This window comes from Euleptes europaea, chromosome 3, assembly GCF_029931775.1.
Source record: "Euleptes europaea isolate rEulEur1 chromosome 3, rEulEur1.hap1, whole genome shotgun sequence".
NCBI lineage: Eukaryota > Metazoa > Chordata > Lepidosauria > Squamata > Sphaerodactylidae > Euleptes > Euleptes europaea.
Window position 1 is genome coordinate 108,945,399 of NC_079314.1, and position 117,114 is coordinate 109,062,512.

The 117,114-nt window shown below is 45.6% G+C and overlaps 2 protein-coding genes across 2 annotated transcripts in view; both read left to right on the forward strand.

The window, feature by feature from the left end:
• Positions 1 to 1,508, forward strand: part of STRAP (serine/threonine kinase receptor associated protein) — a 12,869-nt gene extending 11,361 nt beyond the window's left edge. The window contains exons 9-10 of the mRNA XM_056846908.1: positions 541 to 606; positions 1,412 to 1,508. Of these exons, the coding sequence (XP_056702886.1) occupies positions 541 to 606; positions 1,412 to 1,473 (128 nt within the window). The 3' untranslated portion in view covers positions 1,474 to 1,508. The remainder of the gene's footprint in view (positions 1 to 540; positions 607 to 1,411) is intronic.
• A 5,651-nt stretch (positions 1,509 to 7,159) lies between these two features.
• DERA (deoxyribose-phosphate aldolase) lies at positions 7,160 to 63,178 on the forward strand. The gene is made up of 9 exons (XM_056846975.1): positions 7,160 to 7,208; positions 21,536 to 21,633; positions 27,177 to 27,324; positions 31,007 to 31,102; positions 32,600 to 32,734; positions 40,360 to 40,488; positions 54,733 to 54,845; positions 60,195 to 60,344; positions 63,089 to 63,178. Exons 1-9 carry the CDS (start codon positions 7,178 to 7,180, stop codon positions 63,143 to 63,145), a joined length of 957 nt encoding a protein of 318 aa, XP_056702953.1. The 5' UTR covers positions 7,160 to 7,177; the 3' UTR covers positions 63,146 to 63,178.
• The last annotated feature ends 53,936 nt before the right edge of the window (positions 63,179 to 117,114 follow it).

The window sequence follows — 117,114 nt, forward strand, 5'->3', positions numbered from 1 at the left end:
CCTTTCTGCCCTCCTTCTCATTATCTGCCTAAGTTCACAGAATCAGCCTTGCTGTCAGATGGCCACCTAGCCTCTGCTTAAAAACCTCCAAAGGAGAGCCCACCACCTCCGAAGAAAGCCTTTTCCGCTAAGGAACCACTCGAACGGTCAGGAAGTTGTTTTGTTCCAAGATGCATTAAGTCATATGAGCCTTTAACCTGCAGTCTGAAAGGTAGCCCTGGCAAGAACGTCTCATCTTGGGAGTAGACATTCTTCTTTGCTTCATGGCTATTGGGGATCTTTTCTTCTTGCTGCCATAAACTTGAACCTTGTAATAACTAAGAGGCGATGGGATACTCCGCGTTTTGCTTAAATTGTACTGGGGTGGGGCAATTAGAAGAACCCCCACCCACTGCAGGGAGGTAGGTTATGTCATTGGTAAAGTATGTAAAGGCAGCGGTGGAAAACCGCCCAGCAGGGCACTGAGGAGTTTTTCCTCGAGGTTCACAGTGATGTTTTTAAAGTATTTTATATTAAAGCACGGCTCTTCTTTGTCTGTAGAAGAAGAAGGGGGAGAGCTGGTGAAACCAAAGGTCAGCCTTCCAGGAACCGCTGAAGAAGAACTAGGTAAGGAGCTGCTCCACCTCGGTTTGACCAGCAGAGGGAGCTGAGCCCAAAGATCCACTCTGAAACGCCCAGTACCTGTGCCGGGGTTGTGGGATCCGTACCCTGCGCCGCAGCTGTAGCTTTGTGGCCCTTGCAGAAGCACGTCTGAAGTTCAAGGCCTTCGGCAGAGACCATTCTGGGGTGGGGGGGGGGAGAGAAGAGGTGACAGACAAGCCACTGGCTATTCCTGGGAGAGCCGCCTAGGGATGAGGCCACAGTAGTTCTGTTTCCTTACCATTAAAGAGATGACTTCCCTTGTGCTGGGTGCTGTTTCCCTTTAAACAGAGGTTTGCATTGCTTTATAGCCAAGAACAGGATCGGGGTGCACTTAAAAGAACCATAGAAAAGAGCAAAGAGTCCAGTAACGCCTTAAAGGCTAACAAAATTTCCGGCAGGGTATGAGCTTTCGAGAGTCGCAGCTCACTTCTTCAGAACCATGTCATTTAACTCTTCAACGCAGGCGCTGTAAAAAAAAAAGTGTAACATTTCATTTAGTTGAATGCTTGAATGATGTTGACCCAAGTCGTCTTTCTAACTCAGCGTTTCTCAGCCTTTTTATCCTCGTGGAACCCTTGAAATAATAATCATGTCTCAGGGAACCCCTACATATTATTACCTATGATTTACATATAATTAGCCTATTCATCACGATTCCTTGCGGAACCCAAGGGTTCTGGGGAACCCTGGTTGAGGAACGCTGTTCTGACTCGATCCCTCTGTCCAAGGTAGCCATTTGAGCATTTCCTCCCTCTTCCTTGGCTTGCAGAAGATCTCGGCTCTGAAAATTCAGATACCATCTACAGCACGACCCCCGAAGTGAAGGCTTGAGCTTCGTGGCCGCCAACTGCAACACACGGACATTTTGAGACAAAAAAAAATAAAAGAAAGCAGCGGCATGCAGCGGCCTTTCCGGGGGCACACTGAACCTGAGGCGGAGATGGGCAGTCATTGACGAGAATGCGTTGGAGCTGGTTGCCTTTAAAGAAGGCGGGGCGGGTCAAAAGGCGGCGGGCCTTGCCCTCTTCCAGCAGCCGCTGCCTTTTGCCTTTTCTGACTGGGACACTGTGGCAGAGATCCAGGTCCTCCAGCTTCAGTTATAACTCATTGTAGCGTTTATAACCGAGGAGAAATGTAACTGCTTCTAGTAGGGGGTGTGCTCTGAAACAGGGAAGAGTCGGCAGAAGATGGGGGGGGGGGTTATGTAGTTTTAAAAACAACCGATTCGGGGTTTTGTTGTGGGTTTCGTTTGTTGTCCGTTGCTTTTGTTTCCAACAGTCTAAATAAAATGCCTCTTGTCGCAGCCGGAGGACCCTAAGGGGGCTTATCTAAGGACGAAGTTAAGCCATCTGTTTCCAAACAATGCAGTGTGGTGTGTTCGAGCTGTCATTCAAAGGGGGGGGGAGGGTGGCCCGTGGTTGCGCACAGTAGGTGGTTGCATGCCCTGCTGTCTGAGGCTTGTTAATTTTTCTCCTACTTTTCTTTCAGTAAACTTTTCTATTTGGAAGTCTCTCTAAAAATAACAGGTGGGAAGATGCATGTATTGTAACTGCCATGATTAAACGTAATACTCTGTTGCGGACGTGGTTTGTGTGACTTCCGGAGGTGTGTGGAAATGCAGTTGATGAAGGGGGAGGGTATCTGAAGAGGAGCTGTCGGACCCTTCCAACACCAGCATCAGTGTCACGTCGTTCATACAGGAATCACAAATAATCTAACTTTATGCGACACCTCCCAGCCCGCTTTTCAGAGATGTCCGTTTCTACCCGACAAGGTGTAGCCCTGTGGAGAAAAGCCGCACTTGTCGGCAGTTCAGCTTGGTGCTAAAACTACACGAGCAGGTTAGGAATTTGGGTTTTAAAAAAATTGTTAGGCCTTTCTGGAGCTGCTGTTCTTGCAGCAGGCATCAATCAGACCTGCACTCCCCTTCTCCCCTGAAGGTTGACTTGGAATGAGACACACATCACTTCAAACTGTCTTAGACTCATTGTTCATTGCAGAGTTGGGAGCAGAGGGTGGGTGGATGTGGAATTCTGGAAGGGGTTTTTCTTAATGAGTAGAAACATCCCTTGAGAGCCAGCGTGGTATAGTGGTTAAGAGCGGAGGTTTGGAGCGGTGGAGTCTGATCTGGAGAACCAGGTTTGATTCCCCACTCCTTCACGTGAGCGGCGGAGGCTAATCTGGTGAACTGGTTTGGTTTCCCCACTCCCCATGAAGCCAGCTGGGTGACCTTGGGCTAGTCACAGCTCTCTTAGAGCTCTCTCAGCCCCACCTACTTCACAGGGTGTCTGTTGTGAGGAGAAGGGAAGGTGATTGTAAGCCGATTTGATTCTTTAAGTGGTAGAGAAAGTTGGCATATAAAAACCAACTCTTCTTCTGGTATCATGTGGGCATTCAGCAGTCTTTCATCAAGCATGGAATCCTCTGGGCTGGATCCCATGGATCTATTCCACTAGCTGAAGAGCCTTTTGCATCAGGGGAAGTGGCCTTTCACTGGATGGAAATCTCTACAAGCAGAGTGGATCTGTGGAATCCAACACTTACAAGGGATGTGTGTGCGCGCGTGTGTGTGGTAAGGATTCCTGCATAGTCTACCCAGGTAGACAGAATGTTCGTTGGCAAATAAGACCATACACTCTGAAATGGCCAGACATCCCATTTCATCTGTTGCATTTCAGGAGGCACAGGGTATTGAAGACAGTCAAATGGCCAGATTGGGGGGAGAGCCAGCAAGGTGTAGTGGTTAAGAGCGGCAGACTCTAATCTGGAGAACCAGGTTTCATTCCCCACTCCACATGAGCTGCGGTCTCTAATCTGGTGAACTGGATTTGTTTCCCCACTCCTGCACATGCAGCATGCTGGGTGACCTTGAGCTAGTCACAGTTCTCTCTGAACTCTCAGTCTCACCTACCTCACAAGTTGTCTGTTGTGGGGAGAGGAAGGGAAGAAGATTGTAAGCTGGTTTGATTCTCTTTTAAAAAGGTAGAGAAAGTTGGCATATAAACTCTTAAGGTTGGCGGACTCTAATCGTGAACTGGGTTGGTTTCCCCACTCCTACACATGAAGCATGTTGGGTGACTGGGCTAGTCACAGTTCTCTAAACTCCCTGAGCCCCACCTACCTCACAAAGTGCCTGTTGTGGGGAGAGGAAGGGAAGGTGATTGTAAGCTGATTTGAGACTCCTTAAAGGTAGAGAAAGGTAGAGAAAACCAAGTCGTCGTCGTCTTCAAGGGGTGGTGGTGGTGACTGACCCAATTGAATCCTTAATAGCTTAAAGGCACCTGGTTGGCCACTGTGTGAACAGACTGTTGGACTTGATGGACCTTGGTCTGATCCAGCATGGCCTTTCTTATGTTCTTAGAGCAGGAGGCATGCATTTCCCCCAAATGCTGCCATGCAACACAGAGTAGGGGGTAAAAAATATATATCCTCCACACTACTAATCTAGTCCCAAAATGCATCATTATAGGACAACTGTGCAGGAGCCTGGTGGCTGAAATGCAGGGCTCGGTGAACAGGAAGCTATTCCTCATGAGCACAGGAAGCTGTCTTATACTGAATCAGAACCTCGGTCCATCAAAGTCAGTATTGTTTACTCAGACCGGAAGCTGCTCTCCAGAGTCTGGGGCAGGGGTCTTTCACATCACCTTACCTGCCTAGTCCCATTATCTGGAGAAGCCAGGGATTGAACCTGGGACCTTCTGCACACCAAGCAGATACTCCCTCACCGAGCCACAGCCCCTCCCTAATGTCGGAATCCAGCAAACTAGCAGCACAGTATGTAGGGTTGCCAACCTCCAGGTAGTTACACAAAGTCTATGTGTTAGACTTTGTGTAACTACTTTTTATACACAGAAGTGTCAATTTTCGTCACAACCTCCAGGTAGTAGCTGGAGATCTGATCTCCAGCGAAGAAGGACCTGGCAACCCTAACAGTATACCTTTTGGACTGCCCATTTACTAGCACACTACACTTACGGTTGCCAGGTCCCTCTTCACCACCAGCGGGAGGTTTTTGGGGTGGAGCCTAAGGAGGGTGGGGTTTGGGGAGAGGAGGGACTTCAATGCCCTAGAGTCCAATTGCGAAAGCGGCCATTTCCTCCAGGTGAACTGACCTCTATCGGGCGGAGATCAGCTGCAATAGCAGGAGATCTCCAGCTAGTACCTGGAGGTTAGCACGGGTAAAAGGTACACAAATGCACAGAGCCAGTTAGCAAAATGCAAATATTAATAGGTGCTAGAAAAGAGAGACAAACAGTGTGAAGCAAATATTCCTAACAACTGTGACTAAACAATTTACAATATATACATGGAATTAGTAATTTTACAGGCAAAAAAGTCCTCTTCTTAAATATTTCAAAGATGATCCGTTCCAATGGCATAAGTTATTCTCAGGTATAAACCCAACAGGTATAGATCAAAAGATGGGGGACGGCCGTTTCACCTTGGTTTCTTCAGCCCCACATTATCTCATCCATACTATTGTAATTCAAAGCCTAGCAAAGTCCATAAAGGTTCAATATTAAGCCATTTGGGAACTTGTGGACATTTCTGTGGCTTAATATTGAACCTTTATGGACTTTGCTAGGCTTTGAATTACCATTGTATGGATGAGATAATGTGGGGCTGAAGAAACCAAGGTGAAACGGCCGTCCCCCATCTTTTGATCTATAAATTTTGGATCTATACCTGTTGGATTTATACCTGAGAATAACTTATGCCATTGGAACGGATCATCTTTGAAATATTTAAGAAGAGGACTTTTTTGCCTGTAAAATTACTAATTCCATGTATATATTGTAAATTGTTTAGTCACAGTTGTTAGGAATATTTGCTTCACACTGTTTGTCTCTCTTTTCTAGCACCTATTAATATTTGCATTTTGCTACCTGGCTCTGTGCATTTGTGTACCTTTTACCCGTGCTAATTTCCAAACCCCCCAGGTATAGGCACGGAGGTACCTTTGTTTTGTTTTTGCTTAGTACCTGGAGGCTGGCAACCTTAACTACACTTAGGGGATAATTCACAGTGGGTAGCCGCGTTAGTCTGTCTGCAGTAGTAGAAAAGGGCCAGAGTCCAGTAGCACCTTAAAGACTAACAAAAATATTTTCTGGCAGGGTGTGAGCTTTCGTGAGCCACAGCTCGCTTCTTCAGATACAGGTAGAATGGGAATCCATCTGTTCACAAAGTTGATGGATTTCCATTCTGTACGGCTAAATGTGGAGTGGTCCATGAAAATAATTCACAGTGGGTAGCCGCGTTAGTCTGTCTGCAGTAGTAGAAAAGGGCAAGAGTCCAGTAGCACCTTAAAGACTAACAAAAATATTTCCTGGCAGGGTGTGAGCTTTCGTGAGCCACAGCTCACTTCTTCAGATACAGATATCTGAAGAAGTGAGCTGTGGCTCACGAAAACTCATACCCTGCCAGAAAATATTGTTGTTAGTCTTTAAGGTGCTACTGGACTCTTGCCCTTTTCTACACTTAGGGGAGGGGCCGTGGCTCAGCGGTGGAGCCTCTGCTTGGCATGCAGAAGGTCCCAGGTTCAATCTCCGGATAAAGGGACTAGGCAGGTAGGTGATGCCTGAGACCCTGGAGAGCCGCTGCCGGTCTGAGTAGACAACACTGACTTGGATGGACCAAGGGCCTGATTCATTTTTTTTTTTAACTTTTATTAAATTTTTAAACAAGAAGAAAAACACCAATACAAACAACAACAAATACAAAAGAAAAAAAGTATCACAATATAGAGAACTACATAATAAGAATGATATATCTATGAAAAGGTTAAAAAAAAAGATTCTTTTTATCTATAAAAAGTTTAAAAAGTTTCTTTTTAAAACCTTTTTATAGATATATCATTCTTATGTAGTTCTCTATATATTGTTATACTTTTTTTCTTTTGTATTTGTTGTTGTTTGTATTGGGTTTCCACCCCCCCCCAAAAGATTCAAAATACAATCATTACATCCTTATCACAATCACCTTACCCATTTTGTCCCCACCTCCCTCCACCACCGTGCTGAACTTCCGGAGAAGCGTCTCTAAACAAGTTTATTAATATATTCTCGAAGGCTTCCACGGTCCGAGTTCCTTGGTTCTTGCAGGTTATCCGGGCTGTGCAACCGTGGTCTTGGAATTTTATTAATAGATTTGTTTTAATAGATTTATTTTAACAGATTTATTTTATTAATAGATTATTTCAACCACAAGGGCCTGATTCAGTCGAAGGCAGCTTCGTCCCAAGTCTGCCTTTTGTTGCAGCGAGCCGCGCAGTCTCGCCGCCGGGTCTCGCGTCCGCCTGCTCGCCTCCCCTTACTCTCGAGCAAACCGGCCCGGGATCGCCGCGTTTGCAAGGTTTGCAAGGCGGCTCCCGGCCTTTTGCAAACAGCGCGCCGGATCCTGCAAGCCGTGGGGAGGCAGGAAGGGGAGGAGGCAGCAGCAGCAGCCGCCCCAGGAAGCGCTGGGGCCGGTTCCCCACCGAGGAGCGAGGAGAGGGGGGCTCTGGCCTCCGGGGGCAGCCGCTGGGGCCGGGGGCATGGCCGCTAGAAACCAGGGCACCGAGCTAGGTAAGGGGCAGGGGCCGAGCGGGGAGGAGGAGGCAGGATCTTGTGCACAGGGTTGCAAAACCTGCGTTGCATACCTGTTCTCTCCAGGATCAGAGGAGCAGGCCTATTATTTTGGGTGCGGGGGAACCCAGGCAGGATAATGGTGCTGCTGCAGTCTTCCTATTTGGGGGCTTCCTGGTGGCACCTGGTTGGCCACTGTGTGAACAGACTGTTGGACTTGTTGGACCTTGGTCTGATCCAGCAGGGCTTTTCTTATGTTCTTACACGGATAGTTAAATGGTGGAACTCCCTGCCCCAGGATGTGTTGATGGCTGCTAACTTGGAAGGCTTTGCGAGGGGAGTGGACATGTTCATGGAGGGGAAGGCTACTAGTAAAAATGGATACTAATCATGATGCATACCTATTCTCTCCAGGATCAGAGGAGCATGCCTATTATATTAGGTGCTGTAAAGGAACACAGGCAGGATGGTGCTGCTGCAGTGGTCTTGTTTGGGGGCTTCCTAGAGGCCCCTGGTTGGCCACTGTGTGAGCAGACTGCTGGACTTGATGGACCTTGGTCTGATCCAGCAGGGCCTTCCTTATGTTCTGATGATGCATATCTTATTCTCTCCAGGATCAGAGGAGCATGCCTATTGTATTAGGTGCTGTGGAACACAGGCAGGGTGGTGCTGCTGCAGTTGTCTTGTTTGGGGGCTTCCTAGGGGTACCTGGTTGGCCACTGTGTGAACAGACTGCTGGACTCAATGGACCTTGGTCTGATCCAGCAGGGCCTTCCTTATGTTCTTACACGGATAGTGAAATGGTGGAACTCCCTGCCCCAGGATGTGTTGATGGCTGCTAACTTGGAAGGCTTTGCGAGGGGAGTGGACATGTTCATGGAGGAGAAGGCTACTAGTAAAAATGAATACTAATCATGATGCATACCTATTCTCTCCAGGATCAGAGGAGCATGCCTATTATATTAGGTGCTGTAAAGGAACACAGGCAGGATGGTGCTGCTGCAGTCGTCTTGCTTGTGGGCTTCCTTAGAAGCACCTGGTTGGCCACTGTGTGAACGGACTGCTGACTCGATGGACCTTGGTCTGATCCAGCAGGGCCTTTCTTAAGTTCTTATGTTGCGGGTCCCTCTTCGCCACCAGCGGGAGGCTTCTGAGACGGAGCCTAGTACCTGGAGGTTGGCAACCCTATGCATCCTCGCCGTAGCCCCCGGGTGTATTTGCTGAAACCTTTATGCCTCATTATAGGGCATATTCTGCAGGAAGAAAGGTTTGGGATTGCAGTTGGCAGCGCGGGTTTAGGCCTTTCAGCCCCACCCGGGTCAATCGAACTAACAGCAATCTAAACCCGTTATTTTCAAGAGGCTTGGGGGGTTACCGCATTATGTATTCCCAGCGATGTATTAAGAGTTTTAAAATGTTATATAAAAAAAGGGTGTTTGGATGCCACGGTTAAAAAATGGATGTTTGGATGCCACGCTTTAAAAGGGTGTTTGGATGCCACGGCTAAAAAATGGTTGGAAGATGTCTTCACAGCTAAAGGGGCCAAACAAAGTGCGAACAGTATTTTTTATAACAGTTTCAAGTTCTTAATACATCGGTGGGAATACATAGAAAGCGCGAACAGTATTTTTTTATAACATTTTCAAACTTAATACATCGCTGGGAATACAAAGTGCGGTAACACTGGTGGATTGGGGTAAAACTGCATAGGATTGCGCTGTTCCTGCCCTCCTTTGGGTTGTAACTTTCTAGTTTGGGTAGTGTCGAGGGGCTAGGACTACTCGTATTATTTATTTACTTCGCTTATACCCCGACTTTCTCCCCTGTTGGGACTAGGGTTACCAACCTCCAGGAACTAGCTGGAGATCTGCTATTACAACTGATCGCCAGCCGATAGAGATCAGTTCCCCTGGAAAAAATGGCTGCTTTGGCAACTGGACTCTATGGCATTGAAGTCCCTCCCCAAACCTTGCCCTCCTCAGGCTTCGCCCCCAAAACCTCCCACAGGTGGCAAAGAAGGACCTCTCAACCCTAGTTGGAACCCAAGGTGGCTTACATGGTTCTCCCAACTTCCCTTTCATCCTCCCAACAATCCTGTGAGGTAGGTTAGTCTGAAACGTGTGCGACTGGCCCAAGATCGCCCAGGAAGCTTCGATGGAGGAGTGGGGATTCGAACCTGCTGTTTCCCAGAACTTAGTCTAACCACCACACCACTAGTTGTGTAGAAGAGGGGGCTAGTTAGTGGAGCTGTCCTACAAAGGGGAGAAATTGCAGTGAAATTCTCTCCGTTATACATGTGCTAAAGATACGGGCCATTTATTCATGGAAGGTTTTGCAATGGATTTGCCACTCTTTAGATGCACTTTTTCCCCATCCCTATTCTCAAAACTCAACAATAAGCCGCCATGCAGAGTTTTGAGAATTCAGATGGGGGAAAATATGCATCTATAGAGTGGCAAATCCAATGCAAAACCTTCCATGAATAAATGGCCACAATTGGTTTGTTTTCCTTTAGTCCCTCTACAGATCAAGGACGCTGGCAGTGCCCTCTTGTTTTGACAGGGTGTAAAGTACACATAAGAGTGGGAGGAAATCCATTTCAGTGACTGAGTGGGTGAGTCAGGACAGGCAGGACAGGGGAAAACGTTGTTGCCTGTCTCACTTACAGGAGTGGCTGTGTGCATGAAAAGATATAAAATTCCCATGGCCATTGGGGGGAAATAGGAATTTTGGGGAGAAAACTGAAATACACACAACAGTTACCTTCCTATCAAACCTAATTTTGCTGCTTTAAGAACATAAAATGCATAATTTATAACTAACGTAGCATATAAAATAGTGCTAATTGGCAGATTTATGGAATTTAGAAGTATAAAACCTTAGTTTTCTCCAAGCAAAATAGCAGGTAAGAAGAAGAGTTGGTTTTTATATGCCGACTTTCTCTCCCACTAAGGAAGATACAAACCAGTGTACAATCACCTTCCCTTCTCCTCCCCACAACAGACATCCTGTGAGGTAGGTGGGGCTGAGAGAGTGTGATTAGCCCAAGGTCACTCGGTTCACCAGATTAGCATTCACCACTCATGTGGAGGAGTGGGGAATCAAACCTGGTTCTCCAGATCAGACTCCACCGCTCCAAACCACCGCTCTTAACCACTACACCACGCTGGTTACACTTGAGAGCGAGTTGCAAACTGTTGCATGCTGTGTGTGTGTAAGTGCAGTCGCAGCTGACTTATGGCGACCCTGTAAGGATTTCAGTGTGGTTTAGGGGTTAAAGTGATGGACTAGTTTCTGGGAAACCCAGGTTCGAATCCCCACTCTGCCATGGAAACTTGCTTAGGTGACCTTCGGGCGGTCACATATTCTTAGCTTCGACCCTGGCAAGTATGCAAGTAAGGCGAACCACCTCTGAAGGTCTTTTGCCTCGAAAACCCTACGGGGTCACCATAAGTCAGCTGTGACTTAATCCCCCCCCCAAAAAAAATTTTTTTCAAGGCAAGAGACGTTCAGAGGGGATTTGCCAATCCCTGCCTCTGCATTGCGACCCTGGATAAGCTGCCTTCACACATGAAATTTAATTTTTGTCATCTGAAAGGTAGGAAACAATAAAAGCTGAAATTAAGAAACAAATTTTGTAATAAAGAAAATGAAGCGTATGCTGATGGAAGCAGTGTCAGGCAATCACAATAGATACAACTACCAGCCTATATGGATATAAAGTTAAACCTTGTAATACTGAAAATGCTGAATAATTTTATCAGACGAATTATAGTGTACTAATTGTTGCCAAAAAGACTCACGTTTAAACATTAAACATAACCTCAAAAATAAGTTGCATTTGTTGACGGTAATACCAGTGTCTTAAAAAAAGGTAAAGGTCCCCTGTGCAAGCACCGGATCATTCCTGACCCATGGGGCGACGTCACATCCCGACGTTTACTAGGCAGACTTAGTTTATGGGGTGGTTTGCCAGTGCCTACCCTAGTCATCTACACTTTACCCCCAGCAAGCTGGGTACTCATTTTACCCACCTCGGAAGGATGGAAGGCTGAGTCCACCTTGAGCCGGCTACCTGACACCAACTTCCGTCGGGATCGAACTCAGGTCGTGAGCAGAGCTTTTGACTGCAGTACTGCGGCTTTACCACTCTGCGCCACGGGGCTCCTTACCATTGTCTTACAAAAGGATTTTCTTGCAAATATATTTTGACTCTGTGAAACCTTGTAAAAGCATTTCACACATTCCGAAAAGAGAACAAAAATCATAGGAGGTTCCCCCCCAGTACTGCCCCCAGATTTCCCCTATTTCTCCATTTTTAAAGGAAAAAGTTAAAAGCCCATTTCACCCCCACGTCTCCCGCCTACCCAGTCCCAGCCTTCACATATTTACACACACGTCTGTATTTGTGGCGAAATCCAGGTGGGTAGCCCTGATTGCAAAACCAGCAATGAAGCTTGTGGAACCTGAAGGACTAACGCATTTGTTTTATCATAAGGTTTTGGGAGGCAGAGCCTGCTGTGCCAGGTGGGCCAGGCGACCCTGTGATGGACAGGAGAAGATGCCACCCTCTTTTTTCCCTGGTCAGTGTGGGCCACCTGGATTCAAACAGGCGAAATAGCATGCTAAAGTGAAAAGAACAAAAAACAGCAGCAACCTGGGGGAAGTTTAGCTGTTAGCAACCACCGGACAAACAAGAGAGCTGAGGTTTTTTAGAGGGAGAAGGGATAGGAGGTATCTGCTAGGACTGCCAACCTCCAGGTGAGGCCTGCCACTCTCCCGCTTTTACAAGTGATCTCCAGACTGCAGAGATCAGTTCCCCTGGAGAAAATGCCTGCTTTGGAGGGTGGACTCCATGGCATCACATCCCTGCTGAGCCCCCCCCCTCCCTAAACCCCGCCCTCTTCAGGCTCCACCCCCCAGAAATATCCAGGTATTTCCCAACGCAAAGCTGGCAACTCTTAAGTATCCTGGACTGGTCATGGAGCTTCCCATGGGTTGTAGTATATGATTTTTAGCAGGCAGGGTTTGGGTGCTGTTCCACAATAGAAACGGTGGATTGTTAAAGGTGTTAAGCGATTGACTTTGAGTTAGACACCCTGAAAGAACCATTACTTCAGCCATTAAACATAGGATCATAAGAGTTGGAAGGGACCACCAGGGTCATCTAGTCCAACCCCCTGCACAATGCAGGAAATTAACAACTACCTCCCCCCCACATCCCCAGTGACCTCAACTCTCCCCCCACCATGCACTCCCGACAGATGGCCATCCAGCCTCTGCTTAAAGACCTCCAAAGACGGGGACTCCACCCCCCTCCGAGGCAGAGCATTCCACCATCGAACAGTCCTCACCATCAGGAAGTTCTCCCTAATGTTTAGGTGGAATCGCTTTTCTATTAGTTTAAATCCATTACTCCTAGTCTCTGGAGCAACGGAGAACAAGCTAGTTCCCTCATCAGTTCCCTCGTATAACACACCTTCTAGCAGTGGTAACTGTCAGTTTAGAGTGGGAAGGCATTACAGGTCACGCTTACAAAGTGTACATGTTATATGAGACTCCCATGTTATCCTCAACACAGATGTCCCACTACACCACTGGTTCCCAACCGGGGGTCCGTGGATCCCCAGGGGTCCGCGAGAACGAAATTAAGGTCCGCGAAACAAAGTTATACACCCATAATAAATATTTTCAATTAAAAGTTCTCTATTATAAAAATATATATTCAGATATTATTCTAAGTTTAATGTTTAACTAACAGTTATGATTAAAGTTTATTTTCAAATTCTCGGAATTTTTATTTTGAACCTTGGGGTCCCTGCACCGAACAAAAAAGCCCTAGTGGTCCCTGGTCAAAGAAAGGTTGGGAACCACTGCACTACACGCACTGTAGGATTCAGAGAAAAGTGGTCAATTTGTAGCTGATAGGCTCTGTGGTACAGGATTAAGGAGTCCTGGGTATGGCTAAAAAATTAAACTAATCACAGAAATCCACTTTGCTTCCCGCACCTAAAATCACCAGTGGGCCTAGTATATTAATAGGGCTGTCAGCCTCCATGTGGGGTATTAGAGATCGCCCGGAATTACAACTCCTCTCCAGACTAGATAAACCACTTATTTATTTAAAACATTTATTCCACTTCTGCTGGAGAAAATGGCTGCTATGAAAGGTGGACTGGGTGGCATTATACCCTACCGAGGTCCCTCCCTAAACCCCACTCTCCCATGCTCCACCCTCAAATCTCCAGGTATTTCCAAACCCAAAACTGTAAAAAATTTAAAAAATAACGCCATGGGAGGCTGTGGGGTTACAACTCTCCAGGCTGAGGGACTGATTATTGGCAAAGTGGCATAAAATAGGATAACAAGAGGCAGGGTTTGGGTGCCTTCTGCCTGGACAAGCGTGAAATACCTTGAGTCAAAGGGGGTGGGGGGAAAGAAGGGAGCTATATTTTTACCAAGTGAAGCCAAATGTGAAGATCCCAATCTTGAGTCACCCCAAGAGTGGGTCAGGTTGGTGGGTGAGCATCTCAGGAGGGAGTGAATTCCACAGGGTGGACCTCTGAGGAGACCCCCTGCCCCTGGAGGACTTTTGCGATCCAGTCTTGCTCTGATTTGGGGGCCATCCTCTGTTTTTGGTCATTCCGTTTTCTTCCACTCTTCCACCACTCAGGCTGACATAACAATAATATGGTATCATGAAAATCCATTAATAGACTTCAGTATATTGTAAACATAACTTTTATATGCACCAGGAAACAAAAAAAAAATATCTAAATTTATTGTGATATTCACTTTATTGCGGTGGTCTGGAACCGGATCCGCAAAATATCAGAGGTATGCATGTATAGTATTTCATCTCCAGGAAGTCTCGGTGAACATTCGCAGGGTTTTCAGGGTAATACATTTCAGCAGAGTACAAATGTAAAGGAGCCCCGTGCCGCAGAGTGGTAAGCTGCAGTACTGCGGTCCAAGCTCTGCTCACGACCTAAGTTCGGTCCCGACGGAAGTCGATTTCAGCCGGCGCAGGGTTGACTCAGCCTTCCATCCTTCCGAGGTTGGTAAAGTGAGTACCCAGCTTGCTGGGGGTAAAGGGAAGATGACTAGGGAAGGCACTGGCAAACCACCCCGTAAACACAGTCTGCCTAGGAAACATCAGGATGTGATGCCCCGTGGGTCAAGAATGACCCGGTGCTTGCACAGGGGACCTTTACCTTTTTTTACCTTACAAATGTCCATGACAAAAAGGGGTAATGTTTTGTCTAATCATTGTCTAATCATTTTGTCTAATCATTGCTATTGTTTTTATTTATTTATTTATTCATTCATTCATCGAAGATGGATTACATTATTTCATCATTACAACAAAAAAGAAGGAAAATAGTAATACTCAGCTTACCCATTACCTCCATTTTGTAACCCTCCATCTCCCATCACCCCCCTTCACCCATGAACGACTCCCGTTGATTAATCTCTTAGATTAATCTCTTAGATTTATACTTTAACTTAACTTACCCTGTATTTATTTATTTATTTTGCTTACAACCCCTTCATCTAATCATTGCTGTTGCGAATGGTTGCTGCTTTTGTGAATGGTTATGGTACTTTTCTTGATTATATTTTAATTTTACATAATAATGTTACAATCTCTTCTTGCTGTTCAAAGTCCTTTGACTCTGCTACTTACAACATTTTTCCACGTAGTGCGAACACACACACACACACATGTATACACATTTTGTATGCGTGGCTATAAACTGAAGTTCTGCCTCAAGTATCTGATAAAGTGAGCTATAACACAGTGGAATAAAACAATTATTAGTCTTTAAACTGCCAGAAGACAAACCAGAGTATCATATCCTCAGGGACAATGGGTGAAGGGCTCTGGAGTTACAGAAAATGGGCTATTTCCCATGAAACTTCTTTGAACAGTTTTGGTAGTTTTTTGACATGTCGTCAGAAGAAGGGGAAAAAAAATCAAGATTAAAGGAAGTTGGCTAATTAGCTGTAGTTTAACTGCTTTAATTACTTTTGCCCCTGAAGCCGCATTCATATTCAGAAGATGAGCAGATGACATATTAAAAAAATGTAAATGCTCGCACTCAAAAGTTTAATGAACCTAAACGTAGATTTCCTTACCCAGACACTTGAGGCAGCTTCACACATGCTGTCTAATCTAACAGCATGTGCTGACCTGCGTCCTCAGGGAAGGTGGCGTTCCTGACCTGCAGAATTTCACACTTTTTACATGGTTTTCACTTAGATAGACATTATGTGAATGTAGGAAGACTGTTGCATGTGAAGCTGGACACAGAGATTGGGAGATTGGTGCGGGGGGATCGAGTTCGGGTTTCTGAATATCCACTAGGCCAATGCTTATCGGCAACCGGACAAGGTCACGTATGTAAACAGAAGTTATTTCCCCTCCTCTTGGGTTACTGATACAGGTAGGGTATCCCTTATCCGGGCATCCCATATCCAGACTGATCCAAAACCCGGACCCTTCGAGCCGGCATGCAGGCAGATCCGTGCTGCCTGCTTTCAATGTTTCCTCTCGCCTAAAAATAATAAAATACAGTGTACACTGCATCGTAGGTGGAGACCGAAAGCCTGCCCTTGTTAGTTAGTTTGTTGTTTGTTGCTCTTGTTGAACAGTTGATGCAGGTATTCTGGTGAGATAGTTACACTTTTGCTTTCTGATGGCTCAACGTACACAAAATTATTAAAAATATTGTTTAAAATTACATTCAGGCTATGTGTATATAAAACCTAAATTAATTTTGTTCCCATCCCCAAGATATCTCATTATGTATAGGCAAAAATTCCAAAATATTCCAATATACGGAAAGATCCGAAATACGGACCACTTCTGGTTCCAAGTCATCCAGATAAGGGATACTCAACCTGTATGCTGTCAGCAACTTACAATGAAAAGTGTGGGCACATAAATGAGTACACATTTTAGCCACCGGAGGATTTTTTAATTGGCAGTAGTCTCCACCCCCTATCTATGCACATTCATTGAAAGACTATAAATGATTTGTGATTCTCACCTGCTATCTTGTATTTTATTTATTTATTTATTTATTTAATTCATTCGATGTATACCTTTCTCTCTTCCCTGCCAAGGCTGGGCTCAGAGCAACTAATGCACTTGTACTTTGTAAGTTCCATGGAGATTTTTGACATAATACCATATAGGAAAATCATGTCAGTCTTTGTTCCACTTCCTGTACCTGTTTTTACAAGCACATTTTTTCCTAACATGTTTTTGTTGCATCAAAAATATATACAGTATGCAAAGCAGTGACTTTCCACGATTTTTCTTATAGTACATTCTTTTTCCTACAACTGTGTAGAACAAATGTAGACATGTAAAATGTCTGAAAATTTTGAAGCCACAGAAAAAAATGGTCTTTTCCCCAGAAAAAAATAGAATTTTTGGGTATCCGCAATACTTACTTTTCTAGCAAACCTAACCTTCGTTTACTGAATGAACAACATAAAATGCGTTATCTATAATATAGTTAGCATATGAAATTTACATATTTGTGGATTTAAAAGTATTAATTTCTTTGTTTTCTATAAGAAAAGGTGGAAGCATACCCAATACTCAAGAAAGAGTTGTATACTGCTGTACCCTATGCTACCATAGCTCATGTATTTTTTTCTTCTGTCGGAGTTATAAGAAAGAATCAAAGTTGAAGATAGAAAACAAATCCTGTAGTAAACAAAACAAAGTGTGTTATTTGGATGGAAAGTCTCTCACAGAGTTACAATATGTAGGATTACCAGTAGGTTTGACTATTAAACTAAACTTTATAAGCATTGAAAACACTGAACTCTTTTAAAGTGTCCCCCCACCCTGTATTTTTTGGGGGTTTTTTTTCCCCTGGGCCTTCACATCTCTAGGAAAATGTCTTTGTGACGCTGCTTTTACGCATGCTGAATAATGTACTTTAAATCCACTTTTAATGCACTTTAGCGATCTTTGTAAGTGGATCTTGCTGTTTCACACAATTTACGCACAGGAGGTTTTGCCTTGGATTTGCCGCTCTCTAGATGCTCATTTCCCCCATCCAAATTCTCAAAACTCAACAATAAGCCCCCATGCAGAGTTTTGAGAATTGGGATGGGGAAAATGTGCATTTAGAGAGTGGCAAATCCAAGGCAAAAACCTCCCATGCATAAATGGCCCCTGTAAAACCCAGCTGCAAAGTGGATTGAAAGTGCATTATCTGGCATGTGTGAAAGTGCCCAAAGTCTGAATGATAAAACTTGATTCTGAGTTGAGATGTGAAAGCCTGGGGGGGCGGGGGGGGGGGAATAGAAAAACTTTTTTGTTTCCAGGTTGTTGTTTTTTCTGATGAAAAGGCTGGAGACTGACAAAACCCTGGGAAAACACCTATAAATTATGTTCTCTTTTTGGAATGAGTAAAGTGCTATTAAGACAAAGTTTTAGTTGCTCACAGTGCATTTTGCCTACCTCTCAAATGGCAAAAAGTAAGATACATATAGGAAGCGTAGAGTGCAGCAATTTTCCTCTCTCTTTGGTATAGTGTTTACTCCCGATGATGCTTGTTGAAAACTCAGGCATTTCTGCTTTTAAATTTCAGTTTTATACCCTAGCTACGTTCTAAACGATGTATTTTATGTAGTTAAAGCAGTAAAATGACTTTAGGCTTGAAAAAAAAGTATATACTGCACATATTTCTATCTCTTTCTCCCCCCCAAGTTTCTTCCCCCCACACCTGCCTAGCTCTTTTTTCCTCCCATGGCTCCAGAATTTCCAGAAATCTGACATCTGTCATCCTGAGCATGTTGAACTGGTGCTTAAATCTTTAGAACAGGGGAAACCAAGATCAGTATTTGGGATTCCCTTTGCAACTGGTGGTTGCTGCAGCATTACCTTTGATATTTCTTTTACCAAAGTAGTTACCCCGCGGGGCTATAACACTGGTTCCCAACCGGGGGTCCATGGACCCCCAGGGGTCCGCGAGAACTAAATTAAGGTCCACGAAACAAAGTTATAAACCCATAATAAATTAATATTTTCAACTAAAAGTTCTCTATTATTAAAAAAAACATATTCAGATATTATTCTAAGTTTAATGTTTAACTAACAGTTATGATTAAAGTTTATTTTCAAATTCTCTGAATTTTTATTTTGAACCTTGGGGTCCCTGCACCGAACCAAAAAGTCCTAGTGGTCCCTGGTCAAAAAAAGGTTGGGAACCACTGGGCTATAAGAAGAAGAGTTAGTTCTCCTCTGAGGCTCGGGCATCTTGTAGCTGTGGGTTGTTGTCACGCCATATCCGGGAGGCAGGACCAAATCTAAATACCAAATCTCCCTAAATGTAAAGGGAGTCTCTCAGATTCGTCCCCCTGTCGTTCACCGTTTCCCAACATGGGATCTTAACACCGTGCTCAAGGCCCTAACAAAGGAACCCTTCGAGCCCCTTCGAACAGTTCCTCTGAAACTGCTGAGAATGAAGGTTTTATTCCTGGTGGCCATCACGTCGGCACGACGCATTTCGGAGTTGCGAGCTCTTTCCATTCGTCAGGGACTCTGCACGTTCCTCAAGGACAAGGTGGTCTTAAGACCAGACCCCCCCTTCGTTCCGAAAGTTAACTCGCCTTTTCATCGGGCTCAGGGCATTTCACTTCCTTCATTCTGCCCGAAACCTTCTTGCCCAACGGAGCGAGCATGGCACTCTTTGGATCTGCGTAGGGCCTTGCGGATTTTCATCAGTAGAACAGCGGATTTGAGAAAAACGGACTACCTATTTATTAACATTTCTAACCCTAACAGAGGGCTTAGAATGTCGGCGGCATCCATTAGTTATGGCATAAAGAACACCATAGCAGAGGCCTACAAAGCCCCCAGGGTGCCTGTCCCACAGGGTATCACGGCCCATTCGCTCCGCAGCGCCTCGACAACTGCGGCTTTTGACAAGCAATCCCCGGTTGAAGAGATTTGCCGGGCGGCCGCGTGGTCCAACATCTCAACCTTTGTCGAGCATTACAAGATCAGTACGTGGTCGTCTGCGCAAGCAGCATTCGGTCGCAGAGTGCTGCAGCATGTAGTGGGAGAGAGCATGTAACCCACCCTGATGGGAGCTCTTTTAGGTCCCACAGCTACAAGATGCCCGAGCCTCAGAGGAGAACGGAGCCTTGACTACTTACCGTGAGGGCTCCTTCTCTTCTGAGGCGAAGGGCATCTTGCCCACCCGGGCGAAGTTTTCTACATGTTATGGGCCACTCGTTCAGGAAAACAGTCAGTTTTAGACCTTAGTTATGGTCTTAATACCTGTCAGTTAAATAATAGGAAAGTTCCTTCCTGTTTTGTTGATTGATGTTACACTTTGTCCTGTTATACCTGGTTTATTCCTGTCTAAGAGCTAGGCAAGCCTGTGACTGAGTTCCAGGGGCTGCTGTCCCGCTAGGGGCGACAGGATATTTAGATTTGGTCCTGCCTCCCAGATATGGCGTGACAACAACCCACAGCTTCTCAGAAGAGAAGGAGCCCTCACGGTAAGTAGTCAAGGCTCCGTTTTTACATGCCGACTTTCTCTGCCACTTAAGGGGGACTCAAACCGGCTTACAATCACCTTCCCTTCCCCTCCCCACAACAGGCACCCTGCGAGGTGGGTGGGGCTGAGAGAGTGTGACTGGCCCAAGGTCACCCAGCTGGCTTCGTGTGTAGGAGTGGGGAAACCAACCCGGTTCACCAGATTAGCCTCCGCCGCTCATGGGGAGGAGTGGGGAATCAAACCCGGTTCTCCAGATCAGACTTCGGCGCTCCAAACCACCGCTCTTAACCACTACACCACGCTGGCTCTCAAGGAAGAGCTGTGTCTGAGTAAAATTACTCTATGTCAAGGAAGAGCTGTGTCTGAGTAAAATTACACTTGCAAGATTCCACCCCCTTCAGCTTAGAGAACCACAGGTGTCAGTAGTTGATGGGAAACTCTCCACCCCAGGTTACCATCCCAAGGTGGCTTCCAGGTGTCCTACTAATTAGCTTGCTGGCTTCAGCTGGAATTTGTGTGTGTGGAGTTTGCTCATCTTCCAGAAAGCTCTCCTGGGGCAGTGCTCCGATTGGTTGAGAGGGGTCAAAAGATCAGTGGCCCAAGTTTTCGGTAAATGTAGATTATTCTGCTAGGCTGAATCCCGTGCCTTCCCTTACCACTCGTATTTGCTTGCCGTGTGTTACATCTCTTTGGATTGTGCCGGTGGCTCTTGAGCTGGGTTTAGCCAAAGCTATAAGAAGTTAGCATCTGCGCTAGAGTTACCAGGTTCTCCCTGGCCACCGGGTGCAGGGGATGGGGGGCATAGGATTACCAGATCAGGAAATTTATGAAGAGTTGGGGATGGAGACTGGGGAGGACAGGACAGGGACCTCAGTAGGCTGCAGTGTCATAGAGTCCACTTTGCAGGGGAACTGATCTCTCTAGTCTGGAGATGAGCTGTAATTCCGGGGGATCTAGGGTTGCTAACCTCCAGGTGGTGGATGGAGATCTCCTGCTATTACAACTGATCTCCAGGCGATAGAGATCAGTTCCGCTGGAGAAAATAGCCGCTTTAGCAATTGGACTCTATGGCATTGAAGTCCCTCCCCTCTCCAAACCCTGCCCTCCCCAGGCTCCATTCCCACAATCTCCAGATATTTCCCAACCCAGAACTGGCAACCCTAGGGGGATCCCCAGGTCCCACCTGGAGGCTGGCATCCTTAATCCTTTTTCTAACCGTTACTGTGGTTCCTCAGTGGAACAGTTTTCCTCGGGAGGTGGTGAGCTCTTGTTCCCTGGAGGTTTTTAAGAAGAGGTTAGATGGCCATCTGTCAGCAATGCTGATTCTATGACCTTAAGCAGATGAGGGCATCTCGGCCATCTTCTGGGCATGGTGTGGGGGGGAGGTAGTTGTGAATTTCCTGCATTGTGCAGGGGGTTAAACTAGATGACCCTGGTGGTCCCTTCCGACTGTATCTGTGATTCTAATCTTCGCTGCAAGAACCTTATTCAGTATTTTGGAAGTCAGCTTTGTTATTTTTGCATGCTCGAACCTTGGAACAATATTGTTTTAACTCTCTCTACTTTCTTTAAAATAAAGCCTATTTTAGCTTTATGGTATGCTGCTGTGAGTTCACTGGTCCAAGCCCAGGATAAGCTTGGTTACGTGATCAACAGGGGGGCTTGTTCCAGGGTCCTGGGTCTGAGACAGGGGAACAGTTCTCTCCGGAGAAGGCGGGGAAGCCTGGACAGGCCGGAAGCCGACAGCCCTCACTCGGAGATGCACCGAAGATAACTGTGCTTTTCTCATCCTAGACCTCAGTTGGCTTTCCAGAGTCCGGGTGAATCAGCCAGCTGTCCTGAGGCGTGCGGAACAAATTCAGACCCGAAGGGCCGTGAAAAAGAATTGGCAAGTAAGGAAAAAGAATTGGCAACTCCCAACTTCAGTATTCTGCTCGAGCTCTTCGTAAAAACAGCCATCCTTCCTCTGTGATTTTTAGTAGTGAATTTAATTCAGGGTTCCTGGAAACGTAAACGATTGAGCTTGCTTGTGTCTTGTTTTAACCATTCATTTTTTTAAAAAATGACAATAGTGATGAGTCGCAAAAAGATGACTCCTTGATCGAAGCCAGCTTGCAAAAGGGTGGGTGAGAGGTGTACACTCAGGAGTAGTAAAACCGCAAATGAATTTAAGGTATCTTTATTCATGAGTGGATGGGTGTGCGTGTTACCCGTGCCAGGACATTTATCCTGCTTCTCTGACAGTTCTCAATACCAAAGCAATTTCCTATTTTTCTCTCTCTCTTTTGGGTTTGTTTTTAATTTAGTGAATGATGCTAGCCCTTGTCTTCGTACTGCTTCTTGTATCTGGCATAGGGTTGCCAGCTCTGGGTTGGGAAAGAGATTTTGAGGGTGGAGGCTGGGGAGGGCAGGGTATGGCGAGGAACCTCAGCATGATACAGTCAACTGAGTCAATTTATAGATACTAGGTAAAGGTAAAAGTCCCCTGTGCAAGCACCGGGTCATTCCTGACCAATGGGGTGACGCCACATCCCGACATTTCCAAGGCAGACTTTGTTTATGGGGTGGTTTGCCAGTGCCTTCCCCAGTCATCTTCCCTTTACCCCCAGCAAGCTGGGTACTCATTTTACCGACCTCGGAAGGATGGAAGGCTGAGTCAACCTTGAGCCGGCTACCTGAAACCGACTTCCGTCGGGATCGAACTCAGGTCGTGAGCAGAGCTTTTGACTGCAGTACTGCAGCTTACCTCTCTGCGCCACGGGGCTCTTTATAGATACTGGGTACCAAGTAATAAAAGGGCGCTGGTGTTAGTTGGTGTTAGCTGTGTTTCTTGTCTGTTGTCCGGAAGAATGTATTATTACAGCATTTAAACTGAAGAGTTTTAATTTGATAGCCATGTTTTAGTTATATCGTTGTATGTGAGACCCTTCTGAGCGAGATGGAGTACATGTATGCACTCTTATTATTATTATCATGCCAATAAAGGTAACTGAAACTGACACAGTGCCATAGGGTTCAGCCTCCAAGGCCCCCATTTTCGCCAGGGGGAACAGATCTCTGTACTCTGGAGATCGGTTGAAAAAATAGGAGATCTCCAGGCCCTACCCGGAGGTTGGCAACCCTAGGGAGTTTGTTTTATTGTTTGTATCTTGCCATTTCAGTTGGGAAAAAATTTATTATAGAAATAAGCTAGAGTGATAGGATGGCTAGTGTTGGAGTAGGAACTTGGAAATCGGGGATCACATCTCCATTTGTGTCATAAAAAGTAATGGGCGATCTTGGGCCACTCTGTCTCTTTCAGCTTAAACTACATCACAGGGTTGTTGTGAGGGCAAAATGGGGAATGAAGAACGATGTACATTGCCCTGAGCTCCTTGCGGGAAGGACAGGATGAACATATACGAGATAGATTGTTCATAGTACACTCTTAGGACGTAATCCAGCACTGGGCAACGTATTGTTTAGCCTGATTATTTTAATGGTCTTGAGTGAGTTCCTATGTTCAGGTTCCCCAACCGTTCTGTGCCTGGGTGCGCTTTTGGAAAGTCAAGAACAGGTAGCGGGTGCCACAACAACAATGGCTGCTGGAGAGTGGGGAACCAAGGCCCGTCACGTCCAGCAGTCTGTTCACACAGTGGCCAACCAGGTGCCTCTAGGAAGCCCACGAACAAGACGACTGCAGCAGCACCATCCTGCCTGCGTGCCACAGCACCTAAAGGGAGAATGCCTTTTTAAGAAGAGGTCCTCTGCCATTCCTGGGGGACTTGTGCTTTAAGTTCATGGTCTGGCCTATCTACTGCAATCTGCATTCTTGTGGCTGCCTGCACCCCTGGGAAATCCCATCTATACCTTAAGAGGATCCAGAATATTTCCGGTACTATCGAATACTCCAGAAGCATCCCACAATTGAGCAAGAGAGACAATTTACTGGTTTTATCTAAGCAAGTGTGTGTGTGTGTGTGTGTGTAAAGTGCCTTCAAGTCGCAGCCGACTTATGGCGACCCCTTTTTGGGGGTTTTCATGGCAAGAGACTAACAGAGGTGGTTTGCCAGTGCCTTCCTCTGCACAGCAACCCTGGTATTCCTTGGTGGTCTCCCATCCAAATACTAACCAGGGCTGACCCTGCTTAGCTTCTGAGATCTGACGAGATCAGGCTAGCCTGGGCCATCCAGGTCAGGGCAAGTACTATCTTAAAAATGGATGTTGAGTGGATTGTACGATCAGGTTGGTTTAGACTGAGGCCTTGCTGCTAAATATCTTAAATTTTTGAGAAAGCCTGGCTTTGGAATATGCTGTCATGCTCTTATAGCTTTATAAAAATAACTTCCTGTGTTGTTTTTTTAAAGCCAAATTTTTTTTCCCTCCCTCTCTTTCTCTCTCTCTCTTTCTCCAAGTTCACACCAATTCTTGGAACCGTTTTTACTACATCTGTCTTCACAACTCATTTCACAAGTGGGGCGGCCAGAATCCCTTTCCTAGCAGCTGATTACCGATTCTCCATCAGTTTATTTTAGTCGGAAGAGGGATTCCAACTGAAAGGCAGTTTATTCCTTTTCAGCATTAAGGAAGACAAAACAATACTCCTAAGAGAACTGGCTGTTCAAGAAAGGGCGGAGAAAGGAGGCTCTGCAGCAACTTTGCAGGAGAGCCATGCAGAGACAAGGAGGACCCTTCCTTCCATTGGGCTTCCTTAATCAATTTTTAAAATTAAAATAATATTTTAAATATTTTTTATTAAAAAGAAAGGCATGCATAGAAAATACTCCCCTTCTAGCTCCTTCCATCTGGGCTATCAAGGTCTGGACAAGTTCTCACAGGGGTGTTGTTCAGCTTATTGGAATAGCGTGCATGAATCTTGTTGTATGCACCTTGGACGTATGCATGCGTAGGGTTGCCAGTCTCCAGGTACCAGCTGGAGATCTCCCGCTATATCTCCAGCCAATAGAGATCAGTTCACCTGGAAAAAATGGCCGCTTTGGCAATTGGACTCTATACAACAACAACAACAATCTCCTTTATTGGCATAAAATCAAAACATGGGGTGTCTGCATAGTAACATAGAATTATTGCAGTTGGACATTTCTGACAAGGATAAAACAATAGATAAAAGAATGGCGGAATTAATAAAAGCACTCTACTTTACTTGCTGACGAACATTCATAGCAAGTCTCAGGAATTGTGCTACTATCTCCAGTTTAGCAGGAGAGTGGTTATTCAGCAAGAAAAGAGCTTTAAAACAATCAGGAAAGTTTGACTTTTTTGTCAAAATAGGGCCTAAAAATTTGCTGCAAATTTCTGCATAAAATCTGCAGTGGAATAAGACATGTTCGATTGATTCAGTGCAATTATTACCACAGGGGCAAAGTCTCTCTGAGAGGGGGATTTTACGAAATCATCCTTCCAAAATCGCAGATGGCATGACATTGAATCTGGCCAGGGAAATTGGACTCTATGGCATTGAAGTCCCTCCCCAAACCCCACCCTCCTCAGGCTCTGCCCCAAAAACCTCCCACCAGGGATGAAGAGGGACCTAGCAACCCTATGCATGCGGCAATTAATAATGATGCTGATCGGATGAATGATAGGGACTTCCCCTCCATTTTGATGCCACTGGTATGAAAGCAAAAGTTGTTTGGCACATTTTCCTTCCGCCCTTTCTCCAAAGAGCTCAGGGCGGTGCCCGTCGTTCTCCCCTCGTGCATTTTAGCCTCACAACAGCCCTGTAATGTAGGCTAAGCTGAGAGCGACTGACCCAAAGTCACCCGGCAAGCTTCAGCGGCAGAGTGGGAATACGAATCTAGGCCCTCCGTATCCTAGACTGACACTCTAACCATTGAGACAGATCATGACGGGTAGCCGTGTTAGTCTGTCTATAGCTGTAAAAAACAGCAAGAGTCCAGAAGCACCTAAAAAAACTAACAAAATGTCTGGCAGGGTATGAGCTTTCATGAGCCACAGGTATCTGAAGAAGCGAGCTGTGGCTCACAAAAGCTTGCCAGAAATTTTGTTAGTCTTTAAGGTGCTACTAGACGATTGCTTTTTTCCTACTCTAACCACTGTACCACTTTAAGTATGTCCTCACTTGCTGTCTCAAGCTATATTACTTACAGTGCTCACACTAAATGTATAGTGGTCTAATAATTCCATGATTATTTGTTTTGATTTTTCTCTGAATTTTATGATTATCCGTTTTGATTTTTCTCTATGAACATTTGTAAATAACAATAGTTACAACATGCATAAATGGTCTGAAATGTGATAAAAGGCTGGCATGACATAAAATTATTCGTTTGGGGTTTTTCTTTCTGTCACTTTCCCCCTTTTAAAACTTGCCTTTCTTTTAAGGAGCTTAGGGCTGCATACGTGGTCCTCCGCTCCTTCATTTTATTCTCACGGCAACCCTGTGAGGTAGGTTGGGCTGAGCGTGTGTGACTGGCCCAAGGCCACCCAGCGAGCTTCAGTGGCAGAGCAGGGGTTTGAACCATGGCACCCCAGATCCTAGTTTGACCCTCTAACCAGTACACCACATAGTGTAATGATGCATTCTAAGCCAAAATTTCCCAGACCCTAGTCCAGCAGTCTGACCAGTATACCACATTGATATGTTCCTTCCTTCCTCCCTCCCTCCCTCCCTCCCCTTCCCCTCCCTCCCTCCCTCCCCTTCCCCTCCCTCCCTCCCTCCCCTTCCCCTCCCTCCCTCCCTCCCTCCCTCCCTTCCTCTCTCCCTCCCCTTCCCTTCCCTTCCCTTCCCTTCCCTTCCCTTCCCTCCCTCCCTCCCTTCCCTTCCCTTCCCTTCCCTTCCTCCCTCCCTCCCTTCCCCTCCCTCCCTCCCTCCCTCCCTCCTTCCCTTTCCTTTCCTTTCCCTCCCTCCCTCCCTTCCCTTCTCTTTCCCTTCCCTTTCCCTCCCTCTCCTTCCTTCCCTCCCCTCCCTCCCCTCCCTTCCCTCCCTTCCCCTCCACTCCCCTTCCTCTCCCTCCCTCCCTCCCTTCCCTTCCCTTCCCTTCCCCTCCCCTTCCCTCCCTTCCTTCCTTCCTTCCTTCCTTCCTTCCCTCCCTCCTTCCTTCCTTCCTTCCATGGACTCTGATCAGGAGAAATGGGGTTGATTCCCCACTACTCCAAATGAGCGGCTGAGGCTAATCTGGTGAACCGCGTTAGTTTCCCCACTCCTACACATGAAGCCATCTGGGTGACCTTGGGCTAGTCACAGTTCTCTTAGAGCTCTCTCAGCCCCACCTACCTCACAGGCTGTCTGTTGTGGGGAGGGGAAGGAAGGGGATTGTAAGTCGGTTTGGTTCTTCCTTAAGTGGCAGAGAAAGTCGCCTTATGAAAACCAACTCTTTTTCTTCTTCATAGAAGTTAAGTCCCAAAGGGTCCCTTGTCCTCGCGGCTGAATCATAAGGACTTTTGATTAATTACTTATTTTTTTTTAATACAGGCAGCTTGGCTTCTGAGAGCTGTCACCTGTATAGACCTCACCACCCTTTCTGGCGATGACACCCCGTCAAACGTCTGCAGGTTGTGTTATAAAGCCAAGCATCCCATCCGAGAGGATCTGCTGCAAGCTATGGACATGCACAATAAAGGTATGGAGGGGCAAAGCCGATGCTAAAATTCTCACCGTTGGTTGCTTGCTATCAGTCAACTGAGCTTGCGGCCTGGCAGCGATTACTGTAATAACACTTGACCAGTCTGAGCGTCGTGCCTAAAAGTCTGAACAGTTTTCTTGGGCGCTATCTTTTGGTCAGCTCATAAGAACATAAGTAAAGCCATGCTGAATCAGACCAAGGCCAATCAAGTTCAGCAGTCCGTTCACACAGTGGCCAACCAGGTGCCTCTAGGTAGAAGCCCACAAATAAACCTGCATCCTGAGATGCTTTTAACTGGAGGTGCCCGGGATTGAACCTGGGACCTTCTGAATGCAACTGCGTTCTACCACTGAGCCACAGTTCCTCATGATTTCTACTGCTAGATGGCAGTATAAGGCCAGTTAATCTGTTGTGATGCTTTGGTTGCTTTTACCGCAGAGCACAGTTAGCTCTGTTTGGAAGTGGTTGCATGAACTAGCGGAAAAAGTTAAAATTCTGCCCTGTAGTAACCCTCGTTGAATGCCGTGACTAAATAATGCAAATGTATGCAATTATGTTTCATTTAGGTGTATTTGCAGTTTCAGTAGACAGAAGCATGTATATAGAGAGGGAGAGGGAGATATATATATATATATAGAGAGAGAGAGAGAGAGAGAGAGAGAACGCTATCAGGATGGAGTTAACTGAAACTGGGGTACATTGTTAGAGGTATTGCTGTCTGGGGGATCAGTAGCCTGTTTTGCTTCCTCTTTAACATTCTGCTTGATTATTTTGTAATATTTGCTTGTTTTACAAGAGGCCCTGAGTCTGCTGTGCTCGCTTTCTCTCCTCCATAGTGAACTAACAAAGCAGATCCATTGCAAATCCATTGAAGTCACAGGGCTTAGAATTGGTGCGATAGTTCTTGTGTGTGTGTGTGTGTGTGTGTGTGTTAAGTGCCGTCAAGTCGTTTCCGACTCATAGCGACCCTATGAATCAATGTCCTCCAAAGTGTCCTATCCTTAACAGCCTTGCTCAGATCTTGCAAATTGAGGGCCGTGGCTTCCTTTATAGAGTAAATCTATCTCTTGTTGGGTCTTCCTCTTTTCCTGCTGCCTTCAACTTTTCCTAGCATGATTGTTTTTTCCAGTGACTCTTGTCTTCTCATAATATGTCCAAAGTACAACAGCCTCAGTTTAGTCATTTTAGCTTCTAGGGTCAGTTCAGGCTTGATTTGATCTAAAACCCACTGATGGATTGCTCTTAAAATCTCCTAGCTTTGCCCCTGGAATTTCTCGCCACTGAGGAAAGTGGGGAGCGCAAAGCGATACACTACACTTAAGGTGTGTGTATGTTATGTAAAATTGCTTCTGACTCATGGCAATCCTATGAATCAATGTCCTCAAAACGTCCTATCGTTAACAGCTTTGCTCAGGTCTTGCAAACTGAGGGCCGTGGCTTTCTTTATAGAGTCAATCCATCTCTTGTTGGGTCTTCCTCTTTTCCTGCTGCCTTCGACTTTTTCTAGCATGATTGTCTTTTCCAGTAACTCTTGTCTTCTCATAATGTGACCAAAGTACGATAACCTCAGTTTGGTCATTTTATCTTCAAGGGTCAGTTCAGGCTTGATTTCATCTAGAACCCAGATTTGTTTTGTGGCGGTCCACGGTATCCTTAAAACTCTTCCAACACCACATTTCAAAGGAATCTACTTTCTTCCTGTTAGCTGTCTTCATTGTCCACTTAACTTATCCAACTGTTATCAATCGGTGGTAGGGGCAGGGAAGAAAGATGAATCTCTTAACAAACATTGGCAAGACTGTATCCTGGCTTAGGATAAGATGATGGGTGTCCTCCACATGTTTATATTTATTGAAACTTGAAGCACACCAATATACAGGCACCGTAAAGTTTTATAATCGATAATGCTATGTTCCTTGATTCACCCTTCTCGAATGCCTGCCATGTCTGTACAGCCAGACTGCTGCATAATGTGAATTTCTTAGCGAAAGCCTCCATCTGGACGCTTTCTTTTTAAAGATGCAGAAGGCAGTTCGTTGGTTTTCTTTTAAGACCTTTGGGAGAAGAACTGTGATTAAAAAATGGAAAATGGTTTGTGAAGAAGAACTTCGTAATAACAAACACAATGATGCCTTTTGATCCATAATTTCTCCTTTGTCGGGGAAACCTGGAATGCAGTGAAGGTTTGATCTAAAGAAACCTTTTTAAAAAAGGTTGAGAAACCATTGCAGTGTATACAATTACCTTCTCTTTCAAAAAAAAAATGGGGGGGGAGATGACTTAAATATTATATTCAAAGTTCCTCTGATACAGAAGATTCACTGGTGACTCAAAACTGATGGAGTTTTTCTTATTGTTCAACAAACTCTTTGCTGCTTCTGCCCTCGGACCTCCCTTCCTCTTAAGATGTTTTTATCCCACTTTCCCCCCGATAAACGGTCTCAAAGTCGGTATCATTAATAGTAAAAACAGTATAAAACCACTAAAACCTGATTCGATACCATCCCACCGGAGCAGGCTACAAGAACAACATGCTAAGCAAAGACAGATAGATAGATCACGGTGCGTAGCTGTGTTAGTCTGTCACTAGCAGTAGGAAAGAGTAGGAGTCCAGTAGCACCTTAAAGACTAACAAACTCTCTGGCAGGGTGTGAGCTTTCATGAGCCACAGCTAAAGAAGTGAGCTGTGGTATCTGAAGGAGTGAGCAGTGGCGAACGAAAGCTCATACCCTGCCAGAGATTTTGTTAGTCTTTAAGGTGCTACTGGACTCTTTTCTACTGCTAAAGGCAGAGAGATTAGGCATGCACAAGTCTTTCTAAGCAATTCTGCTCCATGGCATGTTCTGGAATATCAACAAAATGGGTGCTTCTCTGTTGACGCATTCAGGAAAGCATTTCCATGGGTGGGACTACCTGGAAAGCCGCGTTATCCTGTTGTGGCTGTCCTGGCAAGCTGGCAGGAATTGAAAAGCAAGTAGGTATTGCTCTGATGAGCAGATTAGCCTCCTGGGAACGTTCTGGGAAAGGCAATCTTGCTGTATGGAATGTTAATGGTTTTGCTCTTTGCTCCCTTTCTCTTGTTTGCAGGAAGGTTACAATCATAAGATTATTTTGACTCATTGCTTCGGTTTCCGTGTAACCTCTTTGTTTCTCCCACCTGCACTCGGGTAGAATATACTGCGCTTGCCACCCCATGGTATAAAACCTCAATCTGCCCACTTACTTTGGCCCAGAGAATCGACAGCAAACATAGTAGAAAAAATGCTCGTAAATTTTTAAACCGGTTTCCTAACTAATCTTTTCTCTGGGCCTTCAAAAACGCTTTTGGAACTGGAGACAGAAGCGTCCCCGGGCAATCTTAGGCTGCAATCTGAACAACACTTTCCTGGGAGTAAGCGCCACAGAATAACGCGAGACTTGCTTCCAAGTAGATCTGCTTGGGATTGCTTCCTGAGTGCCTGAAGTGGAAAATCCCATTGCCGCCCCTCCAAACAAGTCAAATAAATAATGAAATAACGTGCAGTTTGTTCCTTTTCAGTGGTACTCCAAATTTTGCTGCCTGGGATGCCCTCTCAGTTATCCTAATAGGAAGGCTGGCCCTAAAAATAGCTTATTGGTGAAGGATGCCAAAAATCTGCAAAAATCTGCAACAGTCAACTCTGGGTGTTTGTTTTTGCAGGTATTACTACTGCTGCTGTTTGTGTGTATCCAGCAAGAGTCACCGACGCTGTGAAAGCACTCAGGGCTGCTGGCTGTAACATCCCAGTAGCTTCAGGTAAGCTTTTAGTCTTTATTTGGGTAGAGAAGAAGAAGAGTTGGTTTTTATATGCCGACTTTCTAAACCACTTAATGGAGACTCAAACCGGTTTACAATCACCTTCCCTTCCCCTCCCCACAACGGACACCCTAGGTAGGTGGGGCTGAGAGAACTCTAAGAGAGCTGTCACTAGCCCAAGGGCACCCAGCTGGCTTCATTTGTAGGAGTGGGGAAACAAATCCAGTTCACCAGATTAGACTCCACCGCTCCAAACCACCGCTCTTAACCACTACACCTCACTGGCTGGAGGACTCAAATTGTTCAGTTATTGGTACTATGTCTGTTAATACACTTTAATCCCACCCTTCCTCAAAGGCGCTCAGGGTGGCATATAGGGCACTCCGCTCCTCGGCTTTATCTTGCAGCAGTCCTGTGAAGTAGGCGAGGCTCGGGGAAAACGGCTGCCCCAAGGTCACCGAGCACACTTCGTGTCTGAGGGAACTCCCTGGACATGACAGGAGTCCTCGGCTTTGCCCTGAGGGTGTGCTGCCATTTTGAAAAACGAGTTCCCAGATGGGAACTCCTTTAAACTGTGCCACGGGCCCCCAGTTCTGGTTGGGAACCCCGTGGTGCACGGGGAGGAGGGGATCCCTACCTTGTTCTTCCCTTGCCCCCTGTGCCGTTTTGAGGAGAAGAAGAATTGGTTTTTATATGCCAGGTTTCTCTACCACCTAAGGGAGGGGAAGGGAAGGTGATTGTAAGCTGGTTTGAGTCTCCTTTAAGTGGTGGAGAAATCGGCATATAAAAACCAACTCTTCTTCCTCTTCCTCCTCTTCTTCCTCCTCCTTTTCTTCTTCTTCCTCCTCTTCTTCCTCCTTCTTCCTCTTCTTCCTTCTTCTTCTTCTCTTCCTCTTCTTCCTCCTCTTCCTCTTCTCGGCTTTTGCCTTGAAAACCCCACCAGGGGTCGCCATAAATCAGCTGTTACTTGACGGGGGGGAAAATGGTAGGGTTGAGGAATGGTAGACAGGAAGGTTGTTAGGACTGGCAATTGTAATGGGTTGTACTGTCAGTTTATTTATTGGGAAGATTTCTATGCCACCTCTTCAGGGTCCTGCTCGAGGCGGCTTACGATTAAAACCACCGTATAAAACACAAGGCATTAGCCATATGCAGCATAAAAAAACATTTATAAAACAGAACCGATCATTAAAAAGCGGATGAAGTAACACCCTAATTGAAAACCTGATTAAAAAGATGTGTTTTAGCCTGGCACCGAAAGTAAAGTAAGAGCAAGGGGAAGGGCGTTCTGAAGGGAAGTGCCCTGTCTCTAGGGGGCACAGAGAGCAGGGCTTGTGAGACCAGGCTTAACTGGCAGGCTGGATAAGATGGGAAGAGACGGTCCTTCGGGTACCCTCCTTTACAATGAGGGCTGTCACACCACCAACGGCACTTGGTCAGTTTCATGTGCAGCCTGCAATTATTTGTCTTATGGATTGCGGTTGTACCTCTCCTCAGTGGCAACGGGGTTCCCAGCAGGACAGACGGCCCTGAAGACTCGCTTGGAGGAGATCCGGATAGCTGTGGAAGATGGTGCCAAAGAGATTGACGTTGTCATTAACAGAACCTTGGTCCTGACGGGCCAGTGGGAAGGTGAGTGGGAAGCTTATACCCTGGCAATCTTGGTCTATAAGGTGCCACAGGACTTGAATCTTAAAAGTTAAGTACGTAGTCAAAGTTAGAGAGGTTCAAAACAGATAAAATGAAGTATTTCTTCATGCAATGTGTAGTTAAATTGTGGAACTCGCCGCTCCAGGGTGTGGTGATGGCTGCCAACTTGGAAGGCTTGAAGAGGGGAGTGGACATGTTCATGGAGAAGACGGCTATCCATGGCTGCTAGTACCAAAATGGCTACTAGTCATGATGCATACCTATCCTCTCCAGGATCAGAGGAGCAGGCCTATTATATTAGGTGCTGAGGAACACAGGCAGGACAACACTGCTGCAGTTGTCTTGTTTGTGGGCTTCCTAGAGGCGCCTGGTTGGCCACTGTGTGAACAGACTGCTGGATTTAATGGACCTTGGTCTGATCCAGCATGGCCTTTCTTATGGCCATCTTCTGGGCATGGAGTAGGGGGTCACTGGGGGTGTAGTGGGGAGGTAGTTGTGAATTTCCTGCATTATGCAGGGGGTTGGACTAGATGACCCTGGTGGTCCCTTCCAACGCTATGATTCTATGTTCTTAAGAAATAATTTTGTCATGCTTTGACTCTCTCCCCTCCCTCCCTGTGCTTATGCAGTTTGTGATTACCTGGAAAAGAAAATAAGAAAAGCTTGTCACCCTGACTCGTTAGTGCTCGCTAAAGACCATGACAGGTTTTTGCAGAGCTTTCTGCGAGAGAATATCGTAGGGGGTTGGAGATGTATTTCCCCCTACTTTTGTCTAAGTTAATGTGAAACAGGAAGGGGAAAACATGACTACGTGGGTGCCAACGTTCTAATTATTTCCAAACAGAAATGTTGAAAAGAACTCAAGGGGTTGTTGGTTTGGATGGTATCTTGTTAAAAAAAAAGAGTGGGGTTTTTTTTTTTTGGTTCCTGACAACAAAATCTGTGTGTTTTCTAATTGGTTTTTGCAGAATCTCAGGGCACACACGGTGCCGTTTAGACTGCTGTTGCTTTTCTCCCTGGAATGCTATTAATTAGTGAGCTTGATAATACGGGAGAGGATGGGCTTTCTTTTCCCCCCGTAATTGGTTTTCTCTTAATGTACCTTGAATGGTTTGCCTTTAAATGCTGCCAGTGCTCCAATAACTAAGCTTCATGTTAACCCCTCCCCCCCCCAAAAAAAAATGCTTGGGTACAATTAGTATCCGTGCATTAGCATGCAACTTCGCTTTTAGCTGGATAATCCAGTTCTGGCCGCCCGTTTGACAAGAACTGTGTTGGACTTTTGCAGTCTGATTCTCTGTGCCAGCGTTCTGCTGCCGAATGCTGGCTTGCTGATAACTGCGGGTAACAAATCCGAGCGAGACCAGGTTGAACACATGAAGCTGCCTTATACTGAATCAGACCCTTGGTCCATCAAAGTCAGTATTGTCTACTCAGACCGGCAGCGGCTCTCCAAGGTCTCAGACGGTCTTTCACATCACCTACTTGCCTAATCCGTTTAACTGGAGATGCTGGGGATTGAACCTGGGACCTTCGGTATGCCAAGAAGATGCTCTACCACTGAGCCACAGCCCCTCCCCTAAAACATGTTCCTGGCCCATGGCCCTCCGCTGTGCAGCTGCTGACTGCAAATCCTCTCTCGCGCACTTCACTGCCCGGCAGAGTCAGCAAGAAGCAAGAAAGAGTAGCCGCCACATTGCTGGTCCCTCTAGGGCAATTGGGAAGGGTGTCTAGAGGGGAAGCAGAGCATAATTTGTGCTCGGTTTCCTCCGCTGTCTCTGAGCACTAACCCGTGGTGCCGGCCCTGATGATCTAAGCATTTTCAGCATTCAAAGCTCTTGATGCCCATTATCTTGTAACTCGTTGAGCAGTTCGTTCCTGCCCACCTTAGCCGCTGTCGAGCCTAACTGTGGCTTCCGTTAAACTGCTGTCGCTCCACATGAACACATGAAGCTGGCTTATACTGAATCAGACCTTTGGTCCATCAAAGTCAGTATTGTCTACTCAGACCATCAGCGGCTTTCCAGGGTCTCAGGTAAAGGTATTTCACATCACCTACTTGCCTAGTCCCTTCAACTGGAAATGCCGGGGATTTAACCTGGGACCTTCTGTATACCAAGCAGAGGCTCTACCACTGAGCCACAGCCCCTCCACGGCTCCAGAACATGTTTTGATCTAGATCATGATGGGTTACCGTGTTAGTCTGTCTGTAGCAGTAGAAAAGAGCAAGAGTCCAGTAGCACCTTAACGACTAACACTATTTCTGGCAGGGTATGAGCTTTCTTAAGTCACAGCTCCCTTCTCCAGATACCAGATGAAGTGAGCTGTGACCCATGGAAGATCATACCCTACCAGAAATTGTGTTAGTCTGTAAGATGCTTTGAGAGAGGTTTTTAGAGTCCAGATCTCCAGGCTAAAAATACCGAGCTCCTTCAACTTTTCCTCATAGGACTTGTTCTCCAGACCTCTCACCCTCTTCGCTGCCCTCCTAGTTTGCACCTGAGTCTGTGCTGATGCACTCCTTCACAGTAGCTAAAAGAGAAACTTTCTCTCAGGGAGGGAAGGTGTTGGCACTTGTGTTTGTGTTGGGCGAATATAGTTTCTGATCTGTTACCCGCCTTGGGTCCTAGCTGCTTGAGGGAAAGGGGAGCTTATAAACGTTCTCATTTTAAAATAAACTGAGCCTCCCCAGGGGAGAAAATTCCAAAGTCTTGGTGCTTCCACCAAGAAGGCCCTGGTCATGTGGGCTCCTTCTCCAAAGTTTTGAAGATAGTGGGAAACAAAAGCAGAGCCCTTTGGGTCAAACCAGCTTTCAGTGCAAAGGAACAAAGCCAGAAGAGGTGACATAACAAAGGCACAATGATGCTCAACCACCTCCTCTCCCTCCCACACACCTGCGATTAGGAAGGCGAATCCACCCCCAAGGCAATTTGCGACATCGCTCTGCATTATCAGACTGGGAATGTGGTTTTTTTTTTTAAAAAAAAAGAAAATTCGCCCTTGATTTCTCGCTGTCTCGCACACGCTCCCTTTTTAACGCTTTTGAAAAAGCCGGTGGCAAAAGTTGAGGGTCGTGCTTGATGGGTAACTGCTGGACTTTCTGAACAGTCTTCCAGCACTTAATTTGTTTCAAAAAAAAAAATTGCTGAAAATGTTAAGTACTTTAGTGTACGTCCAATTATGCCGAGCTTTAAGTTAAATCTGCTGTTACCTATTGTTGAATATCTTTGTGCCACTTGAACTATAATTGACTAAGCCTGGTCTTTAACAATTATTTTAAGTGCTCTCTAATGGATTGGAGTACAAAAGCGAGCGTATTGTGTGGCTCCGTTTTTAGGTTCGGTGCGGGGTCCTTGCACCGGATTTGCTGAACTCGTTTCTGATAGATAGCTTTTCTCTAACAATCTGCCATTAGTGTCAAAAAAAAAAGTATTTTTTTAATGCTAAAAAATAATTCCATATACCTCCCCCGCCTTGGTATATCACAAACAAGGAACAAAAGAGATGTGATCCTTATTGGTCTGTGCCTCTCTGCCTGAAGATCCCTGTTGGATCAGACCAAAGAGGTTTTCATTGCAAATGGTCACACCTAGGAATGTTCCAGAGTGTAGCTGTGTTGGTCTTCAGTAGCTCAGCTAGATTCGAGTCCAGTAATACCTCAGAGACAGACAAGAGGAAGAATTTTCTAACAGTTGGAGCGGTTCCTCAGTGGAACAGGCTTCCTCGGGAGGTGGTGAGCTCTCCTTCCCTAGAGGTTTTTAAGCAGAGACCAGATGGCCATCTGTCAGCAATGCTGATTCTATGACCTTAAGCAGATGATGAGAGGGAGGGCACCTTGGCCATCTTCTGGGCATGGAGTAGGAGTCACTGGGGGTGTGCGGGGGAGGTAGTTGTGAATTTCCTGCATTGTGCAGGGGGTTGGACTAGATGACCCTGGTGGTCCCTTCCAACTCTACGATTCTATGATATTTTGGGCATCAGCTTTCAAGAGTCAAAGCCCCCAAAATCTGCTCAGTCTCTTAAAGTGCAACTGGACTCGAATCTAACTGAGCTAGGCCTTTTATGCATGGCTGTTTCCCTTTGCAGCTGCTCCTCCAATGACTTCGGGTCTTTGGGTTGATTATGCATGCTGCTTCCGACTAACAGAGGTTGCCTCGCTCTCCCCCTGAATTTCCCATGTTTTCCTGCGTTTTCAAATTCGAAATAAAACAGGTCCCTGAAAACACGGGGAAATTCAGGGAGAGAGTGAGGCATAAAAGACCCTAGAAAGGTGGTACTAATCATTTGGCCTCTCCACTTCCTTCACTGTTAATCGCCACCCCATTTCCACAAGGACAGTCGGGAGGCAAATCAGGTTGAGTGTCCCTTATCCGGACATCTGATATCCGGACTGATCCGAAAACCGAACGTTTTGAGCTGGCATGCAGGCATTACTCACAGGCCCTCAGCAGTGGTGTTGACGGTTCAATGTACACAAAAATTATTTAAAATATTGTTTAAAATTACATTCATGCTTTGTGTATAGAGCATATATAAAACATAAATGGATTTTGTGTTTAGACTTGGGTCGCATCCCCAAGATATATGCAAAAATTCCAAAATATTCCAAAATACGGAAAGATCCAAAATATGGATCACTTCTTGTCCCAAGCAGTCCAAAATATGGAAGGATCCAAAATACGGACCACTTTTCGTCCCAAGCAGTCCGCATAAGGGATACTCAACCTATATCAATTTTTCCTTCCTTCTGGAAGTGAGCATTTTATCACTTCTAGGAGCCAGCGTGCTGTAGTGGTTAAGAGCGGTGGTTGGTAGCGGTGGATCCTGATCTGGAGAACTGGGTTTGATTCCCCACTCCTCCACATGAGCGGCTGACGCTAGTCTGGTGAATTGGATTTGTTTCCCCACTCCTCCGCATGAAGCCAGCTGGGTGACCTTGGGCTAGTCACACTCTCTTAGTCCCACCTACCTCACAGGGTGCCTGTTGTGGGGAGGGGAAGGGAAGGTGATTGTAAGCCGGTTTGAGTCTCCCTTAAGTGGTAGAGAAAGTCGGCATATAAAAGCCAACTATTCTTCTTCATCATCATCATTCAAATCTTTGGCATTTGAATGAATAGCATAGTCTATCAGGAAAGAAGACATGTTTTTGAGCTCTAGTCGGGAGACTTGGGACCTACCGATCCTGCAGAGGGTGATCTCCTTAGAACAAACACGCTGACCAAGATTTCAGATGTGCTAAAGCTCTGTAAGCTTTAATTGGAGGGTTTCATCTTGGAAACCAAAGAGAGAGAGCACTGTAACTATTTCTTATAGGCGAATGCATATCCCACAACATCACAGAAAGCAGCTTTCCAAATTACATGGCCTTTTGCTTCATAGGTCACGGAAAGGGTTTTGATCTATAGGTAATAAAACATATAACAATCTGTTTATACCCGAGGCAAGCTCCCAGCAGTTTATGCTGGACCCACAGTCTCCAAATTCGTACGAATCCCAAGTTCTATCCAGTAACCAGGTTTTACGGACCTATATTCAGCTGCGGTTTTACGTCAGTCGGAAGTCTTGTCAACCCTGGCTCGCCTTTGTGTTATAAAACTACCTTAAACACAGGTCCGTACGTATGAGAACAACACTCTCCTCTGAATTGATTGTTGGGACGCTTTGCATTTTAGACGTAAATACTGTACTGCTGTGTTTTAAAGTCTTTTGTGAACGGGAGAAACGGGGAGGAGAAGAAAGGAGGGGGAAAGATGCATTAAAAAGAGCCAGTAGCAGAGTCTCTAAAAGCATCTGAAGAATATTAATGTCTTCAGATGCTTTTTACAGGTGAAGGGGCAGAAACACAGATGGCTGTCTGGCACTCCGAAGGGGGCGGATTCCATATTGGAGGGGGCTTGCGGTAGCCGGGGTCCAGCTGCCTGCTAACTTATGATAGGGAAACACAGTTCCTTAAACACAAATTAATGTCTGAGTGAAGATTAGTTACTGTGTCGAAATCCTGTCTCCTATCCAAACAAAAAAACCCTATACCGGCATAAATTTCTGAAGTGGCTTCAACTATGAAAACCAAATCTGATAAAGGCACATCATCTGTTTTAAAACATCCAACGATGCTTGAAAACTCCTTTGCTTTTTCCACGTTTTAACGTACGGTATTTGTTTTATTTAAAGCATTTATTAGCCGCCTTTCTAACTTACAGAGCTCAAGGTAGCTTATGGCATAGGTAAAACACATAAATGCAACTACATTAAAAACACAAGAGCCAAGATTTAAAATCACAGTTCAGTACTAATGACGTAACCAAATGCAGCCCTAAATAAAGCCGTCTTCGACTGCCTCCTAAAGATTGAAAGTGAGGGGGCCAAGCGCATTTCTCCAGGGAGGTTGTTCCATAATCGTGGGGCTGTCACTAAAAGGGCCCTCTCTCATACCCATCAAAAGAGCTTATTTAATTGATGGGACAGTCAGGAGAGCCTCTCCATGTAAGCTTAATTCCTGGGGAGGAACATATGGGAGAAGACCCAGTCAGGTGGTAACCCAGTCCCAAGCCATGTAGGGCTTTAAAGGTCAAAACCAACGCTTTGAATTGGGCTTGGGAGTGTGTTGGTCACCAGTGCAATTGCCATAATATCAGGGCCAGCAGTCTAGCAGCAGTGTTCCATACTAGCTGCAGCCTCCAAACATAAATTGAAATTTTAAATTGCTGGTCTTTAAATCGTGATTGAATTATAAATTTATTTTGTGTGGATTAGATCCGAGTCTTCCAAATTTTTTAAATCACGGAGCACTTTTCAGGAGAGAAATTTGTCACGGAGCACTAATTTTCTCCTAGCACCTATATACCGAACCGAATGACAGCAGTATTTTTCTTTCCGATCTCTTCACGGAGCACTAGGAGATGTTTCGTGGAGCACCAAGTTCTCCTTGGAGCAGTTTGGTTACCCCTGGATGATAATTCTGCTATTTGTTTGATATGTATAGATGCTTTTAATTAATATTGAACATTAAGTTTATGGAATAATATATGGAAAGACTATGTAAAATAGAGCACATTTTTAACAACTTCTAGTAACAACAAAAGGGGGAAAAACCCACCCACTTATAATAACCCTGGGTGAACAGGAAGGTCTTAGATTGACACCTAAAGCTAAGAAAATAGTGTCAGGTTTTCAGAAGCAGGGAGAACATTTTAAAAGGCTGGAGCACTACCACTGAAAAGGCCCTGTCCTAGGTAGCCTTGCTTCTGACAGTAGGGTCCTCCAGTGGTCTTACTTCTCAAGCAGGATTGTATAAGAATAGGTGACCAGCAATTTGCATTGCCAAAGATTTCAGGTTTGGGGTGGATTTGGGGGTATGCAAATACACGCATCTTAAAGCTGATAATTTCAGCCAGAAAATGTAGAGGGTGGGGAGGGAGGGAGGGAGGGAGGGAGAGACTTTCCGGACCTTCCATATAAATATCTGCAAGGTGGCTTACAATGAAGAGAATTCTAAAATTAATAAAACAAGAAAAGTTAACAGGTTCGCCTGAACCTGGAATGCAGTACTGAGCTCGACGCAGATATTTCACCGTCCTTTCTTTCTTACCAAATTGCCTCCCTTCCAGTCCTCTATGAGGAAATCCGTCAGTTCCGTCAGGCCTGCGGCGAAGCTCACATGAAGACCATCTTGGGGACTGGAGAGCTGGGATCGCTTGCTAATGTCTACAAGGCCAGTCTGATAGCCATGATGGCAGGTAATTTCCATATACATAATTTGTTTTTTTTCCCCTCCCAAATTTAGGACGACTAATCTGGTAACAGCCAGATGCATAGGATTCAGCCACGGGGAAGTCATTGTCCGTCCTCGTCAGAATTCCCAGCCAGAGTTTGCCTAGGCGTCTGGAGTCTGGGTTTACCCTCATATGAACATATGAAGTTGCCTTATATTGAATCAGATCCTTGGTCCATCAAAGTCAGTATTGTCTACTCAGCCCAGCAGGAGCTCTCCAGGGTCTCAGGCAGAGAGGCCTTTTGCATCATCTACTTGCCTAGTCCCTTTAACTGGAGATGCCGGGGATTGAACCTGGGATATATATTCTGCATGCCAAGCAGATGCTCTACCGCTGAGCCACAGTCCCTCCCCTGGCAGCGGCTCTCCAGGGTCTCAGGCAGAGGTCTTTCACATCACCTACTTGCCTAGTCCCTTTAACTGGAGATGCCAGGGATTGAACCTGGGACCTTCTGCACGCCAAGCAGATGCTCTGCCACTGAGCCACAGCCCCTCAGTACCTGCAGGGGGGAATCACAGATCAGAGGGGCCTTGAGGTGGGAGAATGTGCATCCTGTTTTCTGTATCAGTTCAACACCTGTGTATGTAGTTACTGGGTGTTGCTGTTGTTCCTGCAGCGAAGCGCAGTGGTTATCTAATCTGGTGAACCGGGTTTGATTCCCCAATCCTCCACATGAGCGGCGGACTCTAATCTGGAGAACTGGGTTGGTTTTCCCACTCCTCCACATGAAGCCAGCTGGGTGACCTTGGGTTAGTCACAGTTCTCTCCGAACTCTCTCAGCCCCACCTATCTCACAAGGTGTCTGTTGTGGGGAGAGGAAGGAAAGGTGATTGTAATCCGGTTTGATTCTGGGCCCGGTGGCAGCAGCTTCCGCTGAGAGGAAGAGAGAGGGGGGGGAAAGGGGGCACGGCGTGCCTGCCCTCTAAGAGAGAGAAAGGGATGGGCAATGCGGCTCCTGGCAGGGGGCTTGGCGTGCCCACACTCCAAGGGAGAGTAGGGGGGAGGAGGCGGCACCGCTGCAGTGGCGGTGCCCGGGAGCTGATGGGAGGGTAATTTTGCTGCCGCCAGGCTGGAAGTTGAGCAGGGGGGAGATGGGATTCCCCCCTCGAGGTTCACAGGCCCCCACTTGTTTAACCCAGTTGTTAACTTCCTACTCACCTCAAAACATTTTTAATTGTCCATTAAACATTGCTTTCAAATTATTTACTGGTTGAGTATCCCTTATCCAAACTGCTTGGGACCAGAAGAGGTCTTTATTTCGGATCTTTCCCTATTTTGCAACATTTTGAAATATCTGGTCCCCAGCTTGAGGCAGAGAGAGCAAAGCAGCTTTTTGCAGCCGTGCCGGTGGTAGTTCCCTCCTCCCTGGAAGGAAAGCCGGCTTTCCTTTCTTTTTTTTCCTCCCCCACCCTTTCCCATATTCCTTCCACTTTCCTGTCTCCTCTGTACCCTGTTCCGGGCGACTCGGATCTGCCTGTACGGCTCCAAGTTGTCCAGTTTTCAGGTCAGTCTGAATATTGGATGTCCGGATAAGGGATGCTCAATGTGTGTTTGCTACTTTTAAAAATTTCTGGTGCAATTTCATTGTGATGCAGCAGGTGGCTCTGTTGCTAGCAATATTTTTCTCCTTGACCCCCCCCCCCCCCGTGTGGCATTATCTGTGCAGTTTCCCATATATGTGTGTGTTTAAAAAAAATACTTAATAGCTTTCATTGATCTGTGGCTTTGTTAGGGCCTGACTATGTCTTTTTGAATTGAATGTTCTGCTGCACCTAAGTACGTCGGATCATATTTTGAAAGCAGAATGTCTCACATTGTTGGGATACGCTGAGAACAATCTGCGGCCATTACTGGATGGAAACTTTCGACATCTTTTGGGTGAAACCCCCCCCCCCCCCACGTGTAACTCCTTTCTCACTTCGTCCGATTATGTGCGAAGATAACTTCTTAGGAGTGATGGATACTGAATCCATAGCAGACTAGAATTCAAGTCCTGCAACGCCTTCCCAACAAGGATTTCCTGGGTGTAAGCTCTCATGTGTCAAAGCTCACTTAGTTAAATACAAATGAGAATGAAGATCCATCAGTCTTCATATTCAGGTCAAAATGTGGAAGGAGTGTTACGGGGGAGGGGGGAAAGAGAGAAGGAAGAGGAGGAAGAGGAAGAAAAAGAAGTGGAGGAAGAGGAAGAAGAGAAGAAAGAAGAGGAAGGGGAAGAAGTGGTTTTTATATGCCCATTTTCTTACCTTTTAAGGAGAATTTAACTGACTTACAATCGCCTTCCCTTCCTCTCCCCACAACAGGCACCTTGTGAGATAGGTGAGGCTGAGAGAGTTCGGAGAGAACTGTGAGTAGCCCAAGGTCACCCAGCTGGCTTCATGTGTAGGAGTGTGGAATCAAACCCGGTTCTCCAGATTAGATTCCACCGCTCTTAACCACGACGCCACGCTACATGGGCCAGAGCAAGAGTCGACCCCAGTAGCACCCTCAAGACCAACAAAAGTCCAGTAGCACGTTAAAGACCAACAAGATATGTATCTGACAAAGGGAATTTTGACTCTCAAGAGCTTATTTTTTGGAAATTTTGGTGATCTTTAAAGGTGATAACTGGACTTGAATCTTGCTCTTCTACTGCAGACCAATACACACCTGAAAGAAGGGCCAGTAAGGATGCAGAGGTACCATGCAAAATTTAATGGGTTTGATTAAACTAGGAGATATGAATGGAGGTGGGAAATGCAGAAAATTAGCATCTGTAATAAGATCAGAATCCTGTGTCCCTGTTCAGCCCTAGGGAAGGGGGTCCTGAACTAGTTAGTGAATTCTCATTCAGCAGTCTCATACTGTAATCTCCCTTTGAAACTTATCTTGTAGGTCAACAGTGGAACATCCTGAAAGATTAAAATGTTCTTCCACTGGTTTCTATTGAGATTTTTAATGTCAGATTTCTGTCCATGACAGATGCTAATTTTCCCATTTCTGTGCATATCTCCTAGTTCCAATCAATCAGATTGCCTCTTGCATTGTACCTCTGCATCCTGACTTCTTTGAAACACCCCTCCCACCTCCTGACCTGGATATAAGGGCTGATGGATCTTCATTCTCACTTGTATTGGACAAAGTGAAAGCTTATCTCCTGGAAAGTTTTGTTGGTCTTTTAGGTGCTTCTGGACTTGAATTTTGTTCTACTACTGCAGATGAACATGGTTACCCACCTGCAACCAAATCCATAGCAGTTTGTGTCCCATTAACCTTTACCTGCAGCATTTTATGGAAGTCATAAGAACATAAGAAAGGCCATGCTGGATCAGACCAAGGCCCATCAAGTCCAGCAGTCTGTTCACACAGGGGCCAACCGGGTGCCTCTAGGAAGTCCACAAACAAGATAACTGCAGCAGCATTGTCCTGCCTGTGTTCCAGTGCACCTAATATAATAGGCATGCTCCTCTCATCCTGGAGAGAATAGATATGCATCATAAATAGTATCCATTTTGACTAGTAGCCATGAATACCCCTCTCCTCCATGAACCTGTCCACTCCCCTCTCCAAGCCTTCCAAGTTGGCAGCCATCACCATCCTTATGTCTGTTTTGAATCTCTCACCCTCCAGCTTGAGCAGATGACCCTCCATGCTAGTATTATGAGAGAGGGAGAAAAGCTTCTCCCTGTCCACTCTCTCCATATCATGAATTCCTGTGCTGCAGGCCTTATGTTTGACACCCCTGCTCTACACCACTTCAGGCAGTAATACAGAGTGAAACAAAATATGTGTGACATCACACACATAAGGGCTTTCCCAGTCTTATCTCTGCTTCTGACATGCAGTGCAGACTTGGAAATTTGGAAGGAAGAAGGTGGGTTTGTGGCTGTGCTTAACCCTTCCCTGTCCCTACCACTCTTCCTCTGCCCACTACTCAATCAGAGATACATCATCACCCAGAGCCCAGGCATGGCACAAACAGCCAGAGCCCTGTATCTGTTTACAGAACGAGTGGGTGAAATTTCTCAGCTCATGATAGCAACATGAAAACTGGCAAGGGGTGGTGTAGATTAAAACTCACTAAAAGGTGTGTGTGCGGGGGGGGGGGGGGCGGGGGACCTAGCATATATCTACTTTTTGAAACTAGTCAGGCCTGTGAAGAGTTAGCTGTATGCTTTCTACTTTTTGTTAGATAAAACCAGCATCAAGTCATGGTGAGAGGGATCCATTAGGATCTGTAGACCTGGGTTCGATCCCCATCCAGCCATGGAAGCTCACTGGGTGACCTTGGGCCAGTCTCTCAGCCTGATCTACCTCGCAGGGTTATTGTGCAGGTCAGATGAGGCCGGGAGAACCACCTACCTCTCTCTGAGCTCTTTGGACGAAAAGCAGGATAAAAGTGTGATTGTTGTTGAAATTGACACTGGTCTTGGGGCTGTTTAGCTTGGGGTGGAGACAGTAGACATGGAAAAGCTTTTCTCCCTCTCTTGTAATACTAGGATGCGGGGTCATCTGCTGAAGCTGGAGGGCGAGAGATTCAAAACAGATAAAAGGGCAGGATAAAAGTGTGATTGCTTGGAAAGAAGGCGGTTAAGGGGAGACATGATAGAGGTTTATAAAATTATGCATGTATGGAGATAGTGGATAGGGAGAATGCGGGGTCATCTGCTGAAGCTGGAGGGTGAGAGATTCAAAACAGATAAAAGGAAGCATTTCTTCACACAACACATAGTTAAACTGTGGAACTCCCTGCCCCAGGATGTGGCGATGGCTGCCAACATGGAAGGCTTGAAGAGGGGAGTAGACATGTCCATGGAGGAGAGGGCTATTTATGGCTACTATTAAAAATGGCTGCTAGTCATGATGCATACCTATCCTCTCCAGGATCAGAGGAGCATGCCTATTATATTGGGTGCTGAGGAACACAGGTAGGATAATGCTGCTGCAGTGGTCTTGTTTGTAGGCTTCCCAGAAACACCTGGTTGGCCACTGTGTGAACAGACTGCTGGACTTGATGGGCCTGGGTCTGATCAAGCAAGGCCTTGTGGTCTGAAACTGACGTTGGTCTGAAATTGACACGGGTCTGAAATGGGGGGTGGGGGTCCTGGGCAGTATGAGACAACCAGAGGCTCTGGGGCTAGGAAAGGCACCCCTTTGCCGGCTCAAAGCAGCGGCTTTTGTGCTTATGTTAATTTGCTGGTGAATAATTTAAAGGGGCCTGTTTATTTTTTAATAGAAGGGAAAGATATAAATTGACTGAGTGTGGGTAATGTTACTTACAGCTGCCACTGAACAGATGCTGGGAGTTTTTAAATGGATATTTTAGTCTGCAATAACTTACAGGAGTGGGAAACAAACTCTTCCCCCCCCCCCCCCGGTTTTCATTTCCTTTCTCACCTCATTCTTTTAAAATTGATTCTCTGACAAAGATTGACACTAAGGTTTCTGCCTCCCCTCCTCTTATATATATCGAGAATGAGATTATAAATATTTAGATTATAAATATTTAATCTACTTGGTTCTAATTTTTTGTGGGTTTTTTTTTTTGGCAGAGATTGTGTGTTAATGATTATGATGGACTATTTTAATAAGGCTGTTAAATAAGTTTCATTTATTTTTCGGAATCACGCTTGCCCAGAATGAGTCAGTTGAATCTCTTATTTTTGGGGGGAGGGGGTGCAGAGAGATACAAATGAGAGCTGCATTTTGAATTAGGGGAAGTTTTGAACAGGTTTCTCATCGACACAAGAACAGGGAAAGAAAAAGGGAAGAGGTGCTACAGAACAGAGGATCGCTACCAGCGTATGCCGGGTACCTCAGTGATGTGAGTGGATTACTTGATGCAGTTGAGTGTATGTTCTAAAATCAGGCTCTGTTCAGGGATGCTTTTCGTTACCTGATTCAGTTTTCTTAAAAAAAAACTATCCTCCCAAAAATCCCAGGAAGATTGGAGGAATGGTATACCTCCTTTCTTCTGGCCGACCTTCAATCTCGAAACTCTATATGACAGCCCTTCAAGTACTTGAAGATGGTTGCCATATCACCTCTCAGTCTTCTCCTCTGCAGGCTAAACATACCCAGCTCCTTCAACCTTTCCTCATAGGACTTGGTCTCCAGACCCCTCACCGTCTTTGTTGCCCTCCCTCTGGACACGTTCCAGCTTGTCTACATCCTTCTTAAATTGCGGTGCCCAAAACTGAACACAGTCAGAAGAGAATGAGAGACGGATGGGCCCCGTGATAAGACCTGCCGTTTGGCAGCATCTTACAGTCGTAATATGAAAAGGGGCAAGCGAAGCAGGTCTCATTCTTTACTCAAGCCGTTTCTTCTACTACTCTGCATATGTGTCTGCCTGCAGTTTGCTGAGTGCCTTACAGAATACAGAAGCGTCAGAGTCTGGCTTAAAAATATTCCAGGTTGAGTAAATGCATTGTTTGAAAAGAAAAATCTCACTCCTTGAGATCAGGCTAAAATTCCCTGTTTGTAAGACGCCTCTTCTGTGAAGCTTCACTCCATCACCCTTGCTCAGGACTGAAATGAACACACATGAAGCTGCCTTATACTGAATCAGACCCTTGGTCCATCAGCGTCTGCTCAGACCGGCAGCGGCTCTCCAGGGTCTCAGGCACATCGTCTTCCACATCACCTACTTGCCTAGTCCCTTTTAACTGGAGATGCCAGGGATTGAACCTGGGACCTTCTGCATGCCGAGCTGATGCTCTACCACTGAGCCCCAGCCCCTCCCCAAGTTTGCACAACTGTATATTTGTCCACATTGGTTCCCTTTCCCCTTTTCTCTCTGCTGTTTCCCCCCACTGTGAAAGAGGTCTTATAAGAACTTTTGGGCAGGAACCTCTCTGTTTTGTGTGTGTGTTACTGTGGAAAGCATGCATGATGATGCTATAGAAATAAAAACCATACAAGTTCACGCATCAATCTGCTTAACAGTTATAAGTATGATCTCTTGTTCCAAGACAAGAACTGTTGGTTCAGGCTTTGGGGGCTCAGACCCTGTGCATGCATGTATACTTAAAGCCTGCCCGTTTCAACGCGAAAATAACGTCTGCCTTTCTTCGAGGCATGTACTTCTGCTGGAATGAAAAGTGCTTTTATCAGAAACTATTGAAAAACACACTCCAGTTGACATTGAAGTGTGATGATCTTGGTTGTGTTTTATATCTGGCTTTTTTTACAAAAAAAAGTTATGTTTAAAATTCATAGCACTTTCAAATCCTGATAAAAGAGCCTAATTTTCCAGCTTGCTTTGTTCCATGTAATATATTTTCCAAATCCATTTCAAGCAGCTCATTCTCTCTCCCCCCACCCCTTCTTGTTTCAGCAACTTTCCGGCAAGTTTGGTTAGACAATAGGCTTTTATTAATAAAATTAGTTAACAGCTCACTGGAAAGCACGAAAGTTAAACCGAGTAGCTGGAACTTGATTTACAGCGGCGAGGGGCAGCAAATGTCCTGAAGAGCAGCAGAGAGATGGACCCTCTCCCACGACTGGGCGGGAGACCCCTGGGAGCTTCATGCGACCCACACGGCGCTTTCTAAAAGGAAGAGCCGAGGATAAGTGCAACAAATAATTTGGGAAGACGGGCCTGACTTAAGACTTTGTTCTAAAACAAATTTAGATAAAAAAAATAATTAATCATGTGCATTTATAAAGCTTTATCAGAAATGCAGTTTCTTTGGCGGATCCATTCTCTTAAATTCATTCCACGGTGGCTTCAGGCTTTTCTTGGTAGGGAATTAATGTAATCATGTTACACAGAGATCTATGGGGTGGACTGCCGTGTGGAGTAAGGAAGGGGGTGTTGCCTAATTTGCTTCCATGACGGGAAGATTTATATTTTTGGTGAACTAAAGAACATAAGAAAGGCCATGCTGGATCAGACAGAGGCCCATCAGGTCCAGCAAGTGTGTTCCCACAGTGGCCAACCAGGGGCCACTCTCCAAAGAAGGAGAGGTCACCACCTCCCGAGGAAGCCTGTTCCACTGAGGAACTGCTCTGTCAGAAAGTTCTTCCTAATGTTTAGCCAAAAACTCTTGATTTAATTTCAACCTGTTTGTTCTTGTCCGGCCTTCTGGGGCGACGGAAAACAACTCGGCACCCTCCTCTATATGACAGCCCTTCAAGTACTTGGAGATGGGTATCATATCACCTCTCAGTCGTCTCCTTTCCAGGCGAAACATTTAAACATAAATATATATATGCACCCATCTTTTGTCCATAATGCCTGGAACCCAAGGCAGATAACAACACAGTATAAAACCACTAGAAACCCAGAGAAAAAATACAAACAGAAAGTAAGAGTTCCGTCCAAACAACACCAAATGGTACTGTCAAAGTGCCCGCTTCACAAAGGCCCGGGTGCTTTCAAATAAATCTGTTGTTGGTTCTGTTTTAGCCACAGATTTTGGTGCCACACCCCTTTGTTTCCCTTGTGTTGGAAATGGGTGCTTAATAGGGGTGTAGTGGTTTGGAGCGGTGGACTCTGATCTGGAGAACCGGGTTTGGTTCCCCACTCCTCCACATGAGCGGCGACGGCTAATCTGCTGAACTGGATTTGTGTCCCCACTCCTACGCACGAAGCCAGCTGGGTGACCTTGGACCAGTCACACTCTCCCAGCCCCACCTACCTCCCAGGGTGTCTGTTGTGGGGAGGGGAAGGGAAGGTGATTGTAAGGCGGTTTGATTCCTCCTTAAGTGGTAGAGAAAGTCGGCATATAAAAACCAACTCTTCTTCTCTTCTTAACCACCAAATTTGTCTTGAGCCTTTGGTTGCCAAAGGCTACTATAGAGGTCCCTGGAGTGGGACATGCCCATAGAGAAGCAGTTTCCGTACAGCTCCAGCATTTGTATGAATGAGACCGTTGTTAGTCTTGGCCCGGCAGAATAGAGATGGGTTATTACAGCCTTCTGCTCAAGGGTGGGGGGCGGGACGTGTGTGGCTCTTGATTAACGCTCCCTCTCTGGGCAGTCCAATCTGGACTTTCACGAGGGGGTTTGAAAGACTGGGAATGGAAATTGTGGCACAAAAAGCTTATGCGTCAACCAGATCGTTCTGCATTATTTTAAATTGCAGACTGTGCCCTTACTCTTTATTAAGACTAAAGCAACTTTAAGCAGTCTGGGGTTATCAGGAGATAATCACGTCCCCAGGGTGTTTACAGCACTTTGAAACGCAAAGATTGTGATTACTCTCTGATTGCCGTGCAGCTTATTATTCTTTACTGCTTAATAATGGGACCATAATATTGCTCTTCGGTAGAGCTAGCTGAATACCGCTCTCCAGTTTTAATCATGTAAATGGCTGCGTTTACAAATGCAAGAGGTTTTTGCCTGCATTTGAGCTGAAGGACATTAGAGTAAGAAATGTTCATACCCACATCCTGTGGCTAGATCTGTGCCACTTAAGATTGTTACTTCTGAATCACGGTGGTTTTTCTAAGATTGGCATCTCTTTGGTTTTGCTATAGAAACATGTTGAATGCATCATCTGTCTTTACCCCCTGAATGTCGTCCCCCCCAGGAAACTCTCCCCCAAAGCATTATCTAATTCCAGATTGTGGAATTGTCTTAGACACAATTTTCAGTGCAAGAACCTAAAAATGGCTGCCTGAAATAGTTTTACCTGGATTCTTTCCCCTTTGGTTTCTCCATTTTGTACATTTGGAAGAGACAAGTGGAAACTGATTGACACCAATATCGTTTTTGTGTTTGGTCTTTTACTGGGCCCTTGACCTGAATGACCCAGCCTGATCTTGTCAGATCTCAGAAACTAAGCAGGGTTGGCTCTTGTTAGTACTTGGATGGGAGACCACCAAGGAAGTCCAGGGTTGCTACAAAGAGGTAGGCAACGGCAACACTTTTAGATTTTTCATATTATCATCTGATAATTCAGCAGAGTTCTCCAAGGCTATTGTGCTTAGCAAAGCCCATCTAGCCTCTGTGTGTGTGTGTGCCAGAAACAAAAATACTCGGAGCTTTTTTAAATTTATTCAAACTAATATGCTTCATTTGTTATAGGAACTCCATTTCTGGATAGGATAGAGTCAATATAGTTTCCTAATCTGGTCTAACTAAGATGGAGGGAGATACAGGACCCGCGTCCTGCCCTCATGGTTGCAAGATGGAGAAGAGTTCGTGTGTGCGAGGTGAGGTGCGAAAAAAGGAGGAAGAAAGGAAGTTTCCTGAGAATAAGAACATAAAAACATAAGAAAAGCCCTGCTGGATCAGACCCAGGTCCATCAAGTCCAGCAGTCTGTTCACACAGTCGCCAACCAGGTGCCTCTAGGAAGCCCCCAAACAAGACGACTGCAGCAGCACCATCCTGCCTGTGTTCCACAGCACCTAATATATTCGGCATGCTCCTCTGATCCTGGAGAGAATAGGTATATATCATGACTAGTATCCATTTTAACTAGTAGCCATGAATACCCTTCTCCTCCATGAACATGAATAGCAATCTACACATCAATGGGATACTTTCAGAGCCTTAGAGAAAGGATGCCCAGTGCCTTGACTCCTTTATCTCTCTGACTCTCTAGTCAAGCCGCCCCCCCCATGTCTAAGAGGCCCTGCAAAATCCTTCACTCCCAACAAAAACCACCTCTGTTTGTCTCTTGCCTTGAAAACTCTACTGAGTCACCATAAGTTACAACTTGACGACTCTTTCCACCACTTTTACTGTGACCCGGGAATGATTGCAATGTATCCTCTTAGGGCTAAGCATCATTTTGTTTTTGTGTGTAGAATCTTCCTTGGTCTCTCATCCAAGTACCAACCCTGCTTAGCTTCTGAGATTTGATGAGATTGGGCTATACCATGTTGCCTTCCTTCCACCTTAAAAACACACACACACACAAAAATCCCCCACCAAGTACTAACTAGATGAGTAATAAATCCAATATCCCCTTATTTATGAGGCTAGCATGAATTATGCTTAACGGCCTCTATTTTGAAGCGGTGGTTGGTTTTTGTATGTGCACGTAAGACCCCGTTTTCATTAGCGGGGATATAAAATGTTAATAATACCTTGATATTGTAATGCTCTGTGGCAGCATAGATCTTCTGTGTCCTTTCTGGAATCCTGCAAGCAAAGCTCTCATTCGTATCACAAATAGAATTTGTTCATGAAATAAAAAATGTATTGTTTTCATTGTTAGAAGATGCCGCTAAATTGGCTGAATGTTTGATAATCACATCTCAAGCTGATTATTCTGCTAATAGTCTTAAGATATTGTTTTATTTTAAAAATAAGTGCATCACTATAGCCCTAATACTAATGTATATATGTATATATTTTTTAAAAGACCTTTCTTGTTTCTGCAAAGTCTGAATGAGATTTTCAAAATTGAATAATAATTTGATCCGTTAATCTTTTGAAGCTAGTAATTTTATTTTCCCCTCTTTGCAAGTCTCCGAGGCTCGCAAATGAATAGAGCTTCATTACTGGAGCCTGCGTTTAATAACCATTATCCATTATCTTGTAATTAAGACTCCCTGTAACGAATCATGAGGACAATGCAAAAATACATAGTACATTTCTTTAATGAACTGGAAAATGTTCATCTTGTTCTATTTAGTAATGAGTAGCTGAATAGTCGTTAAATCCACTGGAGAATAGAGCGAGATGGATTTTGAAGACTATCTGGAGTTTGCGGTTAATCTATTAGAATTAAAATTTCATCTTCTATTTTTATCAACAGCCGATTAGAAACCCTTCTGTTTGACCAAATTGATTAGGAGACCCTATACAAGGGCAGATGTTGTTTAATGAAAGTTTTTAATGAAACTGTACCATAGAGATTTCTAATTACCAGACTTATGAAAGCTTTGACTTACCTTATCCTGAAGAGATGTGTGTGTGTCTTTAGGGGGGTGGGGGGGGTGTTGGGTAGAAAGACTATTATGCTAAAGGGCTTAAACTCTGCAATTAAATGAAAAACACCAATGTAGAAGTTGGTGTGGTAAAGTTTTGAATTGGCTTTTTTTAAAATACGGGGAAGAAACTTTGGCCAGAAAGCTGAGATGTTCCACCAGGCCTATGGTTGAGGGCAGCGAAGGTTTTCCATCTTAGTTGGCCTCCTTTCTCTTGCCCTCCCCCTCCACTTCCCTTTTCCTACCCTGTCTTCCTAGTTATATTAGTCATCATGCCTATTCCTAACCTGGAGAGCCAGCATGGTTTAGTGGTTAAGAGCGGCGGTTTGGAGCGGTGGACTCTGATCTGGAGAACCGGGTTCGATTCCCCACTCCTCCACATGAGCGGCAGAGGCTAATCTGGTGAACTGGGTTTGTCTCCCCAGTCCTACACATGAAGCCAGCTGGGTGACCTTGGGCTAGTCACAGCTCTCTCAGCCCCACCTACCTCCCAGGGTGTCTGTTGTGGGGAGGGGAAGAAAAGGTGATTGTAAGCCGGTTTGAGTCTCTCTTAAATGGTAGAGAAAGTCGGCATATAAAAACCAACTTTTCTTCTCTTCTTCTAATCTCGATTCGTCCCCAGCTAAGATCTTATCTCTACTCGACTGGCACCCGCCACTGGAATGATTAAGGGAGCTATTGGAATTTTAAAGATATTGAAGAATTTTAACTGGAATTGTACGTTTTTAAATTGTGTAATATGCTGTGAGCTGCCCCAAGCCCAGCATTGCCAGGGAGGGGTGGTATATAAATCAAATAAATAAATAAAGCTTAAAGAGGGAAGTTGAAGAGGGTTGCCAGATCCCGACCCAGAGATTATCAGATCTTGGAGGTAATGAAAGAAGAAGAAGAGTTGGTTTTTTATTCCGACTTCCTCTACCTTTTTTAAAGAGAATCAAAACGGCTTACAATCTCCTTCCCTTCCTCTCCCCACAACTGACCCCTTGTGAGGTAGGTGGGGCTGAGAGAGTTCAGAGAGAACTATGTCAAGCCCAAGGCCACCCAGCTGGCTTCATGTGTAGGAGTGGAGAAACCAACTCGGCTCACCAGATTAGAGTCCACCACTCTTAACCACTACACTATGAAAGAATAAGCAGTTATGGAGTTTCCTGCCCCAGTGGCGCCTTTGCCCATCTTTTCATCACCTGTTCCAGGAAAGAGCTGCTGCTTTCCTGTAGCAGATGGAAATGAAGCTGGTAAGCAGAGTCAGGAGCTGGCAACCCTAGTTTTATACCCCATCTCGTTTAACATATGAGGGTCTGGCTCAGTGGTAGAGCAGCTGCCTGGCTTGTAAAATGTCCCAGGTTCAATCCCTCTCATCCCCCGTTAAAAGGACTAGGCAGTAGGGTATGTGGAAGGCCTCTGCCTGAGACCATGGAGATCTGTCATCAGTCAGAGTAGACAACACTGACCTTGAGGGACCAATGATGTGATTCAGCTGAATACATTTTGCAACAGCATTTGTTCATATTTAGAGGAAGGGCTGTGGCTTAGTGGTAGAGCAGCTGCTTGGCATGCAGAAGGTCCCATGTTCAATCCCCGGCATCTCCAGTTAAAGGGACTAGGCAAGTAGGTGATGGGAAAGACCCCTGCCTGAGACCCTGGAGAGCTGCTGCCGGTCTGAGTAGACAATACTGACTTGATGGACCAAGGGTCTGATTCAGTATAAGGCAGCTTCATGTGTTCAACATCAGCAGCCCAAAAGCTTTGCTTTTGGCCAAACTCAGATAATCCTTGTGAACACCTATTTGCTTCTGGACCCAGTCATTTACAGCTTTTGGCCCAAGCACAATAATGCAGATGTTTCTAGCCATTGCGGTTGCCAGAACAACTTGGAAAAATCTCCTAGTGGGAAGGCACTACGGATCAGATTCCAGGGGGGAAACTTCAAGGAGCCTGACCCTAGAGTTGTGACATCGAAGTTTGTGGAGTGCGTTTTTTCGTGTCCCTCAATCTTCAGAGTCTCTTACGAAATTGTCGGTTAAATCCTAGAAAGTTACTCCAGTCTGAGCCCATTCATTTCAATGGGTGTAGACTGGAGTAACTGCAAAGGATTGCACTGTTTGCTGTTTAGCAGACGATGAGGGAGGAATCTAATTTTGCCGGGCTTCCATCATCCCCACAGCTGCTGGCTGGGGTGTGGGGAAGTTGAGGGAGACAGTGTTTCATACACCATCACACTTAGCGGTTGCACTGCCTGTGTTATAATTAATAACTAAATTCATGTAACGAACAATGCTTAAGCCAGTAATAAATAACTTTGGTGACTCTCTCCTCAACCCCATTTTTATTTCCTCCAAGGTTCCGATTTCATTAAGACCTCTACAGGAAAAGAAGCAGTTAATGCTACCATCCCAGTAGGGCTTGTGATGGTGAGGGCCATCAGAGATTTCTTCTGGAGAACCGGCTACAAGGTAATTTGAGTACAACACTCCCTCCTTAGGAAGGGAGGTAAGGAGTCATCAGATGACATTTGCTGTATCCAGTGAATAGTTCGTTTGTTGCATTTTAACCCAACTGTCTTTCAAGCATCTTTGGGTGCATGCATGCCCTCCTCCATTTTATCTTCATCCTATGACAGAGGTCAGCAGGGAGGGTAACTTCCCCAAGATCACCAACTGAGCTTCAGGGCTGAACATGTGTTCAAACCGAGTCTTCCCTTTCAGACTCCAGTACTCCGGTTGCTATACTATACTGGCCTCATCTTGGAGCTTGAAGATTGAAGCAAGCATTGGCTTTTTTTTTTTAGCAGAAGTCAAAAAGAGTTACAAGCACCGTCCATCAGCTCTCTAAGTTGGACCTTAAAATTAAAGAGTTGGTCCATATTTCCACACTGTTAGCAGACCCTAACAAGACAGTTCTAAGTAGAGTTACATCGTACAAAGTCCACTGTCTTCAGTTGTAAATGTGTAAATTGTGGAACTCCCTGCCCCAGAATGTGGTGATGGCTGCCAATTTGGAAGGCTTTAAGAGGGGAGTGGACATGTTCATGGAGGAGAGGGCTATCCATGCCTACTAGACAAAATGAATACTACTCATGATGCATACCTATTCTCTCCGGGATCAGAGGAGCATGCCTATTAAGTGCTGTGGAACACAGGCAGGATGGTGCTGCTGCAGTCTTCTTGTTTGTGGGATTCCTAGAGGCACCTGGTTGGCCACTGTGTGAACAGACTGCTGGACTTGATGGGCCTTGGTCTGATCCAGTATGGCTTTTCTTACGTTCTTGATGCATAAAGCACACTCCTTCTGAGAAGCGGAGTAGCCGTCAACCAAATTCCTACATCCTTTACCAGGCTTTTTCATGCAGAGCTGAGAAAACAAAAGTAATCCTGCAGCAAGCAAATTTGCTTGGATTGGCTAAGCGGTTCTCTTATTTAAGACGGAAGAAAGCTTCATACAAACACTGGTTGACAGATACTGTTGTTTACTCTGAAGAAGGTCAAACTGCATTTAGCAAATAATGTGATGTTACTAGCAAGCTATTTCAGCTGCTTCAGGTCAGAGACCCACATTAGACATAATATAATTGATATGATTTTGTGTGGCAAAATGATATACATCCACACTCTCATATTGGGCAGTGGACTCTAAAGAGAAAAATGAAGGTTTTTGTAACGTGGGAGAGTTTTTGATTGAGAGCCTCACTTTATCATCGCATGGTTTAAAAGGTCTCATACTGGAGGTAATTACAATCCAGTTGCAGAAGAAGAAGAGTTGGTTTTACATGCCGACTTACTCTACCACTTAAGGAAGACTCAAACCGGCTTACAATCACCTTCCCTCCCCCTCCCCACAACAGACACCCTGTGAGGTAGGTGGGGCTGAGAGAGTTCAGAGAGAACGGTGACTAGCCCAAGGTCACCCAGCTGGCTTCATGTGGAGGAGTGGGGAAACCAACCCGGTTCATCAGATTAGAGTCCACCACTCTTAACCACTACACCACGCTGGTGGAAATATGTGAAATAGTTCCCCTCCCCATAACAACATTGTCACAAGCTAGAGGCTCTCGGACTCAGCAAGATGAGCTCCTCAGGCATCAGATATTATGATCGAACCTTGCGCCCCCCTCCCCCCATGTATGGCATGGAGACTGAAAGTCTTCCTGGTTTGGAACAAAAACGTGAATCAGATGATATTACCAAATGTGGCTTGCCTACAACCAGCATCCCAACAATGCCTTCCTAAGGAGATTATACCCTTCTAAGTCTAAAATAGGTAGGCTTGACAGGGCGAACTGTTTAGGGCGGTACTTGAAATCCAGGTTTGTAGGCAAGAGAACAAAATACAGTTTGTCTTTTCACCTGCTCTGGACTTCATAGTAAACTACATTTTGAAGACTTCTTGGTCTGGAAAACACCAGTTTTTTCTGTGAAACCCATATTGGGTGAGATAACAAACTGGTTCTCTCTCTTGCTGCCTAACCAGGACGATATGATTTGCGGTGCCGTCCTAAGCAGAATTGCACTCTTCCAAATCATTTGGACTTGATGGGCTTCGGTCTTGATCCAGCATGGCTTTTCTTATGTTCTTATGAGCATGCCTATTTCATTAGGTGCTGTGGAACACAGGCAGGACAATGCTGCTGCAGTCGTCTTTGTGGCCTTCCTAGAGGCACCTGGTTGGCCACTGTGTGAACAGACTGCTGGACTTGATGGGCCTTGGTCTGATCCCGCATGGCTTTTCTTATGTTCTTAAGAACGAGACATCCTAAAGCTAGTGCACAGACTTCTGGGTGAACTGGTACTCTGACCAGGGCAAATTCTTCCTGGTTTCATAAAAGCTGTTGCCTTGACAGGTCTTGTTCTTCATCTTCTTGGTTGTGTCCATTCCTCTCATTTTGCCTCGGAGAGCTGAAGGTTTCAAGACTCTCAGATGCTTCAGAAAACATGCGGCACCTAAAGATGCTTGGAAGACATTTTTTTTAAGGGGTACAAAAAAAGAATATGGGAATAGAAATAGGGAAAGTTTGTGTTATATTTATATCTGCCCAGCATGACCCTTCTGCTTATCTACCCCAGAATATAACCCCAGAATATATAATTTCTAACTCAAGCCCCTTTTAACCTCCTTTCTATTCTATACTTCATAAAAATTCGCTACAAAACTATTATTACTATAATCCTCAACTGATAACTGATAGTTAATTCTATTATTTCATGTTAGAAAAGTTTAACTATTAGTCAGAAATATACTATCAAAAACCTGATGATCATATCATATGGTCAGCCCTCTCTATTTTATATATACCTATCAAAAAATAGTTGCCATTTATCTTCCATGTTAACTTTTTAAAAGTGCTATTAACAGAAAGTATGTGCATGCATGTGCACAGTCTCAGAAGTTTTTTAAAAAAACAGATGTAAACTGAGTTCATATCGTTTTTATTAAACGAAGACAAGTTTATCACCAATGCGAGATTTCTAAATGGCTTTCTTAACAAACCAATTTGGCTGCGGCACAGATGCTTCCTAGCAAGGCGTTGGCTAGTAAAAACAGGTTAATGTAGAAATTAAACTTCTCCCGAGGACAGACGCAGGTTGCAGGGTAACATTTATTGAATGATAAGCGGAGGTTGGCGATATGGAAAAAAAAAGTACGTGGCATAATGGGAAATAATCTTTTCCTGTCATTATTGAAGGACACACACAAATTGGTTTTTCTGCTGGGAAATCCCCAGTCCAGCAAAACTTATTACTTTTAATAATATAAGGTGACAAGAAAATTCTCAAGGAGATGAACTTATTAAACAAAATAATGAAATGCGGCGAAACAGCAGGGGGAAAGTACCCAGACTTTATATAGCTCTTCAATGAAACGTTTTATTTATAAATGGCGTGTTTTGGCAGTCAGGTGGACGCTTTGGGAAGTCAGGAGATGGAAATGGAGAAAGGCTAGTCATGGGCGAAAATGGGTGAAAATAAATGAAATTTCTTCTGTGGGGGGGATGCAAATTTTTAAGCAAAAAAGGAAGGGTGGCCAAGATCCAAGGGGACGTGCTACTATTTATAGAATGTTCTGAAGCTCTCTCCCAAAAGTCACCCAGCGTGGTATAGTGGTTAAGAGCAGTGGTTTGGAGCAGTGGACTCTAATACGGAGAATTGGGTTTGATTCCCTGCTCCTCCACATGAGCGGCAGACGCTAATCTGGTGAGCCGGGTTGGTTTCCCCACATGAAGCTAGCTGGGTGACCTTGGGCTAGTCACAGCTCTCTTAGAGCTCTCTCAGCTCCACCTACCTCACAGGGTGTCTGTTGTGGGGAGGGGAAGGGAAGGTGATTGTAAGGCAGTTTGATTCTTCCTGAAGTGGTAGAGAAAGCCGGCATATAAAAACCAACTCTTCTTCCTCCTCCTCCTTTACAAGGTTCTGCAGTTAGGAAAAATAAGAGGTCCTCTCCCCTGCCTATGGGAAAGCTCTATACTTGCCTGAGTTGGAGTTCTGAGCATCATGTAATGTTTATACCCATTTTTCTTTTCCTTTTAACTTTCCCCCTTCTTCTTTTGACCCAGAAATTTGCTTTTCATTGTGTTGGTCCACACGCCACTTTTGCAAGTGGCTGTTTCAGGTCTTATGCGAATCTCTGTTCCCTCTTCCCACTTAACCCTCCCCCCACGCGCGAATTCCACCCTGGTCTCGAGGTTCTCTTCCCTTCCTCCCTCCCCCCATCCTGCTGCCCAGGTTTCCAGGACCTGCTTTTTGGGAGGCACAGGGGGCCACAGCAGAAACGGGGAGGCAGCAACGTTCAGGTCCAAAAGCAGACGTTTGCTCATGACTCAGTGAATCAAAGCTACAACACGGCATTTTTAAGTGTTGTTGTCCACTCCGAGAAGTTGTGGATAGTATAAGTAGATTATCAGAGGAACCCTAGAAATTAAATGGATCATAGACTCATAGACTCATAGAGTTGAAAGGGGCCCATACAGTCCATCTAGTCCAACCCCCTGCTCAATTCAGGATCAGCTTAGAGCATCCCTGACAAGTGCTTGTCCAGCGTCTGCTTAAAGACTGCCAGTGAGGGGGAGTTCACCACCTCCACAGGCAGCCATTCCACTGCTGAACTACTCCTACTGTAAAAAACGTTTTCCTAATATCCAGCCGGTACCTTTCTGCCCTGACCTGGATGGCCCAGGCTAGCCTGATCTCGTCAGATCTCAGAAGCTAAGCAGGGTCAGCCCTGGTTAGTATTTGGATGGGAGACCACCAAGGAATACCAGGGTTGCTGTGCAGAGGAAGGCACTGGCAAACCACCTCTGTTAGTCTCTTGCCATGAAAACCCCCAAAGGGGTCGCCATAAGTTGGCTGCGACTTGACGGCACTTTACACACACACACACACACGCATTTCTGCCCACAATTTCAACCCATTTTTGTGAACCCTATCCTCTTCTGCCAACGGGAACAGCTCCCTGCCCTCCTTTAAGTGACAGCCCTTCAAATGCTTAAAGAGAGCAATCCTGTCCCCCCTCAACATCTTCTTCTCCAGCTAATAAGGAGCCACACACAAAGACACACACACAAGATATAACCTGCACTTCATCGTTTTGGGCCCAGCCTGAATCGTTTTATTTATATGTTTATTTCCTTCATTCACTTCATTTACACCCCACCTTTCTCCCCAAAGGGGACCCAAAGCCGCTTAAATCGCTCTTCTCTCCTCCGTTTTATCCTCACAACAATTCTGTACAGATCGCTATATCCCGGCTTCCTGTGGCCCCAAGTCGCATCTTTATTTGATGTGTTTTTTCTTCTTCTTCTCAATATCAAGGTTGGCTTTAAGCCGGCAGGAGGAATCCGTACTGCCAAAGATGCCCTTATCTGGCTCTCACTGATCAAGGAAGAACTGGGAGACGAGTGGCTGAAGCCAGAACTCTTCCGCCTGGGCGCCAGTACTCTGCTGGCCGATATTGAGAGACAGGTGAGTTTTGTATTTGTTTTTAATTGCCTTGTGGATTAAATAGCGGGGCCAACTTTTCGTTATTGGTTACCAAACCAACCCTTTACATATGAGATCTGCCTTGGTGATACAGGGTTCTTGTATAGTCCCCAGACCCTATGCTCATTTTTTTTTTTTAGCACAATGGGACATGTGAAGCTACGGTTGGTCCAAACAGCAGTTATTTGTGGGAAGGAGCCTTGGTTGAGCAGTGGAGAACGGGTGCTGTATTTGGGAAGTTCAGGTTCAGTCCCCGGTGTCTGAAGTTGCCGCATCTCTGGGAACAGGTGCTACATCATTAGGAGTATTGTGTCTAAATCAAGGGAGGTAATACTACCACTGTATTCTGCATTGGTCAGACCTCACTTGGAATACTGTGTCCAGTTTTGGGCTCCACAATTTAAGAAGGATGTTGACAAGTTGGAGCGTGTCCGGAGGAGGGCAACCAGAATGGTCAAAGGTCTGGAATCCATGCCCTATGAGGAGAGACTTACGGAGTTGGGTTTGTTTAGTCTGAAGAAGAGAAGGTTGAGGGGAGACATGATAGCCATGTTTAAATATTTGAAGGGATGTCATGTTGATGAGGGAACTAGCTTGTTCTCTGTTGCTCCAGAGACTAGGGCACAGAGTAATGGGTTTAAACTAATAGAAAAGCGATTCCACCTAAACATTGGGAAGAACTTCCTGATGGTGAGGGCTGTTCGATGGTGGAATGCTCTGCCTCGGAGGGTGGTGGAGTCTCCGTCTTTGGAGGTCTTTAAGCAGAGGCTAGATGGCCATCTGTCGGGAGTGCTTTGATTGTGGGATCCTGCATGGTGGGGGGAGGGTTGGGGTCACTGGGGGTGTGTGTGGGGGAGGTGGTTGTTAATTTCCTGCATTGGGCAGGGGGTTGGACTAGATGACCCTGGTGGTCCCTTCCAACTCTATGATTCTATGCAGAAGGATCCAGGTTCCTCTCTAGTTAAAAGACCTGCAGGAATTGGGAAGGGTCTTCTTTTGTCTGAGGGCCAAGAGAGCTGCTGCAAGTCAGAGTAGACAATATGGAGCTTAGGTGGACTAGTGGTGTGATATAGGGGCTGTGATATAGGGGAGGGGCTGTGGCTCAGTGGTAGAGCATTTGCTTGGCATGCAGATGGTCCCAGGTTCAATCCCCAGCATCTCCAGTTAAAGGGACTAGGCAAGTAGGTGATGTGAAAGACCCCTGCCTGAGACCCTGGAGAGCCGCTGCCGCTCTGAGTAGACAATACTGACTTTGATGGACCAAGGGTCTGAGTCAGTATAAGGCAGCTTCATATGTTCATGTGTAATTTCCTGGATTCATACTCATTGAGCAGAGAGAGGTATTTCCCTGCTGTCAAGAGTCTTCTTAAGTTGTAAAAAGGTAGTCCCCTGTGCAAGCACCGGGTCATTCCTGACCCATGGGGTGATGTCACATCCCGCCGTTTACTAATGCAGACTATGTTTATGGGTTGCTTTGCCATTGCCTACCCTAGTCATCTACACTTTACCCCCCAGCAAGCTGGGTACTCATTTTACTGACCTTGGAAGGATGGAAGGTTGAGTCAACCTTGAGCCGGCTACCTGAAACCGACTTCCGTAGGGATTGAACTCAGGTCATGAGCAGAGCTTTTGACTGCAGTACTGCAACTTACCACTCTGCGCCACGGGGCTGTTAAATGGAGATGCCATGAATTGAACCTGGTATGGCGAGATTGACTACATGGAACAGCCCTGCTGTTGAAGATCGGCATAGGACACATTTTAGATTGCGCGGGCACATTTGGAATTCTGGCACAGCGTGGTGGGCGCAGCGACAAAATGGCTGCCACAAAATGGCTCCCGCAGGAGGCAGAGCCAGACACAAAATGATCGTCACAGCTTAACTTCAGTAACACAATGCTGATCCTTCTGCTGTAGTGGCAGCTGCTGCCGGAGCAACATTTTAAAAAATCTGCACAGCCTGTCTAGTCTCCAGTAGTCAATCAGGCGGCTTGCTGGGCAAAAGCCCTATCTGGCTCCACAAAAGGTGCTAGTAGCACAATCGCGCCTACAGGCACCATGTTGGGGACCCCAGCATAGGGGCTGCACAGTCAGGAATACATGCTTAGTCATCTTGGAGATTGTGAAGACCACCAGATTAAAAAGTGTGTAATATAGTGGTTAGAGACTAGGCTCTCAAATCCCCACTCCGCCATGAACCTTGATGGGTGACCTTGGGTCAGTCATTCTCAGCCCCGCCTACCTCTCAGGGTGGTTGTGAGGTTAAAACGGGACAGGAAGAACCATACTTCCTGAGCTCTTTACGGGAAGGGTGGAGTTTAAAAAGGGATAGTGATGGCTAGGTCTGTGGACAAGGCTGGGTTCCGTTCCCTAGTAAGCCCCGCAGGATCGCTCTCAGCCTACCTCGTAGGTCTGTTGCAAGCATAAAATATGACCCAGGTCAGCTGCCGCAAGGGAGGAAGAGGAAGAGGGACAGGCAAACATGACAAGTAATAAAATCCAAGGCATGCTGGCTAGGACGAGCTCATCCGGTATTTCTTTCCCTAAGGAATGGTTTTAGGGAATTTTGGATGGCACACTTCATTTTAATGAACGGGAGTAATTATAAATATGCACCTGCCTTCCTGTTAACCTATCCTTAACGTGCCAGCTTTGTTACACTTGTTTGATTTCTGCTTTTCTGTAACTGCCCCGGTGAACTTCTCTCCTTGTCCTCCCCTTTGCAGATTTACCATCACGTGACTGGCAGATACGCAGCATACTATGACCTGCCTATGGCTTAGGCTGGTGGCTGATGCGGGATGCGAGAGAAAGAGGAGAGGCTTAAAGAAAGCAACGTCCTTGGATCGTTTCCTGCAGCCCAGCCCCAAAAATGCTTATGGAGAGTTCAGAGGGCCAACATGCTCTCATTTCACAGTTCTACTGTACCTAGGGATGTGCCAAACCCCACGGATAAATGTGGCAACCTGTGGATATTTCACGGTTTGTAATGTTAAAATTTGTTGTGTCTTCTCCACACAAAAAAGCTAGTAATTAAATGCATTAAACACCCTGATACAGCTTTAGCCCAGATTTTCTTGGCTGCTAAGGCAAAAAGTTACACTTTATAGGAAATAACTGGATCGGTGTCTGAGAGGAGAAAAGAGCAGCTTCTCTGGATCTGAAAAAAAGGTTTTGGCCCTTTAGAAACACTGCGAGAAATTTAGATCTGGCCTCTGCACAAAGAGGACAGAATAAAGTGTCCTGCGTTAGGTCCTCTGGATCTGCGGCTCCACAGATACATAGACGAGAAGCCCATGGTGTTTGGGATTAATGTACAGCTAACAAAGCTGTTGGCCTAGTTTGAAACCGGAGTGAGGACAGAGAGAGGAGAGTGTTCCCTTCCATGTTTACCTCTGAATAGAAGGGATCCCCGAGTTTTTGTTTTTAACAAAGCCAGGAAAGGGGAGGGGAAGTCATCTTCGTTTTTGGTAGAAACGTTAACCATTCTGTCCCACAATGAGGTGTGTTTGTTCACAAGAGAATGCAAACAGTGGGGCTTAATGAGGGATCTCTCCTTCCATGGATACCCATCCGCACACCTGTGCAAGAAATTTTCTCAAGTCCCCTGAGTTTCCAAAAGCAACTTCTGTGGTATTCAGTGGGGAAAGGTGAGGTGTGCGCGGATCTGGCCCATATCCTTCCAAAGATTACAGCCACAGAGTTTTAGTATGCTGCTCTTGGTTCAATAGGGCATGAGTACTTTTATTGGTTTGGGTGGAATCATCTGGCATTGTGCAGGGGGTTGGACTAGATGACCCTTGGGGTACCTTACAGCTCTAGGTTTCTATCCATGGCAGCTTTTCCAAGCACCCTCACTCAAAACCACCCCACCCCATGTACCACATTTGCACTGTGCCATTTTCTCTGGATTTTGTCCTGAGTTTTCAGTCTTCTGTGTGGCTACAAGATCAGGAACAACAGTAAATCCGTACAGGTTTGCGCAGATTTCTAATAAGGAAGTAGCTGAAATGGTACCCTCTATCTTACGCTGGTAAGAAATTTAAATTATGTTCACCTCTGGGAGAGCCTATGTGGTGTAGTGGTTAAGAGCGGTGGTTTGGAGTGGTGAGCTCTGATCTGGAGAACCGAGTTTGATTCCCCACTCTTCCACAGGAACAGGGGAAGCTAATCTGGTGAACTGGATTTGTTTCCCCACTCCTCCACATGAAGCCAGCTGGGTGACCTTGGGCTAGTCACACACTTTCAGCCCCACCTACCTCTCAGGGTGTCTGTCGTGGGGAGGGGGAAGGAAGGTGATTGTAAGCCAGTTTGATTCTTCCTTAAGTGGTAGAGTAAGTCAGCGTATAAAAACCAACACTTCTTCTCTGGAGAAGATACCTTCGTATTTTCACATCAGGGGTGTTCTGAAGAGCAATTGAAAGTTCGGAGCTGTAAGATCACAAAGAGAATCCTAATTACTCACAGGACAGTGCCTATGGTACTGATCCTATAAGGCTGAGCCATTGATTCTGGTGGGGTACCAGTAGTGGCTTCAGTATATAGAGCTTCCTTCTCATGAACTGGATCATGCCTCTTCGTTTTTGTATTGGGGAATGTTGTGTATGCATAGTGCTATTGTCTGCAAAACCGCATTCCCTGACCGTGAATCCTCTGCAGTCTCCTCTGGTTGTGTGAAGCTCTGTTTTGTTCATCCCATGGGGCCCTGGGAAAGAAATAACCCCTGTGTCCATCTGTAGGGATCCCGTTTCCTTTTTTCAGTCCTTTACTCTTTCTAGGGCAACAGAGGGGGAAAACACGGAGTCGTCAGGGTTCAAAAACAAAACCTACCAACATGGCAAATATGTTTTAAGAAGAGGTCATGTAAGACTTGAATCTGGGCCTCTTTAAAAAAAAAATCCAAACAAAAACAAAACTTTCTACTTTGCGAAATCTTAGAAACGTGGTTCAACTCTTGACTTTGCAGAAAGGAACTGCTTGACATTTTAAGAACATATGTTGAAATGAAAAAATAATCTGTGCGGGGATTGTTCTTTCTCATTTCACTTGAGGTTAATTAGCGCAGGCACGCACGCGACGTTAACTAAAAATAATACTAAAATCGTTACCTTTCTAAAGATCAGGCCACCTCCAGCTCAGCGCCTTGTTTCAGCTCTGCCTTCTGCTGAGGATGCCGGGCCAGACTCTGGTGTTTTCCCCCCTCATTAAATCTCCTGTCTCCCACCGCCATCGCATGAAGCTCAAAGGACATGTTGCGGAGCTAAAATGTTAGCTAACTTTGTTTTAAAGAGAGAAATTCGGCTTCTGGACTGCCTGGGAAGCTTATCCTCTGAGTCAAGTTGCATGATTTACTCAGCGAGGGGGGAAGAAGAAGAGCTGGATTTTATATGCTGACTTTCTCTACCTTTTAAGGAGAATCAGCTTACAATCTCCTTTACTTCCCCTCCCCACAACAGACACCTTGTGAAGTAGTTGGGGCTGAAAGAGTTCAGAGAGAACTGTGACTAGCCCAAGGTCACCCAGCTGGCTTCAGTGGGGAAACGAACCTGGTTCACCAGATTAGAGTCCGCCGCTCATGTGGAGGAGTGGGGAATCAAACCCGGTTCTCCAGATTACTTTTAACCATTATACCACGCTGGCTGGGAGCACTTGGCACCTGCTCAGAGACACTGGATGAGTCCTGCTAGATTCAAGTCCAGCAGCACCTTGGAGACGAACAACATTTTCGGTGTATAAGCTTTCGTGCGCCAAAGCTCCCTTCGTCAGATACGACCTTTGATTCTCCAAAGCCTATGCCTCGAAAATCTTGTTCGAATCTAAGGTGCCGGATTCTTGGTTCTGGGCAATAACTTTGGGAGAATGAAAGTACCGATTTCCTTCCCGCCCCTCAGGTTAGCCTGTGGGGCAGGATGACCTATAAAGTCCACGACTGTATAACTCCAAGGAGGTCAACCCCCCCAACATCTCTTCCTGTATCTTAATTTGGTCGGTTGTAACACTAGTTTCTCGTTTCCTTCCGAGAATAGAAGTGAGTTTTTTTTTTTTTAATCCCGATGATCCTATGCTGAAATGATCGGAGGTAACATCTGGATGATAGATAAAATGTCAGGGGTAGGATTAAAAGGAAAATCATTTTTAATTAAATACAACCTGCTCAGGAGGGAGAGAGAGAGAATTCTCCATCTGGTCAAATCTTTAATAGGGAGGAAGAGAACCAGAGTATTCTTTTTGTGTAATTGGAACATTGTTTGAAAAGTTTAATAGCCATTTGAGTTGATACCCTAAGTATTCTACACTCTCATGGGAGGATCCTTCCACCTGTATTTGACACTTGTGGTTAGGTTAGAAGGGAAATCCGGTCTGATAACAAACTTTGCCAACTGAAGCCTTTTTCCACTGTTGTGATTGATGCTTGATAAACTAGAGGGCTGTGAGAGCTTATTTGGGTGGGTGGGTTCTTGGGGGAAATAAATGATTGGAAAATCCACATTTTCTCATGACCCAAATACCTCTCTCCAACTTATTATATGCTCAATGCTACCACTTCAATGGGTGATCTTGTTTCATAGCGTGCGTAGGGTAGAGGTTAGAGCAGGGGTGTCGAACTCAGTTGTTACGAGGGCCGGATATGACATAAATGTCACTTGGGCTGGGCTGGGCCATGTCTCGCCAGCCCAGATTGAGAGTGGCGGGGGGGCTGCCACAGCTGGCTCGCGGGCCGGATAAGAGCGCTCAAGGGGCCAGATCTGTTGGGTTGCCAGGTCCCTCTTCACAACATGAGGAGGGCAGAGTTTGGGGGAGGGGAGGGACTTCAGTGCCATAGAGTCCAATTGCCAAAGCGGCCATTTTCTCCAGGGGAACTGGTCTCTATCGGCTGGAGATCGGTTGTAATAGCAGGAGATCTCCTGCTGATACCTGGAGGTTGGCAACCCTATGGATCCACCCCTCGGACCTTATGTTTGACACCCCTGGGCCGGAGTGTTAAACTAGGAAACTCGGGTTTCAATCTAGGGTTGCCAACCTCCAGGTAGGGACCGGAGATCTCCCGGAACTACAGCCAATCTCCAGACTACATAAATCACTTACTTACTTACTTAAAACATTTCTTCCACTTCTGGACAAAATGGCTGCTTTGGTTGGGGGGCTGCATGGCATTATATCCCTCACCTCCCTATACCCACTCTCTCAGGCTCCACCCTCAAATCTCCAGGTATTCCTGAACCCAGTGTTGGCAACCCTATTTGAATCCCCCCCCCCCCAGCCACAGAAACTTGCTGGATGAGCTTGGGCGAGTCACACACCCTCAGCCCCATCTACCGCAGGAGAAAATGGCAGAGAGGAGGATGACATAAGTTGCTCTGGGTTCCCGTTGGGGGGAAGGTGAGTATAACCTAAGTAAATAAAGAGGCCGGGATGCACCGTTTGTGTCTGTAGGGAGTCATTTGGAATCACAAATATAATTCACGTAGATGAACCAAGCTCATGAAATAACATTCACAAAATCATGATGGATGCATGCCAAAATGTAATATATCCAACCAATACGTACAACAATCATACAATAAACACATAGACTAATATCAGCTATGATCCTAAATAACTATCTGTTAAACAATGAATGAATGATGATCTGCTATACAATGAATGAAGATGACGGGAAGGCACTGGCAAACCACCCCACAAACAAAGTCTGCCTAGAAAACGTCGGGATGTGATGTCGCCCCATGGGTCAGGAATGACCCAGTGCTTGCACAGGGGACCTTTACTTTATACAATGAATATCCTAAAGTTACAGAACAATTCCCCATAAAGTCAGCTTAGTGTAGCTGAAGTGACTTGAATTCAGCAGAACTCAGTTCATAGGCATATAGCTCAATCACAAGCGTGAGCAAATGATTTCAGCAAAATACGGTCTTCTGGAGGCAATCTTCCCGTTTCATAGTCACACTTCATCAGTTTCCTTTGCCTTCTGATATATGTTCCTCCACTTCTATTATAATGTAGCATGCAGCTTACATAGCCAGAGTAATACGTTGCCAAGTTCCAACCGGATACCCGGAATTTGGAATCAGCTGCCTCCATCATAGGCTTAGATCCTCCCAACATTTTGAGGTTGGCCCTGCCCGCACGGCAGCCTTTTTGAGGTTGCACCGGCCACCTGTTCTCAAAATGCCAAAAGTGCCCGCAAGCCCAGCAGGTTCGGGGACCCCTGCTGTACATTTTATCCCATGAAACCTGCGTCAAATCACGTGTTTTATTACATGCAAATCAAACTGCCCTTCTTAAAGGGGAGAAGAAAGCACATGTTCCTCATTTTCAGGTGATGCAGGTAAGGAGTCGTTCCCCGGAGCGGTGAGAACGCCAAGGGAGGATGCCCCATCGAAGATGGTGTTTGCCGCCTACGGATTTTGTATACGCTTAGGTTAAAAATAATTTTTAAAACATCTGCCCGATTGGATGGAGACACCTTTTTAGAATCTGAGGCTTGTCAAAACAGGGTAGCCCTAATTGTGATCTTCTATTCTTTAACACGAGAGAGAACTCATCCCGACTTTGAACGGGGTTATAAAATATGAAGGAGAAAATTCTTGATACTGAAGGTACGAAGACATGAAGTCTCTAGTTCCCCAGCCTTGGCACACATACAGAATGCATCTGTTTAACATCCTGACGCGTCTCCCAGCGCATCGGGGGAATTGGTCCCTGGGCTGCTACAAATAGAACATCCCCCCCTCGCGACAGCATTACCCCTCTGTTAAAAGTTCAGAGCGAAGCAAGCCAGAAGTTCTCTTTATTCCTTCCCTCCTTCTCCTTGCCTGGCCTGCCATGAAATGAGAACTATAAATTGTTAAGGAGGGAGGAAAATAAAGCAAGCCCCGCTTCCCGATGAGAAAAATCTCTCACTTGTTTTTAATCTGGCGTCTATTTTAGCATGCCGTCTCAGGCAAAGCGTATTTTAATCCCTGCCCACCCCTTGGTGTTTTATTGACGTTTTATTCCAAAAGGATCACACAGGTTTCTGTTTCTATGCCGCTTGACAGGGTTCCGGATCTCTCTGCCCCTTTCATTCCCGTCGTTGCTGCTCTGTCCAGCGTCCCAACCGGTTAAGTCAAATACGGCAAGTCCATGTCTGTGTTTCTGAACTAGACTCGAAGAGCCACGGTTCCTGCTACAATACTTCTCCATGTTCAAGTCAGATGCCCACAGAACAATCTGGCCTCTCTGACAGCTCAGAAAACTAATCTGAAGGAAGTGAGCTGTGACTGGGGTCGCCAACCTCCAGGGACTAGCTGGAGGTCTCCTGCTATTACAACTGATCTCCAGCCGATAGAGATCAGTTCCCCTGGAGAACTGGGTAAAACCAAAAGTGACGTGGGTGCGTGTGCACACGTTGCCCGCTGGCCCTCAGGTGGTTGGCGGGCAGCCCGGTGGATTGGTGGGATTTTACCCGCCACCGCCGGGCACTTGGCAACCCTACCTAGGACACCTCCAGGTATGGCCACTCTTCTCAAGGAAAAAAAGCACTGTGTAAACTAGGGTTGCCAACCTCCAGGTAACCTGCTATTACAAATGATCTCCAGCTGATAGAGATCAGTTCACCTGGAGAAAATGGCTGCTTTGGCAATTGGACTCTATGGCATCGAAGTCCCTCCCCTCCCCAAACCCCGACCTCAGGCTCCGCCCCAAAAACCTCCCACTGGTTTTTGGGGCGGAGCCTGAGGAGGTCGGGGGACCTGGCATCTAGCAAAGAGGGACCTGGCACCCCTAGTGTAAATTTAGGCCTGGTTTAGACATGCAGGGGAATGAGATCGCAGAGAGACCTGAGATGGTAGAATGAACTGAAGAATGCAAATGGTGGTTTCTAGCTTTGGATGTTGGCTTTGCATAATAAAATAACTCACTAGCCCATCAGGAAAAAAAAGGTTAAACTCCTCTCCCATCTGCCCCCTTTGCTCGTTTTCTATTTTCAGATAGCTTTTAACATGGGGCATCTCTTCCCACTTCTGAGTCTGAAGTAGGGGTGCCAGCCTCCAGGTGGGATCTGGAGGTTGTTGTGAGTTTCCTGCATTGTGCAGGGGGTTGGACTAGCTGACCCGGATGGTCCCTTCCAACTCTATGATTCTATCCCTCGGAATTACAGCTCATTTCCAGACTACAGAGATCAATTCCCCTGGAGAAAATTGATACTTTGGAGGGTGGGCATCCATGGCTTTGTGCCCCACTGAGGTCCCTGTCCTCCCTAGACTCCATCCCCAAATATCCGGGAGTTTCCCAACCTGGATCTGGGAACCCTATGCCCATACCCCACCTGGGGCCAGGAGGGACCTAGCAACCCTGGTCTGAAGGGGTGCAAGTCCTTTCTATCACCTCAGGTTTTTGCCTTCTCATTCTCCTGTGTTTGCAAACCAGGCTTTAGAATTCTACCACAGACCTTCTCGGGCACAAATTCCTAGGGTTGCCAGCTCCAGGTAGGGAAATACCTGGAGATTTATGGGGTGGAGCTTGAGGAGGGCAGGGTTTGGAGAGGGAAAGGACTTCAATGCCATAGAATCCAGTTTCCAAAGCGGCCATTTTCTCCAGGGGAACTGATCTCTGTCGCCTGGAGATCAGTTGTAACAGCAGGAGATCTCCAGCCACCATCTGGAGGCTGGCAACCCTACTGACCCTAACAACATCCAAGTGATGCTTGGATGTGAGCACTTGCGTTGCTGAACAGATACCAAGTTTTGCCACCTTCTGGAGCCAACAAATTGGACTGTATAAATTTGGTTTAATATTTGAAATACTGAGGAACAGTGATTTGCTATTGCTTTCTCTTCTGTGGCCTTTAACAGATTTAGGTGCCTTACAGAAGCAGAGAATTCAGAAACGCTCAATTGCTTTGAGGAAGGGGGCTATGGCTCAGAGGTAGAGCATGAGCTTTGCATTCAGAAGGTCCCAGGTTCAATGCCCAACATCTCCAGATATCAAGTAGATCAGGGTTCCCCGACATAGTACCTGTGGACACTTTTCCTGACATCTGGCAAGTATTTTGAGAAAGTGGGTGGAGAATCTTCACTGTGTGACCGATGACAAGCAGTGCGCGTGCAAGAAAATACTTTTAAAACAATAGGTACATTTAAAAGGGCATCTTGTTAAGCAGAGCTTCTGCCTGAAATGCTGAAGAGTTACATTTGGGGTTCTGTATGGCCTCACTCCCTGAGATTTTGTGGCTCGCTCTGCCTTTTCCATATCCCATTTTGGGGTTGTGCCCACCATTCAGTTTCACAGTTCCAAAGGTGCCCGCAGGCTCAAAAACTGGGAGTTTGAATGGTAAAAGGCCCATTGCAATGTGGCACTTCCAGGTGTAAACCAGAAGTGATGTGGCGTGGGGGGCAGGCACGCATGCACACGTTGCCCACAGACCCTCAGCTGGTCGGTGAGCAGCCAGATGGATTGGCGAGGGCTTGCCCCAAAAACCTCCCGCTGGTGGCGAAGAGGCACCTGGCAACCCTAATCTTATCCCTTCCTTAAATGTTGTTTTGCTGTCAGGTTAAAGCTTTCAAAAAGCAGTGAGGAGGGGGCTTTGGAGAGGGGCTGTGGCTCAGTGGTAGAGCATCTGCTTGGCATGCAGAAGGTCCCAGGTTCAATCCATGACATCTCCAGTTAAAGGGACTGGGCAAGTAGATGGTGTGAAAGACCTCTGCCTGAGACCCTGGAGAGCCGCTGCCAGTCTGAGTAGACAATACAGACTTTGATGGGCCAAGGGTCTGATTCAGTATAAGGCAGCTTCATGTGTTCAGCTAGTCTAAATTTCAGTGTCTGCTTGTTTTTCTTGCTTTGTGGATCGCTGTTACTGATTTTGATTCGATGCTGGATCTGAGCCGATGTTTATATTTGTGGGGCTTTAACTCTTGAATGGATAATTTCTTCCCTGCTTCAGTGAAAAAGAGGCGCATATATGGTTCGATAAATAAATAAGAGCTCATATGAAAAATCACCGGCCACATTATTTGGTTGGAGGCCTCTCTTCCTGCTCTAATAGGAATGCAAAGTGTGACTGGCTCGAGGCCTTTTGTGGAAAATGTAGGTACGGAGATTGCATGGTGGAATCTCTTTTAAAACTCTAAACTAATGGGTACTTTGGCAACCGTTTCCAAGTCTGAAATCATTATTAATTCCTTTAGTACTGTAATAACATTGATGGAGATGAACTCTTATAACATTGAAACTGTATAGTATTTAGCAGTAATTAACGTCCCCTAATTAGGAACTGTTGCCAAGTAGTTTTCTCTGCTGGCTCCATCAGTAGTTAAGTGCAGCTGGATGAAAATTAACCACAAAGGGAACAGCTTGTGTTTTATGTGAAGTTTGCCTTTGATTGATTCAAAAAGATATTCCTCCCTGCTCCATCTTATTATCGAAAAGGGTACGCGGAATTATCAGGGTTAGAAAGAGGAAAGGAATCCACCTGTCACAAACCATGCGGCAGATGAAGCCGATTGGGGTAGACGTTAAGAGAATTCGCCAACGGATCGTGCCACCCATGCTAAAGTGATTGGGTTTGCATGCACCGCCCCCCAGGCTGGCCAGTTTGTGGGACAAAAGAAGGACATTTGGTCCATTTAAAGTTTTTTTTAGCGGATGTTGAAAAAGCCAGTGTGGTGTAGTGGTTAAGAGCAGCAGACTCTTAACCTGGAGAACCAGGTTCGATTCCCCACTCTTCCACATGAAGCCTTGGGTTACCAGGGGGTAACTTATCCAATAATATTCATATTTCCTTTAGTACTTTTGTCCTTTGGAAGCCCAGAAGGTTTTCATGGTGTTAATAAATCAAGATGAACTGAAAACTAGTCGCATAAAATATATGCTTGGAGGAAGGCAGCTTCAAAGTGTGGTAAATAAATAATAAAATTTTAAAAGTGTAGGCTTTTGACCTTGTTGGATCAAGCCAAAGGTCAACTTTGTGGAAGTCACGGCCAGAGAATAAGCAAACCGTAGCACTGTGGCTAAAGAAGAGAATGGTACAATATTACAATAGATATCTATTTCTCATTACACATCCAAAAATCAACACTAGTGAATTTTCAAAAGCAGTATATTGTTGCAAAAAGTCCTTTAGGTTGCTATTATATGCAACCATTGCATAACCTTTAAGTTGCCAAAACATAACTTCCAATATATACATGCCAGAAAAATCCAGTTTACATACAGTCGGAAATAAGAGTCCCAATACAAAAACTGCAACACAGCACTAGATCTTCAATGAAGATGTAATTGACAAGAGCGAAGTGTATTACCACAGATACTGCAAACACAGCACAGATCACAGATAAGTATTGCGATTGGCAATTTCTATTGCCTGGAGATCAGTTGTAATAGCGGGAAAGCTCCAGCCACCACCTGGAGCAGGGGTGGAGAATTTAAGGCCCCTGAAATCATTTGGTCTGGCCCTTCGTGGGTCCTGGCAGATCTCTAGCTCAGAAGGATCTAAGGCTGGTGATCCGCCCCCTCCTGCTGACAGGAATAGCCTCTGTTAAAGGCGGATGTGAGTTTGTTTTGCCGAGAAAAGGAACCTTTTCACCCCTTGCGGAAGAGTCGTTAGCTATGGAGCTGCTAGGGCCGCCCAAGAAACTGTGTTAACCCTTTCCCACCCGGGCCGTGGAGAAACGTATTCCCTCTGTACTACAAGAGGGCTGGGGGCGGAAGTGGTGACAATGGAGGGGTTAAAGGGGGCAGGGCCAGAATGCACCGGGGGGGGGTGAGTTCTTAGCCAGTGTGTCCTCATTTCATCCCTGCAGGTGGAGGTAGCAGGAGCCAGCTATAGAATCTGGCCCCGACCATGCGGAGCAGGAGCAACTCCGGCGTGCGGCTGGACGGCTATGACCGGCTGGTGCAACAGACCATCCTGTGCCACCAGGTTGGCGAGTGTGCCACTGGTTGCATGCCTGTCTGCTTGCCCACTTGGGGGGGGGGGTCATCTGGGGCAGCTGCCTGCTTGGGGCTTGGTCGGCTAATTTTTTAAGTTGATAATTTTGTATGGCCCGCGAATGATGTTATAAATATCCAAATGGCCCTGGGCAGAAAAAAGGTTCCCCACCCGACTTGGAGGCTGGCGACCCTACACCAGAACCTTGAACTTAACTGCAGCTGAACTGCCCCAATCAGAGATACTTTCACACACGTAGAGAGAAAACGGAGTGATCTGTGCTTGAACACTAGCCCACTGGAGTGACACAACCGTGACCCTGGGGGGATGCTTGCAGCCTTCGCTGGGATGACTGAGTTTCCCACAGGCGCAAGGCTGCAGCATTGAAACAGTTGAGGTAGCTCCTCAGGCACAGCTGAGCCAACCATCTGCAGCCTTTTGAGCTGGCCTTCGATCATTATCATCGAAGTGACCCAGTGAGGAGTCTTGACTCGTGGAAGAAAACAGTCCAAGCAAGGTAAGTTGGTCTATTTCATTTGCGTCATAATTCCCAGCACCCCTTTCTTTTCCCAAGGCAGTGTGCAGGGTAGAGTTGCCAGTAGGGTTAGCAACCTCCTGCTATTACAACTGATCTCCAGCCGCTAGAGATCTGTTCACCTGGAGAAAATGGCTGCTTTGGCAATTGGACTCTATGGCATTGAAGTTCCTCCCCTCAACAAACCCCTGCCCTCCTCAGGCTCCGCCGCCAAAATCTCCCCCCCCCCGGTGGCAAAGAGGGACCTGGCAACCCTATCGAGCTCACATATCCGCAGGACCGCCTCTCCTGTTATGATCCTAGGGTTGCCAACCTCCAGGTGGTGGTTGGAAATCTCCTACTAGTTGCCAGCTCCATGTTGGGAAATTCCTGGAGATTTGGGGGGAGTGGAGCCTGGGGAGATTGGGGTTTAGGGAGGAGAGGGACCTCAGTGGGGTATAATGCCATAGAGTCCACCCTCCAAAGCAGCCGCTTTCTTCAGGGGAACTGACCTTTCTTGTCTGGAGGTCCATTGTAATTCCGGGCAATCTCCAGGCCCCATCCGGAGGTTGGTAACCCTAGTAATGGCCTGGGCTTCCCAGGAGTTCCCTTATCCAAGTACTGACCCAACCAACTTAGTTTCAGCAAAGTTACCTGATCGTATGCCCAACCGTACTTTGAGACTTCTATGCATTTTTGTGCAATTTAACTTTGAATACACTGAATCTTTGTTTTTTCCTGAATTCCTCCTCCCTCCATAGGGTTGCCATTGCCATCCTCCAGGTGTGGCCTGGAGATCTCCCAGAATTACAACCGATCATCACTCCAGAGATCAGCTCCCTTTAGGGTTGCCAATCTCCAGGTAATAGCTGGAGATTTCCTGCTATTACAACTGATCTCCAGCTGATAGAGATCAGTTCCCCTGGCGAAAATGGCCACTGTGGCAATTGGACTCTATGGCATTGAACTCCCTCCCCACCCCTCCCCAAACCCCACCCTCTTCAGGCTCTGCCCCAAAAACCTCCTGCTGGTGGCAAAGAGGGACCTGGCAACCCTAGCTCCCTTGGAGAAAACGACTGTTTTGGAGGGTGGACTCTATGGTATTATACCCCACCAAGGTCCCTCCCCTCCTCAGAATTAGGGTTGCCAGGTCCCTCTTCACCACTGGCGGGAGGTTTTTGGGGCAGAGCCTGAGGAGGGTGGGGTTTGGAGAGGGAGTTCAATGCCATAGAGTCCAATTGCCAAAGCGGCCATTTTCTCCAGGTGAACTGATCTCTATTGGCTGGAGATCAGTTGTAACTTCAGGAGATCTCCAGCTACTACCTGGTGGTTGGGCACCCTAACTCCCAAATCTCCAGGAATTTCCCCACCCAGAGTCAGCAACCCAACCCTCCCATCACAAAAACCTTTGACCCTCTGCTAATGACACTCCCAGGGTGGTGTTATGCAGGTTCGTAGCAGAGGGGAGAAATTTGGGGAAGGGGAAAAATAATTGGCTGGTATGGGCCCGACTCTAACTGGAGTGACTTTTGTTGGTAGCAATTTAGGCTGGGAATCTTTGGGATTTTCAAATGCTGTCTGGAACACTCCTGTCGGTTCATTGCGAAACTTTGGAGCATATGGTGCTTCTGCTGGTAGGTGTTATTTCAAAGTTTTCAAATCACACTATGAGAAGGGTCCCTCTGGTGAGTTCTTGGAACGCTTAGCAACTGTGAATTGGAAGTGACAGAACAGAGAAAGAGGGACTAAAAAAAAAAAGAGAGAGAAAAAGACAGATACATTCTGTCTCCGAGACAAGAGTACAAAATAAATCTATAAATTGAGACATCTTTACAAGGGAGAAATGAGGCCAACGCTGAGAAGCTGAAAGAGATCTAGTTTCTTCCCCCTCATGCGCACTCCTTGTGGAGAAAAACCTGCAAGAGTCAACTGAATTGTTAAAATAAAAATATGGTCACTTTCTCATGTTGACACAGCGCATAGATGAAGGAACTGAAACAACTGGCAGATAACATGGAAAGCCGTTTCGAATCACTCTCAAGGGCAGGGCCCAAGTTCCTTCCAGGGACAATGAAAAGATTGTCTTCCTGTATGGTGGCCAAATCAGCGTCTTTCCTTCTGTCGGGGGGAAAAAACTGCTCTTATCCAGTAATATTCATATTTCCTTTAGTACTTTCTTCCTTTGGAAGCCCAGACGTTTTTCACGGTATTAATAAATCAAGATGAATTGAAAACTATATATGAACACATGAAGCTGCCTTATACTGAATCAGAGCCTTGGTCCATCAAAGTCAGTATTGTCTACTCAGACCGGCAGCGGCTCTCCAGGGTCTCAGGCAGAGGTCTTTCACATCACCTACTTGCCCAGTCCCTTTAACTGGAGATGCCGGGGGTTGAACCTGGGACCTTCTGCATGCCAAGCAGAGGCTCTACCACTGAGCCATGGCCTTGGAAAGCAGCTTCAAAGAATGATAAATAAATAATACGATTTTAAAAGTATGGACTTTTGTCCTTGATGGATCAAGTCCAAGGTCCACTTTGTAGAAGTCACGGCCAGGGTACGTAGTGATGGCCAGGAGCATAAAGGGCTTTAAAAGGGGATTAGCCAGTTTGGTGGAGCCAGCATGGTGTAGTGGTTAAGAGCGGTGGTTTGGAGTGGTGGATTCTGATCTGGAGAACTGGGTTTGATTCCCCACTCCTCCACATGAGTGGTGGAGGCTAAACTGGTAAACTGGATTTGTTTCCCCACTCCTACACATGAAGCCAGCTGGGTGACTTTGGGCCAGTCGCATTCTCTCAGCCCTACCTACCTCCCAGGGTGTCTGTTGTGGGGAGGGGAAGGGAAGGTGATTGTAAGCCGGTTTGAGTCTCCCTTAAGTGGTTGAGAAAGTCGGCATATAAAAACCAACTCTTCTTCTTTGGGGAAAAGAGGGTCGGTCCATCAATAGCTACTAGCAGTCTGATGTGGTACAACAACTTATTTGGCCACCTGAGGATTTCACCACCTCATTCTGCCACTTGTAGAGTCCAGGCCTTAGATTTCTTAGGTCTTTTATGCATGGCTGTTTCACTTGCTGTCCCCCCTCTGATGACTCTGGGCCTTTGTGTTGATCATGCATGCCATTTCCAACTGTCAGGGGTCGCCTAGCTCTCCCCCTGCGTTTCCCCACATTTTGCCCACGTTTTCAAATATGAGATAAAACAGGCTCCAAACTTTGGTCAATGCAGGAAGACACCAGGTTTTCAGTGGGACTTCGTCGTGACTAATTTTAGCTGGGCCAACCAACTTTAGCTAAACTGTTGGTAAAGGCATAGAAGCCAGGATTTTGTAAATAAAAAAGTCGGCAATTCCAGGTAAGGATGAGGGCCAGAATTTCACTAACCAGCCCTTTTCTTGTGGCAAGCAAATATGTTCTAATCATGTTCATTTAAATTATGTTGTATTCAAGGACCTCAAGCTTAGATACATTTTTTAAAATCATCCCCTTGTGAGCAACCCTGTGGGTAGGGTTGTTAGCCCCCAGACGGTAGCTGGAGATCTGCTATTACAACTGATTTCCAAGAGACAGAGATCCTTTCCCCTGGAGGGAATGGCCGCTTTGGCAATTGGACTCTATGGCATTGAAATCCCTCCCCTTTCCAAAATCTGCTCTCCTCTGGCCCCACCCCCTCAAAATCTCCAGGTATTTCCCAACCTGGAGCTGGCAACCCTATCTGTGAGGTAGTTTTGGCCCAGAGGCATTGATTTGAACACATGAAGCTGCCTTATACTGAATCAGACCCTTGGTCCATCATAGTCAGTATTGTCTACTCAGACCAGCGGCAGCTCTCCAGGGTCTCAGGCAGAGGTCCCAGGTTCAATCCCCAGCATCTCCAGTTAAAGGGACTAGGCAAGTAGATGATGTGAATTGAACCTGGGACCTTCTGGGGATTGAACCTGGGACCTTCTACATGCCAAACAGATGCTCTACCACTGAGCCACAGTCCCTCCCCGTGTTTCTATTTCATTGCCTAGCTAAGATGGATTTGGAACCGCTGTGTCTAAGCCAACCTATTATTCATTATACCACACTGGAAGGGGGAGGGAATATCTCTCTGTTTTGATTTGTTCCGTCTTGACGGTTTCCATCCAGCACTTCAAAAATGCCAACAAGTGTGCCAGCCTGGAAAAACAACACCACCACAAGGATCTGGGAGGTGTTTTAGGAAGAGCACAGCAAAGGAACCACTCAAGGGACCATTTTGGAATGTCCATGTCTCCCCCTTGACGTGTGCCCCCCCTCCCCAAGAGATCACTTTGCATCAGTTCTCACCTTCTTCATACTTGCTTTCCAGATGCCCGGCTTTGACGGCAGCTGGGCTGTTTTAAAGTTTTATCTCTAATTAAGAAATGGAATCTTAAGCAACCGTTAAATTTTTACAAAGTCCAGCTGTGTCTACAAAGGGAACTGCCATTTCAGAAGCATAGAGACAGAACCGTTCTCCCCCCCCCCTCCCTAGCTGGAGATCTCCTGCTATTACAACTGACCTCCAGCCGATAGAGATCAGTTCACCTGGAGAAAATGGCCGCTTTGGCCATTGGACTCTATGGCATTGAAGTCCCTTCCCCAAACCCTGCCCTACTCATCCTCCGCCCAGAAAACCTCCTGCCGGTGGTGAAGAGGGACCTGGCAACCATACCCCTCCCCAATTTCTCAATTGCAATGATATTGTAATTCATGAAGATTCCCCCTATTGTTCCAGCTCTTACAAAAGTTTGGTTGTATGATCCCTGCCCGTTCCAAGTGTCTGTTTGTTTAAGAGCTCTGTCGCCCGGTAAAGCCAAGAGGTTTCTTTTTCACCCTTCTGGGATTTCAAATTGTCAACTCCACTGACCTGAAAAATCCCATGTTTTGAGTTGACTTCTCCTGTGTGTGAAGTGAACCTATGATTCTTTGTTTCCACGCCATGTTCGGTTTCCTCACACCATAAAACACATGCATTTTTCAGCATGCATTTGTGCATCAATAATCGAGAACGGTATATTATATGTATGAGTGATAGACACTTGCATGTATAAACACCACATATACTGCCTATTCAGGCCACACAACATGACAAGACAATAAGACCGCTGTCAGATTTTGAAGCCGCGTGGTTTTAATTCAAAAACTCTCTTTTTGGTTTTGTCTGAATTGACAAAGACAACTTCTACTGTGTCAGACCACTGGTTTATCAAAGTTGGTATTGTGTACTCTGACAGGCAGCAGCCCTCAGGGTCTTTCCAAGGTCTTTCCCATCACCTGCTCCTTTGAACTGGAAAATCTGGGAACTGAACCCAGGACTTTTTGTGCACAAAGCAGATGCTCTGCCACTGAGACACAGACTCTCTCCCTTGAGCAAATCGAACCTTTATTTTCACACCCATTTTGGTTGCCTTGCATTGAATCTTTCACATAAAATTTATACATGTTAATGTTAATTTTGTGTTACTGTTAGGGTTGCCAACCTCCGGGTACTAACTGGAGAGCTCCTGCTATTACAACTGATCTCCAGCTGATAGGTATCAGTTCACCTGGAGAAAGTGGCTGCTTTGGCAATTGGACTCTATGGCATTGAAGTCCCTCCCTTCCCCAAACCCTGCCTTCCTGATGCTCCGCCCCTAAAACCTCCTGCCATTGGCGAAGAGGGACATCGCAACTCTAGTTACTGTGGTGTACAATGCATAAATGGCACCCAGTGTAAAAGAAATGAAGTGAGTACTTCAGCAATGAACATGGGTAAAATGGATGGGCTCAAAATGAAAACCTGTGGGGGAAAAAACTCAACTAAAAAGAAATGGGGAAATAGACAGCTTGTATATTGTGTGTGTCGTGTGTGTGTTAAGTGCCAGCAAGTCGCTTCCGACTCATGGCGGCACTATGAATCGATGTCCTCCAAAATGTCCTATCTTTAACAGCCTTGTTCAGGTCTTGCAAATTGAGGGCTGCGGCTTCCTTTATTGAGTCAACCCATCTCTTGTTGGGTCTTCCTCTTTTCCGGCTGCCCTCAACTTTTCCTAGCATAATTGTCTTTTCCAGTGACTCTTGTCTTCTCATAATGTGACCAAAGTACGACAGCCTCAGTTGAGTCATTTTCTAGTGTGGTAACAGCCTTGATTTGATCTATAACCCACTGATTTTGGGGGGGGGGGTTTGGCAGTCCACGGTATCCATAACACTCTCCTCTAGCACCGCATTTCAAAGGAATCTACTTTCTTCCTTTCAGCTTTCTTCATTGTCCAGCTTTCACACCCATACATAGTAATAGGGAATACAATGGCATGAATTAAGTTGATCTTGGTTGCCAGTGACACATCCTTACACTTAAGAATCTTTTCTAGCTTGTATATTACTATACACAATACCAACAGGCAAAACCAGAGAACTTAAATTACTGACAAAAATATACATGAATAGAAAAAGACATGAAAAAGTGAACATTTGCTTGTTGCTACGATGGGGCTGCAGTTATTTGACTTCCTGTCCTTTTCCCCTTTCTGCTCTAGCTTATACAGAAATTGCCAGCAACGCTAATCCTGTTCACAAATTACAGTGAACACTTCTGTAAGAAAGAGTCAATCTATGTTCACTTTAAAAATAAAACCAGTGACTAGTGTCTGGATAAATGTGGGGTTTACTTACCATGTTCAGTTGTACAGGCATTGAACATAACTTGAGAATACAGCCTAAGGTTGCCAGGTCCCACTTCGCAACCGGCGGGAGGTTTTTGGGGCGGAGCCTGAGGAGGGCGGAGTTTGGGGAGGGACTTCAATACCATAGAGTCCAATTGCCAAAGTGGCCATTTTCTCCAGGGGAACTGATCTCTATTGACTGGAGATCAGTTGTAATAGCAGGAGATCTCCAACTGGTACCTGGAGGCTGGCAACCCTAGCCTTTTCCATGAGTTATGTTTCTAGCACTCTGGTTGTGTATAAAAGGGTATGTTACATGTGATCCCGCAGGGTTGCTAACTCCTGGCGGGGAAATTCCTGAAGAATTGGAATTGGGGAGCTCAAAAGTGTAGAATGCCATAAAGTCCACCCTCCAAAGCAGCCATTGTCTGAAAATCAGTTGTGATTCTAGAACCTTACTGGAGATGCTGGGGATTGAGCCTGGGACCTTCTACATGCCAAGCAGATGCTCTACCACTGAGCCACGGCCTCTCCCCCAATTGCCAGGTGTGTGTGTGTGTAAAGTACTGTCAAGTCACAACAAACTTATGGCGACCCTGTAGGGTTTTGAAGGCAAGACAGAAATAACAAGAGGCACGGTTCACTTCTGATGCGCTACTCATGTATTTTGTCCTTGGCTGACTACAGCATGTGTTGTGGTCACCACCCCTACATATTCTGTGGGCCAGACATTGCCAGACTTATTAGTCCACACGTGTGACTTGGGACCAGAAGATTGGGAGAGAGAAGGAAGACAAGAAAATGCCTTTATATCAAGAAACAGAGTCGAGAGAAGTACTGCTAAAGCATTTGGGGATCTAGGTAACCAAGGCAACCTCTGTTTGCCTGAAGCCACACTTTTTGGATCACTGTCTGTTGTGATACCAGTGACTGTAGCTGTAGAGCCTCAGTTTATTAAGAAAGGCAATTAGTACTTGAAATAAAAAACTACGCGCATTGAACTAAATCGGGGAGAAATTGGATGGTGTCGTTCTTAAAAATGGGGAGGGCGCACACTCCATCTCCTCCGCTCAAGAAAGGGAATAAGGGTTCAATTGGACTCTGTAGAAATGGCAGTAGCATAGAGCTGTATGGTACGGCATTCTTTATTTAAACACAGAAGAATGAGACCAACATGGGTCCCCCCTAGGGTTGCCAACCTCCAGGTTCTAGCTGGAAATCTCCCACTATTCCAACTGATCTCCAGCCAATAGAGATCAGTTCCCCTGGAGAAAATGGCCGCTTTGCCAATTGGACTCTATGGCATTGAAGTCCCTCCCCTCCCCAAAAGGTCTTAAAGGAAAGCTGTGTGTAGGGTTGCCAGTGTTGCCAAATGCGCTGCCAGACCTCCCACCCTGGTCTTGGCAACCACTTCAAAGACTCAATGTACTGTCTAAGCGTTAATAGCCCGCTGCTTTGGGCTGGCGCTCTGCTGCATAACCAGGCTGTCCAGGACAAGGTCACCCCTGCAGAACCAGCCAAAGGGAAGCCATGATCCTGACTGTCTCCTGATCCAAAGGGAAGCCATTACACCGAAGCAAGAGCATCACGTCACTCTTTCCTGCAGCCCCCTCCCCAGTATCCTGAGAGAAAAACATCAGCCGCAATCTGCTTCAATACTCCTCTGCTGCATCCCTGGAGTGTAAAGATTCACACCTTCCTGGGGTACTGTCAAATATGAGAAGATCGAGTCAAGACATCCCGGAGATATGTAAATCATTGGTGCCAGCTTAGTTTACAAATTGCCACATTGCCCTCTCTCTGTAGCCGAAGTCTTTGATCCCTTTTGTTGTAGATAGGAGCCATCTGGGGAATCTCAAACCCCCCCCCCCCAGAGAAGGGTATATTTTCCCTTCCCAACAGAGCAGAAAAGTTGGTTCTGCCTTATCTCTTTTTGCTTATATCGTGTGTGTTGAGTTTTGCGAAGCTCCACACTCCGCCTCCTCTCCGGTGACTTGGCTGGCTCAAGTCTCCGATACATCCTTCTCCCATTCCCAGCTATATTTCATTTTGTACCTATATGCCACGGATTTTGGACATCTTCACTTCTATATCGGTAACGTATCACCCAATCAACAATATCCTCTCCTTGAGAAACGTCTCTAATCCTACCTCCTTTTATTCTTAGTTTCTTGTATGTATGTATTTGGATCACTGAATGAATGAATATATAAACACTTTTAATCTGGAAATCCTTGGTCTGTCGTTATTCTGAGATTCACTGAAAATAACCATGATATACATTGGGTGATTCCGCTATATAAATAAATTAGTGCCACTGCTCATGCTAATTTCCCCAATCAAAGAGCAGTTTCGGTAACACCAGGTCCCTCTTTGCCACCAGCGGGAGGTTTTTGGGGTGGGGCCTGAGGAGGGCAGGGTTTGGGGAAGGAAAGGATTTCAATGACATAAGAGTCCAATTGTCAAAGCAGCCATTTTCTCCAGGTGAGCTGATCTCTATCGGCTGGAGATCAGTTGTAATAGCAGGAGATCTCCAGCTAGTACCTGGAGGTTGGAAACCCTAGCTATAATGCCATAGAGTCCATTTTCCAAAGCAGTCATTTTCTCCAGGTAAACTGTCCTCTGTCACCTGGAGATCAATTCTAATAATGGGAGATCTCTAGCCATTACCTGAAGGCTGGCAAACCTATCCGAAGGCCCAACTATAGGGCATGGAGGCTAAGGCCTTCCCTTGATGTTGCCTCCTGGCACTGGGATTCAGACGTTTTTTGCCTCTGACTGTGGAGGTTCCCTTTAGTCACCAGGGCTAGTAGCCACTGATAGACCTGTCCTCAGTGAATCTGTCTAACCCCCCTTTAAAGCTGTCTATGCCTGTGGCTATCACTACATCTCCTGGCAGCGAATACCACATTTTACTCACTGGCTGTGTAAAGGAGTATTTCCTTTTGTCTGTCCTGAACATCAAACTCCTCCCCGCAAAAGTATCGGTCCAAACTACAGGCCCCAAACTAGAGGTCCAAACAACTCCAACTAAAAAGAACAACGCTCTCTGACATTAGGGTTGCCAACCACCAGGTATTAGCTGGAGATCTCCTGCTATTACAGTTGATCTCCAGTTAGGGTTGCCAACCACCAGGTTGCTATTACAACTGATCTCCAGCTGATAGGGATCAGTTCCCCTGGAGAAAATGGCCACTTTGGCAATTGGACTCTATGGCATCAAGTCCCTCCCCTCCCTAAACCCCACCCTCCCCAGGCTCCGCCCCAAAAACCTCCCGCCGGTTGCGAAGAGGGACCTAGCAACCCTATCTCCAGTTGATAGAGATCGGTTCCCTTGGAGAAAATGGCCGTGTTGGCAATTGGACTCTGGCATTTCAGTCCCTCCCCTCCCCAAACCCCACCCTCCTCAGGCTCTGCCCCCAAAACCTCCTGCCGGTTGCAAAGAGGGACCTGGCAACCCTATCGGACATACGCGATGCTAGGTGTGTCTCCTGGCCTGAGTTCCATGCTGCCCACCCCCTTCTAGCCAGCACCCATCAAGGTATAGATCCTGGCGAGCCAGGGTCTGATCAGCTGAGCTCCCCGTGTGAGCCCAAAGAACCCTGACAGCCATCCAGCTCTCGATTAGTTTCCTGCCAAGCCTACTGAGCCAAATAAGTTGCATGCCTCACCTCAGAATACAAAACCATCTCCATATTTATACCATCTTGCGAGGTTCTGCTGTGAATCACCCCCATCTTCAATTCTCACTCTCTCGTAAAAAAGAAAAAGAAAAATGACCTGTTTATTTTTTAAAGCAACCTGCGTAAGCGGGATGGCGCTTATTTATTGCCAAAACTAACATCTTTCTGAAACTGTAATAACTGTGCTGCTGAAGACGGTTCTTTCCCCCCAATGCCTCCCTAGCTACTGCTCAGCAGGCGAGATTCGCGTTTCTAGCCTCCCAGAATAGAGTTAATGCTCGTACCTCTCCGCTCTTGTACGCCTACAGCTAAATCATGGTAGCCAGCAGATGGTGCATGTGTGTTTCCTAATGCAATGCCTTGTATGTGTGCAGTTGTCATAATTAAATAAACGTTCCCCACGCCATCCCGCGCAACAACAGAACTGGAGCCATATTTCTCAGAGGGGAGCAACTGAATGCTTCTGACGTGGACCACGGGGAATCTAGCGCAGAGGAAGCATCTCACATAAATAAAACACACTTGGCCTGTTTTTTTTTTTTTTAAGAAATTGAATCTGAAGAGCTGGGAGGGCCAAACGCATCCAGGGTGCAATTGCAAATACTAGAGGGGGAATCTTGATCAGGAACGTTCTTCCCCACCCCAATTTTCTTGACCATCTACAATTTCAGCAAGACCTTCAACTCTCTGACACCCCCTCCAGTGCAGGTTGTTTTCCATGTGGTAAGCTCAGCTCTGCTCCAACCTGGGTGGCCTGGACTCGTCAGATCCCAGAAGCTAAGTAGGGTTGGTCCTGGTTAGTATTTGGATGGGAGACCACCAAGGAAGGCCAGAGTTGCTACGCAGAGGCAGGCAATGGCAAACCACCTTTGAATGTCTCTTGCCTTGGAAACCCTATGGGGGTCACCATACGTTGGCTGCCACTTGACAACACTTTCCACCATAGACTCATAGAGTTGGAAGGGAACACCAGGGTCATCTAGTCCAACCCCCTGTACAATGCAGGAAATTCACAACTACCTCCCACACACACACCCAGTGACCCCTACTCCATGCCCAGAAGATGGCCAAGATGCCCTCCCTCTCATGATCTGCCTAAGGTTATACTTAAGGTTCCGACTTTCTGGGGCAGCAGAAAACAATCACTGCCATACCCGTGCAGCTTTTAATCCTAGATAATACCAATCAATCAATTTATTACGGTCATTGTCCAGCAAATCAAATATTCAAAGGGATTAACATTGATTTTTAAAAGGTAAAATATAACAATATATCTTTGTAAATCACCAATTATAATAAAATGTTTACAGTAAAATTAAATATTTACTTAATATTACCGGTTCAGCGCTATATTCCACTTCCCTTGTCCAAGTTAGACCAAGTGCTTCTATGCTTAATACCTAACCTAGACTTTATGCGTTATCTCATTATTCCTATCCGAAAGTATTTTCATTAGTTGGGCGGATCTTTGACTAGTTGGAAGGCCAGCCAAAATGGGTAGTATTAATTCTTGCCTAATTTGATTGTAAATCCTGCAGTCAAATATCACATGTTCTGTTGTCTCTACACTACCATCTTGGCAGATGCATGTACATTCCTGAAAAGAGATCTTTTTAATATTTGCCTTCTATCAGTGTCGATGGGGGAACCGTTGTATCTCATAAAGGTAAAAGCTCTTTTACATTCTGAATTACTTATATTGAGGAGGTAAGGCATCGGCAACAGCTTATTAAGAACAGAGACAAGGTAATACCAGTTATTATATTGTTTGGATCATCTGGGAGGGAGATTGGATTGCCCTGTGCTCTGTAACCATGTCTTGAATGACCCCCCGAATACACAGGAGGTAGCCATCTCCGCTCTTGGGTTGACAGACAGTTTGGGAGCCCTTCTGAAACGTGAACACGTGAAGCTGCCTTATACTGAAACCACCTCTGAAAGTCTCTTGCCTTGAAAACCCTATGGGGTCGCCATAAGTTGACTGCCACTTGATGGCGCTTCCCATCACCACCAACCTCAGATTTGACGGTTAAATTGTTGCACATGATCTGGTCACCTCTGCACTATAGCAGCACAATAACTATGTTCTGTCAGAGTGCCCCGCATTAGAATTTCAAAGATGGTGTGTGTGTGTTAGGGTTGCCAGCCCCAGGTTGGGAAATACCTGGAGATTTTGGGGGCGGAGCATGAGGAGGGGAGGGTTTGGAGAGGGGAGGGACTTCAACGCCATAGAGTCTAATTGCCAAAGCAGCCATTATCTCCCGGTGAACCAATCTCTATTGGCTGGAGATCAGTTGCAATAGCAGGAGATCTCCAGCTAGTACCTGGAGGTTGGCAACCTTAATGAAGCCCGCTGGGTGACCTTGGGCCAATCACAGATCCACATACAGAGATTGGTGCTAGAACCTTGATGGTCATTTTTTATCTACTGCCTAATATGGCCATGTTATTTATAACCCTACATTGGGCTGATGAAGCCAAATAAGCGAAACGTGCCAATTTGATCTAGATAACACGTACCGGAAGACTCGTCATCATCCCTGGACTCTTTAATCATGACAGAACGCGACTGCATCTTCTAATGGATTCGTCCACTTGCATTTGCCTCTGTTATGGACTTTTGTACTGATTGCCATTTTGGTTTTGTGAATTTTCCAAGTTTGATGCCATTTTTGTTTTGTATTCCTGTTTGCGTATTTGTCCTGTAGGTGTTTTGTATGTTTGCACTTTCACTTGTACGGCACCTTTTGTAAATATATCGCTCTTTGTAGTTATTATTGTTCTTTGGTACTGTTTTTTCCTAATAGTACCTGGAGGCTGGCAACCCGAGCAGAGAAACTTCAGTCCAAGAAATGGAAATCCGAAGTCCCCCTCTGGCATGCAGAATTACTTTAAAAACAAAACCTTCATCTACATTTTATCGACCCTGGTTAGTACTTGGATGGGAGACCACCAAAGAATACCAGGGTCACCATGCAGAGGAAGGCGATGGCAAACCACCTCTGTTAGCCTCTTGCCTTAAAAACCCTTCTGGGTTGCCATAGCTTGACTGCGACTTGACGGCACTTTACACACACACACACACACACACACAAACACACACTCACACCCTACATTTAACAAGGATTCTGCCCATTTCTAGCACTTGGCCTTCTTATGCTAAACCCAGGAACAGCAACAGCCATAAAAATTGCCAGAAATCCCTTGTTGTGAAAATAAAACTTGATAATTATATGTTGTTGTTGTTTTCCAGAAGTGTGTGTTACCATAAGTATGCATAATGCATTCTCCCTATCACTTTGTAACTTCTGGAGCGAAGTCTGTAATCTGTTTAAGAAGAACATGAATCAGACTGATAAAAAATAATTGGTCGGGTCTCTTTAAAAAAAATTTTTTTTTTAAAAAAAGAAATAAAATAAAGCTGTCAGAAGGTTCCTATGGTAATGAAGAGCTTTGTTGTTGTGACAATTGTATCGTCTCTTTTTTCCCTTTTTGAGGAAGGCTGCCAGCGTTCAATTCGATCCGCCAAAAAAAGAAAAGAAAGAAAACATCAGGAATAATTAAAACAAACGATAAGTGAAGAGAGAAAAACACACATCTGCAAGGGACAGATCCCCATCAGAAAGCTTTAAAATCACACTTGTTACGTGACAAACTTCAAATGGGCCGCGTGTCTGTGTAACCAGCTACACCAGCTGCGAGGGACTCGGATAATCACGCCACCCGAGTCCCAGCGCTTCGTCTGGAGCAAGGATGTTTTCGCTCGGCTCCTTCTCGTTCAATCCGTCACATCGGGCATATCTGCCACATGCACTTCTGGTGACTGAAGCAGGAAGAGCTTCATCATGAGTTATGCTCTTTCAAGGAGCGCAATTATCCCTCCAGTCGCATGAAACATTGACAGCGCTGCTGCTGGCAACGTGGAACATGAGAGCCAGACACCCACAGGGTGCTTCTGCCTTCTGGACATGCCCTTACAGTGGGATTAGAGAGGACAGCTTCAGAAAAACCTCTGTGTCCAGTAGGCTTGCCAAATGCCCGCCAGTTGACCGGGCTGCCTGCCAATCCTCAGCTGGTTGGTGGGGGAAAGAGGGCCAACTAGGCTTACCAACCACCAGGTACTAGCTGGAGATCTCCAGCTATTACAACTGATCTCCAGCCCCAAAAACCTCCTGCCGGTGGCAAAGGGGGACCTGGCAACCCAAGGGCCAGCTGAAGGGGGAGAGCGATTATCACTTCCATGGATTTTTCAGAGTAGATTGCTAGAGCTTCCCCATCACTTCTGGGTTTACCTGGAAGTGATGCAGACGCTCTAGCACGCTCCCCCCAAAAAACTACCGCCATAGAGTTTTCAGAGGCGATCGCTAGAGCATCTGTGTCACTTCTGGGTCGCATTGCCCCAGCCCCAGAAAACTCTCGCCGGTTGTCAGGAGGGACCTGGCAACTAGGGTTGCCAACCTCCAGGTACTAGCTGGAGATCTCCTGCTATTACAACTGATTTCCAGCCGATAGAGCTCAGTTCACCTGTAGAAAACGGCCGCTTTGGCAATTGGACTTTATGGCATTGAAGTCCTTCCCCTCCCCAAACCCTGCCCTCCCCAGGCTCTGCCCAAAAAACCTCCCGCCTGTGGTGAAGAGGGACCTGGCAACCCTAACTGGAGGGCACTACAGCCTTGGCCTCTATCCCATTAGTGATGGAGCCTGACCTCCTACTGTGGCTTTTTGTGGTCAAACAGTGGGACATTTCTGAAGATTTAGGGGTGGAGCCTGGGGAAGGTGGAATTTAGGGAGAGGAGGGACCTCAGTAGGGTATAATACCATAGAGTACACCTGCCAAAGCAGCCATTTTCTCCAGGGGAAGCAATGTCTATAGTCTAGGCATCAGTAGTAATTCGGGGAGATTTCTAGGACCTGTCTGGAGGATGCAACTCGCCTCTGACAGTAGCTAGGGCCAAGTCCTGTCTCTTCTTTGTCCAAGACCCTGACTTTCTGACACTTCCTTCATTATCCTGGTCTTAGCATTCTTTTCTCTTCTTCAGTATAAACTCTTTATTATATGAGTGTCTGAAATGACAAGCTGGGTCACTAGGTGGTGCTATAACAGTTGCTTGCGGAGTGGGTGAGACTATAAAATGCAGTCATTAAAAAGAGACCTAAAAGTTGTGAGGTTATTTGCAATAACGTGTCCCACTCCTGAAGAGCCAGCATGGTGTAGTGGTTAAGAGCGGTGGTTTGGAGCGGTGGCCTCTGATCTGGAGAACCGGGTTTGATTCCCCACTCCTCCACATAAGCGGCGGAGGCTAATCTGGTGAACTGGATTTGTTTCCCCACTCCTGCACATGAAGCCACCCTGGGTGACCTTGGCCTAGTCACAATCTCTCAGCCCCACCTACTTCACAGGGTGTCTGTTGTGGGGAGGGGAAGGGAAGGTGACTGTAAGCCGGTTTGATTCTTCCTTAAGTGGTAGAGAAAGTCGGCATATAAAAACTAACTCTTCTTCTTCTTTAAAGATAACACTGCTTAATCTGTTGGATCACTACTACTAATGCTGCTGCTGCTGCTACTACTAGCAGCACCCTAATCATAATCTATGTCAGTTCATTTGCATGCAAGCAATATGCTCCCCCACTGAGGCATACCTCCTCGCTCCTTGGACACTGTGACAAAAGGTTAAAAATGACTTTGATATACGTCGATGCAGAAAAAACGATGCGCTCACAGTTGCATGTGGACAGGGCACCTAATCACGGTCTATGATCTCGTGGGAAATGTAACATGCAAACGTATCCGAAGGGGGCGTTTGAGATGTTGATAGTTTTCATTAGGAAAAAGAGAGTCAGTACACACAAAAAAGAAGTGATATATTTAAAAACACAGGATTAATTCAGACCTTTAAAAAAAAAAAAACTATAAGGGACTTCCTAGGAATATCTGCGGAGGAAAGGACAAACAGGGTCTTGAGGGTCATTTAAACTAATTTACTTGTTGGATGCCTACTTTGGATTTGCTGAATGGCTCTCTTTTAGGTAGGCTTGCCAATTCTGGGATGGGAATTTCCTGGAGTTTTGGGGGTAGAGCCTGAGGAGGCAGGGCTTTGGGAGGAGAAGGGCCACAGTGGAGTACGATGCCATAGGGTTCACCCTCCAAACCACCCATTTTCTCCAGCGGAACTGATCTCTGCAGTCTGGAGATCAGTTGTAATTCTGGGAAATCTCCAGGCCACACTGGGAGGCTGTTAACTTTCATTTTAAGGCACGAGTTAGGCAGTCGTTGGTATTTCGCTAGCAGTTCAATGCATCTTGTATGACCGTACCCCAAATGGCTTTTATGCACTAGTAATATCATGGTCACTTTTTGGCAAGAAAAAGAGGAGAAAGATGGACACAGAGGGAGAGGGGACATCATATTTAGAAAAGAAAGGGAAGCTCTTGTGAAAAAGTGAAATAATTATGGCTAAATAAAAAGTGAGTCTTAAGTTGCATGTTGGAATTAGAAACAAATCCTGGTCTGGAAACACGGAAGACTACCAGAGTAGTTTACCCGCTGGATCCCTTCTGTGGCTTTTGTCAACGGTGGCCTTTTACAAGGAATCCCCAAGGAATCAGTTCCACGACTCCACAAGTACTCAAGAGGTGGTGCAAAAATCTTTGTTCTAACTCTTGTACTTGCATAAAAGACAGTTTGTACTCCAAAGGTTAACCCTGTTACTTAACACTTGAGATTCTGACAGGCTGCTAAGAGGCTCATGGCAGCTTTAAATGGGTGCACAGTTGCAGCTTTTTGTGCTCCCACAGGTGTGAATGGATCTGGCGACAGGGGAAGCCACGAGCTTAGAGACCAATTAGCAGGGAAAGCCTTCCCTTGCATCATCTGTGCTTCACACAGAAACTAAAGCGTTGGAGAGGATGGCTCAGCGGCAGAGCATCTGCTTGGCATGCAGAAGGCCACAGGTTCAATCCCCGGCATCGCCAGTGAAAAGGATCAGGTGGTCGGTGATGTGAAAGACCTCCGCCTGACACCCTGGAGAGCCACTGCCAGACTGAGTAGACAAAACTAACCTTGATGGACCAATGGCTGGATTCAGTGTAAGGCAGCTTCATGTGACTCATGTTTTCAGGAGGGCTCCCAAAACCCACTGTTAACCCGAGAGCAGAGATGGCCTACCTCCTGTGTATTCATGGCTCATTCAAGACATGGTTATGGAGGACAGGGCAATCCACTCTCTCTCCCAGATGGTCCTAACAATATAATAACATTTGTATTACCTAGGAGTAAGAGTTGCCCAGATGGTCCTAACAATATAATAACATTTGTGTTACCTAGGAATAAGAGTTGCCCAGGTATGCACAGGTAGTGGAAAGTGATGTCAAGTCACAGGTGACCTATGGCAACCCGTAGGGGTTTCAAGGCAAGATATGTTCAGCGGTGGTTTGCAATTTCCTCCCTCTTTGTAGCAACCCTGGCATTCCTCGGGGGTCTCCCATCCAAGTACTAACCAGGACTGACCCTGCTTAGCTTCTGAGATCCAACGAGATCAGGCTAGCCTGGGCCATCCAGATCAGGGTGCCAGATGCAGAGTGCATGTATTTGAATGGAATGACATCATTGACTGGGGGAGGGGGGGCAGCTCGCCTGAAAGATACTCTACAACCACAGCCACTGTTTCCAACTTTGGCTGCTTCCCCACCAGGACAATTCCGGGGTGGGTTCTCATTGTTGCTGCACGTACAGAAGCATTCACAGAGGCCACAGAGGGTCCAAACAACGGGATGCTCCATGGTATCCCCTCATTCCTGTCATTCATCCCCTCTTGTCCCTGGCCTGCTTTTTGCTGGCTTAAAAAAATTGAAGTAGGTATATTGCCATAGTATTATGATACAGCGGGAGGGAAGGCCACAGTCATTTATGCATGGGAGTTTTACCTAAGGTTCGTTGTTTGCTGGACCTACACTTTCCAGTTGGGAATCTCTGCACCAGCAGTCTCCCAGCTCAAATCAAGTCCCCGCCCCTTGAAATGCTGCTTTGTAATTGGCTTGCTTTGTAGTGCTTACTGTGAGGGAAAAGTCCCCCCTCCCGAAACTCAATTGCTGCATAAAAAAGCATTTTAAGAACAAAAACAAAAAATTGAGCTACCTGAAAGAAAGGGGGGGGGGAGAAATCCAAGCCTAGTTTCTAAAACCCTTTCTTCTGCTCCAAAAGAACTCCCAGGAAGCATTTTAATTCCTGCCCCTTGACATGCTGCTTTGTAATTGGTTGCATGCTTTCTGTGAGAGAAACCAAGCTTCCGATAGAGCTCAGTTCACCTGGAGAAAATAGCCGCTTTGGCAACTGGACTTTGTGGCATTGAACCTGAGGGACCTGACAAAGCCTACTCCTTGCCCTGTGGTTTTGGAGAGGAAGAAGATATTCATTGGGGAGGCCAAAATAATTTGGGTTGCCAACTCAGGGTTGAGAGTTCCTGGAACATTGGGTGTGGAGCCCGAGGAGAACAGAGTTTGGGGAGGGACTGTGGCAGGGGATAGTACTCTAAGCCTGCCATTGCCTTCAGGGGTAGGGTTGCCAGATCCCTTTTTGCACCAGCTAGTACCTGGAGGTTGGCAACCCTAGTTGCCTATTCAGGGGACCTGATCGCTGTAGCCTGGAGATCAGCTGTAATTCTAGGAGATCTCTAGGCCCCACCTGGAGGTTGGCAACCCTATGGCAGATTGGAAAGTTAGGCCCAATCCAAGAGCACGCTGAGTATATGAGAAACCGAGCCTAGGATGACCTCAAGCAAGCAATCTTTTATAAATATGTTTTATATAGCATGTACTTAATGTGTATAGCAACATCCTGCTTCCTTAATAATGTTTTTTTCCACCCCTGTGCTTCCTCAGACTAGTCCCCCCCCCCCAACACCTAGGGATGCCAGGTCCCTCTTTACCACCAGCGGGAGGTTTTTGGGGTGGAGCCTGAGGAGGGCTGGGTTGGGGAGGGGAGGGACTTCAAAGCCATAGAGTCCAATTGCCAAAGCGGCCATTTTCTCCAGGGGAACTGACCTCTATTGGCTGGAGATCAGTTATAGCAGGAGATCTCCAACTAGAACCTGGAGGCTGGCAACCTTACTAACACCCCTGCTACCACTTAACATTTGGAAGAGTTATTGGGAGGCAGATAGATGTGCTTCTGTGGCCAAATCTGAGTAAAAGGCCAAATTCCCTGCCTTCAAGACAAATTCTCCCCTCAGTCACCAAGTCTGTTTTTCATGGTTCTTGCAGGTGTGAGATGGGAACATAATGTGAAACCTAGTAGGGTGAGTCAACCTTGAGCCGGCTACCTGAAACTGACTTCCTTCAGGATCTAACTTGGGTCGTGAGCAGAGCTTTTGACTGCAGTACTGCAGCTTACCGCTCTGCGCCATGGAGCTCCGCTGCATAGTAAGTTATCCTCAATTTTAGTCCAGTGCATTTGAGTCTATCTTATGCATCCTCACCGAGATTGATCTGGCTGCCAGTGGATGAGATTTCTTTCCTTTTTTTTTTTTTTAGCCTTCCCTGTGTTTGAAGGCCACCCAGCCTTTGTCTTACCCATGAAACAAAGGGCGAAAACGCACAGTCGCTTTAGCCTCCTTTCTTCCCTGTTCCAGCCAGGATTCAGCCAGGATCGAACGCACATTCGTGCGTTCGATCCTGGCTGAATCCTGGCTGGAACAGGGAAGAAAGGAGGCTAAAGCGACCGTGCGTTTTCGCCCAAAGAAGTGGCTTGCCTTTTCCATCCGGCTGATCTTTGAAAGCTGAGAACAGCACCAGATCTGGTGCAGGTGGTTAGAAGGCTTTTCTGGAGACCTCTTCCCCAGCTGATACCAGTCCATTTATCCCTGCTTTCTTTTTCAGCTTGAGCTCCAGAGCTTGTGCGCCTTAGTTTCTACTTCCAAATATATATATTTGTAAATCTAATTACGGCAAGGGAGAAGACAACACCAGACTGTAGAGCAACAGAGCAGAGTGTAACAGCTGTGGACACAATAAGCCACCTATTTAGCATTAAACTTGCAGCTGGCTTTTACAAACACCTCTCTGGAAAAAGGAAAAGCCACCTCAGCGCATGGCACAGGTGGTACATGGGGCAATTCCCCCCTCCACATGTCTTGGGGGCCCCAGTTGCATATGCTGCTGTTATTTATAATCCTCTTCTTTGTCTCTTCACTTCATTTAGAGTCAACTATGAAGGAAAGAGATGCTCACTTTCCTCCCATGAGAGAAGCAGACCAAGAGTTGCTGATTCCAGGTTGGGAAATTCCTGAAGGTTTTGGGGGTGGAGACTGGAGAAGGCAGTGTTTGGAGAAGGGAGAGACCTCAGCAGGGTATAATGCCATACAGTCCACCCTCTTAAACAGACATTTTCCCCTGGGGATCTGATCTCTGACGTCTGGAGATGGATGGGAATTTTGGGAGATCTCCAGGCGCCACCTGGAGGTTGGTAACCCCAAGCAGCTCCACTCTTGAGAATAAGGACAACCACTGACTGGAAGCAGGAAATGAGATGAACAGCTCTTCCCACTTATTCACATTGGTTGCTTGTTCGGCCGCTGCTAGATGTCTCTCAGAGCTGTCCAAGGGGATCTTCTTTGGTCTACCAGCGCAGGTAGCAGAATGACATGGAACGTTGTGGGAAAGTTTTGAGGTGGTAGTGTGGACTGTTCCACTTCAATCTGAAGGTGAGGGGGATTACATTTCTGAGCACTTCCATATGTTTTTTAAAAAATACCCCCAATTATTAAAAAAAAAATACCCCCAAGAGTAGAAAACTGGCACAGAAGACGGAGGGGCTAGAAAGTGATGCATATAGGACCATCATTGCGCATAGTCACACCTACAAGATGCCTATTGTGGGGAGGGGGAGGGAAGGTGATTGTAAGCCGCTTTGAGGCTCTTTTCAGTAGAGAAAAGCGGGGTATAAAAACCAACTATTCTTCTATCTCTGGAGGCCCTGGAACCAGCTACCTGGGGAGGTGGTGAGCTCCCCCTCCCCGGCAGTCTTCAAGCAGCGGCTGCTCGAACACTTGCAAGGATGCTCTAGGCTGATCCTGCATTAAGCAGGGGGTTGGACTAGATGGCCTGTATGGCCCCTTCCAATTCTCCTCCTCCTCCTTCCAGAATAGGGTTGTCAGGAAACAAATAAAATATGGGAGAGAAGAATTGCATGGGGCACTGTGTATTCTAATGTAAGTTTGACATTATGGGCACTAACATTTTTTGTACAGTTGAACTGATGGGGTTTAATAAGGAGAAAGATTTTGCAAAAATAAATAGATGAGATAATAGAACATCCAAAATAGAAAAGGGAGATGAACATCTTTTTCTCTGTGTCATTTTTCTTTCCTTCTTTTTAGTTAAACACAGTTTGCTTGTGCGCCATTGTAGATTGGGAAGATTATATGTGCAATGCAACAACAACAACAAAATCAAAATTAATCCTTTTTAAAATATATTTTTATTTATAAGTTTCAAAAACATACAAACAAACATACACAAATATCTTTCCCAACCATTCGTATATATACAATGTAAGCAGTCTTCCAGGGAGCTCATTTTAAATTAGTACTCATGTAATCAATTGTCTACTTATATCCATATTTTCACTACTTTCCAATATTAAGCTATACTTAATATTGAATACAATTCTTGTTTTGCAATCTGTGTTTCACTTTTGTTCATCTGCTACTCCAGACACTGATTCAGATTGTCCAAGATTTTTTAAATAACTAGATCATCTCCCGAAGACCAGTCTGAATATCCAAATCCGTTGCGCAGAAGTGGGCCAGCCGAGCTGAGATTTCGCGACACCCACCCCCCACGTTCACGAAATCACTTGGCAAGTAAAGATGTTTTCAGTGAATACATATTTGATTTGTAAGGTTTACTGCAAGCGATAGGAAGGGTGGGGGGGGAGAGCTGTTTTAGCTGCTGGGAAGGTTTGTTTTAGCACTTTAGCGGAGACAACTTTAACAAGCTGGTTTGTTTTTGTGCAACGGCTGTTCTCTCCCCACCACCGATTCGGCTGTTGGGTTACTGGCATTCTTGAGCCTTTTCTAGTGTAAGCAAGAGGTTCACCCACTGAGCAGTGGCAGAAATAGACCGGGAGGTGCGGGGAGCCCCTCCAACAGATAGCAGCTGAAGGGAATATTCTTAGATCCTTCTTTCTTCTTCTCTGTGAGTAACCTGTGATAAATATTACATTCCTTCATAACATTGGGGAAGAGGGGAGCCGTTTGAAGCCTTCCATCCTGGAAAGGTAGCTCTATCTATGGGAAGAGGAGGGGGAAATGTTATGTAGCGGATCGCCAAAGACAAGGCAGCTCATTATCAAAGGATAGGCAAGACCAACCCCCCACCACCACCAAAGAGACTAATCAGCCAGCCAAAAATGTCTGATGTGCTTTTTCAGAAGGGAGTTCTTCAATCAAGGTGAACACAGAACAACTGCGCCCCCTCCCCTCCCCGAACGAAGATGTGGCGAGGTAAGAATAAAGGAAAGCCAAACAGGAACACATGAAAGAAACAGATGTGAAGGCAGATAGAAATTGGAGGTGATTATCTTCTTTTTGTAAAGAACGGGGAGTCTTATTTTCCGTAAGTGCTTTTGGATTGGGGGTCTGCTAAGGGACAATCGGGATTCTGAAGGAATGTGGCACAGCATTCAGGTCCCAACAGAAATTTTTTTACTGAATCCGGCTTCCGATTGGAATCAGACATTTGATCGCCTTTGGAGTTTTGCCTCCGTTAGCAAATTATTTCACTGGAATTCTACGCTTTGCTGGTCTTCTGAAGAGCTCCGAGATGGTTGCTGATGGTTCTCAGGCAGTTTCTCCATCCAGGCTGTTTGCTTGGAAGTCGAACTGCATCATGGGTCTTGAGATTATCTGAGCCATGGGAAGCCAAGTCTGAGCATTAGTTTGCCTAGTTCAGTCTTGTCTACTCTGACAGATAGCAGCTCTCAAGCAGAGAAGAGCCTTTCCCAAGATCATTTGAACTTAGGGTGAACTGATTTCTGTCACCTGGAGATCAGTTGCAATAGTGGGAGATCTCCAGCCACCCCCTGGACGTTGTCAACCCTATCTGAACTGGAGATGTCAAGGACTGGTCCAGACACCCTTCCACACATGAAGCAGATGCTTGACTGCTCGATTGTAGCCTCTTCCCTAACTGGCTGACATCATCTGTGTGTAGGGTTGCCAGCTTTCATGTGGTCAGAGTCAGCAAAATTACCAGTATAAGGCTCGAAATAATACAGTATAGTACCGTCAAGTTTACCTCTGAAATTGCATGATGTCTTCAAATATGCTACAACAGCTGCCAGAATAATTTTAGCAAGAACCTGGAAACAAACCCACATACCTGAAATTGATGATTGGAAAGAAAAACTTCTGGAATATGCAACCATGGCTAAAATGACTTTTGAACTAAATCCTAAACCTAGTGAATCCACTGAGCAATTCGAGGAGAAGTGGGCGTCTTTTTATACTTACATGAAATGCAACTAACACGAACGAAGTATGCTTAAATATCATAACAAATTCTGTTTTATATTTTTTTTATCTCAATTAACTGTTAAGTAGAATATGAATTTTTAAAATACAAGAGATCAGCCTGATGCAAGTACAACAAACCAAAGATACTTTGCAAGTATATTTTATTTAGAAATCATTTTACAATACTGTATTGTTTTTATAATGTTAACGTTTACCCCTTACCCCTTACCCCTTTTCTCTTCCTGTACCCTTCAACTATATAAATAAAATAATAAAAAGTTAAAAAAAAAAGGCTCGAAATAATATATTAATGAAAAATCACAATCACAAATCACTTTGTGCAAATATTACAAAACAAAATTTATAACAGTGCAAACCACAATCTCCTGCTATTACAACTGATCTCCAGCTGATAGAGATGATCAGTTCACCTGGAGAAAATGGCCGCTTTGGCAATTGAACACTATGGCATTGAAGTCTCTCCCCTCCCCAACCCCCGCCCTCTTCAGGCTCTGCCCCAAAAACCTCCCACCGGTGGTGAAGAGGGACCTGGTAACCCTAAGTTGGCATTGTACCCCACTGTGCCAGAGGGGACCCGGCAACCCTATCCCTGCCCCAAACCTTACTTTTCCATGCTTTATCCTCAAATCTCCAGGAATTTCTCAGTCTGGGGTTGGCAACCCTACCCCACCCCTTCAAGACATCACTTAAAAATTCAAGGACAGTTTTGGGAGCCCTCCAGTTGCTTCAAGGGTAACAGAAAACTTTCTATAAGGTCAGGCCTCTGCCTGGTAGCGAAAAGGAAAAGATTTCCCCACCTCCCCACTTTTTTTTCCTTAAGCCTTAAAAAAAGATCACTGGGAAAAATTCTTAAAATAAAATATGATCGGTGCACAAAATGTGTGCTGTAATCAAAGCAACGTTGCAAAATTGATCAGCCCTCTTCTTCAAAAAGTAACCCTTTTCCTTTTGCCTTTCCTCCCCCGCCCCTTCTCCTTCTTCTTCTTCTTCTGTCGAGTAAGGAAACGTCCCAAAGGATTTCCCTTTAGGAATCCTGATCTCAGCATGAAACTGAGTAACACGATTTATGTTGACACCGCCAGCTCCCTTTCCAGCCCGCAAAAAACGGCTTCATCTCATCAGGTAAGGCCGTCACGGAACAGTACAGTCGAAATTTCACCACTCGGATGGGCGTACGAAGACAGATCGGCCTCCTCTGCCCCCCACCCTCCCCAGTTGGTTTCAAAGCACGGTGCTCTCCCTAGATGGGAACAAGAGGAAGGGAAATTAAAATAACAAAGTCATTTTAAGCACTCAGAATTGCAAGTTGGGAGAGGAGAGGGTTCCGTTTGTGTCTGTGTTTGAGATCAATGTTGCTATTCTTTATACAGGGATCAGGACCAGCATGACTGACCTTCTGTTCCCCAGGTGGTATACAGGTGGAATTGACCCCAGTTCCCATTCTGTGCCCTTTTGCATCTGTGGAGTTGCTTACGAAGGTCATTCCATAGAGGGGAAGACTCTTCCTGCGTGCCGATGCTGGAGACCCTGGAGAGCCGCTGCCGGTCTGAGTAGACAATATTGACTTGGATGGACCAAGGGTCTGATTCAGTGTAAGGCAGCTTCATGTGTCCGCTTGTACACCGCCCGAGCGATATTATGCCGTTGCTTGCCAACAATGCCCTTTTGTTTCGACACAGACAAAAGAGATTGTTCCTGTGCAAGAGAATCTATGAGCCAGCCTGTCTCTCCACCTGGAAATAAAACAGTATGGAGGGTGGGGGGGAGAAGAACCAGCGCTGGAAGGCGTTTTCATACCAGATGCTGTAAGCTGTTCTTCTTTCTTGTGAGAATGTTAAACTAAATGCTCACTGGCATTACAAAAGGCTCTCTTCTCTGCGTTAACAATGACCAGGCTTTCCGATATATGGCCTGAGCGAGGCTAAACGAGGCTTCAGGGCTCTGAGCTTCCACGTGGAAAGATTCTCCATGGTGCTTTCAGTGCTGCTTGTGAATGCAGAGGCATGCAGACTGGGGACATAGTTTTCCTCGCGGGAAGTTTCTGCACACTGTCCACCATCAGTAGGGTTGCCAACCGCCAGGTACTAGCTGGAGATCTCCTGCTATTACCACTGATCTCCAGCCCACAGAGATCAGTTCCCCAGGAGAAATTGGCCACTTTGGCCATTGGACTCTATGGCATCGAAGTCCCTCCCCTCCCCCAAACCACACCCTCCTCAGGCTCCACCCCAAAAACCTCCCACCGGTGGCAAAGAGGGACCTGGCAACCCTAACCATCAGCCCTTCACAGACACCATTTTCCTAGCATTTTTAAATCTGCCATGCCACCAGAGGGTTTTTTTTTTAATTGCTACAGATTTATAATAGGGTTATGGTGGGAGGGTTGTGAGTGCGGGGGCAGCATCCCAGGAGAAAATTTTAAAAGAAAAATAAGGCCTCATCTACGTACAGGAACTTCTGCCCATAGAGTTCCTAGTGATTCCTAGCGCTACCTAGAACTAACAATTGCCAGAAACTCTATGGAAAATACCATAGAGTTTCTGGGTTTTCTCCCCTGGAAGAGCCTTTGGCCCCAATTTCCACTCGCCAATCAGGTGAACATTGATGGGCCATGGCCCATAGGGTCTCCCATAGGGTTGCCAGCCTCCAGGTACTAGCTGGAGATCTCCTGCTATTACATCTGATCTCCAGCCGATAGAGACCAGTTCCCCTGGAGAAAATGGCCGCTTTGGCAATTGGACTCTATGGCATTGAAGTCCCTCCCCTCCCCAAACCCCACCCTCCCCAGGCTCCGCCCCCAAATCCTCCCACTGGTGCCAAAGAGGGACCTGGCAACCCTAGTCTCCCCCCAAGAACAGGCAAATGGAAACCCTAGCTGTAGAAATTACTGACTTTTTAAAAAAGTCCTCTGGTGGTGCGGCACTGATGCAGGGCAAGAAAAGGCACACCTTCCCAGCCAGAACATGTGGACTGTGCACTTTCCAAAAGATCCATAAATCACGTTTGGGAATGAGCATACAGAGGACGGGGAAGTCAATCAGAGCACGGTTTTGCCTTCTTTTGGAGTATCTGCACAAGCGTTTTCCATGAGGCCTTTCTGCCCTGAAGTGTTTGTTGCTTCCCAGAGAGCCCACGGCCCGTTCTCGAGAAACGCTGCTAGAGATTCTTTCATCACAAAGCTACAAGTGCATTTTAAATGAATGTACGCTCTCCTGGCATATCTGGCCCTTTTAAACTGTTGTTTGCCACTGATCTTCAACTCATGAATACATCCAATCATCTTAAACCACATAAATTCATGAAAAAAGCCCCTGCTATTCTTTTTTATTTTTAGGAGAATGCTTAAAATATTTATGGCTCTCCATGCCCTTCATATCGGTTTCTTTTTGTTCCAAAATACATATGAAAGGAGATTAAAAATTTACAATGCTACAAAACAATACAGTTAACTTAACACACCATCAGCTCTTTCTCTCTGCGCAGCACGAGCCTAGCCACATTTACTTGGAAGTGAGTCCAAACGGGGCTTACTTCCCGACTAAGTGTGCATAGTAGGTTTAGAAGGCACCACAATTAGTTACAATTATAGCAGGCTGCTTTTAAATCCGGGCGTTCACATTTTCACCTGCTGTTTGGACAGAAATATGCTTCATTGGTTTCATTAGAATTTATGTACAAGTAATTTTGTTTGGGATTGTAGCTTTATTACTGATAACACATGCAATCATTTTGACACATGGGAAACATACGTTTTCAGTTCTGAATCTTGAGTAATACAAATGTATGTCCACACCTCCACCTCCTGGCTCAACCCAATTTCTCAAGCTGTAGAGAACGCAGATCTCAATGTCTGTTGGGTCCCCCCCCCTCTCTCAGACACATACACACACAAATAAATGCATGAAGCTGTCTTATACTGAATTTGTACATTGGCCCATCAATGCCAGTATTGTCTGCTTGGACTGGCAGTGGCTTTCCAGGGTCTCAGACTGGGATCTTTCACATCACCTACTTCCTGATTCTTTTAGATGGAGATGCAGGGGATTGACCTAGGGACCTTCTGCATACCAAGTGGTTGCTCTGTCACTGAGCCAAAGTCTCTCCCCAAAATGTGTATGTCTTCATTATTCCACATGTGATTGTTTGCTTCTGAAGGTACAATAGGGTTGCCAACCCCCAGGTACTAGCTGGAGATCCCCTGCTATTACAAATGATCTCCAGATGATAAAGATCAGTTCCCCTGGAGAAAATGGCCACTTTGGCAATTGGACTCTAAGTCCCTCCCCAAACCCTGCCCTTCTCAGACTTCGCCCCAAAAACCTCCCGCCGTTGGCAAAGAGGGATCTGGCAACCCTAAGGTACAAACTGATTCTGTGGGAAAGCATTGTGTTTGAGGAGCTTGATCACATTACAAAGACCAAGTAATGTGGTTCCTCGATGGGGTAAATAGTGACTCCCTGGGACCATTTCAGGCTGGGAAAATGATGCCGGGATAAGGCTTTAGGCCTCTCTCCCTGGGCACTATGGTTCTGATCTGAATTAGGCCCATTCCTGGGAATTAAATTCCAAGCATTGTACTCCAAGAGCATGTCTAGTCAACAGGACCCATGGTGAACATGAGGACTTTGTAACAGATGGCGAAGGGGAATTTTATAGTCTGGTTGCTTGAGGAATGCATTCACACTTACTTAGGCTTCTTAGCTTAGAAAAGAAACAGAAGTTATTTGTTTGTGAGAAAACTCCATGTATGTGTGTAAAGTGCTGTCAAGTCACAACCAACTTATGACAACCCAGTAGGGTTTTCAAGGCAAGAGACTAACAGAGGTGGGTTTTGCCATTGCCTTCCTCTGCATAGCAGCCCTGGTATTCCTTGGTGGTCTCCCATCCAAGTACTATCCAGGGCTGACCCTTCTTAGCTTCTGAAATCTGACAAGATTGGGCTAGCCTTGGCCATCCAAGTCAGGGCAAGAAAACCCCATACTAGATAGGAAAGACAGAGTAATGGTTTCTAGCTATCTAGCTAAGCTAGGACGAAGAGAGATTGTAGACAGTGTGTCCAGCCCTCAAGGTGGACAGAAGAAGAGAGAGGAAAGGGAAGTGACCGGAAGGAAGGAACCTCTGAGAGTAGTATTCTGGGTAACAAAGGGACAGCAGGCGTGAACTTAAGAACATAAGAAAGGCCATGCTGGATCAGACCAAGGTCCATCAAGTCCAGCAGTCTGTTCACACAGTGGCCAACCAGGTGCCTCCAGGAAACCCACAAACAAGACAACTGCAGCAGCGTTATCCTGCCTGTGTTCCACAGCACCTAATATAATAGGCATGCTGCTCTGATCCTGGAGAGAATAGGTATGCATCATGACTAGTATACATTTTGACTAGTAGCCATGGATAGCCCTCTCCTTCATGAACGTGTCCACTCCCCTCTTAAAGCCTTACAAGTTGGCAGCTATTACCAACACATCCTGGGGCAGGGAGTTCCACAATTTAACTATGAGTGGACAAAGGAGAAGGTCAGTGAGCATCCTGTCTACCCCTTTACTAACTCTCTACTGCCCCCCCCCCCGAGACTCCAAAGTCTGTGCTAGCCCTAAGCGACATCAAACGGTCCATTCCTTCCAACAGAGTCAATGGATGGAGCCAATATTGCTGGTGCATTAGTGGTTGTTCAGCTCAGAATATGTCCATTGGTAAAACTCTGTTGCCGATCAAGGTTGTAATAGCCTTACACAGTCTAGCATAAGATTTAGACAGTGTAGCCAGGGACTGTTGTCATGATTGCTATGCTGCCAGCACACTGACAGACATCTGTCTTCAGTCTTCAGGTGGTGGCTGGAGGTCTCCTGCTATTACAACTGATGTCCAAGTGACTGACATCAGTTCAACTGGAGAAAATGGCTACTTGCGATGGTGGACTCTATGGCATTATACTCTATTGAAGTCCCTCCCCTCCCCAAACCCTCCCCTCCTCAGGCTCCACCCCCAAAATCTCCAGGTATTTCCCAACCCAGAGGTGCCAACCCTACTAAAGCCTCAAATCTACAGGGATTCCAAAAATTGGGGTGGAGGGAATCTGTCCTCTGCAAAAACTCCTGTGAGGCAATCTCAGTAAAATAATAGCAAATAATCATGATAATTTATAGCACTCAAGAAATCTATGCTTGCCAAGCACCAGGTGGGACCTGGAGATCTAGAGTTGCATCTGACCTCCAGACTACAGAGACCAGTTCCCCTGGAAAAAATGGCTGCTGTGGAAGGTGGACTTTACAGCATTATATCCTGCTGAAGTCCCTCCCCTCTCCAAACCCCACCCTCCCCAGGTTCTGCCCCCAAGTCTCCAGGAATTTCCCAACAGAATTGGTAACGCTATGTGAGATTTCACTGTTTAGATGCCAGCGTTTTACAAACTGCCTTACCAAGTACCTACTAGTAAAATACACATTTTGAATTCATGCATTATTTTTAGGGTGGCCAGGTCCCCCTTCACCATCGGCGGGAGGTTTTAAGGGGCGGGGCTGGGGCAGCCACACCCAACTCGATTGCGTCACTTCCGGGTTTACCCCTGAAAGCTCCGCATCGCCCCGGCTGCTTTAGCACTGAAACCCCTTGGGGGTTTGAGTGTTAACTGGCCATGGTGATGTGGCGCTTCTGGGAGTAAACCCGGAAGTGATGTAATTGGGTCAAGCACACAATCTCGCTCTGGAGCGGGCGGTGGATTGGCGGGCGATTGCCCACCGAAACCACCCACCTGGCAACCCTAATTATTTTGGATTTGCTTTGGCCTGTATCCCTATGTATAGACAGGGTAAGCTAACACATGAACACAAGAAGCTGCCTTATACTGAATCAGACCCTGGGTCCATCAAAGTCAATATTGTCTACTCAGACCGGCAGCAGCTCTCCAGGGTCTCAGGCAGAGGTCTTTCACATCACCTAGTCCCTTTAACTGGAGATGCTGGGGATTGAACCTGGGACCTTCTGCATGCCAAGCAGATGCTGTACCACTGAGCCACAGCCCCACCCCTAACTGAGGCCCTCACATTGTACACAGGAACACATGAAGCTGCCTTCTACTGAATTAGACTTTTGGTCCATCAAAGACAGTATTGTCTACTCAGACCGGCAGCGGCTCTCCAGGGTCTCAGGCAGGGGTCTTTCACATCACCTACTTGTCCAGTCCCTTTAACTGGAGATGCTGGGGATTGAACCTGGGACCTTCTGCATGCCAAGCAGATGCTCTACAAACTGAGCCACAGCCCCTCCAGAATGTAACCAGGCCTCTGCAAACCAAAATCTGCCCCATAGAACAGAACAGCGCCCTGCAGGCTTCTTCTTGAACTAACGGCTGCTTTCGAACAAATAATTTAACGGCACCACTTGAAATGATTTTATCCACACACAAATATTTTCCCTCCAATCCATTTACAATTAAAATTCAAATAGTTTCAGGTATCATTTGCTATTTATGGAAAAGGAAAGAATCTTAAATTAATTTTTTTTCTTTGCTTTGTCAACAATCCAGGTAACCAAAGGGGCTCTTTTAATTACTGGGCGGGGGCAGGGGGGTGAAAGAAAGAAATGTAATAATGCTCCCAGCAAATAAAAATAACAAAATGATCACTATTCATTCATGCGGGTGCTGTTATTACACACAAAAAATAAGGTGCTCTTCCCCTTCCTCCAGATATTTCTTTTTAATCCCATAAAAGCATCTGTCTTTGATTTCAAGTGGAATACCTGCTGTGCAGGTTGCAATGCAAATCCAATTTGTGTATAACAAAACCAAATGGGTTGAAATGAACTCCGCATTCTAAAGATGTTTTTGTTTAATCATTGCCTTCCCTCGTCTTTTTAATGAATGCATAATCAAGTTATACTTCAAGGGGGGAAAAATAAGGCAAGGGAAAGAAAAATGGAGTGATGCCTCTTAAGAAAGGGAGGGGGGAATTATATCTTTGCCGTATCTGCTTCTGATGATTGTTGTTACTTTCCTTTCTTGGCAGGCGGGAAGAAATAACATCAAATGCATGCGAACAAGCGTCATTCGGAAATATCTGATGGCGGCTTCTTTGATACGCACCCTAATTATTGGAAGAAGGGGAGGAGCCAGCCTAAGCTGCCATACTTTTGGTCGTACTAGTGATGGATAACTGCACCCCAGAGCCTGGTATGACAGCCATGTCTCTGTGTGGTGATGGCGAGAACTAGCCTGTGCATGTCCTATCCGTTCATCCTCAATCTTGTTGAGCCTGGGGGAACTTTAGAACATTGAGAATGGGGAATGGGCCAGCACCACAAAATTGCAACCACAAGAGACAATTACTTGTCGAAACGTGAAGTACGTTGTGAACTCCATGCCTTTACTCTCAGGGAGTATATCAACAGCAAAACGATCCCTTGGGGTCTACGTGTAAATAAGGCACCCACACTCTTTAAGGACAACAATGATTATAAAAAGAGATGGGTTGCAATTTTGAATAAGTGTTCCTTAGACCTCATGATTTTGGTGGTAGAACAGGCTAACAATGAGATTAAGACACTTAAAGACGAAATTAATAAACAAATAGATGATTTGAAGACGGAACTAGATACTAATGTGTTTGATACTAAATTACAGCAATTTCAGGAAAACTTAAAAACTATAAAGAGAACATCAGGGCAAATAAGCTCAAAAAATTAACCAGAGACACCAAAGACTATAAAAATAAGATGGTATATCCTTGGCTAGAGACTAGCTCTGGCAATAGACAACCTAATAAAAATAGGACAAGACAATTTAACAGATCAGACCAGTATGGACGATCTGAGAGTGACTCATCTAGCCTCTCTAACCAATCCTCCTCTAGAGACTATACTTTAAGACCTAGGAATCCAAGAGGGAGGGGATACAGTATTTTTCTCAACGACGCACAGCTCGGAATCCACTTTACTGATTAATCTTTCTGACAAGCAGTTAACTATTGATGAAACTAGAGTCCTTAACATGGGTTTGGGCTTTGTACCTGAACTTAAATACACATCATTTCAGACCAGGATAGACATTTTTAAACTGATACATATGCTCAAGTTAAGAGATTTTTTTGGATCCTCTACTCAAGAGGAACACATTACAAAATTCAGACCTAAATCATCACTTATTCCCACTAATCAAAATCACCTAATATCCACGTTTCATACGTTAGTACTTAAAGACATCGCAAATTTAGAAAAGCATAAAAAATCAGGGAATTCCAATTTTACACCACAAGATCTCAAGATTGCCCAAGAATTAGCCAATGATCCTGACATAGTTATCAAACAAGCTGATAAGGGCGGGGCTTTGGTGATTCTTAGAAAATCGGATTATCTGAAAGAAATCTATAGACAATTAGGAGATACCACGTCCTATAAGAAATTGAATCACGACCCCACCTTAGCGATAGTGGCCCTTGTACGTACCGTAGTACTTAATGCTTTGGCTCAAGATTACATCTCAAAACAGTTAGCAGACTATTTGATCAATTTGCACCCTAAAGTACCAATATTTTATGTTCCACCTAAAGTGCATAAGCAGATTGACTCGGTACCAGGTAGACCTATAGTCTCAGGAATCAATTCTATTCTTGACCCATTGACTAAATATCTTGAGAGCATATTACATCCATTTTCCCTCTTAACAGAATAATATGTTATGGATACAACACATTTCATTCAACAGATGGAAGACCACATTGTTCCAGTTGGCAGTATATTAGCCACTGTTGATGTTAATGCTCTCTATACAAGCATCCCTTTGAAGTCCGAAGCATTATAGCGGAGCTACTACAGTCTCGCAGTGAGTTACACCCGCCCACCTCATTCCTTTTAGACATTCTTGACATTAATTTGGAACATAATTTTTTCAGATTTGAGAATGACTTTTACCTCCAAGTCAAAGGAGTATCTATGGGCTCATCATGTGCCCCATCGGTTGCCAATATTTTCATGATTTGTTTGAGAACCAATTTATTTTTAATAATAATCCCTTTCGTTCACATATCCTTTCATTCAAACGTTATATTGATGACATTTTTCTTAACATGCAAGATAAGACCTCATTTGATGACTTTTTCAAGTATCTTAACCATTGTCACTCCAACATTAAATTCACTGGAATGGCATCCAGTGAATCGGTTCCATTTTTAGACACGGAAGTCTACATCAATAAAAACAACTCTATAGGTGTTAGACCTTATAGCAAACCTTGTTCTAAAAATGCATTATTGAATTATAAGTCATTCCATCCCAGCCATCTCAAGAATAGTTTACCTTTTAGTCAATTTCTCAGAATCAAAAGAAACTCTTCTTGTGATATTGATTTTCATAGAGCAGCGCGTACATTGTCTAATAATTTCAGGGGAAAGGGCTATCCTGAGCAAGTCATCATATCAGCAATCACAAAAAGTGTAAGAACCGATGAGAAACAATTATTGTCCACTAAAACTCAGATGCAGAATAAAGCTTTAACTTTTTCTTTGCAATATACAGCATTAGCTTCTGACATATAACAATTGGCACATTGTGCAATCTATACCAGGCTGTGAACAACAACCACTTATTGGTATGAAAAAAACCAGGATTTTGGGGGACACATACTAATGAGAACAGATATTAGCACTTCTCATACTAATACTACACTTCCCCTTGGATACCATCATTGTGGTAGATGTGTTAATTGCCCTATGGCATTACCAGTCAAAGAATTTGTGTGTGTCCGTACTGGTTTCCGTTTTACCTTACGTTCCTTCACAAATTGTGACTCCAAAAGACTTATTTACATTGTCAGGTGTTCTTGTAAGTTTTTATATGTTGGCAAAACCCTCAGGTCCTTGAAATATAGGATCGGTGAACACCGCTCTAGAATACGTAACAGGGTTCTGGACTCTCCCATGGTCCAACATTTTATTGACCATAATCACAAAGACACAGATCTTCAATTTTTTGCCATTTGGCAACTATGCAAGAACAGTTTTTCCATTACAGACACAGATAGAGTGCTCAGTCAGCAAAAGGCTCGCTTTATACATCTTTTTAAAACGGAACGAACAACCTTATGGTCTGAATTCTTCCTTAGATCTTACAAGTTTCATTTAATTGCTCTGCATTTGATTGTTCTCTTAGACATATTCTCCATATACCTTTAATTTAGGATCTTACATTTAATTACTGCCACCTGACTTAGGAAGCAGTCTTCCTTTAATTTAGAACGCTAACAATGAGGCTTTCACAGATGACATATGAGTCCCTGTCCGAAAACTGCAAATGTTGCGGTCTGGTAAGGTTTCATTCGTTTTTTGTGGTTTTAACGGGGCTTCTTTTGAATTATAATTCCTTAGATGTATTACTATTACTATATGCTATGTATTATTTGTTTCAAATGGATTATGCATGTAATTTAATGTTCTGAAGAAGGAAATAACTGAAACAAGTTTTTTACTGGTACTTGTCACATACTGTGCTTATGGCTGCCGTGCCTACGGCTGGAGACTATTCAAGATTACTGATCCTAGTTTGAGCAAACTACTGCTCTACAATCTTTAACCTTTGGGTTTGTTCCAAGGATGGTATTTACAATTGTTTCCCACCTTATTACCATCCAGCAGAAATATATTTTGCTCTGTTTACAAGCCTTTCAATGCAGGAGCAGCGTTTTGATCAGCTTCCAAGTTTTTAGTGTTCATGCCCCGCACAGCGCTTTTTTTTTTTTTAGGGACATTCTACTTTGAGACGCCAATACTACGTTGACTCAGCTTCAAAGTTTTCATTGCGCATGCCCTGCACAGTGCTTTTTTCTTTTTTGACTGTTTGTTGATATTTCTGGCTCAATTCTATTGTACATCTTGGGACTTGCACCTTATATTGTACATTGCTTCTGTATTACTTTGTGGAGACATTTGTATTTTGTTATTTAAGCATATGCTGTAATATGCCTTTTGATGCATGGTTTGTGATGTTGCATGTTGCTTACACAATATAATTTAAATTGACATAGACATTGCTAATTCTCATTATTTGTGGCTTGTGTGCTTGTTATACCAACACCTCTTTTTGCCTAACCTCCAGGTGGTGGCAGAAGATCTGCTATTACAATTGATCTCTAGCCGATAGAGATCAGTTTACCTGGAGAAAATGGCTGCTTTAGCAATAGGATTCTATGGCATTGAAGTCCCTCCCATCTCAAACCCCGCCCTCCTTAGGCTCCTCCCCAAAAACCTCCCGCCGATGGAGCAGAGGGACCTGGCAACCCTACCAATCATCCACCTACAATGGTAGGTCCGACTCTGAACGGAGCATCTTTACAAGCGCCCTTGAATTGTTTGAATTGTGTTGAGGTGTTGAAAACTCTGTACCAAGGAGCTTTGTCTCTCGATATCTGAACGGTGTGCTGATGAAGCCGCCTACGCAGCGGTGAAAACGTTAAGTAAATCCGGACTGCGTTTCATACAACTTGATTCGATTTCTCCACCTTGAATCGATCATTCCCACCGTCTTCTTTATGAATTTTCCACGCTTGAAGCCGCTGGGACTTGCTAAACAATAACGTTGAAAGTGTTTTTGAAGACTCTTCGTGAGCCACGTAGTAATTTTCCTTATTGTTGTTTAGTGGTGATTGTTGTTTGTTCGGTTGTTGTCTTGCACTATTTTCAACTTGCACTAAATTGTGTTTGCATATACACGTCGTGTTGGTACTCATTTTCTCCCCATTTCCTTGTGGTACCAAGTGCCTCTTTTTCTCAGCAACCTCCAGGTACTAGCTGGAGATCTCCTGCTATTCCAACTGATCTCCAGCTAATAGAGATCGGTTCCCTTGGAGAAAATGGCCGCCTTGGCAATTGGACTCTATGGCATTGAAGTCCCTCTCCTTCCCAAGCCCCATCCTCCTCAGGCCCTGCCCCAAAAATCTCTAGGTATTTCCCAACCCAGAGCGGGCAACTCTATGCTCCAATGAGCTGGAACAAAGGCTGGCCTGTCTCTTTGTTTGGGGGAAGAGATTCTAAGAAGGAAACAGGCATCAGGAAACCCATTGGTAGTGCCATCATCATGACACATGGGTGCCACATTGGGGATCACTGTTTTGTAGGCTTGCCATTTGCCTGGCTATCCCCCTCCCCTGCCCTCAATAATTTGAGGAACAGCAGGAAAATGGGAATAACACTATTGATGACACTCTAGGAATTTCCCCTAATCTCTATGGTGCTCATGATAGAGATCAGGGGAAATTCCTAGTGCGTCACCCACAAGTGACATCACTTCCCCCTGAACCTCCACCCTGCAGACACCACCCTCAGAATTTCCCAGCATTTGATGATGCAACACTGGGAACCCTAATATGTTGGCCAATGATCAGCTGCATGTTAGTACCCACCATCAGGAAGTCCTGAGGCAATCTGGCCTAGACAGTCTTTATAAATCTCTCTGTATGGATGCAGAGTGTGGGGCATATGAACCTGCACCGTCACAGTGAAATTTAGATAACAACGTACACTGCCTGCAACCTGACCAGACTGGATATTTTTATAATTGGGCAAAAGGCCAGCCACTGTAAAAGACTCTAAGGTACTTATGTCTTGGCAATTGTCACAACCTCTAGGACTGAAATGGAGACAAATTATTTTGGTGAGTTTTATTACCAAAAGAGCATCAAGTTACCGTCAAAATAAGGAAGAACAATCCTTTAACAACAGATGTTCTCTTGCCCTGTTACAAAAACAACTTCTCCTATTTCCAGGAAATATCAAGTTGATTTTGTAGTAGTTCAGTGCTGAGGACATTAATTTTCAAATATTTCTTTGCATCAGAAAAAGGCACAACGAGCATCAATAACACATTTTTAAAGGAGGACAATATATGCACACAAAATAAAGCACTCTTTCTGGTTTCCCCTCTCCCTTGTACACGTATCGTTGCAATCTTTGAATCAGAATGCTACAAAACAGGTACTAAACTGATTCATCTAATCTTATACTGCACACTGAATAATGGGCTGTTTAACTATGCAGTCCTAAACCAAGTTACACCCTTCTAAGCTCAGAGTGTAACTGATTAGGAATGCACTGGTAGAGACATACTCAGAGCTACAAAGTGGGGAAGATACGTATGAGGGTAAACCTGAGGTTAAAGTTATTAGGGTAAATCACAGAAGAGCTATTGGAGTCCAGTAGCATCTTATAGACCGACAAGATTTTTGGGATATAAGCTTCCAAGCATCATCTGATGCAGGGAGCTTTGACGGTTGAGAGCCAGTGTGGTGCAGTGGCTTAGAGCGGTAGTTTGGAGCGGTGGAGTCTGATACGGAGAACCAGGTTCAGTTCCCCACTCCTCCACGTGAGCGGCGGAGGCTAATCTGGTGAACCGAGTTGGTTTTTCCACTTCTACACATGAAGCCAGCTGTGTGACCTTGGGCTACTCACAGTTCTATTAAGAGCTCTCTCAGCCCCACCTACCTCACAGGGTGTTTGTTGTGGGGAGGGGAAGGGACGGTGATTGTAAGCCGGTTTGATTCTTCCTTAAGTGGTAGAGAAAGTCGGCATATAAAAACCAACTCCTCCTCCTCCTCCTCCTCCTCCTCCTCCTCTTCTTCTTCTTCCCTGAAAATCTCTAAGGTGGTCTCTAAGGGGCTACTGGACTTGAATCTAGCTCTTCTACTGCAGACCCTCTGAAACTACTTGATCAGAGATGATACCCCAAATGTGGTCTCTAGAGATTGCTGTCATGGTGCAGGGCTGACCCAGTTGAGAAACAAGATTCCAGTTGCAGGCTGTCATGATCCTTTAAGGGCTAGGGGTACCACACATTTCACAGTAAAGCTGCTCAGCAATCAAACGTATCCTGTTTCTCAGGCATGATCAGACCATGAGCCAATCAAGGATATATTCAGCTGGCATTGAGACCCTTCCGCAGCTGCTGGACATGTTTGCAGCTGTCAGTTGGTCAGAAGACTATTCACAGTGGAGTGGGAAATCAGCTGGGAGTTGTGTTCCAATCTCCCAGGGGAACTGATCTCTATCAGCTGCAGATCAGTTGTAACAGCAGGAGATCTCCAACTAGTACCTGGAGGTTGTCAACCATATTGGAGAGCCATGAGGATTTTAGTGAAGGGTGGGGGGAGAGAAAACAGAATGAAGCTAGCCTAATCGGTCTGAATTCTGACAAATGTCCAGCACGGCCAATCTTTGGAAACTTTTTTTTTTTTTTACCCTGACATTTGCACTGCATTTCTTTTCCTGGTCCTGCCTATTTGTGCAATTTTGGCTTCCTGGTTCTGGTGTTAATAGATCTAAACCGTCCAGGCCTCACTGACAAGAAAATGTCTACCAAATTGTCTTGACTTGTGCATAACTAATATACTATTGCTCCCCCCACAGACAACAAAAGTCCCACTAGAATCAACCAAAGAAGTTAACTTCCAAAGCTGAATATTTGTTTAGACAGATACTCTGCGTGCCAATTAGTGTCAATTTTGATGAAATTTTTTAGCACCCCCAGACTCATTCTAAATAAGCCATCACATAGCCATCAGGCAATCACTTGCACCTACTAACTGTCCTTAATTTCTTTTACATTTCTCACACGTAAAAACATGAGTATTGCCCCCCTCCTTCCAGGTTTCTAATTTCGTACATCCAAATAGAGATCTGCACGCTCTTCTTCTCCAAAACGATTCCGTAGGGTAGCAAACAGCACATCAAAACCCCAACGGCGCATTGTGGCATGACCATGCGTCGGAAAAATACCTCCCTTGAAAAATGATGTTTTATAACACGCAGCTGAACTGTGCTGTAATTAATTAAAACAAGTGTCCACTGGATGTCCCCATAGTTCCTCCAATGCAGCTTAGCTATCTTTTACCTGGCAGGTTAGAAGAAAATGCATTTCATCAAGATCAGCGAAGTGGCAGATGCTTCAGTTCTGTACGAGACAGTGATTTGTAGGCATTGGGGAGATATGAAGCTGGGTACTGGCTCCATGGTTTGCTTGGTGCCCTTGTCCAAGCGGGCTTCTTTGTTCAGTCAAAGGGGCCCCTTATTACCTCTTCCTTTCGTGCATGTGGAAGCGACTCTTTTTCATGGAAGTGAACAAAGAAATCTCTACAAGTGAGGGAATTCGGTGCGTCAAGCAAAAGAAATAGCCGTCCTAGAGTAGCTAAGAAGTCTCTGAAGAAGTGAGCTGTGGCTCACGACAGCTCACACCCTGCCAGAAATGTTGTTAAGTCTTTAAGGTGCTACTGGACTCTTGCTCTTTTCTACTGCTACAGACAGACTAACATGACGACCCATCGTGATCTGTCTAGAGTTGCCAAGTAGCTGAACATTCCCTAGAAGCTGAAATGACTAAATGGAGCCTATTGTACCTTTGGTCATATTATGAGAAGACAAGACACACTGGGAAAGACAATAATGGTAGGAGAAGTTGAAGGCAGCAGGAAAAGAAGAACACCCAACACGAGGTGGATTGACTCAATCAAGGAAGCCACGGTCCTCAGTTTGCAAGACCTGAGCAAGGCTGATAACGAGAGGACGTTTTGGAAGTCATTAATTCATAGGTAGCAAAGCCAACCTCCAGGTACTAGCTGGAGATCTCCTGCTATTACAACTGATCTCCAGCCGATAGAGATCAGTTCACGTGGAGAAAATGGCCGCTTTGGCAATTGGACTCTATGGCATTGAAGTCCCTCTCCCTCCCAAACCCCGCCCTCCTCAGGCTCAACCCCAAAAACCTCCTGCCAGTGGCAAAGAGGGACTTGGCAACCCTATTCATAGGGTTGCCATAAGTCAAAGTGACTTGACTGCACTTAACACACACACACACACACACACACCAACCAATTCTTGCTGACAGTAGACATATTTTGAAGGTTAGGCCAGGTAGATCAGTTGATTTGTGGACATGTTTCCAAAGTGGCACTCACCTTGGAGTAAGTCCCATTGAACTCAGAGGGACTTGCATCTGAGTAAACATACATAGCATCAATCTGCACACAAAATCTTCTAATTGTTCCTCAGTTTCTTTAGACTCCAGTACACCACACCAACTATTTTTACAATGACCCATAATTCTGCTTTTCAGAGGCTGTTGTCTAGGTGTATCTAATATGCCTTGTTTGCATGGGCAGGGAATCCATTTTACCCAGCTATTGTAGGCAAGTGTGTGTGTAGGAATGGAAAATGCCTAAATAAATGAAATTCCCTGATTCGATCATCCTCCTATAGTTGCCAGCCTCCTCCAGGTGAAGTCTGGAGATTTCCTGGAGATTACCACCAGACGACAGGGATCTGTTCCCCTGGAGAAAATGGTTGCTTTGGAGGGTGGACTCTATGTCATTATACCCCCCATCATTCCTTTTCTCTCCAAACCCCACCCTTCTGTGGGTCTGTTGTGATAGAGCTAGCATGGTGTAGTGGTTAAATTGGGTGGTTTGGAGTGGTGGAGTCTGATCTGGAGAATCGGGTTTGATTCCCCACTCCTCCACGAGCGGTGGAGGCTAATCTGGTGAACTGGATTTGTTTCCCCACTCCTAAACACGAAGCCAGCTGGATGACCTTGGGCTAGTCATGGCTCTGTTAGAGCTCTCTCAGCCCCACCTACCTCACAAGGTGTCTGTTGTGGGGAGGGGAAGGGAAGGTGATTGTAAGACGGTTTGAGTCTCCCTTAAGTGGTAGAGAAAGTCGGCATATAAAAACCAACTCTTCTTCTTCTTTCAAGACATTCTCTTGTGTTAGTCTGGTGTATTAATTTGAAGACCTTTGCTAAGGTCACATGTTCACATAGGCTGTTCAGTTAGTTGAGAGTGCTTACATGAACCTGTAGGAGTTGCTCCTGAGATTAAAGCTATTTGAACTACTCCTCATTCTTTTGGTCTCTGTTTTGGAACCCAGAAACATGACAGGATCTCCCCGCAAATCTCCAGGAATTCCCCAAATTGGAGCTGGCAATCCTACCTCCTCCACTTACTTGAGAAGTAAGTTGTACCATTACGTAGTTTTGTCTTGATGAGCCATAGGTAAAACCTACAGAAGATGATAGCAGGAAAGAGAAGAAAATGACAATAATCTCATAGCACCGACCGGGCCTAATGGATTTCAAATGGCAGGGAATAAAACAGTTCACAAGAGGAGTTATTTTGGAACTTGCAAATTGTCCGCCACATCTATTAAACTTCTAGACGTGTATCCATGGCTTCTCCCTCCTGTCCCTCTCCAAGGCTTTCCGACTTTATATTACTTTGTTTTGATGGTTCTGGAAAATAAGTCATAGCCACAAAGCAGATTATAGTGTTGTTTAACATGGGACTTCTGAAGATTCCTCCTACAGCTGTTCTGGATTTGATTTTGCAGCCGTCTCTCTCATAAGAGCTGTTTAGGAAACAATAGGAAATGAACACTCGGTAAGAAGAGGTAATTCAACTAAGAGAATACTAAGGTATTTTGGTCCTATCTAGACATAT

Bases quoted from the DNA above. Each gene is read 5' to 3' on its own strand.
- DERA (XM_056846975.1), top strand. From the start codon at position 7,178: ATGGCCGCTAGAAACCAGGGCACCGAGCTAG. The intron at 7,209-21,535 runs GTAAGGGGCAGG...TTCTCATCCTAG, and splicing joins AAACCAGGGCACCGAGCTAG to ACCTCAGTTGGCTTTCCAGA. The intron at 40,489-54,732 runs GTAATTTCCATA...ATTTCCTCCAAG, and splicing joins TCTGATAGCCATGATGGCAG to GTTCCGATTTCATTAAGACC.